Below are 137268 nucleotides of genomic sequence, written 5' to 3'. Positions count from 1 at the left end.
GTTTGGTGGAAGTGTTTGTTTGATACATAGACATTAAAATTTTTAAATGCCTATTTACAAAATGCTCTTAAAGCTTTTTCTAAATATAAGATGTAAAGATGTGATAATTATCTTTTACTGTTGTTTATACATTAAAATAGTAAGAGATGACTTTTTTAAATGTTTCTATAAAGGCAACAAGTACATAGATGACTATCTCTTGGATAGCTCAAAGACCAAGTAGATCAACAGATGTCAAAAGATCGTTTGATTAAATTCAAGATACATTCCTGATTTTTAAAAACTGCTTTTAAAGTTAGATCTACAAGGCAACATCCCACACTGGCTTATGAATAGCAGTCAGACTGGCAGCCAATCTCATATTGCATATTCTAGAATCTAGTGTCCTGCCTAGGTTCTGTTAGCTTCTGTACCAGACCTTCCTCCTTTATTCTGCTCCTGCCCGCCCTGAGTCTGTCCTCAGTACAGCAGCCTGAGTTATCTAAATGAGACCATGTCAATTTTCCACTCAAAACCTTCCACGAGCTTCCCATCTCAGGTGCTCTTCTGTCCCACTTTATGGCCTCACGGCACATCCTTTTATTTACATGAGTTTCGTCCTACTTCCGTCAGGTTTTTGAAAAGTTAAAGTCTTTTCGATAGTCTATACATAGGAGGTTCATATGTCTCAATTTTCCCAAGACAGTCATAGTATCTATCTATGGGCCTAGGGTGATCATTAATACCCCCCAAAACCTTTTACTCTAAAAATGTCCCAGTTTGGATGACCAGTTATATATGCTCACCAATTATAGGGTCCTGCTCTGTGTGTCCTAACCTATGTCTTTGCTCAAATGTCATCTGCTTGATAAATACTTACCTGACTACCCAATTTTAAATTGTATCTTGTTCTTTCTGTCCCAAGCTCACCAGTACCTGGTTCATTTTTCACCATAGATTTTATTACCCTCTAACATCCTAATTTACCTCTTCATTTTTTTTTTTTAATGTCCTTCTTCCTCATGGAGCTTAACATTCCATCCCCCGCAGTTAGAAGTGTGTTTGGTACATATACATATTTGATACTTGATAAATATTTGTTTAAAAATGAATAAATAGGCGTACCTGGGGGGCTCAGTCATTAAGCATCTGCCTTCAACTCAGGTCATGATTTCAGGGTCCTGGGATCCAGTCCCGCATCAGGCTCCCTGCTCAGCAAGGAGTCTGCTTCTCCCACTCTCTCTCCCTCTGCCTGCTGTTCCCTGCTCATGCTCTCCCTCTCTCTTTCTGTAAAATAAATAAATAAAATGTTATTAAAAAATGAATAAATAGGGGCGCCTGGGTGGCTCAGTGGGTTGAAGCCTCTGCCTTCGGCCCCGGTCATGATCTCAGGGTCCTGGGATTAAGCCCCACATCAGGCTTTCTGCTCATCGGGGAGCCTGCCTGCTTCCTCCTCTCTCTCTGCCTGCCTCTCCGCCTACTTGTGATCTCTGTCAAATAAGTAAATAAAATCTTTTAAAAAAAATGAATAAATATATTATTATAATCATTATTATAGTTAAATTGACAAAAGTAATTATTAGTTTTCAAACAAGAAAAGATTAGCCAATAAACATACCAAAAAAGTGTTCTGGTCCTCTGGGTGGCTCCACTCATTAAGTATCCAACTCTTTTTTTTTTTTATTTTTAGAGAGAGTACATGCAAGTGGGGAGGGGATGGACAGAGAGAGAAAATCTTCAAGCAGACTTCCTGCTGAGCATGGAGCCTGATGCAGGCTCAATCTTAGGACCCATGAAATCATGACTTGAGTGAAAGCAAGAATCAGAAGCTTAAGTGACTGAGCCACTCAGGGGCCCCAAGTGTCTGATTCTTCGTCTCAGCTCAGGTCTTGAACTCAGTATCGTAAGTTCAAGCCCCATGTTGGGCTCCAAGCCAGGCGCAGAGCCTACTTAAAAAAAAGAAAAAAAAATTGTGCTTCATAAGCAATAGAAAAGAATACTAACTGGTATGAAAATGTGATGGCATTTTCCAGTTAACACATTAGCAAAGATTATAAAATAATGGTATTCAGTAATAATGAGAGTATGACAAGATAAATTTCATATTCCTCTGGTGAGAATGTAAATTGGATTATTTTTTTCTAGAAAAGAAAATGGCAGTGTTTCCAGGGCCTTAAAACATTTGGGTATTTTTTCTTTTTCCTTTTCTTTCTTTCTTTTTTTTTTTTTTAAGAGAGAGAGACAGAGGGCAACATGGGAGCACAGGGGGCATGGGGTAGGGAGGAGGGGTAGAGGGAGAGGGAGAGAGAGATACTTTTCTTTTTTTTAAAGATTGTATTTTATTTATTTGACAGACAGAGATCACAAGTAGGCACAGATGCAGGCAGAGAGAGAGGGAGAAGAAGACTCCCCGCTGAGCAGAGAGCCCGATGTGGGGCTCGATCCCAGAACCCCGGGATCATGACCTGAGCCGAAGCAGAGGCTTTAACCCACTGAGTTACCCAGGTGCCCTGAGAGAGAGATTCTTAAGTAGGGTCCATGCCCAGCACAGAGCCTGATGCAGGGCTCAGTCTCACAATTCTGAGAACATGACCTGATCTGAAATCAAGAGTTAGACACTTAACCGACTGAGTCACCCAGGCACTCCACAAATAGTCTGATTTAAAAATGGACAAAAGATTTTAATAAGAGTTCTCCAAAGAAGATACACAAATGGCCAGCAAGCATATGAAATGATGCTAAACATCACTAATCATGAGAATCTCAAACCAAAAGCACAAGACACCACCTCATACCCATTAGGATGGCTGCTATAAGAAAAGCAGAAAACAAGTGTTGACAAGGATGTGGAGAAATTGGAATACTTATGCACTCTTGGTGGGTATGTGAAATGGTGTAGAAACTCTGGAAAATAGCATGGAGTTCCCTCAAAAAAATTAAAAATAGAACTACAGTATGATTCAGCAGTCCCACTTCTGGGTGTATTTCCAAAATAGTTCAAAGCAGTATCTCAAAGAGCTGTTTGCACACTCATGTTCATCACAGCATTATTAACAATAGCTAAGAGCTGGAAGCAACCCAAATGTTCATCAACAGATGAATGGATAAAGAAAACGCGGTGTCCATGTACAATGCAACATTATGGAGTCTTAAAAAAGAAGGAAATCCTGTGGCATGCTCTAACATGGATGTCTCAAGAATGCTGTGCTGAGTTCAATAAGCCAGTCACAGAAGGACAAATACTATATGATTCCACCTACATGAAGTATTTAAAATTAGTGTGGTTCGTGGGTTTCAGCTTTACAAGATGAAGAAGTTCTAGAGATCTGTGCATAGCAATGTGAATACTACCGAATGAGACGTCATACTGTTGAACTGTACGCTTACAAGTGAGTAAGATGGCAGAATTTAATGTTATGTTTGTTTTTTTTTTACCACAATAAAAACAAAGCTGTGTGGAAATAGTTAAATAAATAAATAATAGTGTGCTCTTCTGAAAGAATACAATTCAGCCTTTAAAAACGGTATGTAAGAATTTCTTTTTAAGTTTTTTTAAGGTAATCTCTACACGCACTGTGGGGCTTGAACTCATGACGCTGAGATCAAGAGTCACATGCTCTCCCAACTGAGCTAGCCAGGTGCTCCTAAGAATTATTTTTCATAACATGATAATATATTTATGATATAATGCAAGTATTAAAAACAGTAAATAATAGTAGTAACTAAATAAGGAGCATATGCTTGAATAAACTATGTTTAAAACATCTGAAAAAAGGGCGCCTGGGTGGCTCAGTGGGTTAAGGCCTCTGCCTTCAGCTCGGGTCATGATCCCTGCATTGGGCTCTCTGCTCAGTGGGGAGCCTGCTTCCTCCTCTCTCTGCCTGCCTCTCTGCCTACTTGTGATTTCTGTCAAATAAATAAAATCTTTAAAAAAAATAAAACATCTGAAAAAACAACTAGAAGAAAAGATATCACAGTATTAACAGTAGATATGTTTGGATGATCTGTTTCAGGTTCCTTTTTGTAGTTTTCCATACTTCACAAATGTTCCACAAAATGCATTACTTTTATAATCATAAAGAAGCTAAAATATAAAAACTTTTATTAAGTGTCAACTAAGCGTGAGGGCTCGGGAAGCAAAGATGAAGAACATGAAGAACGCAAAACTCTTGCTCACAGTGGGCTTGGTGTAGCCAGATGATAAATTCCTGTCTGTGTGGCCTCGGCAGCTAGCCCAGTGCCCTGGCTTGGGGCTGAGCTCTGTGGAGCGGAAACCCCGGTCAAAGTCATTTTTTCCCATCCAGACCTGGGCATTTTTAGATCTCTCCTCTCTGCTTGAACAGTAGTCATGTCTCCCGTGATTGGGTTTTACCAAGACACACTCATTCTTTTGAAGCTAATCACCTTATTATGGGGGTTATATTTAACAGATTATAAAAATGGATTATAAAAAATTATGAGGCTTTGCCAAAATAAAAGATTATGAGGATTTGAACTACCGATGCCTCTATGTTGGCACAGAAAAGTCTTAAACCTGAATGTGAGAAACTTGAGAACTCCTTTCTCAAACACTGCAAATTTGACTCTCCTTGTCACTCTGATTCTAACTTCCTTCTGTGCTCCTTGTCCCTGCAAAGCCTACCACCTCACCCTCCCACTGTTGCCTTCCCCACCACTGTGTTCCACTGTGGACAAACACCTGTGGCCCTTCACGTATATCCCTGGGTGCTTTTTACCACATCTCTCCTGACAGAGATCTGACTGCCCCCTGAGTTCTCCCACTTCCCTCCTGGTCCTGTCCCAAAGGGAGGTTATTTATTTTCCCCTTCCTGTGAACTTCAGAGCCACTAAATTCCAGCATTGTCCTAGTTGCTCACCGCAGTTCCAAATCACTACTCCTTCATCTTCATATATTAGAAATACTCCCTCAAGGTTTGGGCTGTACCCTTCCTGTTGCTGTTTCCAACAATCTGCCTGGTTGCCTATCTACATTCTATGAGCCCTCTGGAATCCAACCACAGGTACTGATGACTTTTGTGCTCAGGAGCATGAGTAATCCTATACCTCAGTATCAGAGTACTTGACCTTTACCTGTACTTCAGTTCCTCCCTGCCAAAGACACACCCTGGACCCTGTCAACCTCATTCCAGTCCTTTTGTGTTCCTCACAACCCTTCAGCTCTGACATAGACCAGTTGGTTCCTTTTTCTTCTAGTTTCTACTTTGTGATACCCTCAATTCACTCACCCATGACCCTGGTCCATTTGTTTATTTTTCTTGAAATATCTAAACCAAAAGTAAGTCAAACTATGTTCCTCTTAACTCTCAATCCAGCTGCTGAATTAAGATATAGGAGAGAGGAGGTCATTCATGGGCTGGAGGAACATGTGGATTGAGAAAGGGACGAGTGGGTTGAGGGTCCCACTGTGACTGGAAATGTCAGTATGCAGAAATACCAATTCACATGGTTGTAAGATTTTTTTCCAGAGTCCCAGGGTAGGAATAAAATGCACACGTGGTTGGATTTGAGGATGGCAGTGCCGAGGAACAGAATGACAAGACAGTGGAGGAACTGGGATTGATGAAAGCAAAGGACCACAGCATTTCGATTGAAGAGGAAAGGGAATGAAATATGACAACCTCTGTTATACTAGTATGCTGTGCCAATCTACTTTTTTTTCTTTATTTGGGGTATATGAGAACCTGGCACATTAAGATCCAGAGTGTTCAAAGGAAGAACTTGCAGATCAGCCCAAGGTGGTAGAATCTGTCCCATCTCTCTTGGACTGTTCACCAAGGATGTGACTGTGTTCATATGAAACCTGAGGAGACTGAAGGCAATTACTCAGTAGGGCCCAAGGGCTAGATTTTATTTTTTAGCATAATGAGATGTAGCATTAATAATTAAGAGTGTAGGCTTGGAGGCAGACAAAGCAGAGTTCTACTTTGGACCTGCCACATGAACAACTGTAGCAACTGGGCAAAGTAACTTCTCCTTGGTTTCTTTGTCTATAAAGTGAGGACAATAAGAATATATATCCCATAGAGCCATTGTGAGGACTACATGATGTCCTGGGCTATTGTTAGTATTATTGTTGTAATAATACGATAGCAGAGAGGATGGATGCTGTATCAGGACTAATTTCCACCCTAATCTGGCATCTAGCTCAGTAGATTAAGATCATCAGTAACTTTAGATTATCTAAATCTAACTCAGCCTCCTGATATTTTCCTATGGACTCTTACTCCAATTTGTCACATAGCCCATCTTATCTCATAAGGAGACCTACATGTTCCTATGTATCTTTTCTCTTGGGTTGATCTTGTCCAGACCTGTGGCTTTAAATACCAACCATATGCAGATAACTCTCCAATTTATATCTCATTCTGACCTCTCCTATGGACTTCAAATACATGTACAACTGTCTCCAAACTTATACAGAAATATAAGTTTAAAATATTATATACTTAATTTCATTTTTATATTCAAAATAAAACTCTTCTACAGGCAACGAAAGAAAAAATAGATAAATTGGACTACCCCAAAATTTAAAATTCTTGCACATAAATGGACATGAACAACAGAGTGAAAAGACAACCATGGAATGGGAGAAAAGATTTGGAAGTCACGTATCTGATAAGCACTTAACATCCAGTATATAGAAAGAACTCCTACAACTTAACAACAAAAACAAACAGCACAATATAAAAATGGGCAAAGGACTTCATAGACATTTCTCCAAAGACAAGATGCAAATGGCCAATAAGCACATAATATGATACCCAACAACACTAAATAAACATCAAGTAAATACAAATCATAACCACCATAAGATATCATCTCATATGGCTACTATTTTAGGAAAAATAGAAAATAACAAGTGTTGGTGAGGATGTGTCATAACTGGAACTCTTGTGTGCCATTGGTGGGAATATAAAACGCTGTAGTCCCCATCAAAAACAGCACGGCAGCTCCTCAAACAATTAAAAATCGCATTGCCATATGACCCATGCAATCCCGCTTCAGTCTCCTCAGGTTTCATATGAACACAGTCACATCCTTGGTGAACAGTCCAAGAGAGATGGGACAGATTCTACCACCTTGGGCTGATCTGCAAGTTCTTCCTTTGAACACTCTGGATCTTAATGTGCCAGGTTCTCATATACCCCAAATAAAGAAAAAAAAGTAGATTGGCACAGCATACTAGTATAACAGAGGTTGTCATATTTCATTCCCTTTCCTCTTCAATCGAAATGCTGTGGTCCTTTGCTTTCATCAATCCCAGTTCCTCCACTGTCTTGTCATTCTGTTCCTCGGCACTGCCATCCTCAAATCCAACCACGTGTGCATTTTATTCCTACCCTGGAATATGGTGTAGACATAATGGAATTGAAAGCAGGGACTCGAAGAAATATTTATATACTTGTGTTCATACAGCAACATAATTCATGATAGCCGGAAGATGGAAGTGACCCACATGTCTATTGACAGATGAATGAAAGAACAAACTGTGGTATATACTTAGAGTGAAATATTATTCATCCCTCAAAAGAAGGAAAATTCTGACACATGCTCTGGCAACACACATGAACCTTGAGGACACTGTGCTTAAGGAAACAAGCTGGTCACAAAAGGACAAATTCTGTAGGATTTCAGTTATATGAGGTATCTAGAGTGATCCAATTCATAGAGACAGACAGTAGAAGCATGGTTGCTGGGGGCTGGGGGTAGGAGGGAAGTGGGGAGTTATTGGTTAACAGGGACAGGGATTCAGTCTTGCAACATCAAAAGAGATAGATGGAAAAGGATGGATGGCGGTGGTGATTGTACAATGGTATGAATGTACTTAAATGCCATTCATCTGTGCTCTTAAAAATGGTTAGGATGGGGGCGCCTGGTTGGCTCAGTGGGTTAAAGCCTCTGCCTTCGGCTCTGGTCATGATCCCAGGGTCCTGAGATCGAGCCCTGCATCAGGCTCTCTGCTCTGTGGGGAGCCTGCTTCCACCTCTCTCTCTGCCTGCCTCTCTGCCTACTTGTGATCTCTGTCTGCAAATAAATAAATAAAATCTTCAAAAAAAATGGTTAGGATGATAAATTTTAGGTTAGGATGATAAATTTTATTAGGATAAAATTTTAAAATAATAAATAATTTCAAATTATTTTTAAATTTAAATTTTTAATTTAAAATAAAAAATTTTTAATTAAAATGAAGTAGAACTCTTAATTTTCTATGCCCGCCACCCCACCCAATTTCTTCATTCTAAAAACTGGCACCAAGTTGGTTAGGCCATAAACCTAGGATTCATCCTTCATTTCCTTCCCTGTCGCCTATATCCAATAATAAGTTATGTCACCTTTTGCTTCTGAAATATATTCTGAATTCATCCATTCATCTCTTCTACAGATACTGCTGTCCTTCAGGCCATCACATGCTCTGGTCCGTGATGTTGTAATGGCTTGCTAACCAATTGGCTTGTTTTCATTCTTGTCCTCTCCAGTCAATTCACAGAGCACTGTTTAGAAATCACACCTTAACCTTTCTCTTTTTAAAATACTCTGATAGCTTCTCACCACACCTAGAATAAAATTCAGACTCCTCACCAATGTTTACAGAGCACTAGATGATCTGGTGCCCATACACACTGGTCTCCTGCCAACATCTCTGACCTTATGTCTATCACCATTCACTTTGATCACTATGTTCCAGTCACGCTGGTCTTTCCTCTGTTCTTCCAACACCCCAAGCATATGCCCTTTCCTTGAAGCCTTTGCATTTGCTGCTCCTCTGTTTGGTACACTCTCTTCCCACATCTTCACATGATAGGTTCCTTCTGATTCCTTGCGTCTCAGCTGAGTTATTGCCTTCTCAGAAAAGTACTCATTTACCATCCGATCGAAGGTAGCCACCCACTGACGATCACACTTGACACTGTCATCCTCTTTTCTCTCTTCTTGGCACTTATCATTATGAGAAATTCGTATTTGTTGTCACAAGTTTATCAACAGCTTCACCATCCCCCAACTGCAGTGTGAGCTCTGTGAGAAGAGATATCTTGTTTGTTTCTTCAATTCCCAGAACCTGAACACTGTTGGGCCCATAACTTCCTGGTCAAATATTTGCTGACTGAAAGAAGAAGTGAATAATATTAATGATCCAATTTTCCTTCTGTGTCATATATATATGAATATGTGTGTATATATGTATATCTATAATGTGTATACGTGTATATATATACACACAATATATGTATGTATGTATTTACATATATATGTATGTATGTATGTGTGTGTGTGTGTGTGTATCCCTTTTGAGAAGGGGTATCTGGTTAGTTTAGTCAGTTAAGCTTCCTCTTGATTTTGGCTCAGGTCATAATCTCAGGGTTGTGCGATCAAGCCCCAGGTGGGCTCCATGATGGGTTAAGATTCTCTGACTCCCTCTGCCTTTCCCCACCACTTGTGGGCCCTCTCTCTCAAAAAACAAAGCAAAACAAAACAAAACAAACAAACAAACAAAAAAACCCACCTTTTGTGTAGACATCACCAGTGTTTTTCTATCTATTCTAGAATGTGATAACCGGTCTTTAAGATGTAAGCAGCATATCTGACATTTCATTTTATGTAGGTATACCCTGAAGAGAACAAGTTTACATTCCTACTCAGGCCTGAAGTGTAGCAAAGTGTAATTATTTATATGGAATTTCAAAATTGTCCTGTATTTTTAAAACCAAATTGTAGGCTTTCATATTGGAAATTAAACTCATTCAAAGTAGAAGTCTAGACATTGAAGTCTTTAAAAGATTGTTTAAAGTATTTCATTGTATACTTTTTCTAGTCTAAAGAATGTTTCAAGGTTCATTCTCTTTATGGTTAGTTATCTAACTGCCCAGGTCAAAATAGACTGGGCTTAAAGGGCAGGACCATATAGCAGCACAAAGGTGACTTCTCTGGTTCTTCGACTATGCAACACCAAATCTCCTTCAAAGTCAAACTTCTAATCACAACTGGACTCATGAATATAGACCATTCTGTCATTATTTTTTTTTTTACTTTTCATAAATAAAGTAAGACTTTATTAAGAGATTTAAAAAGATAAAGGAATATTCTAATATAACAGTTCAATTATGGATTAGCTTTCCATAAACTGAATGTTCAATCTGACGCTTAAAAGGATCATTCCTATAGGAAAGTGATTTAGCTTCTCTGCTCCATTTATATACTAATAAAAGAAAAGATGAAAAAGTATCACCTAGATAATAATATTAATAATAAAATGGTCTTAATGAGATAATGTTAAGGATTTCATTGAGACCTCCTCATAACAAACACATAGTTCATCGTAAAAATCTCTAAAATTGCAATATTTAATCAGAAATAGATACACAAGTTTACTCTGTAAACAATTATACTGAATTGATGGGGCACCTGGGTGGCTTAGTGGGTTAAGCCGCTGCCTTCGGCTCAGGTCATGATTGCAGGGTCCTGGGATCGAGCCCCGCATCGGGCTCTCTGCTCAGCCAGGAGCCTGCTTCCTTCTCTCTCTCTCTGCCTGCCTCTCTGCCTGCTTGTGATCTCTCTCTGTCAAATAAATAAGTAAAATCTTTAAAAAAAAAACAAAAAAAACCCAATTATACTGAATTGAAAAATTAAGGGAAAGGGGAAAGGATTGAGTCTAAATTTTATAATAACTATCCAATATTATTAGGAAATATTCTATCTGGACTCTGTCATTAATATTATAAATCTAGGGGCAGCACAACAATTTTGTGTTGGTTCCATGTTAAAATGATAATATTTTAGACATACAGGGTTAAATTAAGACATTATCTGTCACTATTTTGAAGTGTGTTTACAGTGGACAGCAGGAAAATGCCTGCATTTTCCCACTGACAACTGAAGTCCTGTTATGCCAAGTTCAACTACAGTGGCTCTAGTGACCCCAAACGCTGATATGCATGGGTCATGACATGCCACTTGGGATGTCTGATGAGGTGGACAGACTCCTGTTCTTCCACCCTTGAGTCACACTCTGGTGTTCTGAGGCCGAGGCAAATAAAGTCTCACAGATATCTTGGCAAAAATAGCTATTTCAGATTTTACTCAAAGTGCCCATTCCATTAAAACTGTACTTGATCTGTAAAATCAACAGCAGAACATGGGCAGAACCTCCGAATCATCCTTTACTCTGACACTGAAGCCTAGACCTCCTCTCTCTTTTCCCAAAGGAAGAGTCCTTTCTTGGGAGGCTTCCCCTTCTCCGGGCAAGTAAGGGCTGACATCAGCTCACACAACTATAAAATGTCCAATTCTATAGAGAACACATAGTTCCTAAGGTGCTTCTTTAGAATTAATAATCAAAATAAAAATATTAACTATAGCTAATATTTCTTTCACACTTAACATGTGCTAGGCACAGAGCTAACCACTACCATCTAGAAAATTGAGGTTTGCAAAGTCTAAAAACTTGCCCAACCTTACAAGCTAGGACTTGAAGGAGTCAGAAACTGAATGTTGACAGCTATGCCCAGAGGCTATGCTCTTAACCAATACACTATATAGTCTCTTATCCTAGAGGTAATTACAAGGTTTGTAAAATTTTATCCTATTGAATATATGTTGAATATATGTTAAAACAAATCAAGGAGGTATAGATGTTTATTATTTCTTATTTTATTTTTTTATATTTTATTTTTTAAAGATCTTATTCATCTGCCAGAGAGAGAGAGAGAGAACAAGCAGGGGGAGCGTCAGGCAGAGGAAAAAGGGCCTGATGCGGGACTCCATCCCAAGACCCTGGGATCATGACCTGAGCCAAAAGCAGACACCTAACAACTGAGCCACCCAGTCTTCCTTATTTTAATTCAACATATTGTTTAATAATCTGTGTATTAGTTATTTATTGCTTCATAACAAATCACTCCAAAATGTAGCCACTTAAAACAATAAACATTTATTACCTCTCTCAGTTTCAGAGGGTCAGGAATCTGAGAGCCACTTAGCTGAGTGGTTCCAGTTCAGGTCTCTCATAAGGTTGTGGTCAAGCTGTTGGCTAGGGATGCAATCATCTGAAGGCTCAGTTGCGGCCTGGCTGGCTTTGTAGTAGAACATATGACTCTTGATCTCAGGGTTGTGAGTTAGAAGACCCATGGAGGGGCGCCTGGGTGGCTCAGTGGGTTGGGCCGCTGCCTTCGGCTCAGGTCATGATCTCGGGATCCTGGGATCGAGTCCCGCATCGGGCTCTCTGCTCGGCAGGGAACCTGCTTCCTCCTCTCTCTCTCTGCCTGCCTCTCTGCCTACTTGTAATCTCTCTCTGTCAAATAAATAAATAAAATCTTTAAAAAAAAAAAAAAAGAAGACCCATGGAGGATGTATAAATTACTTAAAAATAAAATCTTAAAAGAGAGAAAGAAACTCAACAGATGCTGAAGTCATTGCTAACAAGCTCTCTCACACAGGTACAGAGGGCAGCAGTTCTGCATTGCTGTTGACATTAGCCTCATTCCTAGGCCCCACCTGGGCCTCTTAAAGGGCTACTTACTACATTACAGTTTGATTGTCCAAAAAAGAAATAGAAAGGGGGGAGGGGAGAGTAAAGAAACAAAGAGGAAACACTCAAATCTTGTAAAACATAATCACTTAAGTGATGAAACATCACTTCTGCTCTTTGCTGTTGGTCACAGAGACCAATCCTGGTACAAAGTGGGTGGGGCCTAAGCAGGATATGAATATCAGTAGACAGGGATCACTGGGTGTCACCTTGGAGACCAGCTGCTGTGTCTGCTAGCACTTTAATCCATTTAAACTAGAGTTCTAACCTTGAATCTACTATCTGCCATGTAAATCAGTTTTACTTTATATTATTTATAAAATGGGAACATCCTAAACTCAGAATCTTGAATGTTGGAAGGCCTTAAGTAGCTGATTCTCTCAGAGTCTAAGTTCAAACTCTCTTTTAAAAGAATCAATTTCAATAATAATAACATTCAGATGGTAATCATGGCCCCACCTAGAACTGGAAGATGCTCCTTCACTTTCTGCAGTGACAAGCAGTTTTTGGCAAAACGTTTCTTTTCTTAATATCTGCAACTTCTCCCATAACCTATTGAATTGTTTTCAGACCCCTTCAGGAGTGTTTTCTGATGTCCAACTGATGTTTCTTTTTTCTTTTTTTTTTTTTTTAACTGATGTTTCTTAAAGACTTTTTCACATTGTTTGCTCTGGACACAGGTCAGCATTCTTCTCATAGAAGCTTTCATTTATTTTGAAATATTGAAACAATTTTGAGAATTGATACAAGAAACAAGTTTATTTTCAAGACGCTTGGTTTTCCTTTTCAGTTAGTTCCAGAAAAGGACTGTTACTTGAGATAAGATGTTAGAAAGGATTAAGTGTATTTCTGAAGCCAAAGTCAGCCATCTTCTGAGGGCAGGAATATTGAACAGTAAGTATAAACAAAATAACTAAAACCTGTGTTAAGATTTTAATCTTCATTTTTAAAAAATTCTATTATGCTTTAAGGAAATTTTTATATTTCCCTGCATAAAACATGCTAGCTTGCTCTTCTTTATTTTTATTTTCAATTTAGAATATAATCACTATTAACTAGTGTTTATCCAATAGATCACATTTAAAAATGTACATTTAGTTCTCCATCACTAAGCCACTGTAATTACAAAAAGTAATATGCTGCAGTGTTAAATTTACAGCCCTCATTCTTAAAGGCTTTAGAATAGTGTTGTCCAATAATGGCCACTAAATAGCCATTAAAGTTACATGTGGCTACAGAGCACTTAAAATGTGGTTAACACAAACTGAAATGTACTGTAAAATACAAGGTGGATTCTTAAGATTAGTGGAAATGAAAAGGATGTAAGACTGTAAACTATCTCAATAACTTTATATTGATTACGTGATGAAATGGTAATGTTGGATATAATGGATTAAGTATCTTAACATTAATTTCATCCATTCCTGTTTACTTTTAATATGCAGGGTTGCCAGATAAAAATACAGAACACCCAGTTACATCTGAATTTCCTATGTCCCTGCTCATATAGTAATATTATGAAATTATTCCTTGTTTAACTGAAATTCACATTTTAACTGGGTTTTTGTATTTTTATATTTTTATTTGCTAAATCTGGTAACTTTTTTAATATGACTACTAGAAAAGTTAAATTACGAATGTGTTCTATCAGTGAGGCTTTAGAATTATCTAGTTTTTTTGTTTTGTTTTTGTTCTACCGACTGAGTTAACTGTGCAGCAATGCCTAATCTGAACATTTAATCCTAGACTGGGATCGACAATATGCTCGAAGTTAAATTTTTACATTTGTTTTAACAAGTTAAAGGCCAACGAAGGGGATATGTCACAGACCAAAGTATAGAAAGGGCATTTGGATTAGAATTAAAAGGCAATGCTTCCAGCCTCCCCATCGGGGTACTTAACGGTTCCGGTTTCAAAATAATCCCTGCCACTCTCACACGGATGGGCGGTGTCAAGGGCAGCTACCTGGCAGAGAAGACTCTGGCTAGTCACAGTCCCTCAGGAAAAAGTTGGCCGGGGTGGAGGAGGCAGTATTTTTAATACTTGAGCCTCACACCCTACTCGTCTACACATCTCCTCCTCTGGCTCGGTGCTGGGCCAGCGACCTGGGCCTCGGACGCCGGGGCTTCGACCCTTAATTGCCTTCCTTTGCCAAGGCCTGCAAGCTGGAGGGGATAGGCCACAGCTAGCCAGACCCCTCGGCCGCTGCCCCGCGCGAGACCCAAGTCCGCGCGGCGGCCCGGGCCCGCCCCTCCGCCGTCACGCACAGCCCCAGCCCCGCCCCCCCGGGCGAGCCGCACAGCCCAGTCCCAGAGCCCGCCCCGGCCTTCAGCTCTATGTAAGGCGGGTGTCTGGGGCCGCGGGAGCTACCCAGCCGGCTCTAAAGGAGAGCGGTCTCTCGGCCGGTCTTTCTGCCGGTCCTGCGTTCGGTCGCGTACCGAAGGCCCGGCGCGCACGCGCACGCCCCGCCTCTGTCCCCGCCCCCGCGCGGCGCCGCGTCCTTCGACCCCGGGCCGCGCATCTCGGGCCGCTACCGGCGGCATGCGGGACTACGAGGAGGTGACCACCTTCCTGGGCGAGTGGGGGCCCTTCCAGCGCCTCATCTTCTTCCTGCTCAGCGCCAGCATCATCCCCAACGGCTTCAATGGAATGTCTATTGTGTTCCTGGCGGCCGTCCCGGAGCACCGCTGCCGGGTGCCGGACACCGCGAACCTGAGCCGTGCGTGGCGCAACCACAGTATCCCGCTGCAGGTGCTGGACGGCCGCGAGGTGCCTCACAGCTGCCGGCGCTACCGGCTGGCGGCGATCGCCAACTTCTCGGCGCTCGGACTGGAGCCGGGGCGCGATGTGGACCTGGAGCAGCTGGAGCAGGAGAGCTGCGTGGATGGCTGGGAGTTCAGCCAGGACATCTACCTGTCCACCATCGTGACCGAGGTGGGTATCAGTCCTCGCGCCAAGGCCGGGGACCACAACGTGGGGAGGACCTTCGCACTCCACCCCACATGGTGCGTTCTGAATGCTGTCCTTCTGTCCCACCACATTACACACCTCCAAGTGGGCATCCTCCAGGCACCACTTAGCGAAGTGACTTTTAACCAGACCGTGCCCCTCATAGCACGGGTGTCCTGCTGGCCACCAGTCTTGATGGCCACCTCGAAGAGGGAGCCAAGAAGGCCATGGTAGCCCCTGGTAGATAACTCTAAGACCCTGAATAATCAAAGACTTTTTCTAGATGAAGATGGGAGTGTTGAATGGAGCAGAGCCAGAGCAAGCCAGAGCTTGGGCCACGGGCTGTCACAGTTTTTCCTCTGGTCTTTTGGCATCCGTTCAGAGAGAGAGAGAAAAACACCCCTCTTCTTTCTTGAAGAACTTTTAAAGCTAAAGGAAGCATGTGTATAAAATTGTCACGGCCTCCCTTCTCCAGTTACTTTCCTCACCCACCCTCACCCCAAAATGATAGTCTGGTCATACTCTATCAGGAATTGTTTACCTTGTGCTTTGAATTAGTTATCAGAATTTTATGCATGGGAAGATCCATTTGGGGTGACTTGTTGGTCTGGGATGTTTTGGAGTATTTGAAGGTAGTGTTGTTGGTTAGATTGACTTAAAGCATACAGGGTTTTGGTTTTTTGTTTTTTTTTTTTTTTTTTTTTTGGTAGGAATTGTGTGTGGGGGGGTGGGAAATTCTCATTCCCCAACCCCTTGGATTTTCCTTTTTGGGTGGCTTTGTCTGTCCCCTGATGACCTGCAGCCATTAGAGCTACATGTATGGCTGGTGTACATGTGCTTTGCGTCTTACCCAGATGCTGGAACTCTAACTCTGTAGAGTCTCAGCAGAAGTGATCTAGCAGAACAGTGTAAAGAGTCCTCAACAGGCAGCAGTTTCTCTGAGTTCAGGATCAGAGATTCACAGACTGGGAAAGCTTCCTGGAAGTGGCAGCCTCTCTGAGTCTGGGGTGTTCAGCTCTTCAGATGCCAAGACAGGAACAGCAAGCAACAACCTAGAAGGAGGGCAGGGTTCACAGGGAAAGTGCTAATGAGGAGGGTGCACAGGTCCTGGTATGGCCTCAAACCCTCTGGGAGACTCAGAATCTTACACAGGTTTTGAGGCCCTCTCTTATGTTTGTTCTGTGGGTGTCACCCTTCAGGGGAACCTTATCACTGCTCCGAGACACATGTGTGCATATACACGCTTGCACATGTGCGCTTGCTCTGTCTCTGTCAGTATGTTTCGACGTTTGATGTCCTTAGCATCTGTGCCTCCTTAACTCCCCCAAATATGTAGTGGGAGTGTGATCTGAGTCCCACTGGGATCTCTCAGCTAGTGACATCATTCTAGTGTCCTGAGGCGTTGTCATGCCTCACAAGCAAGTTTCTCACACTCCTGGAAGCCAGTGAGGGTTGTGGAAACAGAGGCTGTCTCTCAGGTTGCTAACAGAGGCCTCCAAGAAGTCATACTTTGCAACACAGGAGTCCCTACAAATTCTGCTTCTGGCTGCCCATGAAAGGGGAAGGCATTGAAGTCAGAAGAAGCACCTTCCATGTTTTTGGATTTTGCCCTGACTTTTAGGTTCCCTCAGCTTACTCTACTCATTTGTTCTTGCTTCACTGCCCCTATTCTGTCTTGGGCTGAGGCTGGTGTTGGCACTACTGAGCTCCCAGCAGTCGGCTCTAACGGAAGGGTCCTTGAGCAGTGGCTACTTTGCTGCTAATGTCAGTCTTTCCTTTTTTGTATTTAGCCTATTTATTTAGCTGTCTTAGCGGTTTCGTAAGAGCTGTGTGCCCTTTTACCTACTTATAAGTTGTCAGCCTTTGCAGGGAGGCAAGGTTAATACATTACTTAGCCTTTTGTTTTGGGATGCTGGAATGCCTGACTCTTAAGTCCGAGGCTGCCTGTTCCTCCCAGGTGAACAGCCACCCTCGGAAGTTACTGCATTAACATTCTGATTTTCTTTCAACCGGGACCTGGCTTGGTGATCACTGCAGATAGTCCTGTGTGTGCTAAATGTTTCAAGCCTGCCCTCTGCCCCAGATCACAAGTAGAGGTGTTTATAAGTACATTGGTATTAAATTCTTCTTTGTTTTTCAACAGAAGATGAAAACTGTAGGTCTTCTGTTTGATTTTTTTTTCTTTGTTTAATTATATATGTGTAGTATTAAACTCTGTGGTAGTTTTACATCTTGGCATCTCCCTGACATCATGCTGGATACAGACAGGGATACCTAGGGAAATTTTTGTTGAATGTGTTAATGAGAAATTTAAGAAAAATTATCTACAGTTTAAGAGCTAAAGAAGGAAAGGACAGTTTATTTCATAGAAGGGAAACTTGGGGCTGGTCAAAAAGCAATGACTGAAATATTTTAAAAGAAAATATAATTGCCTAGCCCTCAAACTCTGGCTTGCCCCTCTATGGATCTGCACAAGTTATTGGGATTGGTGGAGAAGAGGCGACACTGTGAGGTGAAAGGGAATGTTTTGGGAATAGTTTGGTGGTCGTGCTTCTAGGCTGGCCCCTTCCCTGGCCTGTCATTCATGCATGGAGTACTTGGAGAATCAGCCATTCCACCTGGCAGGGCTGCTCCAATCCCTGAGTGCTTCTTGGCCCAGGACTGCCCCCTGCTCTGAAACCTGGGTGATTTCTCAGGCTGCGGGGGCTGCTTGCTTTTAGCTGTCTCCCTAGCCAAACTTGTAGCCAGAAAGATTCTTTTAAAAACTTAGAGTTCTTCTGGCATCCATGAGTTGGGGTCCCTTCATCTAAGACCTGGCAGTTGTCTGTGTCCCTTTGCTTCTGCCCTTTCTGTACTTCTCTGAAGCCTTCTCCCCCAGCCCATAGCAATATTCTTACTTACTCCTTGTCCTGAAAAGCCTCTTTCTCTGGACTGTGTTTTCTGTCGGTGTTATCTCATGTACAGATCATCTTGGAAGATAGGAGAGCCCCAGCTATTATCACAAGCCCTCCTGAAGGACAAGCCACATCAACCTGGGAGGCAGGACTGGGCTGACTCCTTGCGGAAATACCTGGAATGTGTGCCCCACTGTTAAGTCTTTGCTGACTGTCTCATTTAAAGGAAACGCAGATCTTAGCCTTGCCTTTGGAGCTCAGGGCAAGACAGAAATGTCACTTGCAGGGCCCCTGGGGTCCCTGTGCACACAGAGTCATAGCAGACACATCTGACCATGAATGGTCAGATGTAGCTCTAGTCTAGCTAGCTGAGAACCAACACCCTGGGTCAGAGTTCTTAGAGGTGACACAGAGAAGAGGTTGAAGGAGCAAAAAAATAAATAAATAAAATCTATTCTAGAGATTGAAGTTCAGGGTTCATCTGGGTTTCAATCAGCTAAGCCTAATGTCCAAGCCCTTTAGTGTTGAAAGTTAACAGCCCTTTTTTTCATCCCTTCCCTCACTCACCTATGTACCAAACAGCCTTTCCTCTGCGGGGCACTGCCAGGCATTATAGAGGATATAGCAGCAAATTCTTTGTCTCCTTGCCCTGACAACCTTGGGGCAAGATCCGCCTTTAACTGCAGGAAGAGGCAGGACAAAATGTGGATAGGAATACATGGCATTCAGTAACCAGGTGCTTATCAGGGTGTTTGACCATTGATGCGCTTAGGCCGGGTACATCTCAGCAAAGAGCTTGTGCCCTATGGGCACAGACCCTATCTTATTTCCCTTCCAGCCAATTCACAAGTAAGAACATTTAGTTCTCAGGGACTTCATCATCTCTGTATATCTCATAACTGAGAAGGAGTTCTAATTATATGGTGTGTACGAGATACATAATTCTCTCCATAAAATTGGGTTAACAGCTTTATTGAAGTGTAACTGACATAAGTGGCACATAAGTAAAGTGTAAAATTTGAAAATATTTGAGAGAGAGAGATCCATGAAATCATCACCACTAGAGAGGCACATTTCTGACCAGGAAGGATGGCAAGTCTAGGCCCCTTGCCAGAGTGGCTCCCAGATTTTTTGTAGGTTGTGCCTACTCTCACAGCTCACCCAGCTGAGGGGTCCCAGTGCTAGACTCATGACCTGAATCCTAAACCCACACATCTAGTTCTAATTCTGAGACTTGTTATCATCAGCCAGTCCAGCCCATCCCACACAGCAAGTGGAAGCATCAGTGAGCTAGTCTGTAGCTGCTTTAGTCCCAACTGGGGAGCCAGGACCTCAGTAGAGGAACGCTAGATTCCTTTGCAAATGCAACAAGCCTTGGGTGCATAGCTTGGACCGTGTGGGCTTCTCATCCTACCCACCAAAGGAGGGTGCAAGCCAAGTCCTAGCTCCACTGCAGTTCATTAGGTGGTTGACAGGTAAGTGAATGGGCTTGGCTGGGTAGGATCTGGTCTGTGTGTGCCCTTGTGTTCATATTTTGAGATCTGTTATCTCTCCTGGCCCTACCCTTAGGCTCCCCGTGGCCAGTGGGCAGGAAGTGTTGGCTTTTGGAGTTTGGCTTTTGTCATCTTGGCTTTTGGAGGGCCCAAAACCAGGTCCCAAGGATTGTTAAGAATCATCAGTGGTGGGGGTGCCTGGGTGGCACTGGTTGGTTAAGCTTCCGACTCTTGATTTCTGCTCAGGTCATGATCTCAGGGTCGTGAGATTGAGCCCCACGCTGGGCTCCACATTGGGCTCCTCTGGCAAGGAGCCTGCTTAAGATTCACTCTTTCCCTCTCCCTCTGCCCCTCCCTGCCTCAAGAATAAACAAACAAACAAACAAACAAACAAAAAACAATTGTCAGCAGTGGATGGAGAGCCCAGTTACTCCAGGGGGTTACATGTTTGCCCAGAGCAAGAACAGGCTGGACCCTGTGACAGGGGTGAGGCTACGGGCCCTGGAGAGATGCTCAGGAACCTACCCCAAGATGCCTTGTCTGCTGCAGAGTATAGTCTGACCTGGTTTGGGGTAGCACCTGGCCTTGTCAGCCCAGAATTCCGTACAAGCCTGTACTGGGGGACCTGACATTGTTAGGGGAGGGAGCTGTAGAAGACCCTGTCGGTTTGTAGTCTGGCTCAGCTATATGAGCCTCCAGCCATTGTGAGAGTCCCGATGAGAAGCAGCTCCTGACCCTTTCTGCAGTTTTTCATCTCTGTTGCTACAAAAGTTAATGTGTGCCGGCTGGAAATGGATCCCGTCATAGGAGCCCCAGTAGCTGTAATCTGGCCCCTGGAGCTCTGCCTAACACCCAGCCTTACACCCAGATGCCAGTACACCAACACCACGTCCCCCAGCTCTGACTCCCTGGCCGCTCCCATCCCAACTGTATTTATTTATTTGTGATTTCATTTATTCATTTGTCAGAGAGAGAGAACGCATAAGCAGGGGAAGCGGCAGGCAGAGGGAGAAGCAGGTTTCCTGCCGCTGAGCAGGGAGCTGGATGCAGGGCTCCATCCCAGGCCCTTGGGATTATGACCTGAGCCCAAGGCAGCCGCTTCACTGCCTGAGCCACCCAGGCGCCCAGCCCATCCTGACTGTAACAGCCATGTCTGTATGGGGGCTGCCCTAGGAGCACTCACCCTTCTAGAAGGCAGTTGGTGTCTGGGTGCTAGCACCCCCTAGGCTGCAGAGGTGGGAGGGCCGCTATATCCTGAACACTCAGGTATTGGTGCTCCAATACTTTTGCCTCCTGCTAATCTGAATTTTCTTTAGATTTGAGTTTGAGATCTCTGCCTCTTCCTTGAGATCTCAGCCCACCCAAGGTTTATTCCAGAGTGAAGAGCTGACTGTGTGGCTAAGTGATCCTTACCATTACCTGCAGGGGTTCTTTGTGTCTACCCTGGGGACTGCTTCCTACTCCTCTGAGGTGCCCTGAGGCTTTGTGCACACACTGCCTATCAGGGAAGCAGACTTGTTTCTCCCTCTGTCGCTGGTCTGGAAGAAATGCTCTCTTGGAAGCTGTACATGCCCCTTGCCTCTGTGACTGGGGAGCCAGCGGCCTGCACCGAGTGAAGGCCAGCATCCTGGCACCAGCTGGACCAGGGTCTGAATTCTCTGGAGGGCAGCATTCTTGGTGATTACTGAGCGCCATCTCTCTGTTCTGGGAAACATTTTTCTGGGAATCACCAAGGTTCTTGTTTTGGATTTTCCCTTTTTTTGGCTCCTTGTTAGGCTGGGGCAACCCAGCGTCTGAATGTTCAGCTGCTTCCCTCTGCCTGCAGGCCTCTTTTCCTGGGAACTGTAGGTGGAACTGCCCATTACGAGCTGGGAAACTCGAGCAGTGCAGCCTCTTCATGCCCCCATCCCTGTTTCATACTTGGGGAAAAAGGCAAAATGGTGGTGGTGGGGGACATCTTGTCTGACATTCGATAACCAATAAACAGGGGAGTGGAAGCTAAACCCAGTTTCTTGACTCCCAGCTCAGGAGGAGCTAGTGTTGTGGGCACAGCGTGAGGGATCCCAGCTGTTAATGTCACCTGAATGTCCCAGGGCTTATTGACTCAGAGTGGCACATGAACAGAACTGCAAGAACAGATCCGGGTGGTGTGTCCCAGGCCCTCTGGCCCTAGTCCCTTGCTGGGTGCTTGGACTCTTATAGCCCCAGAGCCCTGCTGTAGAACCACTCCTGTGCCATTCGAGTCCATGACCTGAAGCCCACTGAAAGGGTACCCTGCCCCATCCACAGCCCTGGGCTCCCCCTCCCTACCCTTCCAGGTTCTCAGAAGCAGCCATGAAAAGCCTCACCTTCTCCTGGATTGACAGATGAGCACTGTACTTGCTTCCTCCCTACCCTCCCTCCTCTAATTAGTAGCAAAACAATGGAGCTGAAAACTATGAAAATCAGAGTGGGAGAGGGCCCACTCTCCATGTGAGGGAGGAGCTTCTCTGCTTTGCTGCCCACAGAAGCCTTTGCCTGCCTGCAAGAGCTCAGGTACTGGTGCAATAATGCAAACAGAGCCTGCAGGGGTAGAAGATATTCTCATTTCATTTTCCAAAGGGCCATAAATGTAAAACATTTAACAAAAGAAGTGAGTGATACATCTCTTTACTCCCCTTACAGTGGAACCTGGTGTGTGAGGACGACTGGAAGGCCCCGCTCACAGTCTCCTTGTTTTTCGTGGGTGTGCTGATGGGCTCCTTCATTTCGGGGCAGCTCTCAGACAGGTAAGGTGGGTGTCTGTCTGCTGCAGCTGCAGGGACCACGGCACCAGACGAGGAGCATGTATGTGCCTGGCTCTTGACTTCAGATGGTGGTGTTCTCTCAGCCCAGGGTCTTGTGTTTTATAAAAGGAGAGAAAGCTCTGTCTATAGTATAGACTCCATGCCAAGCAAAGAGCCAACAACCTCTTCCCCCTCATTCTTCCTGAGCAGAACAATCTGAGCTAAGTGTATACATAATCAAGTAGACCAGAAAATATGCCATGATTCACTGCTTGTACCAGCCTGGCTGGCCTTTCCTAGGTTACTCTTTCATGTCTCCGAGCATGGGAGAGGTAGACACCACATACACATGCTGGTGGACTTTGTCGACGATCCTAAGGCATCCAGTGAATGGCCACCTCTGTATTCCCCAGACTGTCATTCTCTCTGTGTGATGAGAGGAGAGCTCACTGGCCAGTAGTGCTGTAATAGGCAGAACTCTTGTGTTCACAGGGCTGATGCCCCTTAGCTTAGAGCTTTTAGCACCTACTTGACAGCAAGCAGGACATGTACTGTTTTGACCCATAAGAAGGTTATTTATGTAATTCCAAGGCTTTTACCTCAAATTCCATTTATGGCTTAAGGAGTTCATCTACTCTTGAAATTATGTGCAAAATTTTAGAGATTGTATATGAACATTTTTTCTGGAGAAAGGTCCACAGTTTCCCTGAAGTTCTCAGAGGGGTCCATTATGTGGTATCTTTCTACCCCAGGGCTCCAGGGTCTATTGGAGAAGCCTGCGGTGAGAAGAGTAGCCTTCACTAAGGTCCTTGGCCATCCTGGCTCACTCAGTGGAATCCCAGCATCCTCCTAGCTGGTTGGGTACTAATAGAGAAGTTCAGGATAAGAATGTCATCCTACTTTAAGAGCAAAGTTATATTATCCCAGAGCACAAACTCAGGTGATGTCCTGGCATGTTTACCTCTATAGATTATTGTCTTTACCTGAGAATTCACTCCTCATAAGAAATATGTGCATTTCTCACTAGATTTATGTTTCTCAAGTGTCATCTAGCCATTAGAAAAGAGACAAATTCTTGCAATCTCCAGTGAGCACTAAAGAGTCACGTAGGCCATGACCACTCATTGACAATTCTAGACAGGCCTGAGCCATGTGCCCTTTCAGGGGAAAGAGCTTTGCTTCCTGAGATCCTTAATCTAGCAGCAAGTATCAGTTGATTATTTATATTTATCTAACAAACGCATAGCACCTAATATGTGCCAGCCACTCTTAGAAACACTATACAAATTTAAAAGAACGAAAAGCAAATAATCCCATCATAACCCTTTGAAGTAGGAATTATTATTTTTTTTAAGATTTTTATTTATTTATTTGACAGACAGAGATCACAAGTAGGCAGAGAGGCAGGCAGAGAGAGAGATTGGAGGAAGCAGGCTCCCTGCTGAGCAGAGAGCCCAATGTGGGGCTCAATGCCAGAACCCTGGGACCATGACCTGAGCCGAAGGCAGAGGCCCTAACCCACTGAGCCACCCAGGCACCCCATGAAGTAGGAATTATTATTACTCTCATTTTACAGGTGGGTAAAATGAAACCCAATGGAGTTAAATGACTTGCACAGTCCCAAAACCGGCAGGTGGCAGAGCTAGGATTTGGGCCCAAAGAGTCTTGACCCCCTGTTCTCGGGCCATGCTCTTCTAGAACTTGCCTTCTAGCAAGGTAGAATGTTCTAAACAATTAATTGAGAGGTATACTTGTCCTTCGTGGTGTAAATTATACAGAGAAGTACAGGATGCTAAGAGAAGGTCTGATGGAGGAGGCCTGGAGAGGCTGCCCTGAGAAGGTGAAGAATGCCCTGGGAGTGGAAAGAGGAATAGAAATCAAGCAGCTATAAAGGAGTGGAGAGAGGAAGGAGCATTGAAAACAGTAGAAGCAAAATTAATGAGTATGTTGAGGACCACCTTAGTCCTCTGAAGGGCAAGTACAGTGTTTTACAAACCCTCTAGAATCTAATCAGCAGACTTCTTTTAAGGGCATCGAAGTCGAGTAAATGAAGTAGCTAAAAGTATGGCTGTTCTGACTGGGGCCCTTCCTTCAGCTCCCAGCATCACCCTACAAACTTGGCGACATCCCCATGGAAGATGCCAGACCATATGGGATGGACAGTTTCTGATCTCATTACTTCTAAGTAAGCTGGCTCAAAAACCTAGGCCAAACAAATGACCTCAGAGCAGTAGATTCTTGCCTCAACTTGTCTGGGATAACCACACTTTTCCTTTAGGGCAAAGATCAGTAAGCCTGAAATTCAAGAGCAATGAAAATAATCCTGGATGGTCACCATGTTTTATCTGACCTTCTTGAGTTACCTTTGTGTGCATGAATTACAAGAGGGGCACAGCCCTGGGAAGAGGTAGACTAATGCTTACTGTTTTTGTAAGCACATTCATGGTTGACGTCTTGTTGACAAACTTTAAATCTGAGCCCAACCCCACACTGGTTGCTGAGGACTGGTGCTATGTAAGGATTCGCTGGGTCTTTCTCTTTCCTACCATCCATCCCAGGGAGCCCATGGGAGGGGAAGCCATGGGTAGAGGTCACACCTGTCTCCCTGTAGGAGGGGACCTTCCCTTGGTTGTCGTGTTTCATGCTCTTGTTATAGAATCATGCAGGGGGACTTAGTCTCCTTCTAGACGGGTTTCTCAACCTTGGCACTATTGACATTTTGAGCCAGAGAATTTTGTGTGATGGGACACTATCCTGGGCATTTTAGGATGGTTAGAATATCTCTGGCCCCTACCTGCTAGATGCCAGTAACACAAAAAACCAACCAAAAAAACCTGTTTCAGTGGAGAGAAGTGCCAGACTCTTTAGCGTGGCAATAAGGGTTTTGCAGCATGGTCCCCAGCCAACTCCTGTGGTCTTCTGTTGAACAGCTGACGCCAGGCCCGCTGTCTGCTGTCTGCTCATGTCTTTGTGCCCCCTCCAGCCACACCTGTGTGTGCTCTTCTCAAAATTCCCCAATCACCCCCATGACCTTCCTTGACCATCAAGCCTAACTCAGGGTCCCCAGTTTATATTACCCTGCTTTCTTGTGCCTTTTCTTCATAGCACACATCAGAAATTGGTAAATAAGAGGTGTTATCATATGTAATGTTGGTCCCCTCCACTATACAATGAATATCATCAAAAGCTTGGTCCCTATCGTCTACTCCCCCTCATCAATAATAACTTCTTTGGGCCTCATCTCGGTGTCCCGTTATCAGGGAGAACTTTCCTGAATCCCCGCGTCCCCGGCCCCTACTCCCAGGCCAGAGTAGGGTCCTTGGTTGTTTCTCTTGTGAACCTGGGTGCTGGTCCTTCAGCACACTTGTGTCATTGTGTAATTGCATGTTCGATAGTATGAGTTGTTTGATGAGACTATGATTCCTGTCTGTCTTAACCACCTATAGGCCACAAGCCCCTTGAGGGCAGAAACAAGAGTTTTTTTGTCTGTGTTTTATAATTCCCCTATGTTCCTAGCACCTAGTATATATATAATTGAGGATCAAATATATATTCTTTGAATGAAAATGGGTGTCTGGCCAGAGTCAGGTGGAACCTGCTAGGTTGAATGAAGGACATTGACTTGTTCCTCCCTAACAATGACACTGTCTTTAAAACAGATCAAACCCACAAAAAACCAACAATAAAAAAAGATTTTTTTTAATGAACACAGATACAGAAAACCATGCAGAAAAAATGTGTGGGTTGATGAATTATTCCAGGTAAATAACCTTGTAACTACCACCAAGTCAAGAAATGGGACCTTGCTTCCACCAAAGAACCCCCCCTCCGTGCACATGTCCCATCCCAGGAACCACAGCCCCCCCCATAAATAACCACCAGCGTGGCTATTACAGTAATCCCTTCCTTGTGGGGTTTTTGCAGCTTTATCAGCCAGATGTGTATCCTTAAACACAAGTTTAGTCTTGTCCACTTAAAAATTTTTGATAAGTTTTTGCAGGATTGATTAAGGGATTCTTCATCCTTTTCTTTGCCAGATGTTTTATCTTTTGCACTCAGGGCTGTTCCACTATAGAAATTTCCAGTCTGCATTTTGCTGATTGCATTCTCATGTGCAGTTCAGCACACTCCTCCTTTCTTGGCGTTTCTGCAAATTGGTGGTGGATCTGGAGACTTCATCAGATCCAGGCTCATACCCTTTAGCGAGACTAGGAATCATGCTAATTCAGTTATTTCTTCAGGGAAAGACTGTTAGTTGTTAATGAAACACAATGCCCCAACATAATGCCCATTTGTTGAGGAATATAAAATGGTGATATTCTAATTTTATCACTTCTTTTTCGTTTAATAGTTGGAATACTTCTTAAATGATATTTTCTTTCATCCATTATTGGTTCCTATTCATATACTTTATAGTAATTTCAGGACAAGTGTTTCTTTCCCCCTGTTTGCCAGTCTTCTTTTAAAATGACTTGTTTCTCTATCATCCTCCAAAGTAAATCAGTTCTTTTTTTTTTTTTTTTTTAAAGCCATGTGAATGTGTGGATTTAAGCATAGTGAATGCATTTTGATTTCTTGCAATCATTATCATAATTCTGGCACTGCCTTGAGGGCAGTCCTGGTGCCTGGGAGAGAGGGGTGAGTAAGAGCCCTGGGACCAGAGACAGGGACTGTCCATGCCCTGTACCCTGGCAGCCTCATCTATGACTCCTCCCTGAATGGCTCTGGAGAAAGTCCCTCTTGGTGGGCCCACTTCTGCTGCCTTCTCCCAGCTGGATCTCTGTTACTGTCTTTTCCTTTCCAGGTTTGGTCGGAAGAACGTGCTCTTTGTGACCATGGGCATGCAGACGGGCTTCAGCTTCCTGCAGATCTTCTCAAAGAACTTTGAGATGTTTGCTGTGCTGTTTGTCCTTGTGGGCATGGGCCAGATCTCCAACTACGTAGCAGCATTTGTCCTGGGTATGACCATCAAGTTGGAGTGGAGTACTTGATCCTGTGTTTCACTGTCACTCCACCACCCACTCTCTAGAGACAGCTGTGGTGCTCCTCAAGGGGAAGTGGTCTCTAGCAACACCAACCAGCGCTGTGTAGTGAACTCAGTTTGCCCAGCCTTGAGTCCTCAGGAGCATGACAGCCTGAAAGCTGAGTTCCAGATCTTTTCTGGTCTTGGAGATGTGCATCTTGGTCCCCTTAGTATTCCATAGCCATTTTACTAGAATTCACCCAAGATCATCTGTGGAAAAATGGGACCTTCCCAGATCTGAGGTTGCTGAGGAAAGATAAGAGACATGATATAAGGAGCAAGGGCCACGAATGGCAGGCCCGCCAAGAAAGAAGGCTGCCTCTTCTGCATAGCATTGTGTCCAGAGAAACTGACTGACAAGAACGAATTGATGTGAATACACTTGAGTTTCAAGACCTTCAGAGTTTTAAGTCCGAGTACACACTGTGGAGCTTTGGCTTGTTCTCACTGAAGAATCACCAGTCTCACTCTCTGGAGGAATCTAACTCTAGTTTATTGATCTTTGGATTCCTTGGGTTGTATGTTGAAAGGATTGTTTCTTTCTCTTCACATTCAGTAGAATAGCCTTTTTTAAAAAAATACTTCCTTGAGTCCGCATGTGTGTGTCCTTCATGATAACTTCCCCTTTCATAAATTCTTCCTCATGTGAGGATTACACGTTGAGACCTCATGTGGCATCTTTAGCACATGGCATGAGGAAGTGATGAAATTTGCAAGACAGAACCGTTCCTGGGAAGCCTAAAATGTCACGGTGGCAGTGGGGGTGGGGGCACCCCAGCAGGTGGTCAAACTGCAGCAGGTTCAGAATCCCATCCCTCCCTAGGGCACGGCTGCTCTCTTTCCTGTATGTTGAGAATCATACAAGAGAAGATGAATAAGGAAATGACCTAAATGAAAGGACTAACATGCCTCCTCCCTTGTTTCGCACAGGAACAGAAATTCTTGGCAAGTCGGTTCGTATTATCTTCTCCACATTAGGAGTGTGCATATTTTATGCATTTGGCTACATGATGCTGCCACTGTTTGCCTACTTCATCAGAGACTGGCGGATGTTGCTGCTGGCGCTGACGGTGCCGGGGGTGCTGTGTGCGGCTCTCTGGTGGTGAGTGTCGCCTGCGCCCAGTGATGCCCACCAGCAGATGTCTTCTGTCCGTCATTCACTAGGGGGCAGCAGCAAGCCACAAATCTCTATTAAGGCTCCCAGAGACCGGAAGTAGCAATTCTTTGTAAGTCATTTCAGAATGTTTTCTCCATACTGAGAAGAGCCAAAAAGAAAACAAGACGAATTCTCAGACATCAACAGACTTGTTCTCAGTCCTGTGCTGCGCTGATCGAAGTGCAGAGAGAAGTAGTAGTAGCTGAAAGATGATGGGGTCTAGCATGACCTTCAGGAAGCGTAGGCCCTAGTTCTGGCTTGTGTTTCTGAGGCTTCACAGTGCAGGTGCTGGAAGAAGAGAGAGAGCACTGGAAGTGAGAGTCCTCAGGGTGGCCACACAGAGGAAGCCAGACTCCATATGGGCCTCCAAGATAGAGGAGTTAGGCCACCAGAGAGGAGGCCCTCCTTACCCAGAGAGGGAACACAGCAGAGAGGCTGAGGTGGGAATCGCACCTTGTAGGTGGGGTTCTTGAGATCACGGCTCCCCTCAGAGCTGAGAGCATTTCAGAGCATAATAGAAGAGAACATAGAGCATAGCATGGGTCCTGGTCATGACCAAAGGGCAGGGGCCATCGAATGACATAGGAAATAAGATCCACAAAGTCTCAAAGTCCCAGGTTCTTTGATAAACTTATGTAGGGGGTCTGACAAGTCACTTGTGTGGATCCCGTATGGGGAGTGAGGAAAAACTGTAGGCGAAGAGGTCAGTGCAGAAGCTTCTGTGGATGCTAGAGCCAAGCCAAAGAGTACAGTGGGGCAAGGGTCTGGGCCAGCCTGCACCCACCACAGAAGCCAGGCTTCTGAGCCCATCTTGTGCCTGTCTCCTCATTGTCCAGCAGGTGGCACCACCGCTCTTCAGAAATGGAGGTGGCCAGCCTGAAGAGGAGCAGGCCCCTCTAAATTTTATGCACTCCAGGATACTCAGAAGCTCACACTTTGGATCATTAGTGGGTATGGTGTGAACCATCTCTGCTTGGTCTGGAAACACCAGACATTCCCCAAACGCATGTCTGGTTCTAAAAGCCCGTTTTCCTGCCTCCACATATGTTCCACCTGGTCTGTTGGGCAGGATGGCCTCAGCAAAATGGCTCCTTGTACTTCCAGGTTCATCCCTGAGTCCCCCCGATGGCTCATCTCTCAGGGACGACTTAAAGAAGCAGAGTTGATCATCCGCAAGGCTGCCAAAATGAACGGGATTGTTGCACCCTCAACTATCTTCGAGTCAAGTGAGGTAAGCCCTGCAAGGGAGCTGGTGAGAGGGTCTCGGTGACCATGATTTTAGGGCAACACCATGCAGGAGCCCAGCCCTCTCTCTGCCTGAGCCCCAGCAGCCCCCAAGCAGGCCCTGTTAAAATTCACAAGTTGGGGAGAAGGCACCAGCTGTTAAATCTCTTCACCTTCCCTGTGGGTTTTAAGTTGTCATACTCTGTAATTCTTTTCTAGGCAATCATATAGTCAAACCATTAAGTAACACTTTGAGTAATAGGCATTTCATGAAGTTGGCATTGTGGGAAATCATTGCTTCTTAATGCCTTATAGTTTCTCATTTTAAAAGAAATATAGTACAGGGCGCCTGGGTGGCTCAGTGGGTTAAGCCGCTGCCTTTGGCTCAGGTCATGATCTCAGGGTCCTGGGATCGAGTCCCGTATCGGGCTCTCTGCTCGGCAGGGAGCCTGCTTCCCTCTCTCTCTCTCTCTGCCTGCCTCTCCGTCTACTTGTGATCTCTCTCTGTCAAATAAATAAATAAAATCTTAAAAAAAAAAGAAAAGAAAAGAAATATAGTACATAAAATATGAAGCAGAAGTAGGTTTGGAGTTAGAAATGTTTGGTCTCCTTCCACTCACCAGTCATTAGTTGCTGCATATCCCTTTGCAGCCAGGTCCTTGATATCAGCCCCTTCCCCCTACCCCACCCCTCTTGCAAACCCTGTTCTCATGCACCATGAGTAATTTCCTGGCTCTGCCTGATTCCTGGGTCTTGCTTCTCCTTCCTGTTCCCTCTCCCTCCGCCCTCTGCAGCAGGCAGTTTTTCTTAGTCTCATGACTACCACAAGAGGTTAGAAGTTGTAATTGCTGGCTGATGAGCTTCTGGAATGTGTCTCTGATCTGATGGGAAGATAAGGGACCTGCTGTGAGAACAGCCACCAGCAGTCGTACTCACGTGTGTTCAGAAGGAACATGAGAGACGCTTGGGACTCCGGATGCAGACCCAGGGCTTAGGAGAGGGAGACCAGCTACCATGGGCTCAGAGAAGCTGCTGGATTGGGCCTCACAGTTAAGTGCTGGCTCAACACCAGCTCCCACTCAACATGTTCTGGAAGGGGCTCGAAGCTCAGACGTCAGGGTAGGAGGAGGTGGCAGGGAGGGCTTTTAAGTGTGGGAGCCTTGGTGGCTTTTCATTGGGGGTTCTGTCTGGGAGAACCCAGAACCCCACTGGCATTATTGAGGAAATGAGGCTATTTCAGGGGATCCATTAAGTCAGAAGTTGACCTTTTGTTGAACTGCTAACTCGAGAAAAACAAACTCCAAAGCTGGGTTTGCTTAAGAAAGCAACATCAGTGTGTTTAGACGTGTGGTTTATTAATGTTTGTGGCTGTGCCAAATTTCATAGGAAGTAACTCTGGGTGAAGCTGAGGTCAATTTTCCTGTTTTTCTATCTGAAATTTTTTTCCTTGGAAATAGACCAGTAACTACATGGTATGAGGACTCAAAGCATTAATTCTTTTAAAATATCAGATCAATAAACTACAAAATCAGTTTCTCTCTCTGACCAGAGGGCAGGGAGCCAGCCTTGGGAAGGAATGCTCAGAGGCCTCCCTGGAATGTGGTCACTGATGGAGGCCGGAGGTAGGGCCAAGAGGCCTGGGCCTCTGCCTTGGCTGCCTCTGCTGAGGGGCTGGTCACCACTTTTTCTCCTTATTCTCGTTCACTAATGGGTCATTGACAAGGCCTGGGGAAGCCTTACGCATCTCAAGGTGCACCCACTAAACTTACTCTTCTTTCAAAGAAACATAAAACCCTGGCCAACTCAGAGACACAGAAAGCTAAGGTGCTAGGCTTTTGGGTTTATTATTGGATCCCTGAGTCTCCAGCCTCTCCCTCCCATGCCCTTGTCATATCGTTCGTGCAGCTGCAAGACCTGAGTTCTGAGAAGCAGCAGTCCCACAGCATCCTGAATCTGCTTCGAACCCGGAATATCCGAATGGTCACTGTCATGTCCATAATCCTGTGGTGCGTAAGTGAGACCTACCTGAAGCTTCCAGACAAAGCGTCTGGCAGTGGCTGCCAGGCTTCTCATTGGCAAATGTGTCTCAGACCAAAACTGAAGATCTGTGTCATCAAAAGTGGAAAGGAGCTGCCATGCAATGAGAAAAGTGGGCATATCATAATTCTGAGCTCGATGGAATCTCAGAAAAGGAGTATGAAATCTGTTGGGTTTTTGGGAAGCTGTGGAGTCTTCAGGGAATCCTTCTAGGTCATGAGACAGATCCTTGGTCACTGTGGGCCCTAGTTTGTTTCTGTCCCCTGTGCTTTAGACAGTGACTGAAGATCCTTTAAGAAGGATCTAAGTGAAACCATTATGTCCTTTCCATTACAGAGACTGCTGAGTACTGTCTGGAAATGTGGAAGCAGGACATCCTCACTCTGGGATGTTCAGAGACTGTCCTGGAGGCAGGGCTGTGGCTCCTTCTAAGGAGGCATTTCGCCAAGTGTGTCAGAAGGGCATTTGTGAGTTACCAGAGAGAGGGGACACAACCTAGTGCCTCAGTAGCATTTGCTCAAGGATTCTAGCATTTGCATTCTAGCATTCTAGCAAATGCTAGAATCCTTAGGATTCTAGGAGAATACCTGAGCCTGCTGGATGACAAAGGCAGACTTCATCCCTGAGTCCTTATTACTAGAGTCATCTAGCTTTGGGCCAGCCAGCTCTTTGGCTTACTGAAGGGGTTACTGTGAGTCACTTATTTCTAAGGAATGGCCCAGGATCCCTCAGGGTAGTGCACCACCCTTTCGTTGGCCTCAGACGGGACCAGCATTCAGCCTGCCCAGCAGACCGGCAAGCCTGCGATGAGTCATTTGTTCTGTGGTTCAATCAGGTGCTCCTCCAGCCCTGGATTCCCCAGGGACTCCTGGACATTTACTTTCCCCAGATGGCACCAACTGTGGTTTCAACGTGCAGATGAGTTAAAAACCTCTAATCCATAAAGGTCTGGTGTGCCAAAGAGTGTTTATCATCGGCAGACAGACTGCCTGCTAGAGATGGGGTCCGGGCCTGGGATGCCAGGAAGCATGTGGATGAGGGGTGATGTGGCCCTGCCACTGGGGGCCCCTCCCCTTCTCCACGAGTACAGTGGGGTTGGGGCCTGCTGCCTCTATTCAACCTCCTGGCTGTTTGCCACAGAAAGAAGGTCTGCTGGAGGGTCTTTATCCCAGTGTTTGACCTAATGATTGTTCCTCCTTTTATCTGATCGCTCCAGTCCTGTCACATCCCACTCCATACCGTCCTCTGTGTTCACTCCCTCCCTCCTTCTGCAGTTGCTAGATTTGGGGAGGGTTAGAGAGTAGGGAAGTAGCTGTTGTAGGTACTTCAGCTTAGGGGTTTTAAAGCCAAAAGGCAGGTTAGAGGGTGTTACTGGGTTTTTGGTGTTTTGTTTTGTTTTTAAGAAAGTAAATCTGTCTGAACTCTATACGCCTTTCTGCTGGGACACTTTCTGTTTGAAATGTCCTAATACTGCTATGGCTCAGAGTTAGCATGGGGATGGAAGGATATTATTTTCTGTTCTAAGAAGACTTGGGGTTAAGTCTGCTCTCCTCCTGGTAAGGATAGTTTTGAATTTCCTGCGGTAATTGTATTTTTAAAATTTGTTCCGGTTGCTGCTTCTCCAGCTTCTCCCTGCACTCTGTTTCAGGATGACCATATCAGTGGGCTATTTCGGGCTCTCCCTTGACACTCCGAACTTGCATGGGGACGTCTATCTGAACTGCTTCCTTTCGGCAGTGGTTGAAGTCCCCGCGTATGTACTGGCCTGGCTGCTGCTGCAGCACGTGCCCCGACGCTATTCCATGGCCACAGCCCTCTTCCTGGGCGGCAGCGTTCTTCTCTTTGTGCAGCTGGTGCCCCCAGGTAGGGATGTTGTGCATCTGCAGTCTGGGGTTTTCGCTGAGTCACTCACCTCTACTGGGCTGTCTTCCCCAATTCATAAAGAAAATAAAATAGTGCTATGGCAGCTCACTTGCATATCAGCAGCCTTCACCAAAAAATCAAGAGGAAGTGTCTCCTGGGACCAGACACTGGCCATCGCCAGGGCTTTTGGGGAGTGGTGAGAGCAGCCATATGGGCTGTGGTTAATGGTACTCTCTGCCCCAAGTTAATGAGTGCGTATGTGTTTTTCTCTGAAGAGTAAGGGGTAGGAAAGGGAGCCAAACCCATGGCTTTTTAACCTGGCCTACCATAGTCATTTATTTATTCAGTAAATGGCTCTGGAGTGCCTCCCTGGGCTAGGCACTGTGTTTGGGGCATGAAGTAATGATGCAGAAGCAAACAGGTCGGGCAGAACACCAGGCCTGGAGCTCACACTCTAGTTGAGAAGACAAGAGACAAGTAAATAATATGCTTAATAAGGTACAGACCGGGTTACCTTTTATCATAACAAGAAAGGAAATGGAGAACTAGTTTATATAGAGTGAACACAGACAAGGGCCCTGAAGAGGGGCAGTGGAGCAGAAACATAGATGAAGTGAGAAGGAGAGAGCCTGAGGAGGAAGAGGGAGCTGAGCTGGAAGAGGTGAAGGGAGGGGCCGGGAATAGCATGGGTCTCACAGGCCATTAGCTGGATTTTCTTTTCCAAACTATCTTGTATCCCACAGATGGGTGGGAGGGAGCCCTTTTCTGCAGTTTATAGAACACTTTGTGGACCCTTGTCTTCCATTGTGGTGCCCAGAGTTGTCAGTGTATGTATGGATTTGGGGGTCTCTGGTGATCTCTATGTGCCGGCCCCTGAGCCCCACAGCAGTCTGCACAGGAACAGTGTCCCCAGCCTGGCAGGGGAGTCCATCAGGGTACACACAGAGGGGTTCATCCCAGAGCCCAGGGCAACCCACAGGCCAGAGTCTCATCATCGGCACAGCAAGCAGGGTGGCTCGGGGGATCATTCCTGGGGGTCTGCTGCCCTCTGAATTGTTGAGGTCTGAGTAGAGGGAAATTCCCATCATCCACAAGTCCTTCAGTAACTCCAGTTCATGCAGAGTACCCTTCTGGGGTGCCACCTGACCCCTTGACTGGCACATCTTTAGTGACTTGTGGCCTGGAGCAACTTTATTTGGGCTGTTGAGGGGCTCATCACAGTGGTATGTAGGCTGAGGAGAAGAGTGCGTCCTCACACAGTGGCAGGTCCCTGCCTCCTCCCAGTAATCAACTGGGAGGGACAGCTTGGCTACATTCACTTATCCCACAGTAGGACATCAGAGAAACTGTCCCCCATATCCCCAAAAGCAGAAAGGATGTTTGCTTCAGGCACACCCTGTAGCAGCACAGCATGAGTTGGTGCCTTCTACTCTCTTCCCTTTTCCTCTTCAGGTTGGTACTACTTGGCCACCATCCTGGTGATGGTGGGCAAGTTTGGAGTCACTGCTGCCTTTTCCATGGTGTACGTGTACACTGCTGAACTGTACCCCACTGTGGTCAGAAACATGGGCGTGGGGGTCAGCTCCACAGCATCTCGCCTGGGCAGTATCCTGTCTCCCTACTTCGTTTACCTCGGTGAGTGCCATGGGCTGAGGGCACGTAGGAGGTGGGTTGGAAGCAGTGAAGGCCCTTGATGTGAGCCATTGGGGGTCATTAACGGCAAAGCCAGCACCTAGCAAGTGGGGTCCGTCCAGGACGGCACCTGTGCCTGCACCCAGGCACCCTGGGGAGGACACATTCACTGATACGTGGAAAACAACTTAAAGACTAGTTGGAAATCAGTGAGATGAGCAAGCAGAGTTTTTCTGTTTTAGCCCTCCTAGGCCTTTCATCAGAGGATATGGTTTCTTTATCCTAAGAAACTGCATGGTGGTATCAGGAACCCATGTACTTAACTGGAGAAATTTCTTCTTAGAATCAAAGTATGAAAGGAGCACAGAGGGAAAGATGGCCATTTAAGAGGTCTGATGTGCTGAGAATTATTGTCATTTGGAGCAGTTTGGTTTTATACTGTGTATAGATCTGCCTTGTACCATTTTTTAAAAAAGATTTTATTTATTTATTTGTTTATTTGAGAGAGAGCAAGAGTGCAGAGCAGGGGGAGTGGCAGGCAGAGGGAGAGGAAGAAGCAGGCTCCCAATTGAGTAGGGAGCACAACATGGAGCTTGATCCTAGGACCCCGAGATCATGATCTGAGCCGAAGGCAGGTGCTTATCCGACTAAGCCACCCAGGCATCCCTGGCTTGTGCCATTTCTGTGTAACAGGGAACCGATTTGTTCTTCCTTGAAATTGTTCCCTCATGGCAGCTGCTGTTCCCTGGCACAGGCCTTGCCAGCACATCTTTGGGGTGAGTTGGCAACCATCTTAATAGTACCCAGGATGTGTTGTGAACATATTACATGGATCTGACAAGCAGAAACACCTTATCAGGCCTCAAGGCAAATCAAGCAAGTTGTGACCCATCTGGAGAGGTGGAGGAGTTATTCCTGTCCCTGGATGAGAATCTGGAGTTCTGTGGAAACCCAGCATTGAGAAATAGGAATAGTAATCACAGCTCAGTTCCCCTCCTCCTGGTCTGCTCCCTTTCCCTGCACCGTGGGGCGCTGCGGGACATCTGGGAACCTCTGTGCCGGCTCAGTTCTGAGAACTGTTCCAGTGCCAGATGCCAGTCTGGCAGCTCGGACTGTGAGAGATACAGAAGCCTAGGAGGCATGTGGTCCCCTATGGAGTCCTGGGAGCACAGAAGGATGGAGGGAGGGAGACCAAGTCTGACCACACCCTTGGCGTGGGGTTCTGTCTACTCTGCCCTAGGTGCCTATGACCGCTTCCTGCCCTACATTCTCATGGGAAGTCTGACCATCCTGACAGCCATTCTCACCTTGTTCCTCCCAGAGAGCTTTGGCACTCCCCTCCCGGACACCATTGACCAGATGCTAAGGGTCAAAGGGTAAGGTTGCTCTGAGTTGTAGTGTTGATGCCCTGGGCCCAGGCCTGGCTGAGAATTCCTGCACAGACTCTCATACACACCATGGACTAGTTTAGCCATCAGAGGGGCAGAAATGACATGTTTACAGACTGTCCTGTCTGGTCTGACCCAAACCACCGTGTTGCCATGTACCTCTTGAGTACCATAGCAACTCCAGGACAGCAGAGACTAGGAGAAGCCTTAAAAGCTGCTCTAAGACATTTTTCCCCCTTAGTGAGATAACCTCAGGTCTGGGTTTTGTTTGTCTGTTTAGAGACTGGTAGACATCTTTTTTTTTTTTTTTAAAGATTTTATTTATTTATTTGGCACAGAAAGAGAGAGACAGTGAAAGAGGGAACACAAGCAGGGGGAGCGCGAGAGGAAGAAGCAGGCTTTCTGCTGTGCAGGGAGCCCGATGCGGGCCTGATCCCAGGAGTCTGGGATCATTACTGGAGCCAAAGGCAGATGCTTAACAACTGAGCCACCCAGGCGACCCAAGACTTGTGGACATCTTTTTAAAGATTTGTTACTAACATTGGTTTTGCTTGTTTTTATAGAATAAAATACAGGCAAACTCCAGGCCACACAAGGATGTTAAAAGATGGTGAAGAAAGCTCCACAGTCCTTAAAAGCACAGCCTTATAACACAACCTCCAGTACATGAGGTGAGGAGGGAAGACTGTGTCTTGTCAGAATCAGCTTGTGTAGACACGGAGTCTTCAGCAGGGGAGGTCTTCGCTGTTCATCCTCTTACCCCTGGGTCTGACTTGCTCCTGACTTGCTCCGGACAGCTGGACTCAGGCTGCCTGTGGTCTAGGCACACCACCTTCCCTCCAGACCAACTTGAGATACGTCCGAATGGGCAGACTTGCCAGATGATGGATGGGTGCTTCCTAAGAAGTTAACTATTCACCAGGACCTATGGGACCTGGAAAAATAGGAGAGGCACGTGCTAAATTTACATATTAATTTCAGACCTCCTGGAAGGACTGGAGGTCCCATCTCCCCACCTAATCTTACCCCCGTTTCCCTCTCATGGTGCACTTTAAAGGAAAAGAAAGAATCGCACAGGGAGTTTGATTTCTCACACTTTCTTAGTCACAGGCCACATTAACTGGGATTGTTGGCTTCCCCAGGCACGAGAGCACAGATCTGGGGAAGTCTAAAAGTAATTACTTTGGAGGGAACTGAACAGGTTTAGACAAGGGCAAGTACATTGATTTGTGAGCTCTTGTACCCCTCAGTGTGACTCCTGGGTAGACTTGTTTACATCTGATCCAAGCACTGGGCTTGTCCAGGCCCATACGAGATGCATCAGCAAATCTTCTCTTCTCGTTTTCCACTGCGGTGTAAATCACATCTCCTAGCTACTGTGGTTTCTGATGTGTGGTTTGAAGGAAGTCTATCAGTGAGAAAGAGAGACAAGCAAATTCATCTCTTCTCTCAAAACTATAAGGTAGAATTTATTTGTGTTTTGTTTGTTGTTTGATGTAATGTCTTTTTCTGCTTAAGTTATTTGCCCTTCAGAATAGACTTAGGAAGGCTGGTTCCCAGCCTCCTGATCTGTGTCTTTGTTTGTGTTTTTGTGTTTTTCAACCCAGAATCCCTCTGGCGAAGGTGTGCAGTTGCCATTTGTGCAAGGCCTTATCAGCCTTCGCCACTAGCACCTTCTCTGTGTGCCAACAATGCCGTCATTGTCTGTGTTCCTTTTGTGATACCTAATCATGGGAAAAAAATTACAAAGAAGAAAGTCAAATTGTGTTCACAGTCTTTCAGCATTGCTCACTTGAGAGATATTTTGTGTTTGGTGTAACTGTCTTCTATGATTATGTTACCATGGTACTCCTAAAGCATAAGCCTCACCTGGATAAAAACCGTATTTTTGTGAAAGCTCCTGAAGTGCCTTGGGAAATGAAGATGTTTTAATAAAGAAAATGATTTTTTAAATAACAGCAACTGCCTACCACCTTTATTTCCACCATTTGGTGAGTCAGGATGTACCATCACCTGACTTTGGTCTGTGTCTGCTTGTGCTCATTCTAGCCATGATTGGTACTTAGTGCCTGAGGCTCGGGTTTCATCCCTTTCACCCTAGTAAGTGACTATAGACAGAGCAGCCTTCTTACGCAAGTGTCTTGGACTCAGTTCCCCTGAAAGCAGGGGCTCAGACCAGCACTTCTATGTGGCTAGGTAGTGTATTTGGGAACAGGATTCCAGGGAGCAGGCCTAGGGATGGGGAGGAAACAAGGAGAGGGGGAGACCCAGCGTGAGGATGTTAGAGCCAGCCAGAGCTTCTAAGGAGCCTTAGGGAATATGTCTCAAAACCATCTGATCTGCCTCATGGACAGAAGGGCATTTATTTTTTGGCCCCCCCTTCCCATCCATCAAAAGCAGCCCTGTGGGAGGCCCCTCCCCACATTTCCAGGTTGTGCCTGTGTGAGTTCTGAGCAGGGTCTTCCTTCCAGGTAGAAAGCAAGAGGAAATCTATCGCAGCCTCCAGGGTGAGGCACTGTCAGGTTGCGCGTCAGGGAACACGGTCAAAGCTTGTGTGAACTGGTCAGTGCTATAGCGGCTGGAGTAAGTGGTGGGGCTGGGAAGACAGTGGTTTGGACACAGTCCACAACACATGTATATATAAAATGTGCCACAGGGTGATTTGAGCTGGAACGTACAGAGAGGCCTGGGTAAAAAACTCCAGTGTTAGTTAAGTCAAAGGCCTGTCGCATAATATAATACGCAGCATCAAATTCAAGTGGGAAGGAAGGAAGCTCATCTTCTGTAACCCTGTTGGCTTCTCCACGCTCCTCAAACTTGATTCTGTGCCATGTTTCTAATTAACTGCCTTCATGGTAACTCCAGAATATAAATTATGGCCCCTCCTGCCCTTTCTCCTGTTGCATGAATGAACAGTTTCTGAGTTTTCTCTCTTATTTTCAGTGCTACTGATGTCAATCATTTGTGGCTTTCTGGGGGCCAAAATCACAATTACCTGAAAGCTGAGAACTCTTCCTTTGCCAAGGCAATAGCCCATGTTACTGCTTCTGGGGATGAGCCAAGCATCTAAAAATCTAAGCCCTCTGTCTGGTCCTGCTGGACCTGTTTCTGTCAGAGCCATGGCTTGATAACCAAATTATCCTGACCAGGGAGTCTCCTCTCAGGGAGAGAGGGGTGCATAGCCTTTAGTCACAGGGGGAGTTGGTGCTCAAGTTAATACCCATTAGAGTCAGAAACCAGGATACCCACAGAAATACAAAGGGCAAAGCAAATGAAGTGAAGGAACAATTCAGATTCAAAAACTATTAAGGGTTCTGCCACAGATAAAGATAAAAGCAAGAGTATCCCCTAATGATCTTTTTTCTTTCCTGGCAACTAGTTCCTCTCTCCCTCAGAGTTCCCTAAACAGTCTCATGATTTCCAGAAGGGGTAGTGTTGGCCAAAGAGAATTATTCTACGTAACACCTAGTATAAGTGATGGTGAATGAGTTGGGCAGAGAGCCCTGTTCTCTATCAAGTAGTAAGTAGCCCAACAAATCTTTCCCCTGGTTGTTTATCATCTAATTGCTTTTCCTATAGGGCTTTGAGGTCCACAGAGCCTGGATTCAACACAGTATTAGCAATACCTTATGTTTTGTGTGCCATTGTTATACAAGCAATTTGGAAAAACAGAGGCCAATCTTGTTTTATTTATTTATCTTCACTTTGTTGTGCTTTTTACAAATTGAATGTTCAGCATATTAGCAACGAAGTCACAGCAATGGTGGTGGAAAGAGCAAGAGAACTAGAATTAAATTAGGTGTGGAACCCAAAGTTCTGACTCACTCGCTCCCATCTCATGGTAGAACTTGAATGGATGAGGATTTACTTCCTGTGGCTGAGAAGAGAACATGGATTCTTGAGACTGAATCTACTCCTGGTGGAGAGGCTGTGAAGATTGTTGAAATGACCACAAAAGGATATAAGATATGATTTAAGCTTAGCTGATCAAGAAGCAGCAGGGTTTGAGAGGATAGACTTCAATTTCAAAAGAAGTTCTACTGTGGGTGAAATTATATCAAACAGCATCACATGCTACAGAGAGAGAGAATAGAAAGGAAGAAGCATTCAACGTGGCAGATTTCATTGTCCTATTTTAAGAAATGGCCATAGCCTGCCCACCTACAGCAACCTCCACACTGATCATCAAGATCAGTCATCAACAGCAAAAAGGTTGCTACTGGCTGAAAGCTCAAATGATGTTTAGCACTTTTTTTTAGCGTCAAAGTATTTTTAAATTAAGGTGTATATGTTGGTTTTTTTTACATATAATTCTATTGCACATCTAATAGACAATAGTGTAAATATAATTTTAAAAATTTTTACTTATTTATTTAACAGAGATAATGAAGAGAGAGAAAACAATCAATCAGGGGAAGCAGGAGTCAGGGAGAAGCAGGCTCCACACAGAGCAAGGAGCCCGATGTGGAGCTCTATCCCAGGACCCTGGGATCATGACCTGAGTCGAAGGCAGACATTTAGCGGACTGAGCCACCCAGGTGCCCCTAAACATAACTTTTATATGCACTAAGAAACCAAAAAGTTCATTTGACTTTCTTTCTTGTGATATTTGCTTTATTCCAGGGGGCTGGACCAAACCTTCAGTATCTCCAACATATGCCTATTCCTCTATTTGCTCATTTGATCCTTACACAAATTCTCTAAGATTGACAGAGGCTGCCCAGGAAGAAAAAGTCAGAGGTTCCTCAGCAGAAGGCACATGTCTTCCTGGAGTCTCAGATGGACCCACCCTAGAAGGTCTCACTTTGGGAGGAAGGGGCTTAACTCAACAACAGTTGTGCTGGAAGTTGCCAGAAGACACTGGAACATTATCTTTCTGCTGGGTCAGCCAGAGGGCAGCAGTCAGGCACCTGACTAGCTCTTTTTACCTTAGAAGAAGTGTCACATGATACACTCATCTCATGAATGTGTAGAGTTGTGGGTATAGGCTGTACACATAAAGGACACAGTGCTATGTGCGTGCAGTGGTATGAGTTTTTCACAGAGCCAATCTCCTGAGGAGATCTGAAATATTTAATTATCAAGTAACCTTCAACCAGTTTTGAAAATTCCAAAAACCCTCATAGAACTATGCTCCCTTACACCTGTCAAATGAGTATAAAAAGGTACAAACCTATGAAATGTTTTCAACAACATCAATCAAACAAGCATGCAGCATGATATAAAACATACTCTTTAAAAATTGGTGAAAGGAAAGAAGATTCTAACACTGTTTCTAGAACATTCTGTGTACATCCTAGCAATATAATACCTAATAACCCCTATACTCTTGAGCGATAGTAAAAAGTCATCAACATCTGGAACAATCTCCCTAATACTCTCAAATCTGGGTGACAGCAGACTAGATGAAGGCCTCTATTTACTTGCCTCTTCAAAGATTTTTGGAAACTTATAGAAAACAAATGCATGAAATGGAGAAAATGGACAGTGGGGCTAATCGCTGAAAGGAGTGTGACCTGCCCTGTGAGAAATGTTCAAGAGAGTCCTTCAGGATGAAATGAAAGGATACTAGATAGCAGCTGAACTCCACATGAAGGAATAAAGCACATGGATAAAGGGAACAACCTAAATAAATACAAAAGACAGCTAATTAATGAAAGTGAGGAAATTACTGCCAACTTTCCAGAAATAATAAGGATTATAAGAGAACCCTATAAACAATTGTGTGCCAACAAATTAGACAACCTAGAGGAACTGGACAAATTCCTAGAAACATAAAAATTACCAAAACTGACTCAGGAAGAAACAGAAAATTGGAACAGACTTAAGGAGAGAGATTGAATTAATAATCAAAAACCTCCCAAAAAGAAAAGCCCAGAACCAGATGACTACACTGGTGAATTCTACCAAACATTTAAAGAAGAATTAATACCAGTCCTTCTAAATTATTTGCACAAATAAAAGAGGAGAAAACACTTCCTGACTCATTTTGTGAGACCTACCCTGAGACCAAATCCAGACAAAGACATCAAAAGGGAACTTCAGATCAATATCCCTTATGAACATAGATGTGAAATATTCCATAAAGTACTAGCAACCCAAATACAGTAGCATACTAAGAGGAGTATATATTGCAACCTAGCAGGTTTATCCCGGGAACACAAATGTAGATCAGTTTGAAAATATTAATGATGTAATACAACACATGAATGAGCTTAAATAAAAATTCTATCAATTGATGCAGCAAATCATGTGACAATATTCAACATATTTCATGATTTTAAAAAAACCCTCAAAAAACTAGAAGTAGAAGGGAACTTCCTCAACATGATAAATGACATCTACGAAAACACCACAGCTAACATTTTACTCAAGGTTGAAACTGAAACTCACACCCTAAGATCAGTAACAAGAAAAGGATGCCACTTGCCACTTCTAGAACTATGCTGGAAGTTCTGGTCGTAACAATTAGGGAAGAAAAAGAAATAAAAGCTATCGAAGTTGAGAATTAAGAAGTAAAGCTGCAGTAATCAAAACAGTGTAATACTGGCAGAGTGACAAATACAGAGATCAATGAAAGAGAATAGAATCCAGAAGTAAACCCTCACAGATATAGTCAAAAAGGGTGAATTTCCAAAAAACCGCCAAGACCATTCAAGGGGAAAGAACAGTCTTTTCATGAAAAGATGCTTAGAAAACTGAATGTTGTCCACAAGCAAAATAATAAAGTTGGACCCTTGTACCATATACAAAAATTAACTCTAAATAGATTAAAAAACTAAACATAAGAACTAAAATCCTAATACTTTTTAGAAGACAACAGAGGGGAAAAAGTTTCTTTGGATTTAGCAGTCATTTCTTGGATATGACACCAAAAGCACAAGCAACAAAAGAAAAAAATAAACTGGACTTAATTAAAAACTTTTGTTATATGTCAATTACATCTCAATAAAGCTAGGGAAAAATGAAAAAATTTTGTGTATCAAAAGACACTATCAAGAGTGAAAAGGCAACCCAGAAAATGGAAGAAATTATGTATCTACTAAGGTGTTAATATCCAAAACATACATAAAGAATTCCTACAGCCCAACAATGTAAAAAAAAAAAAAATAGGCAAAGGGCTTAAGTAGACATTATCTCCAAACAAGATATACAGATGGTGAATGTGAATAAGCACATGAAAAGAAGTGCTATTCATTAGGGAGGTATTTTATTTGTAATCAAAACCACAATAAGAAATCACTTTAGGGGCACCTGGGTGGCTCAGTGGGTTAAAGCCTCTGCCTTCAGCTCAGGTCATGATCCCAGGGTCCTGGGATTGAGCCCCACATCAGGCTCTCTGCTCAGCGGGGAGCCTGCTTCCTCCTCTCTCTCTGCCTGCCTCTGGCCTACTTGTGATCTCTCTCTCTGTCAAATAAATAAATAAAATCTTTAAAAAAAAAAAGAAATCACTTTATACTCACTAGGATGGCTGTTGTTAAAAAGAAAAGCAGAAAATAAGTATTAGTGAGGACATGGAGAGATTCAAACACCTGTACATTGCTGGTGGGAATGTAAAATGGTGCAGCTATATTATGGAAAACTGTATATTTCCTAAAAAAAAAAATTAAACATAGAATTACCATATGATCCAGCAATTCCACTCCTAGGTAAATAACCAAAGGAATTGAAAGCAGGGACTCAAACATTTGTATACCTGTGTTATAGCATAGATAGCAGAATTTTCTACTGTACATAAAAGGTGGAAACAATGCAAGTGTCCGTCAGTGAACGGGTAGTTAAACAAACTTCAGTATATACATACAATAGAATACTATTCAGCCTTAAAAAGGAAGGGAACTCTGATACTTGTTAAGCACTGAAGAATAATGGTTACCAGAGCCTGAGAGGAAGGGGTAATAGGAGTGATTGTTTCATGGGTACAGAGATTAGTTTGAGATGATGAAAAGTTCTAGAGATGGATGCTGGTGTTACCCACTCAACAATGTGAATGTACTTAATGCCACTGAGTTGTACCCCCAAAAGTAGTAAAAATAGGAAATTTTATGTCACATATATTTTACCACAATAATTAACTTTTTATTTATTTTGTTGTTGTTGATGGATGACTTTTTTTTAATGGATTCTTGAATGGAGTTAGTAAGGTTTTATTTTGAAATTCAGGTTTTATTTTGAGTGTTTTAAAAATTATTTTATTTTTCAGTGTTCCAAGAGTCATTGTTTATGCACCACACCCAGTGCTCCATGCAATATGTGCCTTCCATAATACCCACCACCAGGCTCACCCAACCCCCCACCCCCCTCCAAAACCCTCAATTTGTTTCTCAGAGTCCATAGTCTCTTATGCTTTGTCTCCCCCTCTGATTTCCCCCATTCACTTTTCCTTTCTGTCTCCTAATGTTCTCCATGTTATTCCTTATGCTCCACAAGTAAGTGAAACCATAGGATAATTGACTCTCTCTTCTTGACTTATTTCATTCAGCATAATCTCCTCCATCCTGTCCATGTTGATACAGAAGTTGGGTATTCATCCTTTCTGATGGAGGTGTAATATTCCATTTTCTATATGGACCATATCTTTTTTATCCATTCATCTGTTGAAGGGCATCTTGGCTCTTTCCACAGTTTGGCAGTTGTGGACATTGCTGCTATGAACATTGGGGTACATATGGCCCTTCTTTTCACTACATCTGTATCTTTGGGGTAAATACCCAGTAGTGCAATTGCAGGGTCATAGGGTAGCTCTATTTTTATTTTTATTTTTAAAAAATATTCTATTTATTTATTGGACACAGAGAGAGATCACAAGTAGGTAGAGAGGCAGGCAGAGAGAGAGAGGAAGGGAAGCAGGCCCCCTGCTGAGCAGAGAGCCCGATGCGGGGCTCGACCCCAGGACTGTGAGACCATGACCCGAACTGAAGACAGAGGCCCAACCCACTGAGCCACCCAGGCGCCCCAGGGTAGCTCTATTTTTAATTTCTTAAGGAATCTCCACACTGTTTTCCAAAGTAGCTGCACCAACTTGCATTCCCACCAATATAAGAGGGTTCCCCTTTCTCCACACCCTCTCCAACAGTTGTTTCCTGTCCTGATAATTTTGGCCATTCTAACTGGTGGAAGGTGGTATCTCAATGAGGTTTTGATTTGAATCTACCTGATAGCTAATGATGATAAACATTTTTTCATGTGTCTGTTAGCCCTTTGTATGTCTTCTTTGGAGAAGTGTCTGTTCATATCTTCTGCCCATTTTTTGATATGATTATCTGTTTTTTTGAGTGTTGAGTTTGAGAAGTTCTTTATAGACCTTGGATATCAGCCCTTTGTCTATAGTGCCATTGCGAATATCTTCTCCCATTCCGTAGGTTGTCTCTTTGTTTTGTTGACTGTTTCCTTTGCTGTACAGAAGCTTTTTATCTTGATGAAGTCCCAAAAGTTCACTTTTGCTTTTGTTTCCTTTGCCTTGGAGACATATCTTGATGGAAGTTACTGTGGCTTATGTCAAAGAGGTTAGTTACTGCCTATGTTCTCCTCTAGGATTTCGATGGACTCCTGCCTCATGTTGAGGTCTTTTATCCATTGCGAGTTTATCTTTGTGTATGGTGTAAGAGAATGGTCGAGTTTCATTCTTCTATACATAGCTGTCCAATTTTCCCAGTACCGTTTATTGAAGCAACTGTCTTTTTTCCACTGGATATTTTTTCCTGCTTTGTTGAAGATAATTTGCAGCACCAAGCACCATAAGATACCATACATAAGATAGACCATAGAACCAAGAACCATAAGATACCTTGGAATAAACCTAAGGTATTCTTGGAATACCAAAGAAGTAAAGGATCTGTACCCAAGGAACTACAGAAAACTCGTGAAAGAAATTGAAAAAGACACAAAAAGATCAAAAAGCATTCCATGCTCGTGAATTGGAAGAATAAACATTGTTAAAATGTCTATATTGCCCAGAGCAATCTATACTTTCAATGCTATCCTGATCAAAATTCCACCTGCATTTTTCAAAGTGCTGGAACAAACAACCCTAAAATTTATATAGGACCAGAAAAGACACTGAATTGCTAAGAAATTGTTGAAAAAGAAAAACAAAACTAGGGGCATCACATTGCCTGATTTCAAGCTTTACTACAAAGCTATGATCACCAAGACTGCATGGTACTGGCACAAAAACAGACATATAGACCAATAATTAACTTTTAAAAAGAATTGTTTGTGGATAATGGCAATAAAAATTCTCAAGTATCCTATTCAAATAGTAAGGTGACCATGAATTCTTTTTGAGAGAAACTATTTAAAAATTATGCCTAGGGATGCCCGGGTGGCTCATTTGGTTGAATGTCTGCCTTCAGCTTGGGTTATGACCTCAGGGTCCTGGGATCGAGTCCGACATTGGGCTCCCTGCTTGGGAAGGGGGTCTGCTTCTCGCTCTCCCTCTCTCCCCATGCTCCTGCTTTCTCTCTCTCTCTCAAATAAATAAATAAATAAATACAAGTGAAAAATTAAAAAATGAAGTCTAAGCTCATAATTAATCCATTTGCAATTCATATAACAAAGATCTGACTTACCTAATATAAAAAGATTTATACAAATAAACAAAAAAAAAACAACCCCAATTTAAAAATGGCTAAGAGGAATAAACAATATACTGAGGTTGAAATTGAGATGTCTTTTAAACCTATGAAAAGATCATATACTTTACTCCTAATAAGAGAAATACAAATGAAAACAATACTGAGATATTTTCACCTACCCATCCATCCTCTTCTCTGTATAAATGTGAAGAAAAATGTATAGAATATTTTTCTAATAATATATAGCAATACCTTTTAGATGGTACCAACATTTGGAGAAGCTTTTAAGGCATTTATTGTACTTTCTATAGTGTTTGTATTCCTTACATGGAGCGCATACATGTTTCAAAGTGGTTTTAGTTTAAAAAACAAAGCGGGAAGTAGATACGCAAGATGACAATAAAGATGAATTTTTTTCTGCATATTTTTTAGTATTTTTAAAAACGTCCCCAACCTTCTCCCAAACCTTCACATATTTTTAATTTTGATTCCTGATATAATACTCTCCCAATTTTACATTTTTCCTAGACACGCCTGTCGCCATCTTTCTTCTTTGATTTCCCAATTCTGCCCACGTTCAAAGTTCACCTCAAATGCATCCTCTTCCTGGGATGCATGGTAGCTTATACAAGTGCACACACCTGGAGCAGGTACGTGGTCTAGCTGGTCCAAAAGTAGCTTACCGGCTCTATAACATCAGGCAATTCACTCAATCTTTCTGAGACTCAGTTTCCTTACTTATAAAATAAATGACCTGTCTCATTGGGGTATCAAATATTTTATTTATTTATTTATTAAAGATTTTATTTATTTATTTGACAGATGCAGATCACAAGTAGGCAAAGAAGCAGGCAGGGAGAGAGAAGGAAGCAGGCTCCCTGCTGAGCAGAGAGCCCGATGCGGGGCTCGATCCCAGGACCTGGGATCGATCATGACCCAAGCCAAAGGCAGAGGCTTTAAACCACTGAGCCACCCAGGCGCCCCCCCAAAGATTTTATTTTTTAAGGATTCTCTACACCCAATGTGGAGCTCAAACACACAACCCTGAGATCAAGAGTCACACACTCCACTGACTGAGACAGCCAGACACCCCTCTTTGGGGTTTTAAATGGATTAAATTAGCATGTAAAATCCTTAACCATACTAAATATGTGTTGACAATAATATTGCTATCCCTCCGGGGCTCCCTAAGGCAATTATTAACTCTACAAATAATTAGTCCTTGTTACGTTCTGTTTGGTCCATCAGGGAAATTATAACTACCTTTGCGAGAAATCTTTTTACTCATTCATCCCTTAATGAAAGCCAGAGCCCTCAGGAAAAACTTCATAAACTTCATGATGCCCACACCCCCTCCTTTCTCTTTTTAGTCCAAGCAGGCTAATGGTATCTAGGCTTCTTGTAAACTCCCCTACTGTCAGCCTCCACACTTGACAGTGAGATGGATATGGGCTGTCTGGGGTCTATAACTAGTCAAAGACATGCTGTTTGACTTATGAGAGAGGTTAGTGCTCAAATCATAGTCATGATGTGTGTCCAAGCCTGATTTAGGAGGATGAACCAATGTTGGACTTGAACATAACCTGCCATCTCACAGGGATTCACTCAGACCAGATGATGGGGACTGCTATCTTCATGACAGGGCTATCCTCTGCCAGCCTCTCAAAGGACGCCTTGCTCAGGCAGACAAACATCAAAGCAAGAATGCCTTTGGGAGTACTGGCTTCTTTTCCCCACAGAGAGACAGATTTCCTTCTGTGTTGCCAAATAGGTAAGTGTTTTCCTTTAAGAACACTTATGAGAGACTACTCCTTTTCCCAGGAAACCAGGGCCACCCAAAGCAAAATTACTTATCTTTGTTCAAGAACAATTGTTCACTCATTTTCTATTTGTTTACTTTTCCCTCCTGCTTAAGAAAGTTATAGGATATTTTTGCTATTGGTAGATTGGATTTTTCTAGATGCTGTTTTAGTTTTGAGCTCTAAACTGAGGTTTGGAGGTTGTCCATGGAACAAACACTTCAAGAGAAGACCAGACCCTAGCTCACACAGAGGACATAGTTGATAGTTGATAGTAGCAAAGCACAAACATAACTTATGAGTGGGAAAGTGGACATGAGATTCTCTGTCCACCTGACACCTCACCCAAGATGGACAGAATCAAAGCCCCACAAAATGTGATCCTTTCCCCAAATTCTCCAGTTCAAAGAAGGGCAGCATTGTGTTAGTTCAGGTCCTCTTGGAGCATATGCCAAGATGGAATTAAACACACAAGAACTCTGGGGCACCTGGGTGGCCAGTGGGTTGAGCCTCTGCCTTTGGCTCAGGTCGTGATCTCAAGGTTCTGGGATCGAGCCCAGCTTTGGGATCTCTGATCGGTGGGGAGCCTGCTTCCCCCTCCCCCTCTGCCTGCCTCTCTGTCTACTTGTGATCTCTCTCTCTGTGTCAAATAAATAAATAAAATCTTTAAACACACACACACACACATATACACACACACACAAGAACTTTTCGAGGAAAATTCTCATGAAGGGTAAAGGGGAGAAGGAATGAGACTAGGCAGAGAGAGACTCAGATCATGACACAGGTCTATTCCCTCTGGAAAGGGACAGTGAAAGGAAAGAATCAGGCAGGAAGAGCTTCAGTCTGCAGATTAGTTCTAAGAAATTATTGACTACATTGATGGGAAGCTGCACAGCACCGATCGCCTGTTAGAGGAGTCCCAGCTTGGGCAGAAATGGCCTGCTTCTTGTACCACCACTGAGTTCATTCATTGTCTGAGAGCAGCCAGAGAGTGTGTAGCCTGGTGTGTGTGCTGCAACAAATCACAAGGGGAGGCAGCTAGTGGCTCTCAGCTCTGTTCTTTGTAGAAGGTTCTCTTGAAGGGTGGTGTGAGTAGCTACATGTCCGCGACAATCATTCATTCAATTATGCAACCTGCCTGATATTTTCTCCTTTAAGACCCAGTCCACTGGCAAGATGCTAACCATTTCACCTCCTAAATATCTCTCACATCTGTCTGTTTCTATCTCCTCCACCACTACCACCATCATCTTGTTCCCAGATGACCATCTTTCCATCTATTCACCATACAGCATGTAGAGCAAGCTTTTTATCTTAAAAAAAAAAAATTCTTTTTGTTAAGATTTGTTTTTAAGTAATCTCTACACCTGACATGGGGCTCAAACTTATCACCCTCAGATCAAGAGTTGCAGGTTCTACTGACTGAGCCAGTCACTTGCCCCAGAGCCATCTTTTTAAAACATAATCAGATCAGTTTAAACAACATCAGAGCTCATAGGATAAGGATCTAGGTCCTTAGTATGACCTTCAAGGCCCTGCCTATTATGGCTTTTGCCTTACTCTCCAGGCTCCTGAGGACTTGGGCTGTCCTTACTCTCTCTGCTCCATTGATCCTTTGAGCATCAGTTAGATAATAGTTCAAATCTAGCATCCTTCATTACCCAAATGCTCCAAGTTCTTTCCTGCCTCAGGACCCTTGCACATATTGTTCCCTCTACCAATTATTTTTTCTCCAATCCTATTCCCCTTTACCCAGTTAATTAATCCTTATTCCTTAGCTACCAATTCAAATATCATTTCTTGAGGGAAGCCTTCTCTGACCCTCACACAAGTTTGAATCCTTTGTAATTTTGTCTTATAGTAAATTAAATGCACTTTGTAGCATTTAGGATGGTATTCTGTATTTGATTAATTATCCGATTGACTACCTCACTGTAACGTGTGTTTCCTGATGGTAGAGACCATATTTTTTGTCCATTTTCGTTCATTATGGCATCTCTAATATTAGCAGAGTGGCTGCATTTTGTAGTTGCAACAAAACATTTGTTGAATAAAGGAAGCATCTAAAAGAATTATTTGGTATTTTTTCCTTTTTATTTGAGTCACATTCCAAGTGTTTTCTAACCAGTGAATTTTATTTCTTTCTATTTATATTGTTCTCCAGTGGCATGATCTCCCCCCCCACGTCTACTCCCACCCTTCACCCATGGTAAAATCTGTGAGGGCTGGCCTTGGACTTTGGGATTTTTCAAGGCTTCCTTGATGAGCACTGCAGGCCTGGATAAAGTGCATGTAGTGGCACAAGATTTTATTCTAGAGCGAGAAGGTCAAGGAGTCAGGGAGATAGGAAGGAGAAAAAAGTGAGTTGCCTCCAAAGAGCTGGGATACAAAGTTGCTCTTTGAAAGTTAAATTAGAAAGCAGACAAATCGGAGCAAAGATACACAACATGCCTCCTTTAAGACCAATAAGGACTCCAGGATCTACAAGGCCTAACAGTAATGTTACTCACTATGGCCTTGCTCTATCTAAAAAAGAAATGTGTTCATCTAAGGCGGGACAGCCCTGGTACATTAATAAGGAGAACAGAGAGTGTCCACTGGGCACTGCCCCCCCTCCAGGAGAAGAGCTGGCCAGAATAGCAGGAATGAGTGGCCCATCCTCCCAGCAGCTTGTTTGACTCCTGGTGTGGAGAAAGGTGCACCAATCTCCCCAGGGCTGATTTCAGTCATAATTTACCCTTCTGATTTTGGCTTTGAGCTCACCAAGCCACCTTCTGACAAGTAGATTCCAAATTGTTTAAGAAGAGAGTGCACTCATCAGCTAACCTCAAAAGTCTTTTGTTCCTGACCGTTTTGCTTCTAACAGAAATGGTTAAGCTCCAGGCCTTCATATGAACCCTGACTCTACCACTTACATACTGTACATACTAACCTTGGGAATCCCCTTCATCCTTTTTACCCCCGCTGAAAAAAAGATCACAACATACCACATGATTGCAGGGAGAATTAAAGAAAGAAATGCATAAGCAATGTCCACAATAGCCAAACTATGGAAAGAACCCAGATGTTCATCAACAGATGAATGGATAAAGAAGATGTGGTATATATACACAATGGAATACTATGCAGCCATCAAAAGAAGTGAAATCTTGCCATTTGTGACGGTGTGGATGGAACTAGAAGGTATTTTGCTGAGCGAAATAAGTCAATCAGAGAAAGACAATTATCACAAGATCTCCCTGATATGAGGAAGTTGAGAGGTAACGTGGGGGAGGGGGTTGAGGGTAGGAAAGGAATAAATGAGACAAGATGGGTTTGGGAGGGAGACAACCATAAGAGACTCTAATCTCACAAAACAAAACATGACAGTTGCCAGGGGGCAGGGGGTAGGGAGAGGGTGGTTGGGTTATGGACATTGGGGAAGGTATGTGCTATGGTGAGTGCTATGAAGTGTGTAAACCTGGCAACTCACAGACCTGTACCTCTGGGGCTAATAATACATTATATGTTAATTTAAAAAATTTTTAAAAATTTTAAAAAGAAAGCAATGCATGTGCTGTACTTAGTGTAGAGTTTAGCAAATAGTGAACGAAATCACTAAGTTCACCTTCTGATTTTATACAATGTGGATTTTTAATCAACACTGCAATATTGAAAAGATGGAATTTCCGGTTCCACAAGATCAAAGACCAAATCTAGACCGTGGGAAATCACCAAGATGATAGACTACAGGCGAGTCTTTTACTCCTGGCACCTCTCCTGTCACATGGGTTAACATCTACAAAAGGTAACCAGGACATGGCTTTAAAATCTTGCATCTCGACCTCTCTTTTCTTAACCCTCATCTCCCACACATACTTTTTATGCAGAAACAGATTTTCAGATTTACCTCTACTTCACTCTCATGGAATTAAGAATGATTGTCCTACACAAGGAAGAGCGTCAAGGAGTCCTTGATTTTTTTTTTTTTTTAATTTTTCCTTCATGCTACAGACCAAAAGCATCATCTCCTGGAGGGGGAAACACAGGCTCTTGTTTTTCTAAGGTCACCATTTGGCCTGCCCCACTTCCCCACATGCTCTTGAGGGAAATACTGCAATTATATTTAGAAAGCCACAACACCAGTCACAGATCAAGGCTTCCATCATGCAGGGAACATGCCTGAATTTCAAACAGGCAAACCAAAGTGACTCTGCCAGATTAGACAGTTAATTTTGTTTCTCTGTTCCAGTTATTAGACTGTTCCATGACAAAAATGAACAAACACACACATTGTAAATTTGGCTTGGAGTACGGAGTCTTATCAATGTTTTCCAAGTGGAAACACTTACTTACAAAAGTATTTTCAGATCTCAGTGACTGATGCTGGGAAGAGCTGTAGGGAGTTTTCTCAAACTTCAGTTGTAGCAGCACTCTAACAGAACTGGTCGATCCAGTGGCATAATTATAGAGGATAATTTTCAGGTGAGGTGTGAGGTGCCTTCCAAAAAGACTACAGGGCCTCTTCAGTCCTTCGGAGTCAAGATAACACAGTCTAAACTCTGAAAACGATTTTATTGTCATGGAGATCTTCAATTTTATCTGCTGACATTAGAGAATGTCTATAGGCATCCAGAAAAACAGTGACTCAGTTGTTGCCCTCAAAGAACCCACCGACAGCCTAGCAGAAAATGCCAACTGTTTTCTCCCTTATACCGTTTCATTGAATTCCTACAACCTTGAGGTAAGTATGGTTACCATCCTCGTCCCACCAGGAAAGAAACTAAGGCTAAGGGATTCCACCCCAAATCACACAGCCAATAAACAACAGGCCACCAAACCTGATGGGCACCAGTTAGAGCAGGGAGTCCAAATCCTAGGCATGCTGTTCAGTTTTTCCTATCAAAAATGACGAGTCCCCCATTTCACGGGTACCCTTGACTTCTATATCTCCTTGGACCCAAGATGAAGAGCCTGGCACCTCGTGGTCACAACCAGGCTGTTCGAAGCCAGGGCACCGCCAGCTCGGTAGAGGGTCCAGTGCGCATGCCTGGGCCTGGGGGACCGGCCGAGCCCTGAGGGTCTGAGAACGGAACCTGCCCGAGGTGGCTCAGCGTCCCAACCCAGGATCCCTCAGAGACTCGCTCCCGGCCGCCCAGGCCAGACCCGTCTCCTGAGGGCAGAAACCCACGAAGCGCGGCCGTCAGCCCCCAGGCCCAAGCAGGCGCTGACTGAGGGGCGGCAGGGGAAGCGGCCCTCAAGGGCCGAGCGAGGCGCGGAGGGCCGCGGGGCCGAACGAAGGCGCGCGGCGGGGCCTCTCCCCTTGCTGCCGGGCTGCCCGCCTTCCTGCCCGGCACCGGCCCGCCGAGGCGTGCGCATCGGGCCCGCTTGCGGCCCCTCGGAGGCATGGGGCTCCGTCCGGCCTGCCGCCCGCGTGCAGGCCTGAGGCCCGAGCCCCCGCCTCTGGCTACCAGCCCGCGCTCGGCGTTTCACCGCGCTCGGCCGAGGCCCGCCTCTAAGCCGTTTTCGCTTTCGCTTTCCTGCCGCCGTCGTTGAGGAAAATGAAAGTGACCGTGGCAGTGGCCCGGACTAGCGCAGCAGCTTGTCGGAGCGAGGGGCACGGAGAGCGGCCGCAGTCGGCGTGGAGCCCGCGAGCTGGAGCCGCGGCCCGCACCAGACTAGGTAAGCGCGGCCCCTCGGCGGCCGCCTCGCGGGCTCCGCCTTGCGGACCAGGCGGGCGAGACGCCAGGAGGAGCTGTGACGCTGGACGGGCCGGGCGGGTGGGCTCATGCCGCGGGGCTGCGGGCGCCCAGGCTGGGGGAGCGCAGACTAGCGTGCCAAGGGTCTGGCAGCCTGGGGCCGAGGTCGCACAGCGGCACGGCAGGCCGTGAACGGTTCCCATCACACGTTTCCTTTTTGGACAACGCCACCGGTCCCTTACCTCCGCTGGCTTTCAGTAACAATCCAAGTGGGAGTAAAATGCCGAGCAGAGTGCCTCCCCTGAGCTCAGCAGGGAGGAACTCATCATTTGCCCCTGCTTACCGTTCAGACTCCGCTTCCTTCCCCATTTGGCTCCACTCCTCGTGTAGTTTGCCTTTCTGCATTTTACAGATAGGGTGCACTTGGGTGCCCCTGGGGTGCCTTCCAAAGGTTCGCTGAGCTGGCAAGCTTGCAGCTCGCCACTCTTGGCCATGGGCATGGACATCAGCTAGTCCAGGATGTCGCCCCTTCCCCCAGGCCCCGCCCATGAGAAGACAGGGCCTTTACTCCGCAGAGATTCCAACACCAGCCCCCCTTCCGGGCTGGCGAAAATGGTCAGGGATGGGACCTCTCAGGGACCTAGTCCTTCCCAGACCAGGAAACTTCCTGTCAGCTGCATCTGTCAGCAGAAGGGTGAAAGAGAAGTGCTCTGGTCTTTGCCGTTCATCACATATACACTAACTTCATCGTGGTATGGAGAACTGCGCTCCACCTCAAGGCTGTGGAAACAACCCCTGGCAAGGAAAAAAAAAAAAATTCTATCTCTACCTCTACCTCTACCCCTACCCCTACATGTACTATATCTATGTTTCTACACATACGAGTTGTCCACGTGGCCAGTCGTGTGAGATGAGCATACAGGGTAGAAGGCACTAAGTGTTGAAAGTAAAGGGCCTAAATTTGCAGGCACTTGACTTCTATTTGAGTGATGACACTGTAGCCAATACCAAGAACCCCCTTTCAGTCAACTTTTGTCTCAATAAAAATGAATTCAGCCTAATCACATGGATCTGATCATACAGCCCATTACTGAAGCACAACTCCAATGATCTTAACTTTGAAAATAGCCATTTGAATTTGACAAACGATGACATAAGATCTTAATTTTTAACCCACTGAGCCACCCAGGCGCCCAAGATCTTAATTTTTAAAACATGGAATCCCTCCTCTGTCCTGCTTCAGGGCTATGTTGAGTATTCATTGCTTTTAGAAAATGACTTTATCGTGAGCCAGAAAATCGGAGTCTTGATTCAATGAGCTATCCTTTCTGCTGAATTCCCTGATGTCCTCTTTTCTCTTCCTCCTGTTAAGTAAATTTGAACCGTTGTGGATGGTTCTCTCCTTTTGCTCCCCTAGCTTCGTCTGCAGGGGTAAGAGGTGGTGTGCTGGAGATACTATGCCCGGCATTTCTACCACCCTGTGTTCTTGCTTCCATGTTCCAGAAAACGGAATTACTCAGCAGAAGACCGAGCAAGCCCCTGTCTTTCCTCCTACCTTCTTTTCTCCATAGCTTTGTGATCCATTGAGTTAGCCACCAGCATGTGATGGACCTTCTTATATTTTTCACTAAAAAGTAATGCGTGGGATTTTGTGTGCTTTCCTAAGTATCTAAGGCCTACCAAATTTAATTGCTCATGCACCTTAGTTCATGACACACTAATCCTTGCTCTATCTAGAGTCTCTCGTGTACTTTACTTTGTTATTTCCTCCCTTTATACTCCAGTTCTCTGTCAGTACCCTCCTCCCCGAGCACACAGGAACAGACAGCCCTGCGGGTGTATTTGTTTGTTCTTTTAAACTCCCTTTCATTATATTTTCTTATAATATGTGTCATCTTTGAAACCTATGTCATGTTTTGCTTTTGTTGCACTTACCTAAATAAATATTTTTAGGCTAGAGGTGCCTGGGTGGCTCAGTCAGTTAAGGGTCAGTTAAATGTCCGACTTTGGCTTAGGTCATGATCTCAGGGTCCTTGGTTGGAGTCTCCGTACTCAGTGGGAAGTCTGCTTCTCCCTCTCCCTCTGCCTGCCACTCCCCTTGCTCATGCTCTCTCTCTCAAAATAAATAAAATCTTAAAAAAATAAAAATAAAAATAGCGACACCTGAGTAGCTCAGTCAGTTAAGGGTCTGCTGCTCAGGTCTGGGATCAAGGCCCTAGTTGGGCTCCCTGCTCAGCGGGGAGTCTGCTTCTCTCTCTCTACCTCTGGCCCTAATCCCACTCGTGCTCTCTCACACTCTCTCTCAAATAAACAAATAAAATCTTTAAAAAATGCTTTCATGTATAAATCTCTTACTATTTCTTTTCCCCCCTACATTATGTTTTTGAGTCAAACCGTATTGCTATATGTAAATCTGATTCATTCCTCCTGGTTGTTACAGAATTTCATATGAAAAGTATACATCGCAAGCACTTACTCAGCCTCCTGGGAATAGACGTGAGGTGGCCTGTGACTCCTTGCTTGCATGAACAATGCTGCACCAAACATCTTTATGGTGTCTCCCTGTGTCTTGTGCAAGAATTTTTTTTTTTGAGACAGATATGAGATTGCCGGTTCTAGAATATTTGTGGGATGTCTTTGATTAAAACTGCTACTTTGTGCTGCAGAATGGCTTCATCAGTTTCCTCCCACTAGGAGTGCTTCAAGGGTCCCTTTTCCAACATCTGCTGGCACTTACTCTTAGCTCACTTACAAATTTCGATCTTAACTGGTAGGTTAAAGCAGTATCCATTTCTGTTTTAACTGAGCATTTTGTCATATTGTTTTGCCATTGGTAAACTGCTTACCCATCTATCCATCTAATCTGCCCCTCTTTTCTTTCAGATTTCTGATATTTTTCTCTATAGGGTTTGCATTTTGTTCCTTATTGGCATCCTGATAAGTTAAAATGGTAGTTCTCTGTCAGATGTGGATGTTTTCAGTCTTCCCCTAATCTTGTTACCCGTCTGTTAACTTCATTTATGGTCTCCTTTTTATTATTACTAATAACTTTATTATTAAAGTAAGTAAATATAACTAAATTCAATAAATATAATAAAAGTAAATAAAAAAACAAAATTTATATACCATAAAATTCACTTGTTTTAAAATTATACAATTCAGTGGTTTGTAGTCTATTTACAGAGTGTATAACTGTCACTGTAATCTAATTTTAGATTTTTTTTTTTTTTTTACTCTGTCAGCAGTCACTCTCCACTTTTCCTTCAATATGCCCCTCCCCAGCCCCAAGCAAGCACTAAGCTACTTCCTGTCGGCATTTGCCTGCTTCTGGACATCTCATACAAATGGGATGATTCAGTATGTGTTTGTTGTGCCTGGCTTCTTTCATTTAGCATAGTGTTTTGTAGGTTTATCTACATTATAGCATATATCAGTAGTTTGTTCCCTGTTAATGCCCGATAATATTCAATCATGTGGGTATACTGCATTTCGTTTATCTGTTCATCAGTTGATGCACATTTAGGTTGTTTCTACTTTGGGGCTCCTGTGAATAATGCTTCTGTGAACATTCATGTACAATTTTTGTGTGAACATATATTTTCATTTCTCTGGGATATATACCTAGAAGTGGAATGACTGGATCATATGGTATCCCAACGTTTAAACTTTTGAGGAACACCCAAACTTTTTTCCAAAGCAGCTGTGACATTTTCTGGTCTTACTGGCAATGCGTGATGGTTCCATTTTCTTCAAGTCCTCATTACCACTTGTCCCTCATTTGGGTTAGAGCTGTCCTATTCTAGTGGGTACGAAGTTGTAGTACATGGTGGTTTTAATTTGCACTTCCCTGATGGTTAATGATGTCGAATGTATTTTCATGCACTTATTAGCCATTCGTGCCTCTTCTCTAAAGAAATGTCTATTCAGAACTATTTTAAAAATTGTTATTTTTCTTTTATTATTAAATTGTAATGGTTCTTTATATGTTCTTGATACAGTCCTTTTATCATATATATGAGTTGCAAATAGTTTCTCCTTTTCTGTGACTTGTCTTTTCACTTTCTTGTTGGTGTTCTTTGAGGCAAAACAATTTTCAGTTTTGTTGATGTCCAGCTGGTCAATCTTCTGTCTTACCTTCTGTGTTTTTGGTGTCATGTCTAACAAATCCTTGCCTAACTCAAGGTTATGAAGAGTCATTCTTATGTTTTCATCTAAGAGCTTTATAGTTTACACTAAATCTATGGTCTACTTTTTTAAAAAACATAAATCTTTAAAATTTGGGAGTCGTAGCTATCATTTTTCTCCTTTTAGCTTATGCTATTTACATCTCATTTAAGAAATTCTTACCTACCTGAAGATTGTTAATTTTTTCTATATTTTCTCCTACTAATTTTATCGTTTCTTCTTCTACTTTTACATCTTTAATCCAATTAGATTTTGGTTTTATTATGGCTTTGTAATATGTCTTAATTTCTACCTTTTTTAAAAACTGTTTCTTATCTTTTCATAGCTTGTTCTTTCATAAACATTTTAAAATTTGTAAAGTTCACAGTAGTCTTTCTGAAGTTTTGATTGGAAATTAATTGAAATCATTGGTTGATCTGGGAAGAAATTAAACCTTTTATTGTCAAGTCATCTCACCCATGAATATGGTTTCTTCTCTCCATTTATTCATATTTTCTCTTAGATGTACTTTAATAGAGTTTTTCAAATTTTCTGCACAGGTCTCTTGCATTTTTTATTAAGATAATTCCTAGCTTCAATAATATTACTAATATAAGTGGTTTCTTATTTTGTCACATTGTTGCTGGTTACACTGTTACATATCCCCTCTCTCTCTTTCTCTCTGATTGGTTACTGTTAGTGTGGAGAAACGCAATCAGTTGTTTTTAGATTGATTTCACTTCTAACTACCTTTCTGAACTCATATTAATTCTAATGGTTTTTCTGTGGATTTTCTTGAGAGTTCTATACGAAATAATTATACCAGTTGCAAACACTGAGGTTTCTCTTTCCTTCCAATTTTATACTTTGTTTTACTTTTTATTATTTCTTATAGTGGCTACTTTTTCTATAATTGTATTACATGGTGGTGGGACTAGCTGTATCCTTGTCTTGTTCCATTCCTTAAAGAGAATACAGTTTTCTTTTAAGTGTGATGTTACCTATAGGTTTGTAGATGATAGTCTTTGTTAAGGAAAGGAAATCCTTTTCCTTAGGATCTGAGATACCAAGAAACATAGATAAAATTCGTATAATACTTCCTAATGAAAGAATTGTATAACAAAGTTTATCACATGTGGCTAAACCAATTATAATCAAGCTTTGAAAAAAAGACAGTGGTGGGGAAGACAGGGGCTTGGTCTCTTAATTCTACTTCTTTAAGACCTAGGTCTTGTGATTTTTTATTTTTGTTTTTGTTTTTAACATGAATTAGTATTGAACTTTGTCAAATGCCCTCTCCATACCTGGTGAGATGATTATCTATTTCTCCAGCCCAATTTTCCATGTATTATTAGGGTATATCATCCTAGCTGTTGTAACAGTCCCAACATTTCACTGGCTTACACTAGGAATGCTATTTATTTATCACTCATGACACAATCCAGGGTTGTTGGTGAGATAGTGGACTCTCCTTTACTTAGTTGTTCAGGAACCCAGGCCTTTCTTGCCAATTGCTTCCCCATCTCCTTCGACCTAGGTCCTTTATCGGGTCCTCCATGATGGCCAGAGATGACACAGATCACTGCTACTCATATTCCATTGGCAAGGACTAGTCACATTATCCCACCTATTGTAAGGTGACTGGAAGTTTTGTAGGTTTTTTTCTTTTTTAAAAAAATTTTATTTATTTATTTGAGAAACAGAGTAATTGAGAGAGAGAGCATGAGTGGGGGAAAGGAGCAGAGGAAGAGGGAGAAGTAGACTCCCCACTGAGCAGGGAGCCCAATTCGGGCTTGATCCCTGGACTTTGGGATCATGACCTGAGCAGAAGGTAGACACCCAACCCCATGGTGGGTGCGAAGTTTAATGGCATTCACAGGAGGAAAAGGACAGCAGAGAGGTGGTCATCAATAGTAACTTCTTCTATAATCCATTAATGTAGTGAATTACCTTGAGAGGTTTGCTGACTTTGAATCATTTTCTGTTACTTTATCATGACATACTCTTAATACTTTTCTAGATTTGATTAGGTATTATTTTATTTAGGTGTTTGGCATTCATGTTTATAAGTTTAACTGGCCTGTATTTTTCTTTTTTTGGACAGTCCATATTCCAAATTTCAAAATTATAGTAACTTTAGGTTGGGCAATGTTTCCTCTTTTTTTTTATTTTCTAAAGTAATGCATTTAAGTAAAAATTATCTGTTCCTTGGAAGTTAGTGGAATGCTCTTGTAAAACCTTCTGGACTTGAGACTTTGTGGGGAAGAAGTGTTTTAAATTACTTCAGTTTCTTAAATGGCTATTCATGTTTGCTATCATTTTTGTGACATTTGGTGGTAATTTTGGCAAATTTTCCAGAAATTTATTGATTTCAAAATGTATTGTGTGTCTTCAAAATGTGTTGTCATATAGTTATTTATAGTTATACAGAATAATGTAGAATATTACATAAAATAGAATATTATATAATATATACTATTATATATATATAGTATATAGTATGTATATATATATTATATAGTATATAATATATACTATTATATAATATTCTATAGTATAGTTATATAGACTAATATAGAATAATAGAATAAAATTATTAAGATTTTATATTATTCTTTTATAAGTTTTTAAATGTTGGCTATATTTATCATTTCCTCTTTTTTTTCTTTAGTCTTTTACATCTTCTGTCAATTTTTCTTGTTTAGTCTCCCTATGTTTAAAGAAATACTTTGATTGTGATGAGCACCGAGTAATGATGTATAGAATTTTTGGATCACTATATTTTATACCTGAAACTAATATAACAGTGTTTGTTAACTGTACTGGAATTTAAAAACTTAAAATGAAATAATATAAACTTAACTTTAAAATAAATTAAAATTTAAAAAACTCAAATTCTTTGGGTTTTGTTAATCACCTTTATTTATTATGCTCTATATCTTTTATTTCAGTGATTCTGCCCTTATATTTATTATTTCATTTCTTCTTGTTTCTTTGGTTACACGCTAGTTGTAAAAGTTTCAAACAATGTAGACACTAGTAAAGTGAGATAGGAAAGCCCATTCCTGTCTTTTATAATCTCACTATAAGCAACCACTCTTACCAAATTGGTGTTTTTCTGGATGCTTTTCTCTGCTTATACATTTGTCTACAACTCTTCTAAAAACTATGTAAGTCGTGGGTCTATTTTTCTGGTGTACACAACACGCACATCCATTAAAATGGCGTATCATAATTTATTTATCTCTTTTCCACTGATGGGCAAATAGGTTGAAAGTCTTGGTTTTTTAATAGTGGAATTTAATTGATTCATATTTATTTTGATCACTAATTAGTGTGGCCTTATTTCTGCCACCTTGTTTTGCCAAATATTGATCATGAGTTCTTCCTTTTCTTTTTTCCTTATGATTTCTTCTGTATTAATCAAAGTGTCTATCTCCATTCCTTCCTTCCTTCTTTTTATTTGGTGACATGGAATTCTGTATCTTACAAGGAGCCCTCTTTAATTTCTTAAGCGCAGATAAATTTATGTTTTCCTATAAGTACCAAAAATTAATCAGAATCTCTAACATCCTTCCAAATATAAGAACCTTTTTTTGTTTAAGATTTTATTTCTTTCTTTTGAGAGAGAGCACAAGAAAGCGAGCACAAGTAGGAGGACGGACAGAGGAAGAAGGAGAAGCAGACTCCCCATTGAGCAGGGAGCCTGATGTGAGACTCAGTCCCAGGACCCCAGGATCATGACCTGAGCTGAAGGCAGACACTTAACTGACCGAGCCACCCAGGTGTCCCAAGAAACTTTTTAGTATGTTTTTAATTCTCTTCTCTCCCACTTTTCCCTCATAGGCACATACTCACATAAGTGTCTGCCCAGGAATTACAATCTGGAAACTTCCTGTTATTACTAATTCTTCGTGCTTCAAAATACACTTTTCTTTTTCTACTTTAGAAATCTTTTTTTAACAATTGCATTAATCTGTAACCTATTTGTGTAATTGCCTACCACATCAGGATAGGAAGGCTCACACATATGCTTCTTTTAGAGTTTTCATTGACTTCCTGAATATTTATAGTGATTGGTGTGTCATGAGTAATGCTTCCCTGGCTTCCTTATTTCTCACAAGTCTACTTTGGAATCCATGCTATTCTGATCCTCATTTGACCTTTGCTGGCACAAAAACATTCTGAAGTATTTGCAAATGCTAGTCACTTCCTCGTGTTTTACTGAGTTTACTTTAGCTTGGTTAAATCAAGAGCAATATCAGTTTGTGTAAACTTACCACTAACTGAAGGCTCATGTAATGGCCCTGCCCCAGGGTCAGAGACTGTCTAGAGAAATATAAAAATCTCTTTGAAAATTCAGCTGCTGAATATCTTATGCTAAAGAGCTTAACATTTTATAATACTTTATAATACTTAGCTATTTGAGGGTAAAGTAAAATGGGCACTGTCACAGGGAAACTATGGTAAAACTAACTTGGATGGTGTTTATCAAAAGCTTTTTTTTTAAACTTTCTTTAATTTATCTTTTAAAAAGATCTCATTTTTAAAAATATTTTTTAAATGTATTTATTTGACAGAGAGAAATCACAAAGTAGGCAGAGAGGCAGGCAGAGGGAGAGGGGGAAGCAGGCTCCCTACTGAGCAGAGAGTTCGATGCAGGGCTCCATCCCTCCATCCCAGGACCCTGGGATCATGACCTCAGCTGAAGGCTGAGCCTTAACCCACTGAGCCACCCAGGCACCCCTAAAAGATCTTATTTAAAAAAAAATGTTTCTTTTTAAGATTTACTTATTAGAGAGAGTGTGTGAGTACCCTTGAATGGGAGGAGGGACAGAGAGAGAGGGAGAGAAATCGTCAAGCAGATTTCCCACTGAGCACAGATCCAGACACACAGCTCAGTCCCAGGACCCTGAGAGCATGACCTGAGCCAAAACCAAGGGCACATTGCTTAATCAACTGAGCCACCCAGGTGCCCTAAAAAATTTTATTTTTAAGTAATGTGTACACCCAACATGGGGCTCAAAATCACAACCCCAAGATCAAGAATCTGAGGGTCTTCTGACTGAGCCAGCCAGGCCTCCCTATCAACAACTTTTTAAAGTGTCCATACACTTTTATCTCAATAATTCTACTTCCAGGACTATATCTTAAGACATGTCTCCAGGTGCGTGGGTGGTTTAGTGGGTTAAACGTCTGCATTCAGCTCCAGTGGTGATCCCAGGGTCCTGGGATTGAGCCCCGAGTTGGGCTTCCTGCTCAGTGGGGAGTCTGCTTCTCCCTCTCCCCCTAACGCTGCCCCCTCCACCCACTCATGCTCACGCTCTCTCTCTCAAATAAATAAATAAAATCTTAAAAAAGACATGTTTCCTATGCAAGGTGATTTCAGGTGATGCAGGGTAATTCTAGGTGGTCTAACCCCAATTCACATAGTGGGAAAGTCATTTCTGTCAATTCCTTTTCAGTCTTCTGATCAAGAGAAGGAGAAAGCTTTCAGTTTGGTGCTAGTATGTCTTTAACACCTCTTTATACCTTTCCAGTCTCCTTTTCAATATAAAAGAATGAGCAAAGGAATAGCCATATCTTAATTCCATTTCCACAATGTTGTTTTGTTTTCCATTGTATTTGTCTTTATGATTGCCTTTCTTTAGGACATAAGATGCTGGTTTTCCATTTATAATAGTAAATAAAGTTTTCTCTTAGGACTCATTTATTTGAGGGCAGAAATGAATTGATTTAAAGAGAAAGGCTTAGTATAGGGCAGTTAATATTTAATTATGCTGAAATAGTTGTGGTGTTTGGATAACTGAAATGTGAGGAGCATGATCCTAAGAATGACCAGAGCTTCAGATACCGATTTTATTTTTATATTTTTTTAACATTTTATTTATTTATTTGACAGAGAGAGATCACAAGTAGGCAGAGAGGCAGGCAGAGAGAGAGGAGGAAGCAGGCTCTCCACGGAGCAGAGAACCCGATGTGGGGCTCGATCCCAGGACCCTGGGATCATGACCTGAGCCCAAGGCAGAGGCTTTAACCCACTGAGCCACCCAGGTGCCCCCAGATACAGATTTTAAATGGGGGGGTGCTTAAATATAAAAATGTTCCTCTCAGTGAGACTTCTGCTATCGGAAAGTTTGAAACACTTGGGTGTCCAACAATAAGGCATTGTTTAAATAAATTTGAGAGGCACCTGGGTGGCTCAGTGGGTTAAAGCCTCTGCCTTCAGTTCAGGTCATGATCCCCAGGGTCCTGGGATTGAGTCCCACATTGGGCTCCCTGCTCAGTGGGGAGCCTGCTTCTCCCTCTCTCTCTGCCTGCCTCTCTGTCTACTTGTGATCTCTCTCTGTCAAATAAATAAATAAAGTCTTTAAAAAAATGAATTTGATATCATCCTATGATATGATACTGTTAGATATTAAAAAGTATATTTAATGACATGGAAAAATTACATACTCTTAGGTAAAACAAAACTGGTTGCAAAAGAAAAATATATACAGTATCCCATTATTGTTAAAAAGAAACTATATATATATTAAATGTAAGACTCTGTATGCATTTGGTTTTTTTTCCAATTTATTTATTTTCAGAAAAACAGTATTCATTATTGTATGCATTTGTTTTATGTGTGTGTGTGTGTGTATACACTAAAATTATTGGGAAAAGGAATAGAAAAAAATAATTCCAAATAAGTTATGTCCGGGTGGTTGGGACTACAGATTTTTGTGTTTTCCTTTTATAAATATCTATCACTTTGTTACAAGAAAAACAATGTATACATATATCAATATCTATGTATATATATATATTTTTACACATATCGATTTTTTAATTAAGCTGTTCCCACTCTAACAGGACTACTTGGCATTTCGCCATCTGCAGGCACTCCTGAGTCCTTACATGTTCCTGGAAACCAATTATGTCCCTGTAGCCTGCTGCAGAACCAAAGGAAGATAGTGCTCTCAGGACTTCCTTGTGACCCCTCAGTACACTCCAAGATACTTGGTCTTTGTGGGTGTATATTTATACTTCCAGAGTAAATCAGAGGAATATATACAAAATTGTTTGGAATCATTTTAATTGCCTTTTCTTCTCAACAGTCCTATCAGGCAGGCTCACATCAGGATCCCACTTTTTTCAGTGGGTTTGGATCATTAAAGAAGAGTAGAGTAGATGCTGAAAGGGGGTCTCCTAGTTTCTCATTTGTTCTCATCCTGTAATTTCTGCATTATTTTACTGGCCATGTTTTGTTTTGTTTTGTTTTTGCTTCTTAAATTTTTATTTGGAAATAATTTCAAACTTCCAGAAAAGGGACCAAAATAAAAATGATTAAAAGAATATCCAATAGTAAAAAGAATAGTTAAAAAATAAAAGTAAAAAGAATCTTTACCTGGATTCACCTATTAACATTTTACCCCATTTGCTTTATTTATATCTATATATACAAATATATATTTTTTTCTAATTTCAATATATAAAGTTTATACTCCCAGTATATAATATATGTTATATATTTAAATTGTGTGTGTGTGTGTGTGTGTTTCCTGCACCATTTTGCCATGAAATTTCTATATGTCAGATATAATCATGGTTCCACATCATCTGGGTTGGAGGTGCATATATTTAAATTTGGATGCCATCTTTCCAAGATTACAAAATCTCTGTTAGGAAGAAAAAAAAGATGTCCACTGCAAGGCCTAATCCTTGGCAGAAACAATTGCTACCTTTGCCTTCTAGAAATTCCTAGGATGTTGCTTCTTAGAGCTTGTTCCTGGAACCCCCTGGATTCCTTTGTGGGAATGGGGTTGGCAGGTCCCTGTTGAGTGACTAAGTGCTATCTCTCTCAAAGACAGCTTCCTTCTTTTACAAGGATGCTGGGCTCTGCCCAGGGCCAACTAGCCAGGTCCTGAACCTAACAGAAGCCTGTTGTGGCAATCCAGTAATATCTGCCAGGTTGTAGCAAGACCTTTGACTGGCCAACATCCCCCACCTCCAACTGCCCTGCCCTGGGGTCCTTCAACTCCTCTCGACCCCCATTGCTACCACTGCAGTGATTCAGGCTGTCACTTCTCTTGTCAGTAACCTCTGACTGGTACCTATCTCCCTTTACCTCTTGCCTATTTTTTTCGCAGAAGCCAATGTGTGTTAGTCTCCTATTGCTGCTGTAACAAATTACACAAAACTAGTGGCTTGAAACAATACAAATTTATTTTTTTACAGGGACGCCTGGATGGCTCAGTTGGTTAAACATCTGCCTTCAGCTCAGATCATGACCTTAGGGTCCTGGGATTGAGCCCTCTGTCAGGCTCCCTGCTCATCTGGGTAGTCTGCTTTTCCCTCTCCCTGTGCCCTTCTCCCCAACACTTACGCTCATGAACACACACTCTCTCTCTGTGTCAAATAAATAAATAAAATCTTTTAAAAAATAATTATTTTACAGTTCTGCAGGTCAAAGTCCTAAAATCAAAGTTTTAACAAGCTGTGTTCCTACTAGAGGCTCTGGAGGAAACTCATTTCATTGCCTCTTCCAGCTGCTTGAGGCTTCCTGGATTCCTTGGCTCATGGCCCCTTCCTCCATCTTTAACACCAACAAGTCTTTCTCATGCCACCCTGCTCTGCTGCTCTTCTTCTGTAGTCAAATCTCATCTGTCTCCATCTTGTGATTACACTGAGCCCACCTGGAGGATGAAGGATTATCTTCCCATCTCAAGATCCATAATATAATCCCATTCTGCAACATGCCTTTAGCCATGTTAGGGAACATACAACTTCTAGCGATCCAGACATCAGTGTCTTTGGCAGGGCCATTATTCAGCCTACCACACAGTGTAGCCTTTTAGAAACACACACATATCCAACCACATTATTCCTCTGCCTAAAAGTCTAATGTGGTGCTCCAATCCTCAGAGGATGAGGGCTTCTTGGGCCTGGGGGGTACCATGCAAAGGCTGCTCACACCCCTTCTTCACCTCCTCTACCTCCTCCCTCTCTCCTTGGCCTCTGGCTTGCTGTCTATGATCCAGCCTTTGTGCGTGGTATGCTTTTTACTAAGGATGTTTCTCTTCCCCACACTCCATTCCAGACCTTTGCGAGGCTCCAGACAAGGTCACACCTCCCTAGGATGCTCTTGTAGTGGCCTGTGTCATTCTGCTGTCACACTTACCTGGGTTGTTATACCTTGGCATTTATTTAAGTGATTATTTGATTCATATATACTTCTCCTATGTGAGTAAGTACCCCACACAGGCTGGGACCATGTCTGGTCTTTGCCCACTGTTGCATCCCAGCATGGTATCTGGCTTATGGTAGATGGTTAGTGAGTACGTGGGAATAAATGAACAAGTGAATGAATATTAATAGCATGGTCATCACTGCCTGTCCCCTCCATGCTGCTGCTGCTTCTGCACAGCATTTATTGCCTCTTCTCTTGTCCTCTACCTTTACCAGAATGGAAGCCCACAAGAGCAAGGACTTTGTCTTTTGGGTGCGTGTCTGGTCCATAACAGGGGCTTGAAAAATGGGGGATGCCTTATATCCAGGGTGCTCTGAACTTCTCACAGAGATTTCATATCAGAACCCTCTTTGAAACTGGCTATTATCAAGTTCTTCATTTTAATTATTCATGCTAACTCAGTAATTAGGCAAATCAGCAAAGACCTTTAAAATGTTCAATTTTGGGGGCGCCTTGGTGGCTCAGTAGGTTAAGCTTCTGCCTTTGGCTCAGGTCATGATCTCAGGGTCCTGAATGGAGCCCCATATCGGGCTCTCTGCTTAGCAGGGAGTCTGCTTCTTCCTCTCTCTTTACCTGCTGCTCAGCCTGCTTGTGATCTCTCTCTTTGTGTCAAATAAATAATAAAATCTTTTAAAAAATAAATAAAATATTCAATTTTTTTGTGAAGATTAAATGAGTTAATAAATGTGAATCATTGAGAGTGGTGTCCGGCCCATGGTAAACCCTGCGTGAGTTTGCTTGTTATTGCTGTTAAGACTATCAAGGACGTGATGCTCAAATCCTTGATAATCTAGAATGTTTACTGACTGTGTCTGGCGCAACACTGTGGTAGAGCCACAAACACACAGCTGAGCGGGTTCACCTGGCTCTCGCACTTGGATGGACCCAGCTATTCCAGTTGCCTGGCGCTTAAGATGAGTGTTCTGCTCCATAACTTTGTCCTTTTCCTTGTTTTGCCTGCAGGTGGCAGCACGCCCTGGACTTCTCTGCCCTGCAAGCAGTCCCCAGGCTGGACCGCAGAGAAAGAAGAAAATGGACTCCCAGCTGCCATCTGCAATGTGAGCATTTGTGGGAGGATTGTTTATGTGGGAGGATTATTTCGACCCTATTTTCCCTGAGCAGACAATAATTCTAAGTTGCGTATTTGGGGAAAAGGGTGCTTTCTGTCCGTAAAGCTAAGGGCAATGCACCAACCACTTTTTGGCCTTGTCATGAGAAGTCTAGGAAAGACCCTCCCTGATTTTCAGCACCTGCTTCCTTCAATGATGTTTTGTCCTTACTTGCAACCCCTGTAGGGCCCTGCCTGACAGTGACTCCATGACATCTTCCTTTAGTGTCCTGGTCTTTATCTGTAGGGAGCTTGATGAACCCTGTCCTTCCTCCTCCCCCATACCAACTTTGCACCAAGCCTCTGTGTGTCCGGCTCTGTGCTGTGCAGTTTCCACCTCATTCAGTCCCCACAAAAACCTGGCCAAATTAGGGGTATTACTCCTTTGTTACAAATGGAGCCAAGGCTCAGAGGTTAAATTATGTACAGAACTCAGATGTAGCAAACCCAGGGTAGCAGCCTAAGGTCTCTAGAACTCTTGCCTCTTACCAGAAAATGAGGTTGGCCGCCTATGGGTAGAAAATGAACCGTATTTGTTCTTGTAGACCTGAAAAAGGAACAAAGTAAAACTAATGGAAAACAAATTATAATCCCTAAATAACCTCCCTCTCTAAATTTACCATCAACTTCACATAATCCTATTTTTCTTCATGATTTCTTTTAATCTGAATTGTTGGCTCACTAGTAAAATTTGCCTTTGTTGCTCTTTGCCTTATGCAAACCCTTAGGTGTTTTATTCTATGTACCACCTGATGCAAGGTAGCTTTGTGGTTCATCTGGAGGATCTGTATCCTCCATAAACTGGTGGAGTTTGAAAAAGTGTGAAGAGTCTTCTGTGCCCAGGAGGTTGGGCAAGCCATCTGAGGGTCCACACACTGACACCCCTGAGCGCCCCAAGCAGGACTCTGTCTCAGCTTAGCTCTCATGACTGGTGCAACCTAAATCTTAAGTCTCATTACAATGAGCTATTTGATCAACCAGGTCATTCTTAAGTTCCTGCCAATAGCTGAACATTTTAAAATGCTACAGTTAAAATTGTGGTCAGCAAAAGACAAGCTGTCCTTTTCCCCAGGGGGGGTACCTTCCTGAGCACAACTTTGAGACATTTCATTTCCGGCCACTCAGGACAAATAGCCTCAAGGACACATTCACTGTGGATGTTTCAAACTGATAGATTTACACAACCAGTCACTTACACAAGCAACAGTCACTAAGTTATGACTGTGAGATATTTTTTCCTTGTCCTTTTTTTTTTAAATAACAGCTTTATTAGGCTGTAATTCTCATACCGTGTGGTTCATCCATTTAAAATGTGTGATTGAATGGCCTTTAATATATTCACAGAGTTGCATGTCCATCACCAGAGTCAATTTTAGAACACTTTCCTTACCCCAAAAGAAACTGCACCCCTGCATATTTGTCCACCTTCTCTCTGCCTATTTCCCACAGCACCCCCCCCCCGCCACCCCCACAGTGGCTCATCCACATCCCATCCCTGTAGACTTCCTATACTGGGCGTTATGGAGATAGCGCCTCACCACCTGTGATCTTCTGTGTCTGGCTTTTTCCATTTCACACGATGTTTTCAAAGTTTGTCCATGTCACAGCATGTGTCAGTCCTCACTTCTTTTCATTGCCAAATAATATTCCGTTGTGTGGTTATACCACTTTTGTTTATTCATTCATCATTTGATGGACGTTTGAGATGTTTCCAGTTTGGGCTATTGTGAACAATGCTGTGAATATTTTGTGCAGGTTTTTGTGTGGGCTGTGATTGTGTCTTGTGTATCCATAAGCTGTAATGAGCAAGTCTAGTTTCTAAGCATTTGAGAGAGAAATAGAACCATGTTGATGTTGTTTGGGATTTAAAGGGATAGTTGCTTTGTGTAGACATAGATTTGCACTCAAAGAGATTAACTACATGAGACAAGGTTAAATCCAAAAGGTATTTAGATTTCATTCTTCTCCACATCACTTGAGTTTTCTAAATTCTGTTTTGCTATTCTTTGCCTTAAAAAAAAAAAAAGAACAGGGAAGAAATATGTGTTGGTCCCGAGGTCTCACTTGAAATAACGTGGAAATCGTTTGGGTGGAGGGTGGCACGAGGATTTTTTTTGGGGGGTGCATTTGGCAGCTGCCTGGGTAAGGTGGAGGTAGGGACCAGAGAGAGGAACAAGAGGGGAGGAGAATGTGGGGTTACATGTGCCACCCATCCGCGTGGTTCAGCTTCCCCGTGGCCCACCCTTATGGCTATGGGGCATTGATGGGTCACACTTAGTGTGGCTATTGCTTGTTAACTGGGTGACAGCTGAGTACCTGTGGGTCTAGTTTTACTCTGCTTCTGACTCACAGAGCTCTGGTGTTGGGCTGTTGGTTTTTAGTAAAAGCAGGTGTTAGGAAGAATGTGTTGAAGGACAAATGAAGCCCCCAAGGGACTCTGCTAGATGCAGGACTAAAAATATTTCCGGGCTTTTTGTCATCATCATCGTTGTCGTTGGGGTGTGTGTGTGTGTGTGTGTGTGTGTGTGTTAACCCCATTTAAATTTTCAGTTTAACTGTGTTTTCCTTCCTGAAATCTTTAAGTGAGGCTATTCCTTGTGATTTATTCTATGCATTTTTTAGGGAGTTCCTCTACTTCTCACATCTGGGTTGGAGTTAGAGACCTTTTTTTTTTTTTCTTTTCACACCGACCCAGGTTGCAGAAATAGGAGTGATTTGAGTTTGCCTCCAACTTAACTTATTTCTTTATCTTTATTTTCCTTTCCTTGGGACATGAGAGAGTATTTGAGGGGGGGAGGTGTTTTTAACTGAATTCTGACTTCAGATGAGTCAGCAGGAATTTTTACGTATTATTTAATGCCTGATGGGAGACACATCTTGAGAAAAGAAACAGGCACCTTCTAATTTGAGAGTCAAAACTGTTCCCATCTGTTTACGTGCAATCCTGAGGCCACCAAGGGCCCACTTGTGAGCACCCAGAAAAGCCCAAGTCGGAGAAGGCTTTGTGAGGTGGCCCCAGCACCTTAGTAGATGGAAGAGAGAAGGTGGGTGGTAGTTGTAGGCACATAGGTGTGACAGGGAATAGGAGGGTCAGGAAGAGTCCAGAGGGGTCATAATGAGTTGGCAGGATTTGGGTGGTGGTAGGATTTGATCGTCAAGCCAAGCAGTTCGGCTTTAATACCCTTAAGAATAGGAAGTAAAGGGGCTCCTGGCTGGCTCAGTTGGTAGAGTCTGTGACTCTTCATCTCTGGGCTGTGAGTCTGAGTCCCATATTGGGTGTAGAGATGACTTAAAAAATAAAATCTTAAAAAAAAAAATAAGAATAGGAAGTAAAGACTTTTGAAGAGGAACACACACTGAAAGCAAAGACTTCTTTTTTTCCCATTTTACACCTGAGTAAAGAAGTACTTTTCAAGTATTTTCTTTTCAAATAATTCTCCAAGACCCTGTGGCCAGGGGAAGTTGGATATCACTGACCCCAGAGTACATATAGGTGTGCCCTGGCCTGAGTCTTGGGACGGCCAGGGTGTCAGCCAGCTCTGCCCTGCGTGGCCCTGTGAGTCCCTGCGTGACTGCATCTGTTTGTCAGCGTCCCTCCCTGGGCGGAACTGGTTAGGGACAGAGGGGGACTTTGAGTAAGTCAATTCCCAGCTTGTCAGAAGCCCTGGGAAGGCAGGGGGCAGGCACCCAGCCAGACCTCCATGGTCAGTGCAGCAACAGTCCAGGCACGTTCCCAGAGCTGCAGAGACCTGTAGGGAGTTTGGGAGCTGCAGGGCCCCAGGCAAGTCTCTCCTCCCCAGTGGGAGCCACAGGGCTGAGGCGGTCTGGGCAGGCCAAAAGCCCAGCTGCAGCCCCAGCACACGTTGCCTCTTGTTACGGCCCTGCTGCTCCAGTGCACTTGTTTTGTTCAGAGGTTTCCCAGCCATTCCTTGGCTCACACCTTCACAGAATGTTCGGCAAACAGCTAAGCACCTGAAATGTTCGGGTGAGCTCCTGGCAAGGGCAGAACAACCCAAGGCCCTGGATTCCCCTTGCTTTACCCTTCTGGTCTCACCTGTAGACTTTGGCTAGGCATAGAGTTCTGGTCCAAAGGGAGGGAGGAAGGAAAACAATGACATGTTGAGGGTCTCTCCCTCCTTGGTGATCTCTGATTCTATAGACAGATTCCATAGAAAGTTCTTAAAGGGGTTCAGATGATCCCTTAAGTCATGTCCTGGGGTTTGTGATTTATATTTATATTTATATTACACAACCCCTGTCCCACCCAGCTTTCTATTTGCTTTCAAAACACTTTTACGGGGTGGCTGGGTGGCTCAGTGGGTTAAGCCTCTGCCTTCAGCTCAGGTCATGATCTCAGGGTCCTGGGATCGAGTCCCACATCGGGCTCGCTGCTCAGCAGGGGGCCTGCTTCCTCCTCTCTGTTTCTGCCTGCCTCTCTGCCTACTTGTGATCTCTGTCTGTCAAATAAATAAATAAAATCTTTAATAAAAAAAAACACTTTTACATCTGTCCTTGAACTTTATAAAGTAATTCTGTAGGTCACAGTGGACATGGTACTGAGACCCAGGTCCACTTTTACTGACCATGGACTGTGGACATGTTCCCTAACTTTCCTGTTCTTGCACAGTTTCCTTGTCTGAAAATGGATATGAAAACCATACCTACGTTGGAGGGCACTCTGAGGATAAATGTGACAATGTTTCTAGCACAGGACCTGGCTCAGAGTAAAACCTCAGTCATTGGTCGTTATAATGATGTAATTATTCCCATTTAACAGGAAGGAAAACCTTAGGGCAGGGAGGTTAAGTGACTTGCTTAAGGTCATAAGGAGAGTTAGAAGCAAAGCCAGAAATAGGAGCCAGGGCTCATGGGGTCCCTAGTCAGTGCTCTTTCTCCGTGGGATTCATTTTGGTCTCAGGAGAAAATGTCAGTACACATGGACAGTTCTGTCTGAGCCTGATCCTCTGGTAGCTGGTTCTGGCTTTTGTAGAGGATTGTAGGAGGTTTCCTCGGCATACAGGACTCTTGATTCTGGGTATTAGGAGCCCCTCATGGAGGGGTACCTGTGGGACTAGAGGACAAGGAGACTCCCTCTTTGTTTTCTGAGAAGCATAGAGGGCTTGAAGGCAGTGGGCTTCCAGTGCTCTCCTGCTTCCCCCTTGCCTGGTGTGGCCAGATCCTACAGATCTCCCTGGGGCTTCACAGAGACCCAGCCTGGCCTGGGGTGGGCACTGGGAAAGGCATGCAGGTAGCAGGTGGGTACTCTAGAATTCTCTATCCCTGAGCAGAGCTGGACCCTTACTTCTGTGGGAGGACTTCTTGGCTTAGTTAGGCCTAGGAACCGGGTATGGGTGGAGTCTCCTTAAAACCCTTTGAAAAAGAAAAGAAACCTGACTTTTGCCGTATTGGGCTGGGGTGGCAGACGCCCTTTGCAGCTGCCCCAGTCACCCTGTCGCCAGAAGACTGTTCCCACTGGTCTTAGGTACACAGTGGTGGCCCTTGCTTCTGGTGAAGGAGAATTAAAGACTTCCCAGATGGGTTTTCCCAGGAAATGGACAGTACTTTGAATTTAACTTCAGGCAGTCTAGCACAGTGCAGAAGTCCACAGTCCATCAGGTGTGGATTTGAATCCTAGCTCTACTTCTTGGTGTGTGTGGGTGGATAGGTGACACAAGCTTGGAAAGTTACTCAGCCTCTTCAGCTCTTAGTTTCTACATCTGTAAAATGGGAATGAGAACACCTCCCTCACATGAATGCAGTATGAAATAAAGTAACCTATGCGAACATGCATGTGCTTGACCTGTGGGGGCTCTCATTCTTGTCATTATTATTAAAAACATCACTGGGCCCCACGAGTGTGTGAGTGGAAAGGGCTGTCATGTGTCACCCAGCCTCACGGAGCCCCTCTGCCACCAGTGAGCCAAGGTGCTCCAACCTCTCTCTGTTCTGTGGTTGTTGGCAGTCATTTCTGGTGTAGTGGGTCATTCACTGTCTGCTTCTGTGTAAGACCCTGTCATCGTTTGCCATTTCCTTTCGGTTTAGTTTGGTGTTTTTGAAAGGAGAAAGGTAATTATATAGTTAAATGTATTGAGGTTTACTCTAATGAAGTTTTAGTGATATGATCTTCTTAACTCATGTACCAACCAGATGAAGACACAGAGGTTAAATGTTGGGCAAGCCTGCACTGTTTTCATGCAGCAGACCCCAGCTTCACTGGCCGATTCTAGAACCCACATGCAGCCCCCTAAACAGGTGGAGATCAGATACTCTGGCCTGTTCCCCAGCCTGCTCTCTGGACTGAGCTTTGTGTCCCGGAGGGGAACATCTGCCCTACCTTAGAAACTTTTCTGGGGACACTGCAGATCCTTCTTTAGTAGCCATTTCAGGGTCTTGTGGGGATGGTGGCTTCTCCCTCATTCTCCTGGCAGTGTCCCTTTCAGGCCATCCATCCTTCCTCAAGAGTTGTGAGGGACTCACTTGGACAGTGTGCTCAGTGCCTGGAGTGGACAGGCAGACAGCAAGGGTGACGTTGCACTGGCATGTGGACGGGCCGTCTGCCGCTGTGACTGCAGGACGCAGCATGCAGGGCCAATGTAGCCAGACAACCTCCCTGCCTTCCCTCTAGCCGAGCTGCCAGACCGCAGCTGGCTCCTTCCTCACAGGACTGTGTCTTCTTGGCTCTAAGGAAAACAGGGGGCCATCTGGATGGCTGAGGAGCTGATGGCTGGGACTGGCCCAGCCTGCCATCCCTGGGTTGACTGGGGTGATGGGCAGGGGGGAGAGGGGATAATCTGCCCCAACCACAGCAGCCACTGAGTTGTTGTTTAAGGACCTTGAGATCTGAGAACGAACATATCCCCAGAGGTGCCTTTATACAATGAGCATTTATTGAGCACCCACTGGGCGCCTCAGGAGACCATAGGAAAGAGGCCTCACACAGGAGTTGATCTAGAGCTGCCTCCAGCCCAGTCGGCAGGGCCGCCAGTGGCCACCAGGGAGCTCCACTGCTCTCAAAAGGATCCAAGGCCGAGGCCAACCGAGGGGCCAGGTTGGTGGTGTTGCTGTTCATTGGGGCAGCTCCCATGACAACCAGGATATAAACACCTGAGGTCAGGAAAAGCCTGGAGCAAGATTAGGTGTCTGGATAGGGTGGGGCCTGTACTGTGATTTGGAGACCCTTAGGTGACCAGAATCTTCCAGGTGGCCTCTTCAACATGCCTACTTAGTTGTTTTAGTTAGTTAATTAATTAATTAATTAATGCCCCACCCACTTCCAGAGAAGATTTTAAGTGACTCTATTCAGCAGGTGTCTTAGAGGGAAGAAGGTGACCGGAGTTTGCTCTCAGTGAAACATTGGGGTTTAGGCTTTAAATGGGGCATTTACCAGCTGCCAGTTCAGCTCCATACTCCCAGGTCTGGACTCCCTGAGAAGCACAGCCTTTGCAGCTTCTGTAATCACCTCTGGGTCCCTTTGCAACAAGTGGCTCAGACACCTTCCTGCCTTGAGGCAAATCATGTGACTTCAGAGAAGCAAATCTGACCTCAATTACCAGGTGCAAATATCAGTCACTGGGAGTAACCAGGAGGCCAGTTCCCTGCTTGTTTCAGCCTCTGGCGTTAAATATTAAGAGTGCACTGTTGAGGGTGTGATAAAGGCTGTCTCTAACAGTTTATGATTTCCAGTAAATCCGAGGGCTTCAAGGAAGGACCAGAGCAGGTGAGAGGCTCTCGGCCTGGCCCTCGGCTGAGCTGGCAGAGCCATTTCTGCAGGAACAGGAGGGGCAGGAGCAAGGCCACAGTATCTCCAGGCTCGCATTGTTCTACCGCAGAGCCCAAGCACTGCAGGGCTGGGTTTCTGCACCCAGCCCAGCAGTGCTGCGCACTTTTGGCAGCCCTGGGGGGGAAGGAAGACGTTGGTCAGCGGCCGCCCATGCCTGCTTCCTGCTGGATGCTGGCTGGCTTCAGAGCTCTCGACGAATTCCTGTGTCTAGCTGGCTGGTGGGCAGCTGGAGCTGTGCTCCAGAAAGCTGGAGGAGCATTACCAGCCCCTGGGACCCACCAACGCTAAGCTGAGATTCCTCAGAATCCAGCCACTAGGAAGCTGGAAGCAGGCAGCATACACCTTTGGCCAAGAAAGGGACCTGAGGTCCTCCTCCTACCTTCCATTGCCATGAGGGAGACCCATCTGAGTTTCTCTGGAGGATCTAATTCAACAGCAGAGATAGAGGATGTGCACCAAATCAAATCAGAACACAGTAACAGTACACATTCGTTTAACAAATATTTAAGGAACACTTTGCTGCATGGCATACACTGTGCTAGGTGCGGTACATGAAGCTATGAACAGCCATCCCTGCTCAAATGGAGCCACCAGTCTAGTGGTGAAGACTGGAAATAATTAAACACATAAATAAAATGTTCACAGTAGCAATACGTGGTATGTAGCAAATTAAAATGCACTAATGTGTAATCAAGTGACCAAGTGGCTGCTTTGGATAGGGTGGTCAGGGATGGCCCCTGAGGAGGTGGCATTTACAAGAATACTTGAAAAAGAAGAGAGAGGACAGAGGAGGTGAGCAGTCATAAGGTTACCTGTCCTGATGGCTGTTGGGGCAAGAAAGCGAGGGTGACAGCAGGAGACAAGAATGTTTTAGAACACATAGCTGAGTTGGCTCGATGCTTTGGGACTTGTAACATTTCTTATTTTCTGAATTATACCCTACACATTCATTCAGGAAACTTACTGAGTGTCCCCTGCATGTCAGGCACTCTGCTGGACACAGTGAAAGCAAGATGGGCATGTCAGCGTCCCTTCTCAAGTCTGTTGAGTCTGTTGTGAGGGGGGAAGGCAGGGAACCAAGATAGTGTGGGAAGAGCTGTGAGTGAGAGAACCAAGGAGGGGCTTCCCAATCCCTGTGGGCCTTGAGGGAAGAAGACACTGTATGTGAGGCTCCCTGAAGGAGGTGATGCCTAAGGCATCCTGAGGGATGAGGTTAGCCAGCCAAAGAAGAGCGCTCCTCCGCTCTAGGCAGAGGGAGTGACCTGTGCAAAGGCCTGGGGGGAGGGGTAAGCAGATGGGAGAAGAATGCCCTGGGGCCTGTACCACACGTTAGAGAGTGGCTTGTGGAGTGAAGACAAGTTCTGAGGGGGCCAAGTGAGCAGCCACAGGCTTGAGGAATGAACAGCTGAGGCTCACAAGCTCAGATCCCTCTGTGGGCCTCCCCTCCCTCCAGGAGCCATCCCATGGGAGGACTAGCTCCCTCCACCACCATTCCCCAGATCAGAATAGAGAAGTCACCTGAACCAGCCACCCAGATGGGAGCAGGCAAGTATTTGCACATCCATGGGAACACATTTGAATGCTTGGATTTTTGGAGGGAAGGGAGCACTGAGATAAAATCTGTTCATCTAAAAGTAGGAACGAGGTTTTGCATTTCAGGCAGGAAGGCCTTTGCGAGTCTCATTAGGCTTTCTGGCGAGTCTGACTAGGCTGTAAAATTGCAAAGACTGTTATCACATCCCAATAAATGCATAATATGATCATAAAGTAGATAATGCTGGGTTTATTCCAGCCTGATGGGAGCATTCAGCTCTCTCTCCTCCTTTCCTCTCTTCTCCCCTTCTTTTGTTTCCCTCTTACATTTCTAGCCCCCAGAACCCCTGGTCATCTTTTTTATACACTCATTACTCCTTCAATACCCTCCAACATAGATAACCACACTTGATTTCTGGGAACTCATCTCAACCTGTGGAAAACCAGGAAGTAAGCAGTAAGTTAAAAAGGTAGCGAGAAGAGAGAGAGAGAGAGACCAAAGTCCAGAATTAATCAGTATTTATTGAGGATTTGTGGACTTACTATGTTCAAGCACTGTGCTAAGCTTATCACATTCTCTATTTCGTTTAATGTTCCCCAGACCTCTTCCATTTGCCCCATGAGATCTGCTTCCCACCCTCTCCCCTTTCTCTGTGCCCTGGGAGGCTGCCTGAATGCAGTGCAGTGCCATGCACCTTGGTCTGGCTTCCAGTTTTGGCCGATGGCCACCACTGGCAGAAGATCAGTGGGTACAGGAAAATTAGGTCGAGAATTTATTCCCCTGCATCCACATCAGGTCATTACAATCCTGCTGCATCCTCCATGGAAACCCACAGCTCCTGCCAGACACCCATCCAGATGGCTGCCTTCTCTGGGCTCCCTTACCTCTTCCATTCCTTCACCCCTTCAGGCTGGAGGAGGTACCAACTCCCCACTGTTGCTAACCCTAAAGTGCTCCTTTATCCATTGTTGGTTTCCTTAAACCCTTCCAGTGTGAGGAGGCCCTCTGTTTCCCATAGGATCCTGACAGTAGGGTAAGCTTTAAGAGGTAAGTACTGTATTCACCCCATTGTAAGAAAAGGAAAGTGAGGCTCAGAGAAGTTTAATAATTTGTCCAACGGTGTACAGGATAAAGGGTAGAACTAAGACTCAAATCCAGTATTTCCGATACCATGTTTCTGACGTGACTAAGCACATGTCTGTTTAGTCATTCCATCCCCACTGCTTCCCATGTGCTGGAGACCATCTCTCCATACTCCACTAAGTAACTGTTTGTTCCTTTATTTTGTTTCCCTATCCATAACCATTTAAAAAGAGCAAAAATTCGAAGTGGGTGCTAAAGGCAGGCTGTCTAGTAAATAGTGAGAAGAACCTAGTGACAGTCTGCAATGAAGAAAGACTTCATAATGATTAAAAACAGGCTGAAGCACTTCAGAAGCCTTCAGACTCCACCCTGGCCTTGTGTTCTGTGTGTTCCGAGGGATGGCGGCATTGACATTATGAGCCTCTGGAGCCAGAAGTAAAGCTCCAAATTTGCCAAAAGTGTGACCTCAGGGTTGCCTAATTCTCCCTGGCCCTGGTTTGAATTTTAGTGGTCAGTTTTCAGGCCTACTTTGTAACACCCCAAGCACAGGGCAGAGGTTCTTTTTAGTTCTGAAACTGCTGATTCAGTTTGCATGAGGATATTACTTTTTAAGGAACTTTCAAAAACACCTAAAATTTAATTGTAGCTATAGTTTAGTTAGAGAATCCCTGGGTAAAGAATTTTCTCCACTTCCTAGCATTTCAGAGTCTGACATCATTCAGGTTGGAGGGAGACTCTGGGGAGAAGGGCCAGGAGCCATTCGGTAGGTAGAAGGGCCTTTACCCTGAGACTCTGTCCACAGGCAGCTAGCTGTACCTGGGTTGTCATGAGGACATCACGTCCTGGCTGTCCCGCCAATGGCTTGTCTGACCGGTCCTTCAAGATCATAGCTGGACAAAGCCATAGAGGGCTGCTTGACATTTATTTGATTAGTAGTAAGGTCGACCCTTTAAAAAATTTTTTTTTAAATTTTATTTATTTATTTGACAGACAGAGACCAGAAGTGGGCAGAGAGGCAGGCAGGGAGAGAGGGGTGGGGGAAGCAGGCTCCTGCGAGCAGAGAGCCTGATTCAGGGCTCAATCCCAGGACCCTGAGATCATGACCTGAGCTGAAGGCAAAGGCTTTAACCCACTGAGCCACCCAGGTGCCCCTAAAAATCTTTTATATTGTATTTATTTTGGTAATTCTCTTCACGTGTATGGTAGAACTTGCTAGTTGCTTTCCAATATCCTATCTCCTCTTCTTTCTTAGTAACAAACTGAGTTTTTAGCTGAGCCCTTTGCCACTAACTAAAAGATTATGTGTCCTGGGCTTCCTTGCAGCCAGGTTTGGCCATGTTACTGAGTTCTTGCCAGTGAGATGTAAGTGAAAATATCATGTGGGATGCCCGAAAAGGAGAGGGGTGTACCTTCTACTCATTCTCCCTGTCTCCAGCCCACTTTCTTAAATGAGGGTACAATGACCAGTGCTAAGCAACCAACATGGACCGTGAGAACTGTGCCCTTAGGGATGGGGCAGAATGAGCTCGAAGAACCATAGGAATGACTCCTAGAGCCACCATACCAGCCCAGACTGACACCTCTGGATTTCCTTTTTTTTTTTTTTTTTAAACGTGAGAGAAAAATACACTTCCATCTTATTTAAGCCAGTGTTTTTTTCTGTTATATGTAACTGAGCTAAATTCTAACTAACACAAAATGCTCTGTTTTTCTTCTGGAGCATGTTTTTTCTTTTACTGATCAGTACTCTTTACATAGGAAGGATATTTTCTCTGTAAATGTAGTGATTATTCTCCCCACTTTTGTTTGCCTTTTGATTTTGTGTATGAGTTTTTTTTGTTAAAGCATAGTTTTTTTTTATGTTAAAATCTCTAGAGTTTTAAGATGCTATTTGCTCTTGTGTTTGAAGTTCTTCTCCATTTGGAGCAGATAAATATCCACCAGTGTTTTTCTAGATTTAAAAAAAAATGATTCACTGTTTATACTTAGCATTTCATCCATTGGTGAGTGCTGCTGTTGAATTTTGAATCTCTTGTAAGTCATGAGTTTCTAGCCCCAAGTAGTCTCCTGAGATGTAGGACAGGAGTATGTTACCTCTCGTGTCCACCATGTGTCCTGGCCTGAGCCTCCTAAAGGGCAGCATACTCAGCATACATACTCTCTCCTGTGCCTTCTCCCACTCGCGCCTGTGGGTTTTCTGCCTGCTACTCAGGATAGCACCGTGGGCTGCTTCTGGGACTTTTGTCTTCATCACCCTCTTGTTCAACTCTATTCCAGCTCATCTCAAATTCCTGTTTACCTAGACCAGGCCATTGACAGATTTCCTAACTATCCCATTTTTTAAAATTACTTTTTCTCTGGAAAGGCAATATGAGGAATTTTTATATCATTTTCTAAGTAGATGTAGAGGTTGTTGTTGTTTTTTTTAAGATTTTATTTATTTATTTGACAGACAGAGACCACAAGTAGGCAGAGAAGCAGGCAGAGAGAGAGGAAGGGAAGCAGGCCCCCCGCTGAGCAGAGAGCCCGATGTGGGACTCGATCCCAGGACCCTGAGATCATGACCCGAGCCAAAGGCATCGGCTTAACCCACTGAGCCACCCAGGTGCCCTAGACATAGAGGTTTTTAAATTAAAATTTTGTTTTCTGTTATGAGAAATGAAACATGTGCATCATCTAAAAAATCAGAAAATATGGAAAAGCCCTAAACAAAAGAAAAATAAAAGCCAGAAAGTCTCCATTACTGCTACTTTATAAAAACACAAAACAGCCTTATATGATGACAGATAGAAGCTACACTTGTGGTGAGCATAGCATAACGCAGAGTTACTGAATTACTATGTTGTATCCCTGAAACTAATGGAATGCTGTTTGTCAGCTCTACTCCAGTTAAAAAATAAAAATACATAGAGTAAAAAGTGAAATTCCCTACCACCTCAAGAAGTAACCTCTATCAACAGTTGGAAGTATTTCTTTCCAGATTTATTTATACAAACAAACATAAAAGATACGTATAAGCACAGTCTTGTTCCTGAAAATTCCATCATGCTGTAGACTTGTTTAGCAGCTGGCTTTTTAAAAACAGCAATATACTATGTACCTCTTGCTCAGACAGTAGAGATACCTACTGTCTACCTTCCAAAGGCTGCATGGAAGGATTTCCCTGCATGGATACGTCATTATTTCCTCTTCCCTCCTGTGATGAGCATGGAGTTTTCCAATGTCATGTAACTAACTGTATATGAGGCCACCATAAACATTCTTATCCTTACACTTTCATGCATTTGTGCCTTGGTTCCTATTAAATTTCTAAAATTGAGGCTGTAGAATAAAAGGGTACCTACATAGTAAATGACACAGGCTGCCAAAACCCTTACCAATAAATGCAGTGTCCATTTAAATAACTCTTTCATCACCCACTTCCACCCCACTGGTTGGCTTCTCACCCTGATGCTGGATTACTTTTGCAAAGTTCAGATCTGATCCCACCCTCCCCTGTTGAAGAAGCCTCGATGGCTCCTCATTGCCCACAAGAGAGAGGCCAGATGCTAAGCATTCATCCAGGGCCCTCAGTCGGTTTGGGTCCTCTGAGAGGCACACGCCCAGATGGAATTTGGGGTGCAGAAGACTTATGGGGTGCCACCTGTGAAAGAGAAAGGGAAGGGGGCAAGGGTAGGCAGGCAGACTTCAGCAGAGGTCTGAGTTCTGAGACACGGGGAGGAAGATCCTCCAGCCGTGATGCAGGGTGGAGAATGTCTCCGCATCCCTGTTGGGAGTTCCAGTGCAGATTGCCCACAATAGAAATCACACTCTGGGGAGAAATAGGCAGGCCCTAGCCCCTTGCTATCATCTGCCATTGGCTAGGGGTTTCCCAGGAGAAAATGTGAGCTTGACCTGGATGGTTTGGCAGATCCCAAAGTTGCAAGCTGTCACTCTGAGCAGCAGCTTCTCTGAATGGCATTTGTCCATGCCTGTCATGAACAACAGCCTGCCTTTTCTTTCCTGCTTCCAGACCCCATGCTCTGACTACCTGTCATAGCCCACACAGCCAGCTGTCCATAACCCCCCAACCCTGACCTTTGCTCACCCAGTTCTTTCTGCCTGGTATGCCACTCCTCCCCAGTTATTCCAGTCTAAATCCTAATGTGTTTTCAAAGCCCAACTTCAATGTCACCCCCTCTGGGTCATCTTCCCTGATCCCACCATGCAGAATTAGTTGTTCCTTGCACCTGTGGTGCTATTTGTAGCTTAGTACTTCCCAGACTTGGAGTATTCTTAGCTACTCTTTTCTCAAAATCTTGTCCCCTCAAACCTCAAAACACAGCATAACAAATACTGACTGAGGTGTTCACCTGCCCCTCTCACAGCACCTTGAGGCTAGGGACCTCTGCCTCCTGGAAGGGTTGGAAGCACACAGTCAGTGATCCATAAATGTTGAATTACCTGGCCCTCATATGGGCAGGGCAAGGTCTTGGGGAGAGGGTAGGATGTTTACTGTCATTGAGTACCTAGCTTGGTACCTAGCTTGGTACCAAGTCAGAGTTTCAAAACTAGAGCACGTCTTCCTCTGTTCATATATTCCTCCATGATTTGGAAAGACCCCAAATTTTTTTAAGTCATCATTTTATTGCCTCTGGTCAACAGATGGGAACTTTTGGGGGGGGGCTTCCCTCTTTCAACCACATTTTTAGGAGTTGGGATTTTGCATTTGTTCATCACTCATTCTCCTTATGGGTGTAAGAAGAACCATTATAAGACCCGGGATGAAATCTCCAGGTCAGATGAGTAATCATTTTTTGGTTGGGTGTTTGTGTAGTGGAGGAAGCTGGGAGGGATGGAAATATTTTTTCCTCTTCTTTCCCACAACCACCAATTAAAGAACTCCTCTTGGAGGGGACCTGTGGGAAATGGCTGAGGGTCTCTGGAGTGGGCATAGTTGGGCTAACATTAGAGCTTGGTGAGAATGAGGGTGGGTGGAGAGAACAGAGGAAGAAACACTGGCCCAGACTCTCTACCGTCCTTGCCCCCTTTAGATTTCCTTTAGCTGCAGTCCCTCAGCTGCAGGAACCTGGGGCTGGATTGGCCACACCCTCCATTCTCCCCTCACCGTCTCCAACCTGTCAGGATCTCAGGAGACACCCAAGGGTCTTCTTCTTCTTCTTCTTTTTTTTTTTTTTTTAAGATTTTTATTTATTTACTTATTTGACACACAGAGACCACAAGTAGGCAGAGAGGCAGGCAGAGAGAGAGGAAGGGAAGCAGGCTCCCTGCTGAGCAGCGAGCCCAATGCGGGCTCTATTCCAGGACCCTGGGATCATGACCTGAGCCGAAGGCAGAGGCTTTAACCCACTCAGCCACCCAGGCACCCTCAAGGGTCTTCTTATATCAGAGTGAGGGCCATGTGCCTCTGCCTTCTCCAGTACTGCACTCTGTGCAAGTATCAGCAAGGAGGTTCTAGACTGAGGCCTTGGCTGTTGGTGCCTGTTTGGCAGTGGTTAGGAATTCTTAGAGCTTATAGTGTTAGGAAGCCCGTTGTAAGCCCAAGGATTTTATCTCTGGGTTCACAGGCTTATCTTCAGAGGTTGTTGGACCCACCCACTCTCCTCAAGTGGTATCAAATTATACATTTGGTGGAGTCAGAGTTCTCATCAAATTCTTTTTTTACCAGTAAAGTCCATGATCCAAACCACTTCTTTAATCCAAAGATTAGTCTTTCTAATAAATAAAAAAAAAAGGATGTTTTCCTATGAGAGCCAGATTCCACTTGGATGGTTGGCACTGAGTAATGGAGACACCAGGTTGATTCTAGGAAGAAGCCCAGATCATCATCTTCACACTGTAATTGTCCACTGAGGAGCTTTGCATCCCCTTTGTAATCAGAATTTGTGATTTAGGGACCATATGGATTTGGTTGGCACAGATCCAGAGAGCTGAACCCCTTAGAGTTGACACCCATCTCCAAGGAGGACAACACAGAGACAGCAGCCCTTGCTTGTGTGTAGAGGGCAGGGAAGAGAGCCCTGTTGATGCTAGTAAGCACAGAATACCCATGAGAAGACACTGTTGTCAGACTTTTTAAATGAATTACAGCATCATTTTTCTTAAATACCCCTATAAACCTGAGTTCTAGGCAGATTCTGGTCTCCAGGGTGACAGTTCTGATGTGCCCAGAAACTGTCAGAAGCATTCAGTGCACAGCAGCAGACCTTGAAGGGAAAGAAAACCAGAAAAGGGCAAAAGGGCATGAAAAGAAACTTCTTAAAGTAGAATAAAATTTTGAAGTGGGTTACGAAAGCACAGAACTTTAACGTGACAGCCCCTCTAGTTTTGACAGCCCCTTTCCTTGATTTTTTAAGTCCTGGCCACAGTCACAAACAGGGAGCCATCTCTGTTGAGACTTCCTGAGAGTTACATAAACAGTTTGGATGGTTCTATGTATATATGTTTTTTAAACAACAGTTTCTGAAAACACTGGAAAAACTCCCACTTATTTAACAGCGTGATGTCTGAACCAGCCCTGGGAGTCCCTGGGCTACCTTACAGAATCACTTCCTCCTGACTGTAGTGGGGGCAGGGCCCTGGCTAAGTCGGAAGGCTCAGTGAGAGACCAGAGGAACAAGAGCTGGGTCTTCAGATTGTTCCTTGTGAGGGCAGCTATGACTTGTCACCATTGGAGAGTGGGGGCATAGAATGTAGCAGACATAGGTCTTCTAGGGACATCGTCCTTGCAGGAAGAAGCGTGTGCTCCAGGCACACTCTGCCCATTTGAATCTTGTATGACAGAAGCATGGTTCCTGGGCCCCTAAGTCAGGGTGGGAATCTTCTCTTCTTTTTCAAGGTCTTAGCAGCCTCAGTGGCCTTGAGGGTTTCTGAGACCTGCGGGGCTGGGCTCCATCTGAGAAACTCTTATGTCTTTTGACACATCCTCATCACCGACTCCCATTCCCCCTTTCAGTAGCCTCTGAAAAGTATCTCGAGAGAAAAACTGGTTTTATGTACTATTGGTAGTGGCTTAAAGGAAACAAGAAGGACCTCCTGCTTCAGAGTCCTCCTCCCCCTGCTCAGGTACCTCAAGTTTGCCATTAGAAATGTATTTCCAGTTACGTATTTTCCTTGCCCGGCTGTTATTTTGGAAGTGCAGTTAGCTGAAGATGCATAACTCATTAATGCAAATTAACTTTATCAAACTGATGCATTCTATTTAAAGAGGCCTGGTCCAGTGGTTCTAAGCCTTGTGGAGGTCACCCGCCCCTTCCAGAATCAGAGGAAATAGATGGACAGACACCCAGAATTTTACACACTGTGTGTGGATTTCAAGGACCCTTTTCTTGACCCTACCCTGGAGCTCTGAGTTCTGTGAGAAGATGGTAAATGGGAAGAGGTGGTGGGGAAGGGCGGCACAAACAATGAACCTGGGTGCTTCTAGAGATCACTTGTGGTTTTCCCCAAAGCTAGTAGTGCGAACATGTTAGAAATGAATGTCTGTCACCCAGCTGTGGTCACTGCCACGCTCTAGAGAGGAGGTGTGCTTCCGTCCACTCATGATGTTGGGGGCTTGTAGGCAGTGTCTCTGAGCTCCCCAGGCCGCATGCACTCTATCTCCATTAAGCTGGTTGAGGAGAAAGACACCCACCCCACCAACTCCAGAGCTGACTTTCTGCTGGAGGAGGCAGAAGGAGGTTTGGGTCCATCTGTTGGGTTGGGATCCTCTTGGCAAGGGGACAGGGGCCACCAGCCTTCTACAACCACCCCCAGCTCCCTCCAGACTACATATTAGAACCCTGAGTCTGAGATCTGTTTTATTTTCTTTGGGGAAGTCAATTTTACAAGTCAGCTTGTGATTCCCTGGGTATTGTTCTGTTCAAACTGGGGGAAACATGGGGAAAGTTTTTGGATCCAGACTTCATTCGAAAGCCTCACAGGGGATTTTGGAGGTGATGCAGCATAGTGAAACAAGCGTAGTGATCATTTGTCGTCCCGTGTTTGTTATGTGAAGCTCCTTCTGCCAGTGGTGACTCAGGGAGGGGAGAATTTCCCCTTCTCGAGCCAGCTGGACAAGTGTCAACACTTCTTTCTTTGCAGACTCTGGCATGGGAGGAGGAGCAGGGCCTGGGGTAGGGGATGCCCGCAGGGTTTGGGGGGCTGGGCCCAGTTGAACACACATGAAAAGAGGGGGTTCTTCTCTTGAGTCAGTCAGTCAGGGGCCCCCTGCCCTCACAGAACTGTTCTCAGCCCCTGCCACAGCACCCCCCCAAACTGGACACCAGTTTGTGTGCTTTGAACTGTTCTGAGACTCACCTCTCCCCTTCATCCCATCTCAGAACAAAGCCCAGGTTTTGTGTGGCACACTCAGGCAGGCACACCCTCATGAGCCACTGTTTTTCCCACACTCACACTCAGACTTTCTCCATTACTTCTTTGTGGTTTTTTCTAGTAGCAGTGATTTTTGTCATTATTTCTATGTCCACTGGTTTGCCTAATATTAAAATAAAGCTTTCTCAAATAGAATGCCAGCAAACACTAGTCATAGATGAAGATATAGATAAATTGACATTTTATGAACTTCTCTTCACCAAAAGTTACCACTGGAAGGGTGAAAAGGCAAGTCACAGACCGATATTTTCAGTAATGTACCTGACAGGGGACTTCTATTTACAATGTACAAAGAACTTCTGCAGGTCAATAGGAAAAAGACAAAATAAGCAAAAGTCTTTTTTAAAGATGTATTTATTTGAGAGAGAGAGCGAGAAAGGCCCACAAGAGTGGGGGAGGGGCAGAGGGAGAGACCCTGGAGCAGACTCCCACCAGTCTCACCACCCATGAGATCATGACATGAGCTAAAACCAAGAATCGTCCACTCAAGCAACTGAGCCACCCAGGCGTCCCCAAAATAGGCAAAAGTCTTGATCAGCAACATCTTACAAGTGGATATCTATATAGCCAATAAACAAATTAAAACTTACAAGATATACATTCACCCAAAGGACAGAGACTTGAAAGACTGATAATACCAAATACTGCCAAACCCTTCTGTGCTCCTAGCAGAAGTGCCAGTTGGTATAATCACCTTGGAAAAATTTTTAGCAGTACCAACTAAAGCTAAGATTATGCCCATTTCATAGGCCATGAATTCCACTTCTGGTATATGCTCAAGAGGAATGAGTGCGTTTATATTCCCATGTTTGTAATGTTTTTATTCACAGAAGTCCCAAACTGGGGCGCCTGAGTGGCTCAGTGGGTTAAAGCCTCTGCCTTCAGCTCAGGTCATGATCTCAGGTCCTGGGGTTGAGTCCCGCATTGGGCTCTCTGCTCAGCGGGGAGCCTGCTTCCCTTGCTCTCTCTCTGCCTGCCTCTCTGCCTACTTGTGATCTCTCTCTGTCAAATAAATAAAATCTTAAAAAAAAAAAAAAAAAAGAAGTCCCAAACTGGAAACAGCCCAAATGTCCCCTCGTAATAGGAAGGATAAAGAAATTGCATCATATCCGTACCATGGAATATACCACAGCCATGTAAAAAAAAAGAACACACTACGGTGACACAGAGCAACAGAAACGAATCTCACAGACATGTGGAACAAAAGAAGCCAGACACCAAAAAAGTGCATATTATATGATTCTGGGACCACACCTCTCATCTGGGAACCCCCAGCTTGGCCCAGTCTCTGCCATATGCCACAGGCTCTCCATTGATGTTTGTGGACAGTGAGTGATGTGAGACCCTTACTGCTGAAGGTGCCTTTGGAGCAACGTGGTTGTAAGCAGTAGAGTGGAATCCGTCTGGGAGGCCGCTGACAGGCTTACAGTTCTGCTGCACAATGAAGCAGAACCTGCATGCTGTGAAGAGGAGCAGAAAGGAAGCCTTTTCACCGCAAGGGGGAGGGGCTGTGTGTTCTGGGAAGAGACCCTCACAGGTGCGCAGGGGACTAGGAGGGCTTCCTAAGGGGATAGTATGGTGTTGAGAGGACAAGAGACAGAAGAGGCCCGAGAAGGGCAGCCCAGGTTCAGGCAGCCGCATCACCAGGTGGTTCCTGAGCATTAGTGAGTGCGTGTCAGAATTGCCTGGAGGCCTTCTGAAAACACAGATGGCTGGGCCCCACCCCAGAGTTCTGAGTGTACCCAGAGGTTCTGAGAATTTGCATTTTCTAACAAGTCCCAGGTGATGTTGATGCTCCTTGTCTAGAAGCTCCACTTTGAGAACCACTGGCTTAAGCCAAAGCCACCTGGTCCAGCCAGTTGTACCTCACCTGAGCCACAGTGTGAAGTAAGCCAAAGGCAAGATGAGACGGGGGTCTGGACAGGCGTAGTGGATGGTGACCAGAGGCTGAGGAATTTAGACTAATTTATAGACCTAATTTAAGGCCCATGGATGGACATGAATAAAGGCTGTTCTCTGGGAACAGAGTTCTCCCCACTCCATGGTCTGGGTACATTCAGCCTGAAGCTTAAAGCTATACAGATATGCAGGTGATAAATGCGTACTGCATTTGGCCTTGTAGAGATGAGCTCTATATGCATCATATCTACAGAGGGATACTCCATTTACACTGATGGGCAAACAGGGATTTTTAAAAGGCTGTTATTGGGGCGCCTGGGTGGCTCAGTGGGTTAAGCCACTGCCTTCGGCTCGGGTCATGATCTCAGGGTCCTGGGATCCAGTCCCACATCAGGCTCTCTGCTCAGCAGGGAGCCTGCTTCCTCCTCTCTCTCTGCCTCTCTGCCTACTTGTGATCTCTCTCTGTCAAATAAATAAATAAAATCTTAAAAAAAAAGGCTGTTATTTTACTTTCAATTTTTCTAAATGTAATTTTTAAAAATTTAATTCCAGGACAGTTAACATACAGTGTTATATCAGTTTCAGGTGTACAACATAGTGATTCAGCAGTTCCACCAGTGCACTCATTAATTCCATCACATATTTCACCCATCCCCCCACCCACTTCCCCTCTGGGAACCATCAGTTTGTTCTCTAGAGTTAAGAGTCTGTTTCTTGGGGCACCTGGGTGGCTCAGTGGTTAAAGCCTCTGCCTTCAGCTCAGGTCAGGATCCCAGGGTCCTGGGATCGAGCCCCGCATCGGGCTCTCTGCTCAGCAGGGAGCCTGCTTCCCCCTCTCTCTTTCTGTCTGCCTCTCTGCCTCCTTGAGGTCTCTGTCTGTCAAATAAAATAAATAAAATCTTTAAAAAAAAAAAAGTCTGTTTCTTGGTCTCTCTCTCTCTTTTTAAAGATTTTATTCACTTATTTGAGAGAAAGAGTGAGACGGAGAGAGATCACGAGCAGGGGGATGGTAGAGGGAGAAGCAGACTCCCCACTGAGCAGGGAGCCCGATGGGGGACTGGCTCCCAGCGCCCTGGGATCATGACCTGAGCCGAAGACAGATGCTTAACCAACTGAGCCACCCAGGCATCCCTGCTTCTCTTTGTTTTTCCTTTGATCGTTTGTTTTGCTTGTTAAAGTCCACATATGAGTAAAATTGTATAGTAATTGTCTGTCTCTGACCTATTTCACTGAGCATTATACTCTCTAGCTCCATCCATGATGTTGCAAATGGCAGATTTCATTCTTTTTTATGGCTGAATTATATTCCATGGTGTGTGTATGTGTGTGAATATATACATTCACACACACACATACCACATATTCTTTATCCATTCATCTTTCCATGGACACTTGGGCTGCTTCTAAAATTCAGCACTTGTCAGTAATGCTGCTATATAAACATAAGGGTTCATATGTTCCTTCAAATTAGTGTTTTTGTATTTTTGGGATAAATGCTTGTGTGATTACCGGGTCATAGGATAGTTCTATTTTTAACTTTTTGAAGAACCACAGTGGCTGCACTAGTTTGAATTCCCACCAACACCACATGAGGGTTCCTTTTTCTCCACATCCTCACCAACACTTCTGTCTTGTGTTGTTGATTTTAGCCATTCTGACGGGTGTGAGGTGAGATCTCATTGTAGTTTTGATTTACATTTCCCTGACAATGAATGATGTTAAGTATCTTTTCAGGTGTCTCTTGACCATCTGGATGTAAAAAGGCGTCATTTTAAATAAGCATCATCAAGATTCTTTGTAGCCATGCAGTACATGCATGCTGTGGGGACGGCCAATGGAAAAGCAATCTGCTGATCTGACCTTTCAGGCAAAAGCAGCAGTTTTACTCTTAATAAAGAGAAAACTGCTCTAGATTTCTCTTTCTAGTGGCCCACAGCCCTCCCAGGTTCCCAGGGACAAAGGTGTTACACCACACACCCAATACATTTCTATCACCAGAGAGACGCATGGATCCTGGAGGTTTCTCCCAAAAGGTCTCTCCTTGGCTAAGGGTGAGATAGTCACTTGGGTGGGGTTTGGGGAGGGAGGTCAACTCTGAATGCCTCTGGTGAAGAGTCCCTGCCCCTCCCCGGATTGTCCTGGTTGGGACTCTGGACCAGCCAGACAGGCCATTTCCTGGATGACCCAGGTACAAAAAGCAGATGTCATCTGTTGTCCTGGGTGCTGGCTTCCAGTTATACCTCCAATAAGCTACACTGAGTACCAACTTTCTGTCAAGAAATCCACTGGGTGTGGTAGAAACACAGATGAATCAGCCACAGACCTACTCTCCAGAAACACCCGATTTAATAGTGGGGAAGGAGACAGAGGCCATTCCTGGTCATTAAAAACCGTTCTTCGCAGGGGTGCCTGGGTGACCCAGTTGGTTAAGCGTTTGCCTTCAGCTCAGGTCATGATACTGAGATCTTGGGATTGATCCCCATATCCAGCTCCCTGCTCACCGGGGAGTCTACTTCTCCCTCTGCTCTCCCCCCACCCCATGTGGGCACTCTCAGGTACACTCTCTCTCTCTCTCTCAAATAAATAAATAAAATCTTTAAAAACTCTTCTTCCTGGTCTCTTGTTCCCTCCTTTCACATGCCTGGTCTGGGTCTAGCTTCCAGCACTCTCCAGCCCTGGAGGCTGGGGGCTGTCACCATTCACCAGAATCCTGGAGTCACAGAGATGAGTAAATCAAGATGCTTTTGGTCTGGTGGAGAGCCCTTCCTGCCCCATACCTGGGAATAGGGCAATTCTGACCAGGTGCTCTCCAGCCATTCCCCATGATGCTGAGGACATGACCATCAGCTCTGGGCTGGGGAAACCCAAGTCGCCTTGCTGGCTGGGCTCCACATTGACCAAGGGAGCCCAGGGACCCCTGCCTTTGCATCAGCCTGGCCAAACCAATCAAATCGCAGGTCTCTGGGGATTACAGCTGCTGCATACATGATTATCCACAGGAAGATGAGACAGGCTCAGGTGACTGTCAGTGCCTGCTGACTTCCCGGGGAGCTCCTTTTTGTTGGAGTCCTGCCTCCCTTATTCCTTAGGGACCTGGAAACTAGCTTGCTCCCTCCTCACCTTCACCCGCATGCCCCCTCCCCCAATCCCATTTGCAAGAGAATCACTTACAATAGAACAGGGACCCAGAGATCAGAAGCAGATTTAGATCTTGCTCTGCAGCTCCGTTGGTGTGACTAGGCCAAAGCACCTAACCTTTCTGAACCTTAGTTTCCTTTATCTGTAGAATGGTGATAATGACCTTGTTTACTTCATAGTATTGTTCCCAGGCACAGAGGGTACAGAAGCAAAATTCTTGTCCTTAAACTGCCTTAAAGCCTAACAAAGGAGTTGGACAAGCACACTCACTGTGTGATCTGTACCAGACCAGGGTGCAATTAGTGAGCAGATATTTGGGGTGCAATATTTGGGGTGCAAATAGTGAGCAGAGTGGAGACAAACTAATTCTATCTAATAAGGGGGACCTGCAGAGCTATCATGAGGTGTGGGGCATGGAAGCAACTTTCCAGGGCTTTGGACTGGCACTTGTTGAACACCAGACACTCTGTTAAGCATTTTACCCATGTTTTATTTAGTCCTCACAATAAGCCTGTGAGATAGGTTTTATCATTCCCATTTTATAGATAAGCAAACTGAAGGCTAGAAAGGATCATGCATTGCCTTGGCATAGTATTAACTGAGCATCACCTACATGCTAAATGTTGCCTGTAAATAATACACAAAACAGACCCAAGTCCTCTGCTTCTGGAGCTTGCATTCTATAGGTGAAGTTACTTGCCCCAAATGAAACAGGAATGTGCCAGAGCTGGGACTCAAACTCAGGTCTGGTGGCCTCCTGGGCTTGTGCTTTTCCCACCTCACCCCAGAACTCACTGCTCCCCAGGACACTCCTCTCACTGGGGGCACAGACTGCCCCTGCCAGCCCTTCTGGGGAATTTGGAGATTCCAAAGCAAGGCTGGGTCGGAGATAGGAGAGGAGCTGACATTTCTGTAGAACTTTCTGTGTCCCAGGCCCTTCCTTTCAGCACTGCCCCCCCAAAAGACTGAATGCCTAACTACCTGGATGTTTTCCCTAGGGAGGGATGGAAAGGGGGAGCTTCCCCAAGGGGGATTCAAAGGAAGATGGGGGGCTCTGTATGCTTCCCTCAGAGGGAGACACCCTCTTCCTGGCTAAGGTAGGGAATCCCTTTGGATTTCACTGGGTTTAAGAGTGGGGCCTATTGTTTCCCTAGTGTTTAGACCATCTGAGGGAGGAAAACTCCAGACCAGGGTGTATCTGAGGATAAAGTCAGTCTTTGGCATCTGAGTGGATTCTGGCTCCTTAGTTAAAGGCTCAGCTCTGCTCTTCCACTGTTCTGGGCTTCAGGCTGCTTCTTGTTGCCATGAGACCCGTGACACTCCCACTGGGCAGTGATGTTGGTTTCCTCAACCCAAGAAGACAATCAGGGATTTGCAAACATACCCCACTAAGAAAAAAAGATGCAGTTTACTCCTAGTGACAGTCACTTGGAAACAATCTAAATGGCCAATGTTCGGGGATTAAATGAATTATGGTAAAAACATGCATTAAGTAGAATACTGTGCAGACATTAAAATCAGCACATGGAAGAAAATTAATGGCATTAGAAGGGTGCTTATAATAGGTTTAGTCAAAATTCATAACTAAAACAGTGTACACAGGGGCACCTGGGTGGCTTAGTGGGTTAAGCCTCTGCCTTCGGCTCAGGTCATAATCTCAGGGTCCTGGGATCAAGCCCTCCATCAGGCTCTCCACTCAGTGGGGAGCCTGCTTCCCCCTCTCTCTTCTGCCTGCCTACTTGTGATCTCTCTCCGTCAAATAAATAAACAAAATCTTGTGTTTTTTTTTAAGTGTACACAGAAAAAAATGGATAACCCAATCTTGCTTTTTAAAAAAAGATTTATTTATTTATTTGAGAGAGCGCGAGTTCAAGTGTGGGGAGGGGCGGAGGGAGAGAAGCAGACTGCCCACTGAGTACAGACCCCGGACCCCCAACCCTAACCCCACCAAGGCTGGATCTTGACCCTGAGATCATGACCTGAGCTGAAATCAAGAGTCAGTGCTCAACTGACTAAGCCACCCAGGTGCCCCAACCTAATCTGACTTTTAAAAACTCTGTGTATATGCATAGAAAAATGTCTCCAAGGATGTATACCAAGTATGAGCAGTAGTCCTCTCTGGGTAGTAGAATTGTAAGTGATTTTTTTCCTTGTCTTTTCAGCATTTTCCAATCCTTCAGTGAAAATGCACGTTTTTCGTAACCACGGAGAGAAAATCCCATGGTATATATTAAAGAGAGAAGAGGAAAAGAATGTCTCCTTTAGGCCCTGTACTTAGATGACCGCAGGCCCTGGCCAGCTCTGGGATATTTGGACGCCGAAAAGTAATGGGTCAGGGGCCAGCATGTGGAGAACTAGCCCAGCACGAACACCGCGCCCAGACAGACCACCCGACCCCAAAGCTTCCTCTCACCCCATCTCATTGGTTGGCTTTGCTGCATTTGTTGGCATCTGTCTCCCCAGGACGATCGCTTCCTCCACAAGTCAGGCTCTATTATCTCTTCTGTTCCCTCTCACTTCCCATCAGGAGAAGCGGCCCAAATGAGATCCTGGTTTGTAAGCATCAGAGGACATACTCAGCAGCCCCAAGCTCTGGGCATTGATCCTAAAGCGACGGGGGCCAGTGAGTAAAGTGGGAACTCCTTCATGAGAGTCTAGAAATAGGCAGATAGCTGGCTTATGGGGACAGAGGGTGGCTGAAGGTCAGCAACCTGCAGAACCTGGTCCAGCTTGGTAACTACGGCTGCCACTGAAATGGGCTGTGGAAATGCCAGCTTGGTGTGAAGTACAGGTGGAAGCAATTCGTCTGATCACTTCTTCCCCCTTCACTCCCAGGGCTCCCAGGGTTCCCAGGGCTCCTGCGGCCACCATCTCACTCTGCCTATAGGCTGATGACTTCAGCTCCTCTCTTTTGAACCTGTTGCAGTCAGGTTGTCATCCCAGCCCTTCCACTGAATCTGCCCTTGACCAATATCACCTGGGACTCTAAGTTGCCAAATCCGGACAAATTCTTTGCCCTCACATGACTTGACCTATCACAGTGGATTTGGCCATCCTCCTTGAACCCCTTTCTCCTGGTTTTCCTCCTATTGTACTCCTTCTCGGTCTCCTTTACTGTCCCTGAGTCCTTAGAGTTTCCCTGTTGACAGTCACCCCCTTGGTGGCCTTACCCTGTGTCACTGCTTTAAAGAGCCACACTCTGAGCACTTGCAAATCTTCATGGCTAGTCTAGACCTCTCCCCTGAATTCGCATATCCACCTGCCTACAGACCTCTCCATGTGAGTCTCTAAAAGGCATTTCCTACTTAACATCTCCAAAACTAAGTTCCTTATCTCCCCCCTCCAACAGGCTCCACCAGCACAATGCAAGCCAGATAGTAGCAATTCGAGTTCTAAGAATTCTTTATTTCAAACTCACCTCTAATCCATCGGTGATCCTGTTGGCTCTCCTTTCTAGAATCTGACCATATGTCTGTACCTCCATGCTGCCTCTATAGTCCAAGCCACTGTCATCTCTTGCCAGAATTTCTGTAGTAGCGTCCTAACTGGTTCTACCTGTGCTCCCCAATTTATTCTCAACATCGTGTCCTGAGTGATATGGGGGGGGGCTTTTGTTTTGTTTTGTTTTGTTTTTAAGAAGTGGGAGGAGAGGGAGAGGGAGAGAGAATCTTAAGCAGGCTGCATGCCCAGCGTGAAGCCCAGTGCAAGGGTGATCTCATGACCCCGAAATCATGACCTGAGCCGAAATCAAGAGTGTCAGATGCTTAACCAACTGAGCCACCCAGGTGCCCTCAGAGTGATATTGTTAAGATGCCTGGGTGGCTCAGTTGGTTAAGCAGCTGCCTTCGGCTCAGGTCATGATTCCAGGGTCCTGGGATCGAGTCCCATATTGGGCTCCTTGCTCGGCACGGAGCCTGCTTCTCCCTCTGCCTCTGCCTGCCTCTTTGTCTGCCTGTGCTTGCTCGCTCTCTCTCCCTCTCTCTCTGGCAAATAAATAAATAAAATCTTTAAAGAAAAAAAAAAAAGATGTGAGTCACATCACGTCACTTTTCTGTGTAAAACTGTCCAGTGGCTCCCATCTGAGTCAAAGCTCAAGTTCATCCAAGGGCCTTCTTTTTGTGCCCTGCATGTTCAGAACCTCACTGCCTCTCTGATCCCCTATCTTACCTCCCCTTCACTCACCCTGCTCTGGTCTGGCCCCACCACCTAGTAAAGATCCCCAATGATCTTTACCATGTCAAACAGCCTCTCACCTCTGGGCCTTTGCACATGCTGTTATGTTCCCTCCACCTGGAAAGTTTCTTCCCCATTAAATGTCAGGGTTCAGACCTTTATTTCTTTCAGGTCTTTATTCCTAATTCCCTTTCCCTGGCCATACTATTTAGAGTTTCAGTACTCCTGCCCACCTGCTCCAACACTCCCTTGACTTTCTCCTGTTTGCTTTTCCCTCCAGAACACTTTCCTCTTCTGACTACTATATACTGTATTTTATTTCCTTCTCTGGTTGTTGGTCTTGCCTCATAGAATGCAAGCTCCACAAAGGCAGGGTATTTGTCTCTTTTGTCTACTGCTGTTTCTCCAGAGCCTGAGGGCAGTGCCTGGCATATAGCTGGTGCTCAGTAAATGCCTGATGAATGGCTCTATGACTCAAAATACATGAAAGGATGATTTTCTGTTTATAAAAGTCCTTGAGGGGTCCCTGGGTGACTCAGTGGGTTAAAGCCTCTGCCTTCAGCTCAGGTCATGATCCCAGGGTCCTGGGATCCAGCCCTGCATTGGGCTCTCTGCTCAGCAGGGAGCCTGCTTCCTCCTCTCTCTCTGCCTACTTGTGATTTCCGTCTGTCAAATAAATAAATAAAATGTTAAAAAAAAATAAAAAATAAAAGGCCTTGAGACATGGTGGAAAGAGCCCTGGAGTTCCTGCCAGCATAGGAGCATCGAGAGACCAAATGAGAAAGAAATGCCCCCAGTGGAGACTGTCCATGTGTGGAAGTCTGATGTGGGCCAACATGCAGCCAGCTCACACCTCAGTGGCTTCTAAAGAGTCACCACAGATGAAAGGGGTCCCAGTTCTCTTCCATCCAGGTCTTTTTTTGCCTCAAGGCCTGTCCTCAGGACTCTGTCTCAATCACTTACTTTCCTTTTCTTCTCTAGGTGCCAGAGTTTGTAGCCTTTTGGAGGAAGACAACAACAAGGTAAGAGAACAATAAGACTGTGTCTAGTTTGGGATTTCCAAACTTACAAGGCCTTGGAAGGTATTCAGGGATGTTGAAAGTGTTGGCAGCTGGATGAAGCGAAGGTCCAGAGGACTCGTCCTGACTTCCTGGATAGAGTGTGGGTGCTGGGACAGTGAGGACAGCTCAGTATTTAACAGTGGATCATCAGCCATGGCTGCAAGGTCTCAGACCCAAGAAGATTATGCTCCCCTTGGGAAGACAGGGCAACCTCCCCCAAGCCAGTGGGCGGTGCCCATAGCCTGGCTCTCCTGCTCTGCCTCCCTGGCCTCCCTCTAGGCCTTTCTCTTTCACCCTTTGCTTTTCCGCCAGGCCTGCCGAAGTCAGGGTGTCCTGGGCATGCTTTCTTTTTTTTTTTTTTTTTTTTAAGCAAGGATAGTTTGGATGTAAATTTAGAGAGATATAGGATGCTTCCTGCATAGGGGTTCTCTGATTCTGGGTTAAACCACAGTCCAAATTTAAAGAGTGAAAACACTCAGTAAATAATGGCTGTGGGGAATTGTGTACCAATGTACGTAGTGTTAAAAATGTGTCCAGCATTAGACCAAGCAATTCCACTTTCTGGAATTTATCCTAGGAAAATAATCACAGTTATGTAAAGATGTGTGTACAAAGACAATTTGTCACTGCATTGTTTTTATAAGAAAGAGTGAGAGAGAGGAAGGAAGGAAAGAGAAAAGAAAGGAAAAGAATTGGAAAGCCCAAGAAAAAGGAATTGGTCCTTTAAAATCTGGCAAGGGGCACCTGGGTGGCTCAGTGGGTTAAGCCGCTGCCTTCGGCTCGGGTCATGATCTCAGGGTCCTGGGATCGAGTCCCGCATTGGGCTCTCTGCTCAGCAGGGAACCTGCTTCCTCCTCTCTCTCTGCCTGCCTCTCTTCCTACTTGTGATCTCTCTCTGTCAAATAAATAAATAAAATCCTTTAAAATAAATAAATAAATAAATAAATAAATAAAATCTGGCACATCCACACAATGGCATGTCACACAGCAGAATGACCTAGGTGTATACTTAATGGCAAGAAAGATGTTTGCATATATTGCTAAGTTAAGGAACAAAAAAAAAAAAAAAAAAAAGGAAATGTAAAAAACTCAGCAAACATGCAAAGCGAGTGGCTTGGGAAACAGACTGGAGGGCTGAAATCCAGGTCAGTCTCTTTTAACACATGTGAGAGCTCAGGCAGGTGATTTGATCTCCCTAAGTTTCTACTTCTTTCCAGTAGAATGGGCATAATAACACAGGTCTTGCAGAATTGTAAGAATTGGGTGGGATTAACACATCTAAAGGCCTGGGCACAGAGTCCAGCCTGTGTTGAGTGCTCAGCAGGTGAGCACCCAGATGAGGTGTGAACCAGTAGTATTTCTACTTGTGTATAAGCCTGGAAATGTTCTGGAAATTCATAGTCAAGTAGTGGTTTTATTTGGCTGGTAAAATATTGAGTGATTTTCAATTTTTTTTTATTTTTGTGCATGGAATAAATGTTACTTATTTAATGATGGTGTTATTTTAAAAAGGAAGTAACAATTGAAAAGGTTAAAAGAAAAATAACCTGCCATGCATTTGGCAGGCAAGCCAGCTGTGCAGCCTGGGTGAGTAGAGGTAGGAGGGAGGAGGAGAAAGAAGGGCAGTGGGTAAAGGAAAGAACGGGAAGGACTGTTGGGCCTGAGGGCTGGTGCCCAAGGAGATGCACTTCAGCAGCTCAAGCTGCTACAGGCATGTCCCCCACTCTGGCCCCTCCTGGGGAGCTTCTGAGGCTCTCCTGGCAGGAGATACGGTGACTCAAGGCCCGTCTGTCCCATGAGATGGCGATGAGTGTGTGCAACAAGCTCCGGCAGCAGAGCACATCAGCGGAGGGGCCCTGGGCCTTCAGAAACCCAGCATCTTGTCCAGGCCCAGAGTAGGAGAGGCAGGAAGTCCTAGGGATTTCCTCAGTTCCTCAAAGAATGACTTGCTCCTCTCTTCTTTGGCTCCCTGGTCAGATCCACACTCAAGAGCAGGGTCTCCCCAGTCAATACAACCTTCTGGGAAGGGGAGCCAGTGACTGGTGACTGCCCCTGGGTTGCTGTGTGGGCTCCACCCTCACCCCCACGCGCCAACAGCCTTCAGTGGCCAGTGAGATTGGGAGAAACTCTTCCACGTTAAGGAGGTGCCAATTTATTCAGCATTCTCGGGGCATGGCTCATCCATGCAAGTGACTTCTCCAAATAATCAAACAATCCCATTGCATTGCAATTTTTCATTGTACTCATTTTTAATTAATTTCTGTTTTATCACATTGATCAAAATAATGCAGGCATATGGTTTCTGTATCAACAGTACAGAGAGGCTGGGAATAAAGACCTTCTCCCTTAGCTTCCTCAGTCCTGCTCTCTCTAGAGACAGCCTCTTTCAACTCTTTCGTTAGTTTCAATTTCTGCTTATACTGTTATTTCTTGATTTACCAATTTTAGACCTCTGTTGACTTGTGGGAGATAAGAATTGAGCTTCCTACAAAGTCATTTCCAGTTCTCCCCCATCTCCCAGTAAGAATATAACGTGATTTTTGGTTAACTCAGTAGTGAATGTAGTGGTATTCTTCACTGCTGAGCTAAGTAGTGTGTTGTGTGGGGGAAAAGTCTTGTATCTTTGATAATTTTCTCCCTTCTATTTTACCTGTTGGACCTACTGGATTTACTCTTCTGGTTTTCTTATATTTTCTCTATTTCCCTGCCCTTTGCCCTTGGGTCTCCTTTCTTGGGCAACTTTACTTGACTTTATCCTCCAACCTTGCTGCTGATGTTTTAATTTCGGCTTTCATATTTTTTTTTAAAAGATTTTATTTGTTTATTTGACAGAGATCACAAGTAGGCAGAGAGGCAGGCAGAGAGAGAGGAAGGAAAGCAGGCTCCCTGCAGAGCAGAGAGTCCGATGTGGGGCTCGATCCCAGGACCGTGGGATCATGACCTGAGCCGAAGGCAGAGGCTGAGCCACCCAGGTGCCCCACGGCTTTCATATTTTTAACATACAGTTACTTATTCTTATCTTCTGTGCCTTTTTTCATAATTGCATTTTTGTTTTATGGATATACTCTTGATCTTTTACCTCTATGAAGGCATTGTTTATTTTTCTTCTATTTGTTTTGTTTTTATTTTCTTCTATTCTCTTTATTATCTTTGTTTCTACCTAGCTGCTTTTTGCAAGTTTGTTTTCTCTCTTTCATGTTGGAGGTATTCCTCAAATGTCAGATGTCCTGCCTGTCTGTTGATACTTATTAATGAATGGAGCAATAAAAATCTGAATTAAACTGTATGTTTGGGGACAACGTATCAGCTGGGGCTTTGCTATAGGGAGCAAGCTGGTCTTTTCATTAACAAACCTCTAAATGTCAGGCTCTGTTCTCTAGAGCTAGGTTTCTTAACCTTGGAGCTATTGATATTTTAGTACAAATAATTCCTTGTTGTCAGGGGCTCTTGTGCACTACAGAATGCTTAGCAGTATCACTGAACCCCCAGATGCCTTTTCTAGACTTGTGGTAACGAAAAATGTCTATAAACATTGCCAAATGTCCCCTGGGGGGCAAGATCACCCCATTGAGAACCACTATTTAAGCCATTCCACTTCTCCAGAGAAGCATTCTGACTCTTTGTTCCCATTGCTTATGACTGCATAACAAGCCACTCCAGAACTTAGCAGCATAAACAACCGCCATTTTATTCTTCTACAAGTCAGGAGTTCAGAAAAGGCACAGCTCCACAATGTCTGGAGCCCAGGTTGGGGTGACTGAAATGACCAAAGGCTTGAGTCACTGGGATTTGGAACAGCTGAAGCGGAAGGATCCACTTTCCAGATGGTTCTCTACTTGGCAGGGATAGCTGGGCTATCCCAGGGATAGCTGGGCTCAGCTGTGACTGGTGACCAGAGAGGCTGCACATGGCATCTCTAGCATCCAGCCTAGTAGCTGGATCTCTTACATGGTAGCTCTGAGCTCTGGTGTGAATGCTCCAGCAAGCAATGTGGGGATTTGCATGGCCTTTTATGGCCTGGTCTTGGAAGTCACATGGCTTCACTTACCACTGCAGTCACAAGGCCCCCCCAGATTCAGGGGAAGGGACTGATACCCACTTCTCAATGGAAGATGTGTCGGAAAAAAATTTGCAGCTATGTTTTAAATTCACCCCACTCCAGAACAGGGTGTTATATGCCTGGGGCAGGGTGAGATGTGAGGCGTGGAGGCCTTGAAACTCACTGTTCAGTCTTCAGACTTTGTCCTCATCACCCATTTGCATCCTTGTGTTCATCTGCCGTCTCCTCTGCCTCCATCTCTCATGTTCAGAATCTTTAGTCTCCTGCTCCATGAGGCAGAGCATGGAGTAGGATCGAGAAGGATTCACCTGGTTCCTTACCCCGAGTCCTATGTCTGACTCCCACCATCATCATGACTAATTTCACTGAGGTCTGAGCTCATCCAGGGTTCTGGGGGTGAAGGGGCTGGCCTCCTGTCAGCAGCCCTATCCGTGGGCCCTAGGAGACTAGCTTCCTCCAGGCCAGCCCTCATTCCTCCCTCTGCTTTCTCTCTTCCTGGAGGCTTCTCAAATCTCATCCACCCATGTCTCCTTTACCATTCCCTTTGCACTTGTAGGTTGATACCGTTTTCTTTCTTCTTTTTTTAAATTTATTTTCATTTATTTTTTAAGTTTTTATTTAAATCCCAGTCAGTTAACATACAGTGTAATATTAGTTTCAGGTGTACAATATAGTGACTCAACAATTCCAATGCAGTGACCACATTTAACTCTTTGCTGGTAATTCAGAGTCATCTTCATGAATGTTCATGTTTACCTTGGAATTATGAAGCTAAGTAGAGCAATTTGTCCCTGCATGAGGGGGACTGGGATCACTGTGCTAAAATCCCTTCAGCCTTTTTTCATGGTCATCTCTGTCTTGGAATGCCTTTCATCCCATTCATTTGTGGTGAGGGTGCCACATTATAGCACATGAACTTTCTCTTCTTCTTCTTCTTCTTCTTCTTCTTCTTCTTCTTCTTCTTTTTTTAAAGATTTTATTTATTTATTTGACAGCGAGAGAGAGAGAGAGAGAGAGAGTGCACAAGCAGGGGGAGTGGCAAGCAGAAGCAGGCTCCTTGCAGAGCAGGGGAAGACCTATATGGGACTTGATCCTGGGACTCTGGGATGATGACCCGAGCCAAAGGCAGTGGCTTAACTGATTGAGCCACCCAGGCGCCCAGCCATGAACTTTCAGTCTGTTTCTCCAGAGTGACTAAACTAGATGACTCTTCAGGGTGTCCCTGCCATGGCCCTGCTCCTACCTATTTCCTGCCTACCCTTCCTCACTCCTTCCTGCATTCAACTATTGTGGATTGCCTCAATCTGGCTCCATGGTACTTGCTTCCAGTTGGATTTGGCCAACTGAAGACCCCTGGGGGGGTGCTTGGAGAATAATGGTGGGGTGCTTTAGGGTCCTTTATCCCCCCAGTTACCTCCATTGCTATGCCTCAGGTCAGGAGGATCTGGGTTCTTCACTTTAAAGCCACAACACCTACAGCAGCCTTCTCCTCTAGCCCTATGTAGGTTCCATTGACCTCTCCCTTCAGGTTGGAGGTAACAGCTCCCTCACTGTAGCTGACTCTAGGGGGCTTCTCTTCCCATTGTCCTTCTCCTTAGTCCTGCTCACCATGGATGTGTACACGCTCTCCTCGGTTACCTGGGCAGTGCACATCTGTTTCCCACTGGGACTCTGACAATACAGAAACTTTTTCTCATTTGCATCTAAAGCAAGAATAGTCCCCGAGAGAGATCCTCCCAGTTCTTTGTAGGAGCTTTGTGACATCTCAGGACTACACAGGGGCTTTTAAAAATTCACTTTTGAGTTTTTAACTATGATGCACGATAGAAGGTACTGGATTAGTGACTTCTCCATATAGGGGAATATGACTCACTAAAGTGTTTGAGGAGGAAAATAAGCCTGTCAATAAAAGGAAGCCAGGAGAGAGAGAGTTTATGATGACTTTTAGAAATTATATGGCCGACTGGAAAACATCAACAGTTTCAGAAAATGAAGAAATATCTTCCTGAACAACAGATTCTTGTTGGGTCTCTAAGGTGAAGTGTAGGTTTGGGGGACATCCAGGCCATGTCTGGGTTGGATTCCCCTATATCTGACATGAGGAATCCCTTAGGTGAGACCCACTAAGCTTGTGTGTTTCCAGCTCAGTGGCCTCCTTGATGCTTTTGCTTTGAGGAATAATGGGAAGCTTGTTCCCTGGATGAGGATGACTTGGAGCCCAGACAGGCCCACAGCCTAGGCCCTGGTTACATCTCACACCCAGGAGGAGCACCCGGAGGCCACCTGTCCTTCAGCCACCTCCAGATCAGCCTGCTTGACTCCCCTGCTGGAACTCTCTCTGGATTCTCTTGCCTCCTCGATCTCCTGGGCAGGTCAGGCCTCAGTTTTTGGTTGGATTTGTACAGTCCATTGAAGCACACATACCTCTAGGGAAAAAGTAGAATCAAGTACTCACTCTTCTTGGCCACCCATTTCCTGAAGCACAAAGAGGAAACGTTTCATCAGTGCTTTGTAAAGGTGATGACAGGAAGGGGTAGTGGCTCCCTGGCTGGCAGGGCTGGCTGTATGGTGTTTCACAGACGAGGGAGGTGAGATGGCACATGGGCGGGGAGGCCCCAGCCAGGGATAGCACAGGCACAGCCCTGGGCACTGTGTCCCATGGGTTACTCCGGCAGAGCCATAAACCCTCAGCCCTCCTGGGCAGGGAGGAAAGGCCTGGGGCATCACCCCCATTTCCCAGGGGGGAGACAAAAGCCAGATAAATGGGGAGTGACAGCTTCAGTGGAGAGACACTCCTGTCTTTACACCCCAGCTTCCTTATTCATGCTTCTTTCACTTCCACGGATTTCTTTTTCTTTCTTTTTTTTTGGGGGGGGGGGGATGGAGACTAGACAGTTGAAGACAGATTTGTTTCTAACCTGGCTACCTTCCAGCGATGTAGCCTTTATCAGTTTAGCTTGTCCTCTTCCAGCCCACGCCACTCTGTGTCCCTTGGCCAAGGAAGCTCAGCCAAGCCGCCCCCCCACACCCCACCCCACCGCCCAGCGTCCCACCCAGGAGAGCTGCAAGAGGCCCCAGGCCCCTTCCTGTTCACTCCTATTCTGCAGTCCATGTAGGAACATGGACATAAGGGGCAGCCTGCAGCTGGATGGCGGAGGGCCCCGGAGGGCTGGGGGAAGCTTCTGAGAGAAGCAGAGTCCTTCCCACAGCAGAAGGTTCATGGTCTGTGCACATGGGGGATGACGCCCAGGAGGACAGAGCTCCTGTGTAGGCTGTAAGCCCATGTCTTGTCTTTTCTTGTCCAAGCTGCCCATTGTGGACGACAGTATGCCAGAGGTGGCCATTGCTGGGATGGCTGCCTCTAACCACAAGGAGAGGAAGGAACATTCTCAGCCTGGGCACTTGAACCCAGCACACTGCAGTCCTCAGCAAGATGTTGCAAGTTCCTAATCTGGATCCTAAGGCCAGGGAGTTTAGGTATCCTCTGGAGCCCAGAGTTGACTGTTAGCCACAAACACAGACATCCATGGGGCCAACACTGCCCCCTCCCCAACGTCACATCCTCAGCAGTGCCTCTGGTCTGGGTAATATCCTGGGCAAGCCTAGCTGCCTCATCTCTGTAAATGGCCCTGCAGCAGCTATGTGACCAGCCACCTCTCTGGGGCGGGGGCGGGGTCCACCTCGCTGCCACACACACCATGACATACTGATGCAACCAGCTTTCATCAGACACTGCCAGGGAAAAAACACATTGCAACAGCGTGTGGCTGTACTTCCTCTGCCCATTCATGAGGCTTGCTCACCTCAGCCAAGATGGACCTCTTCCCAACCCAGTGTTGCACCCCAGCTGTGAGGTGCCTTCGGTCAGGACCACATGAAGACCCTGAGCAGATCTCCTCCTCCCAAGAAATTAAACCAGTGGCTTTCAATCCTGGCGGGGCATTGCAGTCACCAAGGATATTTTAAAAATACTGATGCCTGGACCTCACTCTCACTCCAAAGATACCGACTGAATTGATCTGGGTTAAAAAAAAAAATCTAAGTGTGCGTTGAAGGATCACATACAGGTATCAGCACCACCACAACAAACCCAAGGTGTAAATCTCAATGAATTTTCACTCAGTGAACTCAGTTAGCCGAAGTAACTGGCGTCCAGGTCAAGAAGCAGAGCATCACCAATGTCCCCTGGTGCTCCAAAAGGTAACCACCATTCTCACTTCTAATGGTAGAAATGAGTCTTGCCTTTTTTCAAGCTCTGTGTTATATAAAGGGAATCATATGGTATTAGGGGTTTTGTCTGGATTCTTCCGCTCAACACTGTGTGTGTGAGATTCATGCAAGCTGTGGCTTATAGTTGCTGTAGTCTGTTTGTTCTCATTGCTATAGAGAATTCCGCCATATGGATACCACTGTTGCTGGGTATTTGGGTATTTGGATTGTTGTTTGGGGTTTGGGGTTAGGACTACTACTCCGATGAGCATTCCAGTGGTGTCTTTCAGAGCACATTTGTATGCATGTCCCTTGGGTGCCTACTTAGAAGTGACATTGCTAAGGCAGGTATGGATATGAATGCGTTCAACTTTCCTACCTTATGCCAATGATTTTCCAAAATGGCCGTACCCATCTGCACCCCTCCAGCAATGTGTGAGAGTGCCAGTTGCTTCATATCTTTGCCAGCAATTGGTATTTTGTATCTTTTTCATGTTGGCCCTTCTGGTGGGTGTGTAATATCGCAGTGTGGTTTTCATTTGCATTTCCCTGATGACTAATACAGTTGAGCACCTTTTCTTATGTTTATTAGCCATTTAGATCCCCTCTTTGCAAAGTGTCTGTTGGAAGTATTTGGACATCAGTATTTTTAAGAAGCTCCTTAGGTGGTTGTTCTGTGCAGCCAAGGTTGAAAACCATTGAACTAAACCACAAATTGAGTATCTGCTGCTCTGTTTCTCGACATCCTGCCCTTGAACTCAGAGTATTTTGGACCTGCGGGAACTTCATGAACCTAGGGAACTGTGACTTTTACACTCCCTACCCCCACCAAGATGGGCCTACCTAGAAGAAGCAAGTGATTGGAGCTGGAGTTCAGGCAGTTGTAACTCTCTGGGAATGTAGCCTCCACTTCAGAAGGACCCAGAGAGGGCCTGTGGTGTCTACAGCTGCCACAGACATTTCCTGACCACAAAAATGATTCCTTACTGATCCCCCCAGAGCCCCAGGCAATCATGTGGAGGAAATGGAGGGGCCACATGCCAGGTACTTCCCAGTTTCTGGGCCAACACGAACAGGACACAGCTCATGTGGGGGTTGTGGTCAGCCGGGGACAGTGAAACATGTGTTACAAGGGCCTGGGTGGGGTGAGGGAGGCCTGCCATCTGTGGCCTTTGTCCTGGGTGAAAGGGCAGCTAGTGAGGCTCTCCCACATGGGTCCAAGACTGGCCAGGTCTTGAGTTCTGCACGTTTGCACAGAGGTCCCTGTTGTTGTTTCTCTCACCTGTAATGATCTCCTTTGTCCTCTGCTCCTCACTGTTGGGGCCCTGCTCCAGGACCTTCCCTGGCTACCCCACCCTGTGAGCCCCTCACCCTGCTGAGCTTGTGCAACACTCAGGGAGACCATGCGGTGGGGCTTCTGGTTGCATGCTGCTTTGTACTGCCATGCTGTGTCATAGCTCATCACATCCCCACTCTGGACTGCACTCTGTCCCTGGGGACTGCTGAGCACCTATCTCTGGCTCCCCAACAGTGGGTAGAATGGCATTTGGTAACTCAGTGACAACAACCTCCAACTTGAAAAGAAGGTGCAATAAAAATATGGACCATACCCAAGTCAGCATTTTCCTTCCCTCAGACAAGAGCTATGCAAGTGTCAAGCAGAGCTACCCTTTGTGGGTTCCCCGCTGGCACACGTGCCCCACATCTGGTGGGTGAGGAGCTCTGTGCAGTGAGTCTGGATGAGACCTCCAGCAAGGTACTAGGATGGGTGTGCAGAAAGGCCCCTTAGGCAAAGGGGATCCCAACACCCTGATGGAATTCACCATGGTGTCCAGAGCTCGGGAAGTAGGGCAACAGCCTCGCCAGTGCCCGTCCACACGCTCTTTGAAAAGAGCACAGTCCACCTTCCATTGACTGAAGTCCTGCCGGCGGTGTGACATGAGATGGAAGCACGTGGGCAAAGTTTACATATGGGAGACCCGTGAGCACAGAATCAGCTCTGGACTCCCTGTTGTGCTGCATTGTGTGGATTCAGGGCTATCTTGGAAATTGCTCTGGACACAGAACTTTTTGTGTCTGGTGGTCTAAGTACAGACGTCGGTGTTCTCTTGATTGGCACAAATGGTAGTCCGCATCGCCCAGTGACCAGGGTGCAGCCTGCAGCCTGGCATGGTAATGGATAGAAGTCTCTCTGTGGCGGTGCGCGAGCATTCCAGTTGCTTCACATCCTTGCCAACAACTGACATGTTCTGTCTTTGGCCATCTGAGTCTCATAAAAAGACCCCTCTCCTTCCCCTGAATGTGCATCCCAGCCTCTCCCCTTTCACCAGAGCCCCCTCCCAGCAATCTTGCCCTTCAGTTCTCTCAAACCTGGGTCCTTCACGCTCTCATCCACTGGCTGCAATGGCGCGGCGTTTGATGTGCTCCTGCCAAACTGTCTGTGTCATGCTTCCCTTCCCACTTCCCCACACAGTCCAGCCATGCCATCTGCCTCTCCCAGCCGAGACTCTAGAAAGAGAGAGCTCCTCTCTCCTCCTCCTCCTCAGGACTTATTCATGGTATTCATTTGACCCCTGCCTGTGCTGGGCTTCACACACAAGTCCCTCTGGGTCTGCTCTCATGAGGCTTCCAGCTGAGGAGGGAAGACAGGCATTAATTATTAACAAGAGCTCATGGAATGGCGGTGGGGATAAGCTCTGCCATAGCCTGATAACACAGCCCATGTCCTCTCTGCACGTGAGCACCTGCAAATGTCCACGTGTCCTTCGAGGCTCAGCCCACATGTCACCACATCTGTACCACCTTCCCAACACTGCATCACCCAACAGGGTGGCCCTTTCGGCCCAGAACAGTCTTGGTTATAACTGCTCTGCACAGAGGATGAAATCCAAGAGCAGAACCGAGATCGTGCTCCCCTGAGTCCCCCACCCAGCATAGAGCCCAGAGCAAACATCAGAGGTGCTTAGTAGATGAATGTAAACTCTTGCCAAGACCGAGCTAATGTGTGTGAACATCTTTGTGGGCTGAGAATCTTTGCTTGCTTGCTTCCTTTTTTTTTTTTTTTATTTTAATAGACTTTTGTCTCTTTTTATCATGATGAAAGTAATTTGGATTAGGTCATGACAATGTGAATTTACTTAAGAATACTGAATGGTACACTTACAAATGGTTAAGATGGTAAAATTTATGCTATGTGCATTTTACACAATTTACAAGAATAAAATTATGCAAAGAATAAGTATAGATGAGAGAAATAAGGGAGAAAGTTCCAGATTATTAAGAAATAAAGGACAAGGGCTTTGATTCAGGGTTTGATTTAGACAGAATTGGATTAAAAATAAGTAATTTGGATTAGGGAAATGAAAATCAAAACCATAATGAAATACGACTTCATACCCTTTAGGATGGCTATTATAAAAAAAATAGAAAATAACAAGTAGGGGCAAGAATGTGGAGAAATTAGAACTCAGTGCATTGCTGGTGGGAATGTAAAATGGTGTAGTTGCTGTAGAGAACTGTATGGTAAATTGAGTATCTGCTGCTGTGTTTCCTGAAAAAAATTAAACATAGAGGGGTGTCAGCGTGGCTCCACTGGTTAAATATCTGCCTTCAGCTTAGGTCATGATCCCAGGGTCCTGGGATCAACTCCCACATCAGGTTCCCTGCTCAGTGGTGAGCCTGCTTTTCCCTCTCTCCCTGAGAGAGTGCTCTCTCACTCACTGTTTCTCTCTCTCTCTCAAATAAATAAATAAAATCTTTTAAAAAAAATTAAACAGAAAAAGGAGGCAGCAAGCATAGACAGACATGCTAAACACTAAACATTCTGAGAATAGTGCCTGTGACATAGAAAGAGCTCTTTAAATGAAAGTTACAAAGAAATCCACGCTATTATTCAACTATGACAGCTTATAAGGTAATGCCAAGAAAATGGCGCAGAATATAAGAAACCAGGAGAAAAGGTAGAAATAATTCCTGATTCCTGCTCTCAGAATTGGTGAATTTTTCAGAGTATCGGCATGTCCATTTCTTTGAATTAACTTAGGCTGTCTAGGAAATTCTGAACTTCCTAGATCTATTGTTATGATATCTAATCAATAATTTTCAGACACCACAAATTTATCTGTTTCTATTTCAGTATTTAACATCTCTTCTGCCGTCATGCTTCTATCTTAAATAAAATCACCTGACTTGTTTTAGTGATGATAGCAGTTTGCTAAAGCATTTTGAAAATGTTATTTTTTCTGGTTAACCATAATTCAGTTAGAAAAATTTTCCCTAAATAATGAGTGTGTACAGTTGTTTGTGTGTAAATAATGTGTATAGTGATGTGTTTTTCTTTTCTTAGACACAATTTTCTTTCTCTCAAAAGGGTTGAGAAAACTGCTGTAATTGATCAGTACTTGAATGATATTGGTGTAATTTCTCAGTTCAAAACTAATGTTCAATTAGAGGGTATCATGCTTAGCGAAATAAGTCAATCGGAGAAAGACAACTATCATATGATCTCCCTGATATGAGGAAGTGGAGATGCAACATGGGGGCTTAAGGGGGTAGGAGAAGAATAAATGAAACAAGATGGGATTGGGATGGAGATAAACCAAAAGTGACTCTTAATCTCACAAAACAAACTGAGGGTTTGTTTTGCTGGGGGGAGGGGGATTAGGAGAGGGAGTGGGGCTATGGACATTGGGGAGGGTATGTGCTATGGTGAGTGCTGTGAAGTGTGTAAACCTGGCAATTCACATACCTGTACCCCGGGGATAAAAATATATTATACGTTTATAAAAAATAAAAAATTTAAGAAAAAACCAGTGTTCATTAAAAGTTATTACATGATGAATATTTGACAGAAAAAAAAATTGAACAGAATTACCTATGATCCAGAATTCCAATTCTAGATATATACCCAAAAAATTGAAAGCAAGAACTCAGAGGTGTTTTTATACTTGTTTTCATATAAGCATTATTCACAATAGCCAAAAAGTGAAAACAATCCAAATGTCCATTGACAGATGAATGGATAAACAAAATGTAGCATATACACAAAATGGAATATTATTCAGTCTTAAAAAGGAATGAAACTCTCCCACATAGGTTCATCCACATGTGGATGAACCTTGAAGATATTATGCTAAGAAATGAAATAAGCCAGACACAGAAAGGACAAATACTGTATTGTCCCTCATTTATATGAGGTAGCTAGAGTAGTCAGATGCATAGAAATAGAAAGTAAAATGATGGGAGTCAGTGGCTGCTGGTGAGGGGAAGAGGGAATTAGTTTAATGAGTTTGGTGTTTATGTTGAGGACGACAAAAAAAATTTGGAGCTGGATGGTAGTGGTGGCTGCATGACAAGGTGAATGTGCTTATCACCATTAAATTGCACACTTAACAATGGTTGAAATGCGGCACCTGGCTGACTCAGTTGGAGGAGTGTGTGACTCTTGAACCCGGGGTTATGAGTTCTAGCACTACTATGGGTGTGGAGATTATTTAAATAAATAAAACTTTTTATGTATGCGTGTATTTCTTCTTAAAGATTTTATTTATTTATTTGTGAGAGAGTGAACGAGCAGGGGAAGGGGCAAAGAGAGAGGGACAAGCAGGCTCCCCACTGAGCATGGAGCCTGACAGCCATCAGTTTGACCATCAGCTTGATCACAGGACCCTGAGATCGTGACCTGAGCTGAAGGCAGACACTTAACTGACTGAGCAACTCTGGTGCCCCATAAATAAAACTTTTTTTAAAAAATGGTTAAAATGGTAAATTTTATGTGTGTGTGTTTTACCGTATTTTTTTAAAAAAGTAATTTGGGTGTATTATGAACATTTTAGAAACCACTGGTAAGCGCAAGGAGAAAAAATTTAAATCTTACCAGCTAGAGATAGCCACTATTAAAACTGAGGTGTGTGCGTTTCTATTCATCTCTTTCCTTTCTATCTCTCTCTCTCCAAAAAAAAAGTGTGTGTGTGTATTATTCTATCTTCGGAGACCCCATTCAACCTATGGGAAGTCTCTTCCTCACATGTATCTCTCAACTGTTCCAGTTGACGCCGTTTCCTCCCTTTGAGCCACCCAGGACAAGTCTATCCCTGTCTGGTCATCAGCCTGGAATAATTTCTCACACCCAATTTCACCCCCCTGCACCTCCAGGGTGACAGTTCTCTGAAAATACCCATTTCCTCTGTGTTCCTGAAAACACGGTACAAGAGTGGGACCAGTCATGAGTTGATGAGGGTCGGAGAGAACAGCAAGTGCCTTTGCCCTTTCTCAGATTCCACACATCTTAGGTGGGTCCATATGAGCATGTTGGCTTCTTATACAGTGCACTTGTTGCGGGTCCTGCAAAAGCTGCCAGCTACTAAACCCCTGAGTCTGCTGGTCTGGCCTGCACTTGCCCGGGTCCTCGTGCTCTGCTTTGTTGTCTTGCTTCTTGGACCTGGTGCTGGACCTCACATTATCCCTGTTGATTCTAGCCTGTAGATCTGACTTCTGCAGTCTGCCAGGAGCCTGTGACCTCGTGCCCCAAAGAGCACACCCTTCCTCTCCACTGTGAGGGAGCTGTGAGAGGAGAGAGGGCCCCATAGCCTCTGACCCCGGCTGGGCCCTGCAGAGGAGCAACTGCTTCCTCTCTTCCTCCTGTGAGAAGTGGCCCTCCTGCTCCATCCCAGGCACCACCATGCCCTGCAGAGCTCTAAGTCAGCAGGATGAATGAAGCTCTCAGGAAGAGGGGCTCCCTCCACCACATGGGCTAGTGGGTGGGCTGTGGTAGGGCTAGTGGGTGGGCTGTGGTAGTTGCCCTGCTTCCACAGTCCTCGGCCTGGCCCCAGAGACTTATCACACTGTCACATCCTATGGATGTGCCCCCAAGGTCCCACATTTGGGCCCAGGTACAGCCTCCGTCCCTACCTCTGCCACCTGGTCTAGGAGCCAGGGCGTGGCCAGCTTCAGCAGCAGTGAAAAATGAAGCAAGAGGCCCCAGCCACTCAGGTGATTGAAGTTCATGTCTGTACCCCTTGATTAGAGATAGTGACTTCTTTTGCCTCCAAATCCAGCCACAGACGTAAGACTCTTCTCTCTTCGCTTTGAGGCTTCCCCGGAAGGGTTTATTCAAGGTTTCGACCAGGATCTTTACAGCCTCGTCCTGAGAAGTTTATCTTTTTATTGCAACTTTGATTAATGATTGATCAAAAAATGATACTAGAAATACCGAAGAACAAATTTGCCCTAGAGATTAGGAAAGGTCTACATCTGCCAGGCTTAGGGAGCTCACCACCTGTTCCCTCCAAGGTCAAACTAGGGCAAGGGTACATTAGAAGGCCCACCTCACATACACACATCCACACAGACACACACATACAGACACAGACACAGTCAGGGCAAAAAAACAAAAAACAAAACAAAACAAAAAACAGATATAAATGTCCTTACAGCCTTTTTGGAATTAAACAGGCTATGAATTGCAAATAAATGGAACAAAGAACTGAAAGAAAGACCCCAAAGTCTCTCAACAGATTTTTTTTTCTTGCTTGCTTCGTTTCTATTAATGCCTATTACAAAGTGACATTTTTTTTAAGACTTTATTTATTTATTTGATAGACAGAGATCACAAGTAGGCAGAGAGGCAAGCAGAGAGAAGAGGGAAGCAGGCTCCCTGCTGAGCAGAGAGCTTGATGCGGGGCTCAATCCCAGGACCCTGGGATCATGACCCAAGCCGAAGGTGGAGGCTTAACCACCCAGGTGCCCCACAAAGTAACATCTTAAAGAGAAACTTGGGATATGGAGAAGAGAGGAGCTTATGTGAAGACCATAGGCTGGGCTTCTTGTAGACCTCTAGTCCTAGAAAATGGTCATCTGGAATGTGTTCAACACCTGCTAGGGAAAGGGGGGGGGATGCTGAGCAAAGTTTCACAAGCGTTCCCCACAGGAAGAGCCTTGGGGAGGGAATGGACCACACCTCAGCTATGCTCTAGGGTCCCCATGCCCCATCAGAACCACTGAAGGGCCCAAACTTCCTCCCACCTCAGAGACTGGGGAGCCAGGAATCTGAATTTAACAACCTCCTGTACAGGGGGCTCGGCCAGTCCCTACCCCCTGGCAGCCCCAGGGAACAGGTGCTGGCAGGAACACTTTTCTTGCCGGCCTTCGCTCCCCTGTGGTACCCTGGAGCGTGGGGAGTGGAGCTGCTTCTAAACGGAAACTGGAAAACGAAACTGGAAATCACAGCCTCGCCACCCTGAGTGCCGGGGTTTCTTTCCCACAGGGAGAGTCCCCGATGGGGGAGAAGCATGTTTAGTGAAGGTAACGCGGTCGGTCGTTCAGGAAGCAGCCTGGCCCGGGGCAACCAGCGCATGCCGCCTGGGCAGCCTGCGGGCCCGGCAGCGCCAGCACCGGGAGCTGGCCAGTTGGCCTCAGTCTGTCTAGTGTTTCCTCACTAGGAAAATGTAATTCTATGATTTATATTGAAAACCTCGGTTCAGAGGTGCTTTAGAAAGGACCTTGGCTCTTGGTTAATCTGAAAATGTTTCATTCCAAAACCGTTTCTCAGAACTAACATGTCATACCAGCAGCTTCTTGCCCCAGCGGCTTCCTTCACCCCCATGGCCTGCCAGGGCTCCCACACTTGTACCACGCAGGACCCTGATGAGGAGTGGAGGTGCTTGAGGGAAGCCGAGGCTCAGAGGTGCAAAACCATAGTCTCTCCCAGCACTAAAGCAGCTGCCAGCAGACACTGGCCAGGGGCAACTGGGACAACAACAGCAGAACGGGTTTCCTGGCAGCAGATTTCCTCAAGGGACCAACTGCGGGAGAGAAGGGCTGTGGGATGGGGGCCAAGAACCACTCCCCACCAGCCCTGTTTCTCTGCATTGCTCACCTCAGGGAATGGCTGCCCTAATACCCAGCCCCACACACTTCTTTGATTAAGATCCTGGGGCCCCTGGGGTTCAGTCGGTTAGGCAGCTGCCTTTGGCTAAGGTCTTGATCCTGGGGTCCTGGGATGGAGCCCCACTTCGGGATCCCTGCTCAGCAGGGAGCCTGCTTCTCCTTCTCCCTCTGCCCACCCCCCACCCCCGGCTTGTGCTCCCTGTCGCTATCTTTGTCTCTCTCTCTCTCTCTCAAATCTTAAAAAAAAAAAAAAAAAAAAAAAAAGAACCTAAAGTTGCGCCCTCTCCTAGAGCCCTGTGCTCTTCGGCTGTCTTTATGACTATTTGCCCAGTGTCTGTCTCCCTCACCTGAACGAAACTCTGCCAGGCCTGGAATTTGGTCTGTTGTGTCCTTGGTGCCCCTAGAATAGGGCCTGACACATTGGAGTTGCCCAATAAGGTGTGCTCGATACATGAGGGCAGCCTGAGGAGCCCAAGGAAAGGACAACGCTCCAGGGAAGGGTCTGCACCACACTCTAGCCCAGCCCCTCGGAGTGCCATCAATTGAGGATGCTGTGAACAGATGCCCCAGCTCTGCTGCGCAAGGTCCCCATAGCCCAGTCTGTGGAATGCCTTAACTATCCTGGCATGTGCAGGAGGTTCCTGACACTGCGGGCAGGGACAGGACATCTCCTGTGGCACCTCCTCTGAAGGGCCTGGCAAATGGACTTCTGGAGCATCTTCCGGATAGGCCGGGACATTTGGCTCCCCAGGCTACCCAGAAGACAAAGGCCACTTTTAGCCTGGGAGTCAGGAGTTGGGGGTGGGGGCAGATGCAGGACGCTGGTGGTCGGCCCTCAGGAAGCAGATGTGGACAGGGACAGCAGCTCTGACTTCAGGCCACACACCCTTTCATCTTCTTACTTCAGGCCGCACACCTTCTCGGACTCACTTTCTCACCTACAAATGGGATCCGTTCTTGTGCGTGAGCTTTAAAAAGCAATATTAACAGAAGATAATGGGGCGGACTTTGGAATTGAGCTCTCTGGGATAAAATCCCAGCTCTGTCGTTCACAGGCTATGTAACCTTGAGCTGGTTACCGAATCCGTTTGCCTTTTTTTTTTTCTCTCCAGTAAAGTGGGAACAAGAATAGTGGATCTTATGAGTTACATCATGTCCCTGACACATGGTGAGGCCTCAGTTATCCTTAAGTATTATTACCTTAGCCAGGCTTACGAGGATCCAACAAGACGGCGTATGTGAGCACAGGTCCTCTGGATTCAAAGATGCTGTACAAATAGGAGGAAAGAGTATTGTTTTGGAAATACTGAAGGCACAGCTTCTCTCCCATGTTTGTCTGGGGTGGGGCAACAGTTTCCCTTATTTAATGTGAGACTAGAGATGCACAAAAGGGAGGTGAAAAACAGAAACTGCCGACCGTTTGAGCTGTAGGCTACACCAAAGCAGTGCGGCTGGTGCAGATGGTGAGGGCCTAGGCAGGCCAACTTCCTCTCTGTGTGCCCTGGGTCTTCCTCATACCAGCCGCTTCCCAAAGCTGCAGGAAGCGGGGCCAGGAACTCTTCAGGGTGTGTGCAGAGAGGCCTGGGCAAGGGTCGGCAGCCGCCAGGGTAAGAACAGAAAACTTTGCTGTCCTGGATGGGTCCGGGGCCCCTGGGGCCGTAGCCCCTGCCCTCTCTCTGCCCAGCACAGGTTTGTAGCAGATGCTTCCCCCTCAAGCTTGCAAGTGATTGTACAAGAGGCATCCAACCCGTGAGAGGCAGGCTGGAGAGGAGAGCGAATCTTTTCTCAAAGGAAATGCAGTTGCGGTTTGGAGACGTTCATTTCATATCTGTGGTTGGCGTTTCCCAGGGTTCTAAGAGGTGAATGCAGGGTCAGCCTCATGTCGCCAAATAAGGTTCACCAGTGACCCTAGCAACAGGCTTTGCTGCCCATTGGCTGCCACGGCGCCGCCTGCTAATGTGGCTTGCTGGAGGCCGGCACCGAAGCTGGGCTGAAGCTTCCACGTGCTCAGGGATCCAGCTGCTCCCTGTCACAAATCAGTGCCAGAAATCAGCAACCACAGGTAGGTGGGAAGCTCTGGGCAAAGGTGCCTGCATGCCTGTGTTTCAGAGTGCATCCTGCTAGCACCTCACTGACCGTTCGCACACACAGCCCCGGATCAGCTCCCGCAGCTTGGTGGCCTGGTACCCGCTTGCCAGGATGAGCAGTTCCTTCCCCCTCCCTGCCGCACTTTATGTGCCGGCTGTCAGTCTCAGGCACTCCACCGGTCCCATTCCAGAGTCCTACTCATGCCTCCTCTGCGCCGGCACTCTGCAAAGCTCCTTCTTCACCTCGTCTCTTAACTCAGTAGCCCAGTGAGTCAGTTAGTCCATTTTACAGGTGGGGACACTAAGACCAAAGGAAGCCAGCTAACTGACCCCAGACTGCATCAGGAAGCAGGGAAGACTCGAGTTAAACCCAATTTACACAGGACCAGATCCCACACTATGAACCGCTGTATTGTATCGCCATTCAGTGTCCCTGTGCCTCAGTGCCTTCATCTGTGACACGGGGATGGTTACGTGTACCTAACAGTGTTGGGCACAGTGAAGGCTGCGTGGAGTGACCTACGTGCATGAATCAAGGGCAAAGTGCACTTTGGTAGTCCACCTTGCCCCTGTGGGCTTGGCGCCTCTAGGGCTGCTGCTCAGGCAGCTCACATGTTCCTCTCCCACGGAGTATGCTGCTGAAACACTGAGGTCTGTGAACCGGACTTCTCTGTGGCCCTCGTATTTGGTTTCCACTTCCTCATTCTCAGCCTCCTCTCACCCCTACCCAGCTGCATCACTGAGGTAGGGAGGCTGGCGCAGAGCCTGCTGCCAAGGGGCCTTGACCTATGAGTACCGGACGGCATGGGGCAGCCGGCTGGGCTAAAGAGGACGAGATTCTGAGGACGGAAGGTGGGCTGATCAAACTGCAAGGGCAGGCATACCTCATTTCCTCTACCGCAGACAATGCTGGGGTGTGACAGCCCTATTTCCCCGAGAAACTTTTTCAGAATTAAAAAGTACATCTGGTGATCTGGTAAAGAAGAAGATACACATACCCTATAATCCAGCAGCTCTACTCCTCAGGATCTTCTCTGACCAAGCTCTTACCTACATGTGCATGAGAATGTCCACATAACACCAGGAAGCGTCCGAATGCCCATCAGCATTTGAGGATGCAGAGAAATTGTGCAACATTCCTACAGTGAAAATGAATGAACTACAGCAACTTGCAATAGCTGTCATATTGGATAGTAATCATGTAATAATGAATAACTCTCATCAACATAATATTGAGTAAAACACACAAAAGAACTCATCCAGTATAATTCCTTCCAGGAAAAGTTTAATCAGTGACAACACTGGACTATATTGTGTTTAAGGATACATGCAGAAAAGGTAAAACTATAAAAAGCACAGAAATCACTGTCACAAAAGCCAAAGTAGACATGATCACAGACGTGAATGTGGGGTGTTGTGATGGGGAGGGGTTCACAGGGGGTTCTTGGAAGGGAGTCGGCATTCTTTCATCCCTTGACCTGGTGGTGGTTGTACAAATATTTGCTCTCTATTTGATACTTACTAAACGGAACATGTTATTAAAAACACTGAACATACGTGTTGTGCATTTTTCTGCATAAATACTGCTTCTTGATTATAAATAAAGGTATACGTGTGTCCATTTCAGCCTGAACGGGGCAGGGAGTGGACAGGGCAGGGAGTGGAAGCTGTACCCACGGCAGCCTCTTCTGGATCAGCTCCTCAAGCGCCACACCGGTTGCCGACTTATAACTCTTACTGCAGACTGAGGGCCCTTGCCGGGAGTGGAAGATAAAGACTGGTATGTGATGTAGAACTGGAGGACATCCTTTGACATGTCACTATCACTAGGGAAGGTCACCCAGTGTTTCCTGACTCTGTCAACTTAGGGGGCTGGCATTTCCTAAGGTTGTCACTTGTTTTATTCATCCTTATTTTTCTAGACTGGAATAGGGCAGAGATGATAATCAATAAATGCTTATTGTGTGAGCAAGTTACACAATGGGAAGTAAGGCCTCTTCAGGTCCCAGAGAGGCAGCCCACCAGGCTCCCTGCTTCTCTGCTCCATCCACAGGCAGCTCAGCCAGCTAGAGCAGGCCCCCTTGGGGGGCACTCAGGGCTAATACCCGCTGGCCAAGAGCTTGTCGGGTGTTACAGACAACCCTCTTTCTTTCTGAGCTAAGTATCAGCAGTTTCTACAACTGTTTGTCTTCTAGCCCTCAGCATTCTAGTTGTCCAGCCTGGAGAGGCAAAGAGTATCCAGATATAATTTGAACGTGGATGCAAATGGGAAATTGGGCTTTGTGGGCTTTGGCCGTTGCTGTGGTCAAGCTGTGGTGGTATGGTCTCTGACATGGTAGAAGGGTTTAGGCTTGCTACTCATCACCACTCCTTCTTTGGTGTTCTCATGGCTTTTATATAGATACTTTTGTGAGCTTATACCCATGCTGTATGGTCCTTGTCCCAGTGTTGTATGTTCCCTCAGCTCACCTGGAGGCTCCCTGAGAGCTGGCTTGTGGTAGGCACTCCATAGATACCAGCTCATATTAATTATTTTGTTGTTTTATTCTTTGAGTGGACAGTCGTGGATTCGTCACTTATGGAGCATGTAATGCTTGTCAGGCATCGCTGGGTGCCAGAATATCGCAGTGAACAGAATAGGCCTGTCACTGCTCCCAGATGCTCTGGGAAGACTTGGGGTATTGAATGATAAATCCTGGTGGAGCTCACTATGAACACTGCCAGCACCCGACATTCACTGGGTGCTCCCTGGGTGTTCCACTCACAATCCGCCCCACCCCCCATGCTGGAATGTGGGAGTTGTTCAGGAGGACGTCACAGGGGGTGGGGAGGAGCAGTGAGCTTCAGGTGAACTGAATAGAGATCAAGTCCTAGCTTTGCCACACACAACACAGACCATGTGACCATGGGTGATTTCGCTTGGCCTCTCTGAGCTTCAGTTATATTATCCTTGAACTAGGGATGACAATACGTCCCTCAGAGGCCAGGGAGGATCAGATAGGGTCCCCACACAGCACAACTCCAGGGGGTGCTGTTCCCATTTTCGTCTCTGCCATGGTTGGTGGCCTAGGATTAAAAGAGAGCACGTTGGCTATGTGAGCTGAAATTTAGAGCCAACAAACAAGAGCTGCTGTTATGCACGAGTCAGAGAGAAGCAGGGGTCACTGTGGGCCAGCAGGCTGCACAGGCAGCCAGGCTTTGTTCTTCAAGGAAGGGCAGGGCCCTGAGAAGTGCAGCCTGTGAGCTAGGCACATGCCAGGAGGCAGGGACTCCCAGGGCGAGTCTGAGAGAGGCAGACTGCGGCAGGGGGGGGGGGTTGTTTCTACCTCGAGGCCTGAGTAAGGAATTCTCAGAGCACAGAGGAGCCCCTGGAAGTTGGTCAGGGAGCAGGGGTGGGTGAGAGGAAGGTGACGTCATTTTTGGGCTGCAGAGCAACTTATCCAGCCTCTTGTCTCACGAGGCCTGCAGGGGCCTGGCAGGGGAAGTCCTGAGTCTCCAGGGTCCCACAGGGTCCCACAGGAGGGAGTCCTGTCCGGGGAGTCCAGGACTCCCTCCTGTGCAGAAGCTGGTTCAACCCTGGTTCGTGGCTCCATAAAAGAAAGTCCCTGGCATTTTTGATATATTCATATATGTATTTTTTTCTGACTGTAAAAGTGATCAGAGGTCATTGTAGAGCATTTTTAAGTTAAGGAAATAGTAAATAAATAAATACAATCACCTATAATCCCACCACCCAGCTTCTTCCAGTAGGTAGTCCACATAAAGTTACAATATTCATTAGATCGGAATCGTACTGATTGTGCATAATTTCATATTCTACTTTTTCTGTATAAAAACGTAAGTGTTTTTATGAGAAGGAGGGGCTGCTTTCAATGTAAAAGAAACTCTAGAAAATTATTTTCCTTTGGGGGGAAAAAAAAATGCTCAAAGCCATCATCTGTGGTGGTTGGTAGGACAGCGTGCTGGCCGCAGGGTGGCTGTGTCTCATGTCTGCGGGGGCTCCGAACCAGGGGCTCCAACAGAGACAAGTGTTGCTCTTTTCTCCAGGCCAGGCCGAGTACAGCCTCCTGCCTGCAGGCAAAGCAGAGCTGATGAGTGTGCCCTCCCTTCCGTCCCCAGCACAGGATGTGTGATTACCCACTCCATCCAAAGGCACATGTGGTTTATCGCTATTGTTTATTAATAAAAACACTGTCTGTGTTGGTGCAGCATATTTCCTCTTGTGTCACCTCTCCCTGTGAAGCAGGTAAGACAAAAGCTGTTACACCCATTGTATAGATGAGGAAACTGAGGCTACAGGAGGTCTCATCTGAGACCACAGAGCTAGTAAGTGGCAGAGCGAGGACTTGATGCAGATCTGGCTGACATCCAAGTTAATGATTTTTCCTCGAAACTTTTTTCCTTCTAGTCCTAGCTTTTTCTGAGCCAAATTGGATTCCCTTAATGAAGCCAAAGACTAAGGGTGCTGTAAGTATAATGGGTGTGTGGAAAGGACAGAACTCCACCCTGGGAGGACAGGTCAGAGCCGGCACCGGTGGAGGTTAGGGAAGTGGGGTTCAAGGGGGTGGCTGTTTCCCAGAGACATGTCCATCCTTCTTGACCCACCCAGGCTATGGGGGCCCATTCCCTGCCCAGTGCTCTAGAGTCTCAGGGACTCCCAGAATGGAATAGAGGCTTCCTCAGAGAGACTCTGGGGCTCTGTGAGACTGACTCTAACCAAGGGACTTGGAGGGACTGCCTCCCTCATCCGGTTTCCCATATTGCTGCTGTCACAAAGTACCATAAACTAAGTGGCTTAAAATATAAATTACAGCTCTGTAGTCAGAAGTCCAAAATGAGTCTCACTGGACTAAACTGCTAGTGTCATCAGGGCTCCATACTTTTACCAGAGGCTCTAGGAGAGAATCTGTTTCCTTACCCTTACAACTTTCTCAGAGGCCACTTGCATTCCTTGGTTTGTGGTCCCTTCCTCTGTCTTCAAAGCCAGCAATGGCTTTCACATAATGCCACCTCTCTGGTTCTGCCTCTCCTCCCTCCTTCTTCCCCACTTAAGGACCCTCACCTAACTACATTGGATCCATCCAGATAATCCAAGATAATCTCTTTAAGTAGCTGATTACAAGCTTATTTCTACCTGCACCTTAATTCCCTGTTGACATTAAGATACCACAGTCACAGGCATTAAGATGTGGACATCTTTATTCCACGGTGGACCATTATTCCGCCTATTTCTCTGGTCTCCAAGGGCCTCATCTTTAGGCATAGACAGGCCAGACCACAGTCAGGATATGCCCACCTATGTCAGAGACGTTCTTTCTGCCCAGGTCCCCTCCCACCTGCCTGCTTCTCTCTCAGCTCATCCTATCCTGGACTCCTCTTCTATTCTCTATTCCCAGTCTTAGGTAGAGAGAAGCTAGGCGGGCAACATGCACAGGTTTGGACACAGAGGAGGAGGATATGAGGCTGGGTGAACCAGGGCTGTGGAAAGCTCCAAGGGGCTGAGCACTTCCCACCCAGAGACCCTGCACTTTCTAAGAACTAGGGCCAGAACTTAGCCTATGATGACTCAGACCCTGAGGTCTAAGGGCAGCTCTTGGGCAGGAGGGATAGCTGGCCAAGTATGGGAGCCCCTCCACCTCTGGGCTGCTCTGGACAGCCAGGGCTCACCTGGCCATCTTCCCTCAGGGGATATTGCCTTCCTGCCCTTATTCATTCCCTTTCCCCCATCCTTTTCTGAGCCTCACTTGGGAACACTTGGAGGGAGTGTGCCTAGAAGGAGCCTCTGTCCCAGAGCTGCTTGGCGAGTTCTTAGGGGTTCTGAGATGCAGCAGGATGGCCTGTGAGCAGTGCACAGAGAGAGGGACTGGACAAGGCCTTTGGCTTTCCAAGTACAGTGACCATCTTGCCCCAGTTTCCCCAGAACTTTCTCAGTGGTAGCCCTGAAAATCCCTCTCCTCCGTCCTGAGTGAACTGGGACCGTTGGCTACCCTACATCCAAGGCCCTTTGTACCTGCTAATCTACTCTAGATTACCTCTGCAGCCTGGACAGCCAGCTCTTTGGACTCTCAGAGGCCAAGCGGTGCACAATATGTGGGCGCGGAGAGACCTGTGGGCTGAGGAGGGGCCCCAGGCCAGTGCTGGGGAGTCAATTGCACCATTGCCAGGGGACGTGTCACACACACGGAGACCATGACTGCGTCTGCATGGGACGGAGCTTCTAAATGCCTGCATGGGGGCCTGAGAAATTGTGTTTGCACCCAAGTCTCTCAAACTGTAATAGCCTGGTTACCTGGGTGGGGTCTTGCAGGTGGCTTTCACAAATGTGTCTCTTCACTCACCTGTGTTTCTTATTCTGTAAATTAAACTTTTTACCCATGTACATTTTTTGTAAAACTATGAATGACTCGGGCGCCTGGGTGGCTCAGTGGTTTAAGCCGCTGCCTTCGGCTCGGGTCATGATCTCAGGGTCCTGGGATTGAGTCCCACATCGGGCTCCCTGCCGAGCAGAGAGCCTGCTTCCCTCTCTCCCTTTCTCTCTCCCTGCCTCTCCGTCTACTTGTGATCTCTCTCTGTCAAATAAATAAATAAAATCTTAAAAAAAAAAAAAACAACTATGAATGACTCTGCCTTCACATCTCCAGCAGTCCTGCTGAGGGATGTGGATGGGACGTGCTGTACGCAGCGGGACACAGTGGCCTGGAGCCTGTGGCTCCCTGGCCTAGAGCCTGTGGCCCTGGCTGCTGGTTAGTCATGGGCCAAGGCTCTACTGCAGGGGTCAAGCTAGCTACCACTCTGTCCTCCCTGTTCTCAGCCTGCTCCCTTGCACTCCAAAGTCCAGCCTGGCTTGTCCCCCAAGGGAGGGCTCAAAGAAGCCAGGTGGGCGGTGGACAGAACAGGTAAGCAGATGCTGACCCAGGGTTTTATAGGAAATGCTCTCAAGGGCCAGTCCTACCTTGGCCCCCTGAGACTACAGAGGAGATGAGCTGCTTGCTCCTGGGAAGCTTCCAGTCTGGTCGGAGAGATTGGGTGTCCAACAGACCACAAGGGGAATGGCAGACAGGAAGGGGACAGGCACTGGATGGTGAGGCTGTGCTCTTGGGGGCCATCAGATAAGGGTGGGCCCCCAGGTCACCTTGTGTCTTAGGATGGCCAGAGACCAAATATGGGGTCCTACTGAGTGACCTGAGGTGGCATCCACCCCCAATAGGGGCAGATGGTCTCCAAAGCTGAGAACTCTGGCTGCTGGCCAGACATGACAGCAGGATCGTGATGAATGGTCACCAGCCTTGGAAAGCTGAACACCCCTTCAGGCCCTCCTGTCTACCCTGCCCTGCCCTCCATTTATTTGGGAGTGCCAGGCTCTATACTTAAAAGCACAGCCCTCACCATTGCTCTCAGCCTCCTCACATCTGCTCTCCTTCCCACCCTGGAAAGCCCAGAAGGAGCATTTGGAGGAGAGCTCTGGGTCCCCAGCAGAGACAGTTACCCTTTATCTCCCACAGGCAAGGTCAACAGTCCCCACCAAAGTCCACCATCACCCTGATGTGACATGACTTCTTCATTGTTCTTAGTTTTAGGAAAGCAATAGCTATTCTTACCTAATGACTCCCTCCCTCTCTGCACCTGATCCCCAAACCCCAACTCTGTATCCTTATGATTCCCTCATTCCATGAAGTCAGATTTCTCAGAAAAGCCTGGCCCAGAATTACCACCACCTTCAGCCTGAGACTCTTATGGCCTTGGCCACTTATGTCGCGCTCCTGAACTAAGATCTCAGGCATATCCCTTCACCTGTCTTAGCAAAACTGTGGCTATTTGTAATTGCTGTGGAAGAACTCACTGTACCTGCTCTGAATTGGCTGTGGGCCAATTGGCTCTGGGCCAATTCAGGATTGACAGTATGAGTGAGAAGTGGTAAGGCAGAAACAGAGAAGGAGACCCAGGCCAGGCCAAGGCATTTGTACAGAAATGGAAGTGAGGACCCTGACATCTAGGCTAGGGTCTGGAGGGCAGGGAAAAGCTTTTCCTGAAGGAACCCTGCAAGTGGGTGTGAGAACCCCCCTGATGTAGGGCAGCAAAGAGCCAGTTGCCAGGGCTGCTGCATTTTCTCAGGGACCAAGAAGCTGGGTTAGACTCAGGACAGCCATAGGGTGACTCCAGTCTCACGGCTAGACATGAGGATATACCTGTGAGTGGTCCTGGCTGATAGACTCACCCAGAGTTCAGATTGCTGAGTACCCCAGGACCTAGCAGAGGGTGTGGTTTATAGCAGGAGAACAGGAGAGTTCTTGTTGCCTTTCTCCCACAGAAGCACAGCAGAAACCTTCTCTTTGATCCCTAGGGCCAAGATAAGGCCTAGTAGGCCAGAGTCCCCTGCAGTTGGAAGCAGGTTCATAAACATGCTGGGGTGGCTAAGCTGCCCCCTGCCCTGAGGCCAAGTTACAGGCCAGTGTATGTTCCATTCCCCTAGGGCCCCACCCCTTGAAACTGCAGGTGGCCTCCAGGGCGTAGATGAGGCATTCCTCCCTTGAGGACCAGGCCAAACTCTACCCTACTGGGGCCCAGGAGCTTGGAGCAGCAGAGCAATATTGTCTAGGAAAAGGGGGAGCAGGGGAGCTGAAGGTGGGACCAAGTCCCATGGTGTCCACAGAAGATGCAGCCTTTGTTGCCTTCCTTCCAGGTCCCCAAATGCTTTCTCGGCACGAAGTGCTAGTGTCCTACCCCAGGCAGGCTCTTGCAAACGTCCTTCCCAGGCCTCAGTTTCTTCCTCTGCTGACAGTCTGATACTGTGGGAGCCATCTGGGTACTGGGCACAGACAGTGTGGGTTGGAATCCAGGCTCCATACTTTTTAGCTGAGTCATCGGGCAACCACCCTATACCATCTGAGCTTTGCTCACCTGGTCTGCAAACAAGGTGGTGTGGGCGCCAGTAGGATAGTGTGTTGGGGGGGTGGTACCTGCTGCAGAGGGAGCACCCCAGACCTTTGTTGTCATTACCTAGCCAGAATTTAAGGTCCTTCCCCATTCCTCCCATTAGTGAGCCTGTGGAACCAGAGGAGGGATGGAGGGCTGGATTTCTGCCTCTCCTCTTATATACAAGATCCCTGTATCCTTGCCTCATTTCCTCTAGTATCCCCCAACTGAAATTAAAACTGTTAGCATAGACTCCATAGGCCTGCCGCCCCCCTAAGCCTACAGAAGTGGGGGCTTCTTCTACAATCCCTACCCCCAGAATATCAGCAGAAATGGGTCTCTTGGGAGCTGCCTGGAGCTAGGAAAACAACATGGCCGGCCAGCTATGCCCTTGCACTGCCTTACACTTGGCCTCACAAGAGAATCCTAGCTGGCAAAGACAAACCTCACTCTGCCCTGGAGGCTTAATCCTGGAAGAGCAAGTGTACCAGCTCCCCGTTCTCTTGTCCTTGTGACCACTGGCATTAGTGGGAAGAGGTCAGTGCGGGGGTCCAGTGAATTTCATGCATCCTCACCATGGAGGGTGAGTCGTGCCTGAGTTAAGCAAGCATATTACATCTGACAGAGACAAAGCCTCCCTGGGTGTTTCCACAGGGCTGCTGAGGAAAACTGTACCCTGCGAATACAACATTGGAATCTGCATAAAGTGTGAAAGAAGACCAAATGGTCCCAGAGAATGATAGGTTATGCATGGCCCAGCCCCCACAGCCAGCAGGGTTCACTTCCAGAGGAAAGGACTCCACCTCTAACCAGGCCCAGGACTTTCCCTTGTCTTTGGCAGTCCCTGCCTAAAACCTCCAGAGATCTGAGAAAGCTCTTATCTTGCACACAGCCCGCTGACAGATGTTGAAGACTGATATATCAAGAAGGTATGGTTTGTATCTGTCTTCCCTGAAGATTTTCTGCCTCCTTGACCCTCTCTGTGGGCAGCTAACATATTAGCCTCTTTTTCTTCCTATTATCAAGTGAGCTAAATGAATAAACCAACCCAGTTAAAGTGATACCTTTGGACTAAGGCATTGAAATGCCTATGACTAACCAGAAATGTCCCCAAATGTCCATAGATTTAACAGGAGTTCTAGCTGGTATGACCATGCCCCAATTTGCCACTTTACCCCAGTGGAAAGTGGTCTTAATGACAATGTTATCACAACTCCAACAAAACAGATCTTTCATTGACCTCTTAGATTCTTTAGTCAAGACTTTCTACCATTAGTGCTTAGGCCAAAACTCTTGGGAATGAGCCACAAAAGCTTTAACAGACCCCAAGAATGACCTTAAACTATTATGACCAAATTTGGCTCCCATTATATTGATGTTGCTTTGTTCAGCCACTGACTGGCTCATGAGTTAGTGTCAGATGCTGTCACAGGTACTTTCTCCCCATCAGGCCTGGGCCAAGGTCCATGGCAGGGGGTGATGGGACAGATTGGAAGGTCTGGTTCTATCCCACACTGCTTCTCCAGGCCTGGTCCCCAGAGCCCAGCTGCCTTGTGATGGGAGCAAGTAGTGTTTGAGAGTTCCTCCCCAGACATAACAGGGAGTTCTCAACTTTTTAGGACTCCTCAGATAAGAGCTAGAAAATGTCAGGACTTTGCCTTGGCTTTGGAGACTGGAGGCCACCTCCTACTTACAAGCATGACAAGATCAAGCAACAATACTTTCTGAGCTTGGCAGAATATATCAGACTGGTCCTTGCCCATTTTCTAGGTTTTTCATCATTTTCTCACTCAGCCTTTCCTTCCCCACCAGGGGTCCATACTCCTTCCAGAGGGCTGGGCCCAGGAAGGGGATCTAAGTCCAAGCAATTTCTAAGACTAAGACTGGGGAGAAGTGTCCCAGGGCTTGATTTCCCTGAGTAACCCCCTTACTGCCATGACCTCACTCCCTAGATGATGCTAGTGCTATCAGCTGATTTCCCTTGGCCAGCCTGCCTGCTGCAGGATACTGTTTATGCCTCAGGGCCAGGGACCCGGGGTGGGGAGACATGAAAAAAGCCCAAATCCAGAACTCGCCCTCAGTCATTCCTTTAACTAGGCCTTATCTGAGGGAAGTACTGCCATATGGTAGTGGTTCCCAACCTGTGGTTTTCAGAAACCTACTCCTTCACAGAGATTTTGTGTGCCTAAACTCAGCCAGAACCCTGAGAAGAAACGAAGGAAACCTGCTTCATGTGAGGTTATTCAAGATTTTCCTAACACTTTTGTGCACAGACCTGTCATATAGTATACTGTAGGGCTTGTATTCAGCACCAGTGTAGCTATTGCTGGCCATCAAAATAGCAAAATACTCTTGAATTGGCAGGTAAATAGCCCCAAGTCCATCCCTAGTGTCCACCAGCCACCCCAGCCTCTGCCTCTCAGATTTGTCCCCAATCCAGTATCTATCTGTACTGTCCAATGTGGTAGCCATTGTCCACCTAGGGCTATTTGCATTTTAATTAAGAATTCAGTTGCTCCATTGCACTGGCCATATTTCCAGCACTCAGTTGACACATGTGACTTTGCCACTGCCTACTATAGTGGACAGTGTAGAGAAAGGACATGTCCAGAACTACACCAGTAATGCCTAGCACAACGGGCCTCCGGAACCAGTTTTGGGCTGGTGTCTGTGGTGGTTGTCCATGACCAGGCCAGTACCGGGTGTTAACTTTTTTGAAGTAGCATCTGAATACACTTGGATTTGAGTTTAGTAGGACATAAAGTTTATGGCAAGGTACTCAGAACTCAAAACCTAACACTCTCCAGGCTTTGGAGCCCCAGTTCAACTCACAGCCTGGCTATCAAGCCAAGGGCAAGTGACTGCATCTATAGACTGCATCTATATGAACATGTCTGTATGCTAGGATTGTCCCCTCTTCCTGTCACCTTCTCTGTGAACATAACTCAAGGCTTCTGCAATAGGTGCGTGTCACTGCTCACCCCCAGTCAGGTGCGGGCAGGATGCCCAGAATGAGTTCTTCAGAATGTCACTATCAAAAGTAAAACCATCTACAGTTTAAATAAAAGGCCACACCCTTTATAAACAATTAACTTTTTATAAAAAGACAAATGTACATATTTACACACATGTATGTGGTCACACATGATTTAGTGATTAGATGGTATTTCCAATTTTAAAAATCACACCAAGGCGCTCACACTTCCCCCCCAGGGCCTGCTGAGGGCTGCTGGGGCCTGCCTGAGGGGGGTAGGTGGGCGCAGGGCAAGGCACGATATAAATAAATGCAAGGCTGAGAGCTTGGGGGAGTCGTTAGTGTACACCTTGATCAGGAAAGTGGCAAGGTCCACCAGAAAAAGTGCCATTTTTTTTCCCAAGCCCCTCAGCCCGAGCAGGACAGAGCTCCTCTGAGGCTGAGGGAGCACTGTCCTGCAGGGCCCCGTTTTCCTTCACATTTCGCTGGCTTTGGAACAGTCCCTAGGGCTCAGCTGGGAAGGGAGGGGGGTTCTTTGGGAACAGGATTCACTTAGTGCAATCATCTCTTAGTGCAGAGTCAGCCCTGGGGTCAGCGCTGTGTTTTTCTGAGGTCACTGGTCTGTTCCCTTGGGCCACCTCAGTGACAGTGAGACCCTCTTTCAGCAGCTGGGCTTAGAGGGAAAAGCTGGAGGCTGACTCCTCTCTGAGACCTCCACCTAACACGTCCTTCTCAGAACCCCATCTTCCCAGGAGCCAGGGCCAGCTTTACCCCGCAAGATAAGCCCAGACCATGGCATGACTGACTGCAAGAGGTCACTATCCTAAGGAGGGAGGCCCCATCCCTGCTCAGCAGTGGAGTAACACTCTGCCATGTCAAGGAGCCCACAGGAGTCCTGTTTCTCTGCATCACAGCTACCGTGATGCCAGGTCCTGCTTGCCCAGGGGAGTAAAAGGGGGCTGGGGCCCAGCTATGGCGCACAAGGAATGGCCTGGATAGAGGGCAGCCTGACTGGGGGCAACAGGCCCTCCACCCAGTTGGGGTCCATGGTCTTCAGATCTGAAGATATCAGTCCAATATACCCTAGAAGATGTGAAGAAGGTTGTATGAGGATGGAGGATGAAGACAGGTGTGTTCTCCCGCCCCCTCAGCCTATCCCGGCCACAGACACAGCTGCCTCTACTGGCCACCCACAGCAGTAAGCCTCCCTCATCTTTAGGCAAATCTAAGTTCTTGGGAGCAGCAGCCAATTCACAAGAAGCGTTTAAGAAAGATGGTTTGCCTCTGCTGCTCCCTAGCCCAGCCCCCCACCTTTTACCCACCCCCTGCAAACTTCTCCCTTGTAGGAGAAATCCTTAGCTCCAGGGACTTCTTACCTCCAGGGCTGTCAACTTCTGGCTCCTCCTTGCAGCTGAAGTCTCCATAGAGAGGGGTGGGCTGGGCCCCGGGTTCATTGAGCAGGTACCCCTTCCCATCCACGTTTGTTGGCTGCCACCCCGTCTGCTCCAAGAGCTGTGGACAGAGGAGCAAGAAGCCATCAGCTTACTTCCAGTGCAGACTCATCCTCTGGCCCTGCCTTCAGTGAGCCAAAGCTTCGCTGCCAGCCTCATACCCTTGGCCCTTTGCACATTCTCAGGTGGATGCAGTTGTGGAATGAGGCTAGGAAGAGGCCTGGGAAGGGAGGGTCTGCCCTGGACTCCCACTCCCACATTTATGTCTGGCACAGAATCTCCAAGACTTTCCCCCTCAACTGGGGGAGGAGGACATATCTACTGGGAATGTGGCTTAATGCAATGGGCAGCATCATGACTCAAGAAAAGATGTCTAGAAAAACCTGGAGATAAAGAGCTACAGCTATGTTTCAAGTTTTCTATGCTGATGAAACAGAGCCTGGGTACAACTACTGCAAAAATGTTTTTATATTCACTTTTAAAACTGAAGGAAAAAAAAAGAAAGAAAGAAAAAAACCTGGAGAATAATTTGCTTTAAAAAAAAAGAAAAGAAAAAGGGAATAAACCCCATCAGATTACAGATCCCAAAGGCTGATTATGAAAACCTAACGTGCACTCCCTAACCAGCGGGGCAGCAGGCCTGGGGCGTGCTGGGGCAGAGGACGCAGGCCAGGGTCCCGGTGCAGAGAGTGGCTGACTCAGCACTGTTTCAGGCTCTGGAGCTTTGCTCCTGGGCAGCTGGTCAGAGAGCAGGCCTCCCTCCTATCCTCACTTCCACGGTGTCTCTCCCAGTAGCCGAGGAGGGCACCATAGGTGTGACACCTGTGGGACTATGCAAGCAGTCCAGTCACAGGAGCCGCTGCCTACGCCCTCTGATATGTAGTCTCTGAGTGGCTTTCTCTCTCCTAAGCAGCCACTTTGAAAGAGTGCCTAGGGAAGAATGGGCTTTACCTTCATGATGTCCTCAGTTAATTTCCCTTCTTCATCCTCATCAGTTGTGGCTGTGGGTGGGAAGAGCAAGAGATTGGCTCAGCCCTGCAGCTCGGGCACCACCAGTGCCCTCACCTTTCATGCACGCACACACACTGGCCTCCCAGCAGACATCTGCGACCACAGTCCTAGTGACTCAGCCTCCCGAACCCTGAAGCCACACCTCTTCCCACCCTCCCCCCCTGCTTCCTTCCTCACCCTCAGAGACTGGGCTGCAGAGGAGGCAGGAAAACTAGCCATCAGAGACCAAAGTGCAGCCCCCGGCTACCTCTATCTTTTCTCCAGCACAGTCAGCTCCATCAGTGCCTGGTGGAGTTCTGAGCATCCATCCTCTCTCCCTCAGGGAACCCTTCCCAGGACCCAAACAAGAGGCAGGCAGGCAGCCCTCAAAAGCACATACCTTCTGAAGTGGAGGGCATGGGTGACACCTGTAAGTTGTAGAGGTCACTGGTGCTATCCGGCACAATTTCCACTGGGATGTGCCAGTCAGGGAGCGTACTAGTAACGGCACATGGGGACAGTGCTGAAGGACAGGAGAAACCGAAGGTCAGAACTGTGGGCTTTCTCAGTTTGCAGGACACCCAGCAGCCCTGGCCCTGCTGCCTGCTCCAACTGGCTACTGTCCTCAAGCACAGTGCCCCCTAGACCCAAGAGAAGGAGCCATCCCCGTGACCTATGTGCTCTCATGCCAGAACCAGCCCAGCTCACCTGGAGTTAGGTCCTGCTCAACCTCCAAATCCTGCCTTATGTAGCCCGGGGCGGTGTAGCTGCTGTGGTCATCGGGCAGGGTGGAGCTGCTAAGTGCGTCGGAGAAGGTATCAGGACTGGAGTCACCACATGGCTGCAAGAGGAGGGAGGCACTCAGGCCTAGGCTTGCTGTGGCATTTCTTCCCCTGCCCACCCTGACTCCCAGGAGACCAAAGATTAGCAGCTTAGGACCACACTCACCTTCCTCTTGGCCTTGCTCTTAGCATCTCGGCTGGACTTGGACTTCCTCTCTGTGAAGCAGATAGGCTGTCAGTCTTGGGACAGGCACATCAGCCCCAGCAGCCCTTCTCACCTCCTCCCTACCCCCCTCCCTAATTGCTACCCAAACACCCAGAGCTCTTGGTTACCTTTCCTCTGGTTCTTGGTGAGGGGCGGGAGCATTCGGTAGACCCGCACGGCTGAGCTACCCTTGTTCCTGCTCTGGTCCTTCACTTCCTCAATGTCTGGCAGGGAGTTCATGGCACAGCGAAAGTTGGCCTTCCATGTCTTGGGATCTGGCTCCTTTTCCCCTGCTTTGTATCGGCCTAGTGGGCAGAAGAGGGAAGAGGACTGTCAGGGCCATAGGTGGGGATCTTCAGCTGCCCCCTGGCTTGGGAGGGGGAAGACAAGAGTAGCCCTGAGCTGTCATGCTGCCAGAGACCCACACAGGCCAAACAGCCAGTATTCCTGAGTGACCATCTGCAGGCCTCAGGAGTTCTCAAATGCCCAGGCTCAGCTCAGACACATTCAGCAGGCCTCTCCGAAGGGCCCAGCCAGAAGCACTAGAGGGCCCATGTGTCCTAAAGTGCTGTACTGGTGCTATACCATGACCAGTCTCCCTGCTTGGGCTGTCAGCAGTCAGAGAGCAAGTAGGGGCTAGGGTTTATCTGATATTTCCAAACACAGGAGTGGACAAAGAGTAGGCATCAAAGAACAGTTACTGATAGGCATGCTGACTGATCTGAGATGGACCAAGAGCCCCAACCCTCAAGGATAAAAGGAGGCTGCTAACTCTATGGGCCTTGGGTCAGGACCTTGGTGATCATCAAGAAAATGAAAGACCTGGGTCTCTTTCAGTATCCCAGCTCACAAGTGCTTGTGCCAGGGGGAGCTTTCAACCAGCCACGAACTCCTTGAAATCATATTTTCTAAGATACTGACTTCACAAGTTTCTTTAAGAACTTGGTGAAATGATGGACCTCTTCCCCCAGAAATACAAGTCTGCCCCCTCCTCACCCCCAATTCTGTACACAGTCTCGGGAACTCAGAGACCCCAACAAAGAACCTCTGTGTTAACAGAAGTGACTCCCCTTGTCTCTTCCCTGGACCCTTCAGGGCTGGAGACCAGGGCACACACCTGTGTGAATGGCCCAGCTTCGGAACAGACAGGCATCCTTGTTAATGTCCCAGCCATGTTTGGCAGCGTGCTTCCATGGAATCTGGAAGATCATCTCCTCCTGAATGGCACACACACACACACACACACATATACAAGGCTGTGTCATCTCAGAGGCCACAGGCTTTTTGCATGAGTCTGCCCAGCCCCCCAAGTCTGGGAAAAGTTTGACTTCCCCTTTTCACCCTGACATCTGGCTTGGGTTGACCCTTCCTAAGAACGGCTTAAACAGACAACTGTATAGCTCTCAATCTCTCAGTAGGGGCTCTGGGTTCTGAAGAGCTATGGCAACATCAGCTCAGCAAAGGTCTCCCTCTGCCTGTTACAGATGTGTGGGACACACACAGAGCACATTGGGATGCTCTCTGGCTTTCAGCACCAACATGGAAGGGAGGACTCCATCCATCATACAGGACTGCTTAGGACACCTGGGACCACTGGCTCCTACACAGGGGGTCCTGGCCATATACCTGAGGGAGCCCTCTGCCAGTCTTCGATGCTGACTACCTGTGTGACACTGGCACTGTCACTATACCTCTTGGTCCCTCACTGGTCTCTGTGAAACGAGGAATCACAGTGACAAATATAAAGACTAAGCCCCACTTTTGTCATGACTGGTGGTTAACGCTATGGATTTTTGAGTCTGACTATTCAGGTTCAAATCTTGGCTTTATCACTTCTTCTGTGAACTCACGGTCTACCTTTCAGGGCCTCAGTTCCCTTATGTGAAAATGGAGATACTAATAGGATCTACTTCACAGGGCTACTGTGAGGACTCAGTGATGCAATATAAGTAAAAGACTTATCACAGTGTCACACTTGCTTGTAGGGAGTGTACCCTAAGCATGAGCTATCATTATTAATATTATTATTACTACAAGGTCTGCAGGGTCTGTGTTGCCGTTTGTGCACCAGCATGAGGTTTCCTGGCCCTGGGCCAATGGTGCAAGGTTAATTTTTGGGTCTGCTGCTGAACCAGCCATACTTCTTGTCACTAGTGCCCACTTCTCTGTCTCCTAGCTTCCGGGAACCCTGTAGGATGCTGTGTGTTTGTAGTCTCCCTCAGAAGAGATCAGAACTTCTGGCTCTGCAGATGCTGGGAGCGTCCTGCTGCTAGAAACTGTCAGTGCCCTCAGGTGAGTGCCTCCTCCACTCCGAAAAAGGAAGGCAGAAGTTGCTTAAGTGCAGTCCAAGGCTGGGTCTTGCATCCCCCCTGCACGCAGGACCCACTGGGAAGCACATCTGCCTCCTCCCCATCACTTCCCTTTTTGAGCTGTATCTGATCCCTTGGTCCCCCAAAGAACATGTGTTAAAATAGCAGCAGAAAAACCCAAAAGGTTACACTCACTTTATTGATCCAGATCAGCCCTGGGATCTGGTTGGAATTAATCTGCATCTCTAGCCAGGGTCTCATGCGCATCCGAGTGATGGGCATGTTGGCTGTAAAGAGAAAACAGAGGCTCTGGTTTGGAGTCTGTAGAGCAGCCCCTTAGGCACTACTTGCCGGCTATCTATCACCACCCCTACCCCCACCCCTCCAAGGACATTCAGTTACTTTCCTATGCCTTCCACCAGGTACCAAGTACTACAATCATGGGGGAAGGGGCTTTCACGGTTATAAAGCTGCCCTCCAAATATTTTCAACATCTTGGGTAAAAACACTTAAGCCCCTTCCCCCACACTCCTCTAAACACTCTTGGGAGGAGACAGGAATGCAAGTGATAGTTTCAGGATTTATGTGCAGGAAAAACAGATAAAATACACAGATATCTTAATAGCAGAACTTTCCTCCCAAATTCAAATCCTTTGGGAAGGGAGAGGCTTCTTTTGGTTGATGCCAATAAATTCCCCTACTTGAGTTTCTGCCACTACCACTAGCTGTGCACCTTCCCTAGTGGCAGGCAGTCACCCCGCACTCTACCCGTCACCCCCACCCCACCCCCATTTAATCTACGCTGCTCCAGACAAGGTACCCCTCCGGCCCTGCTCCCTTCCTCCGCTTGGTAGCCGAAGGAACACCTGTGGCGCCTCTTCCAAAGCCCCAGCAGGTCTGCCAGCCATCCAGGGCATCAAGTCCCAGCCCCCAACACCTGCACATACGGCCAGAAACCTAAGGCCTGGGCGCAGAGCTGGGACCGCGGAAAGCCCGCGCGAGAAGCACGGGGCGCCCACGCGCGGACGTACACTCAAGTCCCCGGCACCGCTCACGAATGCGCGCGACAAACCTACCGAGCCACCCAGAAGGCCGGGTGGCTCCGCGCACAGAGATCTGCGACAGCGGCAGGGCGCCGGCAACCTCGGCTCGTGGGCGGTCCACGCCGCGCGGCCCGCCCTCCCCGCGCTGCCGCTCGCCGCTCCTCCAGCGCCCTCCCGAGACCGCGCGGGGGCCCAGGCAACGCCGCGCGCCCGCTACTCTCCCGGCTGGGGTTGTCGGCCCCCACTTCCTGGTGCCCTGCGCGCCTTTGTTCGACGCCACCGGTCCCCCCCGCAGCGAAGGCGGGCTCACCTCTGCAGCGGGCGCGATCCAGCGGCGGCGCCCGAAAGTCCTGGCGCGGCTGGGGCAGCTGTGTCCGCGCCGGGAGCGCAGTTCCGGGAGGTAGCGCGGGAAGGCAGAGGATGCCCGGGTCGAGGGGCCGTTGGGCACGGCTGGCCTTGGCTTGGCACAGCTCCTGCTGGCCTCTGCTCGACCGGGTTTAGGCGCACGTCCTGCCTCGACGAAGGAGTGGCGCGCTCTGCCGGGGCAGCGGCGCCGGCGAGAAATCTAAACACTTAGCGGGATTCCCCCAACCCAGGCCCGGCCCCGCCTCCTAAAGAGCCGCGAGGGCGCCTATTGGTCGGTGCCGCCCCATCATTTCGGGGAAATCAGGCTGTTGTAGAGCTAGCGGCGAAGGGGAAGTACAGGGCGGCTGCTCCTCCCCACCCCCTCCGGCCCGGCGCCGCCGCCCTGGGGCGACCGCGGGCCCGCCCCGTCCGCTCCCACTCCACCCCCACACCAGCTACCCGGGA

The 137268-nt window shown here is 45.8% G+C and overlaps 2 protein-coding genes and 1 long non-coding RNA gene across 5 annotated transcripts; 2 read left to right on the top strand and 1 right to left on the bottom strand.

Annotated features, from left to right (window-relative positions):
• The first annotated feature begins 15048 nt into the window (after positions 1-15048).
• Positions 15049-38905, top strand: SLC22A5 (solute carrier family 22 member 5). 2 transcript variants are annotated; one of them, XM_044227976.1, is made up of 10 exons: positions 15049-15457; positions 22524-22627; positions 27429-27583; positions 28578-28749; positions 29908-30034; positions 31933-32033; positions 33713-33927; positions 35380-35562; positions 36881-36935; positions 37511-38905. In XM_044227976.1, the coding sequence occupies exons 1-10, from the start codon at positions 15065-15067 to the stop codon at positions 37596-37598; spliced, it is 1593 nt and encodes a 530-aa protein (XP_044083911.1). In that variant the 5' UTR covers positions 15049-15064; the 3' UTR covers positions 37599-38905. The 2 variants fall into 2 exon arrangements, with proteins under 2 accessions (XP_044083911.1, XP_044083904.1); XM_044227969.1 differs by having other exon boundaries at positions 36800-36935.
• A 15989-nt stretch (positions 38906-54894) lies between these two features.
• LOC122891941 lies at positions 54895-122002 on the top strand. Its single transcript, XR_006381342.1, has 5 exons — positions 54895-54987; positions 69364-69458; positions 98470-98510; positions 119419-119571; positions 121839-122002. It is a non-coding gene; the product is annotated as an uncharacterized LOC122891941 (long non-coding RNA).
• Positions 122003-129781: 7779 nt separating this feature from the next.
• IRF1 (interferon regulatory factor 1) lies at positions 129782-137002 on the bottom strand. Of its 2 annotated transcripts, XM_044227988.1 has the most exons (10): positions 136769-137002; positions 135611-135702; positions 134224-134323; positions 133235-133411; positions 133068-133117; positions 132828-132960; positions 132520-132642; positions 132081-132130; positions 131055-131190; positions 129782-130761 (listed from the first exon to the last, which is right to left on the bottom strand). In XM_044227988.1, exons 2-10 carry the CDS (start codon positions 135695-135697, stop codon positions 130649-130651), a joined length of 969 nt encoding a protein of 322 aa, XP_044083923.1. In that variant the 5' UTR covers positions 135698-135702; positions 136769-137002; the 3' UTR covers positions 129782-130648. The 2 variants fall into 2 exon arrangements, with proteins under 2 accessions (XP_044083923.1, XP_044083931.1); XM_044227996.1 differs by lacking the exon at positions 136769-137002 and having other exon boundaries at positions 135611-136470.
• Between the last annotated feature and the right edge of the window lie 266 nt (positions 137003-137268).

This window comes from Neovison vison, chromosome 1 (genome assembly GCF_020171115.1).
Source record: "Neovison vison isolate M4711 chromosome 1, ASM_NN_V1, whole genome shotgun sequence".
Lineage (NCBI taxonomy): Eukaryota > Metazoa > Chordata > Mammalia > Carnivora > Mustelidae > Neogale > Neogale vison.
Note: the sequence above shows the minus strand (reverse complement) of the source record. Positions and strands in the feature narration are given on the sequence as shown.

What these genes read in the sequence shown, in the direction of transcription:
- SLC22A5 (XM_044227969.1), top strand. Translation starts at nt 15,065, where the DNA reads ATGCGGGACTACGAGGAGGTGACCACCTTCCTGGGCGAGTGGGGGCCC. An exon ending in CGTAGCAGCATTTGTCCTGG is followed by an intron (nt 27,584 to 28,577) that starts GTATGACCATCA and finishes TGTTTCGCACAG; the next exon opens with GAACAGAAATTCTTGGCAAG. An exon ending in CTATCTTCGAGTCAAGTGAG is followed by an intron (nt 30,035 to 31,932) that starts GTAAGCCCTGCA and finishes TCGTTCGTGCAG; the next exon opens with CTGCAAGACCTGAGTTCTGA.
- IRF1 (XM_044227988.1), bottom strand. Translation starts at nt 135,697, where the DNA reads ATGCCCATCACTCGGATGCGCATGAGACCCTGGCTAGAGATGCAGATT. An exon ending in TGAGCAGGACCTAACTCCAG is followed by an intron (nt 132,643 to 132,827) that starts GTGAGCTGGGCT and finishes CCTGTCCTTCAG; the next exon opens with CACTGTCCCCATGTGCCGTT. An exon ending in AGAAGTTGACAGCCCTGGAG is followed by an intron (nt 130,762 to 131,054) that starts GTAAGAAGTCCC and finishes CACATCTTCTAG; the next exon opens with GGTATATTGGACTGATATCT.